The sequence below is a fragment of the Thermobia domestica genome, chromosome 1 (genome assembly GCF_964235325.1).
Source record: "Thermobia domestica chromosome 1, izTheDome1.hap1.1, whole genome shotgun sequence".
NCBI classification, from domain to species: Eukaryota; Metazoa; Arthropoda; class Insecta; order Zygentoma; family Lepismatidae; genus Thermobia; species Thermobia domestica.
The window spans coordinates 20,074,198-20,218,376 of NC_137454.1; positions in this window are offsets into that span (position 1 = coordinate 20,074,198).

Below are 144,179 nucleotides of genomic sequence, written 5' to 3' on the forward strand. Positions count from 1 at the left end.
CTGGAGGCAAGATAGAAATATTGAACTACAAAAAAAAAAAAAGTCAAAGGGTGGGGGCGTATTGTTTGCTGCGCTTAAAAAATATAATATTCAAAAAGTAAATAGCTGGGAAACTAACTTTGAAAGTGTAATTCTCAAACTGGTTTTGAACTCAATTACCGTGTATATCTGTACTGTTTACATAGAGCCTGATTCACCACTTCATATACAGTTTTTTGAATTTGTAGAATCAAATTGTCCTGTGGGTTGCACAATTCTTTGTATAGGGAATCTGAATCTACGACAAATAACTAGTTCAAATTTCGATTTAATCACGTCATCAGCTAAATGTAAAAGTCTTGATAATTTTATGTCCCTCTTTAATTTGATTTCAATTAATAATATTCCAAATAGCAATGGCCGAACCTTAGATCTTGTTCTCACAAATCTCTCAAAAGTAACAGTTCAAAGAGAATACGATCCACTGGTAATAGAAGATAAACATCATCCTCCCCTTCTTATTCAGTTTACAGCATTGCATTCAACCAAACTTAAAACAGTGCCTAATACATTAGGTTATAATTTTAGGAAAGCAAATTTTGAAAAACTTTACCGAAACCTATTAGCTGTGGATTGGGGGATGCTGGAGAATATTAAGGATGTCAATCACGCTGTCGATCTATTTTATGAAGTATTGTATCAAATATTTGATGATTGCATTTCCCGTAAAAGAGCAACTAATAAAATCTACCCTACATGGTTTACCCCGAATATTATTAATAAAATTAAACGTAAAACGTATCATCGTAAAAAGAAGTCGTCTCAGTGTAGGCAACACTACGTACCATGAAGAGCAATTCCGTCAAATGGGTAGGGAAATTAAAGCAGAAATAACTGCTGCTTATAAAGAGTCTTTAAGCAGCACAGAAGATAAATTGAAGAATGATCCGAAATTATGATGGTCCTTCATTAAAAATAAATCGCGTCACTTGTCTTCTGATCGCATACAGTGCAATGGTCACGACCTTACTGATGATAGGGACATAACTAAAGCATTCGGGCAACATTTTAGTTCAGTCTATGGCTCCTTAAGAGTGGACTATGATGTATCGAGCATGTCTCTAAATGATCGTTCCAGTGCTCTTCTTGATATATTTTCACTACCTCTCATATCCGAAAAAGAAATAAAAGAAGCAATAAGGAAGTTGAAATCGAAAACAGCAAGTGGCCCAGATAGGATCTCAACGTACATTGTGAAAGGCTGTTTAGATATATTCTTACATCCTCTGAATATTATTTTTAATTTATCTATAAAAACAAGTACCTTTCCTGAAAAATGGAAGGAGTCAGTTGTGTGTCCAATACCCAAAACGAACTTAGCTAGTAACATTGAACAGTTCCGACCAATTTCTATCTTATCTGCGTTTGCCAAGGTGTATGAATATATACTGCATAAGCGAATAATGGATCATGTTAAACCTGCATTATCTGTCAGTCAACATGGATTTCTGAAGGGCAGATCTACTGTATCAAATCTAGCACTAATATCAGACTACATTTCGAAGGAACTTGACAAGCAAGGACAAGTAGATGTCATATATACTGATTTTTCTAAAGCATTTGACGTCATTGACCATGACATTCTCTTAAACAAACTGGCATCCTTTAACTTCTCGAAAACAACTCTGCAATACTTTGCTTCCTACCTTCAAAATCGTAAACAAATTGTATTGTATCGTAATCATAAATCTCAAATTTTTCATGCAACATCTGAAGTCCCTCAAGGCTCGAATCTGGGACCTCTACTTTTCATTTTGGCGGTAAATGATCTTTCTGAGTGCTTTCAATTTTCTAGAAATCTACTCTTTGCTGATGGCCTTAAAATATTCAACAGAATTAAAACAATTCAGGACTGTTTAGAACTTCAAAGTGACTTACAAAATCTTGAAATTTGGTGTAAAAACAATAAATTTAACTTAAATGTTCGTAAATGCAGTTATTTAACATTCACTAGAAAAGAAAAAATATATTCAATATAATTATTCAATATTAGGGGAAAAACTGAAAAAGCTTGATTTTATAAGGGATTTGGGAGTTATTTTTGATTCAAAATTATCCTTTATTCAACATATTGAAACTATTTGCAAAGAAGCCTACAAAAATCTTGGATATATTTATCGAGTCAGTTAAGATTTCCAAAATGACCAAACTTTAATTGTGCTGTATTATGCATACGTCAGGTCGAAATTAGAATATTGTAGTAATATATGAAACCCTAATATACAGAAATACTCATTCTTGATTGAGCGTATTCAAAATAAGTTTTTAAGGCTTCTTACATTTAAGAAAACAAAATTCTACCCAAAATTTGAAAGCTACATTAACCTTTTCAACAAGTGTTGAAAATTTTAATTTTGAAACATTAGAACTCAGGAGAAGAAATATTGATTTATTATTTTTACACAAACTCTTTCATGGCAAAATAGACTGTCCTGATCTTAACGAACAAATATGTATCCAAGTACCATCCACTAAATTGCGCACTGCTTCGAAAAATACTTTTTTTTTTTTTTTTTTTTTTTGTATGACAGCGAAAACAAACGTCTTCAGCAGATCTCCTATATGGAGAGTTAGTGGAACCTACAACAGGTTAGTTAAAGAAAATTTCAACCTTGATGTACGGGCAATGGATGTAAGTAGTTTTAAGAAGTCTATTAATTTTGTAAGACAAATGTAATTATTACCAACTTTTATTAACCTCTATAATCTGTATAACGTATATGCTATGTAACACCGTAAATAGGCCTGTGCCTGTTGTGTTATGTCAATAAATCAAAATCAAAATCAAAACGAGTCTTTGTAAAAATTGCGGAGCGTAATGCAAGGCAATTCGTATAAAAATCAAGCATCATGAACTAAAGCGCAGGTTTTGCGTTTCCTTCACACAAACCGTTACGGATTGGAGTCCCATATGTATATACAATAATGGTTGACATGATTACGAACTAGCAATTTCAAAAATAAAGTTGAAAAATATGTTGGCCAATAAACAATTTGCCTCATTTACCCGCCAGTTTCAAGCTCGCACTTCCAATCTCAGTTTTACTATCTTGTATTGGGACTGAGTTGGCAAAGCGGCCAATTACAACAATTGGCCAACGTTGGCAGTTGGCTTGCCTACTATTTCCCACAGTTGGTACAACTGTCTGTGCTACTGCGGAAAGCAAAATAATTTGAAAGAAAAAGAAGGAAAGAGGAATTTAATTCTGAAAGTAGTTTAAAGGAATTTGGAATAATTTCTTAGAAAACAATCTAAACATACAGTTTTTTTTTTATTATTATTATTATTATTATTATTATTATTATTATTATTATTATTATTATTATTATTATTTATTTATTTATTTATTTATTTATTTATTTATTTATTTATTTATTTATTTATTTATTTTTTTTTTCAAACGAAGCTCAGAAAGTAGCTGATGTGGAAACCTGTTGACAACCAGAAGAAACATCAGCAATATTCCTGATAAATTTGCATCCGGTTTGATTATGATAGAAAGAATGGAAAAAGAAGTTCCCTTAAAAATACACAAGAACTACGCATTACTTCTGAAACCACAGTTATCACCCGCAGTGACTCATGTCTAACCAACACATTTGTAGATTGGGAGAGAAGCACTCATATCAGTCTGTATAATAATTGCGTTTTGTCGTCTTTCTTTCACCAGAATGATCTAACACCCAGCTGCATCGTCGAGTATTAAAGTCACGTACGACCTGTTTGTACTTAGGAAGTTAAATTTCTCTGATAATGCCTCTGACTCATTGTCTTTGATACCCTTTGCAAGAATATTATTTCACAAGACATACAAAAAGGTGAAATTAATCCTTCATCACTTTCAAGAACGATCGCATTCAATATATCGAAGATGACGTAAGATCTTCATTATTAATTATATATAGCAGTCTCTTGTTCGTCGCAACGTATCTCGGGTTTACTAATCAGTGTCATAATAGAACTGAGAAGTGGAGTGCTTCTTTTCCGTGTATAACGACCCGTTGTCGGTCGTTACAGTTAAATGATATTTCGTTTTAGTCAATAGTTATTCTATATATTTCTGGTGGACTTTGTGGTGGACAAACGCCGTGCTCGTGGGTTTTCACGGGGTTCTCCCGTTTCCTCCCACTTTCTTCATTCCACCATTTCACTCATCTCTCATCATCACCGTCTCCTTTAGCCTAACCGGCATAACCGTGGGACGTAAAACTTAAAAATTTCATTTCATTTTCATTTTCTATTATGCAAATTGTACCCTAGATATGTTTAAATACGTTTAGGTAGGTGTAATGTATGTTAGGATTAGGAAATTAGATTTCTGGGCTTTCGGCATCTATGGCCGTGTTAACCCGTCACGTATGAGCAAGGGCGCCTATGTTGTGGTTTCCAAGGGAGGGCAAGTATAAGCGACATTTCAAATGTAGTCTCAAATTTTGCGGTAACTAATCTAAAATATCTATTGGGTTTTCGATCTTCCGAAGCACAATTTCCTCTAGGGGGGGGGGGGGCAAGCGCCCCACCTTCCCCCCTGATGGGCGCCCTTGCGTATGAGGGATGACGTTCCTCGGCGATCACATTATCCGAGGAAAGGGAAGGAAGAAAGGATTGGGGAAGGAAGAAAGTGCCCTGGGACCTATAATTTAGGTACCACACCGGCATTTGGCTGGTGTGAATGAAGAAAACCTCACATGTAATTTTGTCCATATGCCAGGTACAATGTTGGCAACTTTAATATTTTAATTGAAATTACAATAATTGGCAGTATTTACCTTAATCATACTGCGGTTCTTTTTTCGAATTGGAATTGAAAAAAGAGAAAAAATGAAATGAAATTATTTAGTTTTACGTCCCATGGTTAAGCCGGTTAGGCTAAAGGGGATGGTGATGATGAGGAATGAATGAAATGGTGGAATGAAGAAAGTGGGAGGAAACGGGAGAACCCCGAGAAAACCCACGCACACGGTGTTTGTCCACCACAAAGTTCACTTGGCGGGAGCAGGGTTTGAATCCGGGACCCCATACACCAAAGGTGAACGCTTCACCACTGAGCCACCGCGGCCCCCGCAATTGAAAAAGGAGAGAATCAATTGTTGGTATATACCGTTTAAAAAATTTGTAATAAGATGTAGTATCTGAAATTCATATTTATTATATTAAATACAAACAATATAGGCGAATAGGCCAAAATTGAATCTAGTAGTGCCAAAATTGGAATATGTATCAGTGATCTGGGCAGCTAAATGTAAAGCTTATTATATATATAGAAACAATACAAAAAGATTCCTATGGTACTTATAAGAAAACAGGACAGTCTGCTCTTTTAAATAGAAAAGGGATGGTCAGAACCGGTTCCTGGTGGAACCAGTTTTCGGCTCTGAACGAATCCGGTTCTAGAAGATCCGGTTCCGGAACCTGGTTTTCGGTTCCAGATCTGGAACTCGTCCCTAAGACCCGGTTCTGGAACCGGTTCCTGAACCGGTTCTGAAAACCGGATCTCCAATAACCGGTTCCTCGCAGAACCGGAACTTTGTGGCCATCCCTAAAATAGAATATCTAACTCTAACTTGTTAAGCGAATTAAAAAAAAAAACTTTCTGATAGATGTATTATTGCACAGGAAGTATCTACACAAAATAGTATATTTGATATTAGTGAATTTTTACAATACATTAAATTTAATATCAGAGACAGAACATTGAAAACAAGAAATCTGCTGAGGTATAAAGCCTCCCAAACAAATACAATAATTCACCGTTGGTCAGAATGTGTAAGCTGTGTAACAATATAGCACACAGTGTAGAAGAAAAAAATGAAATCTTTAAGTTTAACGTCCCACGATTATGCCAGTTAGGCTAAAGGAGACGGTGATAATGAGAAATGAGTGAAATGGTGTTATGATGAAAGTGGGAGGAAACGAGAGAACCCCGAGAAAACCTACGAGCACGGTGTTTGTCCACCACAAAATCCACACGGCGCAAGCTGGGATCGAACCAGGGACCCCAAGTACCAGAGGTGAACGCTCTGCCACTGAGCCACCGCCCCCGCCCCGGCCCACAATATAGAAGAATTTGATCTTAATGATCAGCAAGCACTTATAAAGTTAATCAAAAATAAACCCGAAAATGATGGTCGCCAATATCTCTCACGATCAAATTATGGCCTTTGGTTGGACAACCGAAAATTTTACGCCCTGTTATAGTGATATCTATTATCTAATTTTGTGTATCTGAGAAGAATGTTTCTTGCCATTTTTATATTTTTATTTTCATTTTTTTCTTTTTTGCTACTATCTTTTTCTTTTATTTTTCTTTTTATCACTTATCAATATAGCAATTGATTCTTTATGCAATAGATTGTAAGAGCCTTCTGTAAATGGAGAATTTTTCTCTGTTGAAGGTAAATAAATAAATAAATAATATCGATAAAAGAACTTTTTATTTGCAGAATATATTCAATTCGTATTACATTTGTACGTACATTGTTATGTGTAAGTTGAAAGCAATTATGTATTATAGCTAAGTTGACAATTCCGAAATCCTTCAAGATTCCTCCATGTTTGAAATCCAAATAGTATGTCAGAAATCAAACTTTTAACATGTAGCTAAATTTATATATAGATATTACCCAGGCACACAAATGTGAATGGGGGCTAATTTAACCTGTAATATTGACATATAATGAAGTGAAATATATACATAATTATGCAGTAGAGTCCCGAAAACTAGGGATGGCCACAAAGTTCCGGTTCCGCGAAAAACCGGTTCTCGGAGATCCGGTTTTCAGAACCGGTTCTGGAACCGGTTCCGGACCTGGATCCTAAAACCTGGTTCCAGAACCGGATCTTAGGAACCGGTTCCAGACTTGGATCCGAAAACCCGGTTCCAGAACCGGATCTTAGGAACCGGTTCAAGATCTGGATCTGAAAACCTGGTTCCAGAACCGGATCTTAGGAACCGGTTCCAGACCTGGATCCCAAAGCCCCCAAAGACCCGTACAGGAGGCATAAATTTCACCTTCAAAACACTGCAAAGTGAACCATGTGCTTGTGCCCTCCCCGCCCAGACTCGCTTGTGCCCCCGGAAAAAAGAATTTGGGCCACCAGTGTTTTTTTTAATTTTTTATTTTGGTCCACCAGTGGGTGTTTAGCCAAATGAGTTGGCCAGTTTGCCTATTTAACCTTTGAGTTTGCCAGTTATCCAGTTTATTTAGCCAAATGAGACAAGCGGCCGCCGCCTGGGCGCCTGCCTGTCGCTTCCACCATTAAATCCAGCACTGTTCACAGCCTTCCAGCAGCTCGGGTTTGGCGTAGGGATCGTCACAAAGTTTCGGTTCCAGACCTGGATCCGAAAACCCGGTTCCAGAACCGGTTCCAGACCTGGCTCTGAAGAACCGGTTCTAGACCTGGCTCCGAAGAACCGGTTCCAGACCTGGATCCGAAAAAACGGTTCCAGACCTGGATCCGAAAAACCGGTTCCAGACCTAGATCTCAAAAACCGTTTCCGGAACCGGATCTTCTAGAACCGGATCCGTTCAGACCCAAAAACCGGTTCCAACAGGAACTGGTTCTGGCCATCCCTACCGAAAACTTGGTCTAATGTGGATCAAAGGGTGGCCCAGTTTGTGAAAATGCCGGGTTATCGGGAATGGAGTTTAAAAAAAAAAGAATAAGTACAAGTGTTTCCTCAAAAAACACACTACTGTACCTGTATGTATTGGTTGCTTGAGAATACAACATAGAATAAACTGCCCGAATACCCTTAAACAATGAAAAAGTACGTACTTTATGGAGGCATAGAGCCTTTACTATACATGAAAATGAAAAATAAAACACACGCACGCGGTCAATGACCTTGAACGGGTTCGCCTGCGATGTTTTTTCGCCCTGCCAGGTTGTGGACGAGTTATCTGGATGCTGGGTTATCGAGTATCAAGTTTTAGGAATTCTATATCTCTGCGTTATCGAGTATCCAGTTTTAGGAATTCTATATCTCTGGGTTATCGAGTATCCAGTTTTACGAATTCTATATCTCTGGGTTATCGAATATCCAGTTTTACGAATTCTATATCTCTGGGTTATCGAATATCCAGTTTTACGAATTCTATATCTCTGGGTTATCGAGTATCCAGTTTTACGAATTCTATATCTCTGGGTTATCGAGTATCCAGTTTTAGGAATTCTATATCTCTGGGTTATCGAGTATCCAGTTTTAGGAATTCTATATCTCTGGGTTATCGAGTATCCAGTTTTAGGAATTCTATATCTCTGGGTTATCGTGTATCCAGTTTTAGGAATTCTATATCTCTGGGTTATCGTGTATCCAGTTTTAGGAATTCTATATATATGGGTTATCGAGTATCCAGTTTTACGAATTCTATATCTCTGGGTTATCGAGTATCCAGTTTTACGAATTCTATATCTCTGGGTTATCGAGTATCCAGTTTTAGGAATTCTATATCTCTGGGTTATCGAGTATCCAGTTTTAGGAATTCTATATCTCTGGGTTATCGAGTATCCAGTTTCAGGAATTCTATATCTCTGGTTTATCGAGTATCCAGTTTTAGGAATTCTATATCTCTGGTTTATCGAGTGTCCAGTTTTAGGAATTCTATATCTCTGCGTTATCGAGTATCCAGTTTTAGGAATTCTATATCTCTGCGTTATCGAGTATTCAGTTTTAGGAATTCTATATCTCTGCGTTATCGAGTATCCAGTTTTACGAATTCTATATCTCTGGGTTATCGAGTGTCCAGTTTTAGGAATTCTATATCTCTGGGTTATCGAGTATCCAGTTTTAGGAATTCTATATCTCTGGGTTATCGAGTATCCAGTTTTAGGAATTCTATATCTCTGCGTTATCGAGTATCCAGTTTTAGGAATTCTATATCTCTGCGTTATCGAGTATCCAGTTTTAGGAATTCTATATCTCTGCGTTATCGAGTATCCAGTTTTGGGAATTCTATATCTCTGCGTTATCGAGTATCCAGTTTTAGGAATTCTATATCTCTGCGTTATCGAGTATCCAGTTTTAGGAATTCTATATCTCTGCGTTATCGAGTATCCAGTTTTAGGAATTCTATATCTCTGCGTTATCGAGTATCCAGTTTTAGGAATTCTATATCTCTGCGTTATCGAGTATCCAGTTTTAGGAATTCTATATCTCTGCGTTATCGAGTATCCAGTTTTAGGAATTCTATATCTCTGCGTTATCGAGTATCCAGTTTTAGGAATTCTATATCTCTGCGTTATCGAGTATCCAGTTTTAGGAATTCTATATCTCTGCGTTATCGAGTATCCAGTTTTAGGAATTCTATATCTCTGCGTTATCGAGTATCCAGTTTTAGGAATTCTATATCTCTGCGTTATCGAGTATTCAGTTTTAGGAATTCTATATCTCTGCGTTATCGAGTATTCAGTTTTAGGAATTCTATATCTCTGGGTTATCGAGTATCCAGTTTTAGGAATTCTATATCTCTGGTTTATCGAGTATTCAGTTTTAGGAATTCTATATCTCTGGTTTGTCGAGTATCCAGTTTTAGGAATTCTATATCTCTGGTTTATCGAGTATCCAGTTTTAGGAATTCTATATCTCTGGGTTATCGAGTATCCAGTTTTAGGAATTCTATTTCTCTGGGTTATCGAGTATCCAGTTTTAGGAATTCTATATCTCTGGGTTATCGAGTATCCAGTTTTAGGAATTCTATATCTCTGGGTTATCGAGTATCAAGTTTTAGGAATTCTATATCTCTGGGTTATCGAGTATCCAGTTTTAGGAATTCTATATCTCTGCGTTATCGAGTATCCAGTTTTAGGAATTCTATATCTCTGCGTTATCGAGTATCCAGTTTTAGGAATTCTATATCTCTGCGTTATCGAGTATCCAGTTTTGGGAATTCTATATCTCTGCGTTATCGAGTATCCAGTTTTAGGAATTCTATATCTCTGCGTTATCGAGTATCCAGTTTTAGGAATTCTATATCTCTGCGTTATCGAGTATCCAGTTTTAGGAATTCTATATCTCTGCGTTATCGAGTATCCAGTTTTAGGAATTCTATATCTCTGCGTTATCGAGTATCCAGTTTTAGGAATTCTATATCTCTGCGTTATCGAGTATCCAGTTTTAGGAATTCAATATCTCTGGGTTATCGAGTATCCAGTTTTAGGAATTCAATATCTCTGGGTTATCGAGTATTCAGTTTTAGGAATTCTATATCTCTGGGTTATCGAGTATCCAGTTTTAGGAATTCTATATCTCTGGGTTATCGAGTATCCAGTTTTACGAATTTTATATCTCTGGGTTATCGAGTATTCAGTTTTAGGAATTCTATATCTCTGGGTTATCGAGTATCCAGTTTTACGAATTCTATATCTCTGGGTTATCGAGTATCCAGTTTTACGAATTCTATATCTCTGGGTTATCGAGTATCCAGTTTTAGGAATTCTATATCTCTGGGTTATCGAGTATCCAGTTTTACGAATTCTATATCTCTGGGTTATCGAGTATCCAGTTTTACGAATTCTATATCTCTGGGTTATCGAGTATCCAGTTTTAGGAATTCTATATCTCTGGGTTATCGAGTATCCAGTTTTAGGAATTCTATATCTCTGGGTTATCGAGTATCCAGTTTTAGGAATTCTATATCTCTGCGTTATCGAGTATCCAGTTTTGGGAATTCTATATCTCTGCGTTATCGAGTATTCAGTTTTAGGAATTCTATATCTCTGGGTTATCGAGTATCCAGTTTTACGAATTCTATATCTCTGGGTTATCGAGTATTCAGTTTTAGGAATTCTATATCTCTGGTTTATCGAGTATTCAGTTTTAGGAATTCTATATCTCTGGTTTGTCGAGTATCCAGTTTTAGGAATTCTATATCTCTGGGTTATCGAGTATCCTGTTTTAGGAATTCTATATCTCTGGGTTATCGAGTATTCAGTTTTAGGAATTCTATATCTCTGGGTTATCGAGTATCCTGTTTTAGGAATTCTATATCTCTGGGTTATCGAGTATCCTGTTTTAGGAATTCTATATCTCTGGGTTATCGAGTATCCAGTTTTAGGAATTCTATATCTCTGCGTTATCGAGTATCCAGTTTTAGGAATTCTATATATCTGGGTTATCGTGTATCCAGTTTTAGGAATTCTATATCTCTGGGTTATCGAGTATCCAGTTTTAGGAATTCTATATCTCTGCGTTATCGAGTATCCAGTTTTAGGAATTCTATATCTCTGGGTTATCGAGTATCCAGTTTTACGAATTCTATATCTCTGGGTTATCGAGTATCCAGTTTTAGGAATTCTATATCTCTGGGTTATCGAGTATCCTGTTTTAGGAATTCTATATCTCTGGGTTATCGAGTATCCTGTTTTAGGAATTCTATATCTCTGGGTTATCGAGTGTCCAGTTTTAGGAATTCTATATCTCTGGGTTATCGAGTATCCAGTTTTAGGAATTCTATATCTCTGGGTTATCGAGTATCCAGTTTTATGGTTTCTATATCTCTTGGTTATCGGGTATCCAGTTTTAGGAATTCTCTATCTCTGAGTTATCGAATATCCAGTTTTAGGAATTCTATATCTCTGGGTTATCGAGTGTCCAGTTTTAGGAATTCTATATCTCTGGGTTATCGAGTATCCAGTTTTAGGAATTCTATATCTCTGGGTTATCGAGTATCCAGTTTTACGAATTCTATATCTCTGGGTTATCGAGTATCCAGTTTTAGGAATTCTATATCTCTGGGTTATCGAGTATCAAGTTTTAGGAATTCTATATCTCTGAGTTATCGAGTATCAAGTTTTAGGAATTCTATATCTCTGGGTTATCGAGTATCCAGTTTTAGGAATTCTATATCTCTGGGTTATCGAGTATCCAGTTTTAGGAATTCTATATCTCTTGGTTATCGGGTATCCAGTTTTAGGAATTCTATATCTCTGAGTTATCGAATATCCAGTTTTAGGAATTCTATATCTCCGGGTTATCGAGTATCCAGTTTTAGGAATTCTACAACTCTGGGTTATCGAGTATCGAGTTTTAGGACTTCTGTATCTCTGGGTTATCGAGTATCCAGTTCTAGGAATTCTTTATCCTTCGAGTCCTTGTCTGAAGAGGTGAATTGCACTACGTGGCAACGCCGCACAGTGGTCCGAATAGCGAAAAAGGTGGACAAAAAAGGAAGGAGTTCCTGAAATGTTTTGAAATTGTGTATATGATGGTTTGTAATGTTGGTGATTACGAATTTGATATCAAAAATGAAAAATTCAAAATGACGGATCCAATATGGCGGACCAAAAGGCGACAGATTCATGGTATGTATCTGAAATTGGGTACAGAGGGTTTTGCACTGTCACAGATTACGAAGTTTGATAATAAAATTGTAAACTCCAAAATGGCGGATCCAATATGGCGGAAAATGTAAGAAAATGTATGTTACGGAGCTGAAATTGGTAGAGAGAAGTACGAATTTCAGATTAGGAGTAAAATTAAATATAAAGTATCCAATATAGCGGAGCAAAAGAAGTAGTAGTTGATTATGCTAATGAGCATTCACCTGGTTACAAGCCTAACTCCTCTTCAGACGAAGTATTTGCAGATTCATCATCTTGTGTGGTTATTTTCAGTAGCACAATCACATCCTGAGGCAGTTTCTGGGTTTTCTTCTTTGGGAGTCCTACCAAGGTGGAAATTACTGGATCCGAACTCAACATCAGCCTTTGAAAGAGATCCAAATTACTGGCTACTCTTGATGTTTTTCGAGTGTTGTGTTCTCTGTATTTCCGCACATCCTTGTTTCTGGATTCAAGGGCCTCCTCTGAAAGCTCCTCAATCGGTAAAAGAGCTGCCTGTACAATTACTGACCCGTGAATATGAACTTTGTGCACGGTGGGTGGCATGTAGTACCAGGGGTATAATCGCACAAATAACTAAGCAGTTTCGATGCAGTACGTGTCGAATTTTGCAACATCTATGTCATGTCCATAGGAAATTGTTGTCAAGATATTTCCGAAACGCGTGATTAACTGCTGATCCACTCCTGTTATCTCCGACGCTATTTGAGGATCTGCAAAGAACCTGCGGGCGGTATTACCGTCATTGGTAGTTCCATAACCAGGTTTGGGAATATCCACACTGAGGTCTAGTATACATCTGAACCTCTCTCGGATAATTTGTTTCCTGCTTTCGAACATTTGACGAGTTCCATCTTTCGTACTCGCTCTCCACTTTTGAAAATCTAATCTATAGGAAATATGAAGGATACACTCAGAAAATCGAATATGTGCATGGAGGATGGAAAGTCCGAACTCCAAATGGGATAGATCTTGTGTTACATGTGTCATTCTCTTAAGATCATTCATTTGTGAAATTTTCGCGCCACAGATGTAACATTTCAGGCTTGATGTATTGGTGATAGCATTGCATATTTTGCCATGAACCATTGATAGTATAAGAGAGTAGTGTACAGTCACGGTATTGTTTCTTAATGGCTGTAAGTTTTCTATCTGTTTGTTCGTATAGTCTCTTTCTTCGTGGGCAACAATAGTGGTTTTGTGAATCCAATGGAGATGAATTGGTCTGCAGAAACGTCTTGATGATGGTCTTTCATTTCTCCACACGCACTCTCCTGTTTCATTATCAACCAATCGCAAGGGAACGATCACTGTCATAAATAAACTTGCGTCACTCATTCCACTTTCAGTCCATGTATGTTTATATTGTGAGTGACCAGAACTCCAATCAAAACCCCGCTTGCAATGCAATATATTGTCGCTTAATGATGGCTCATTGTCCGACAAAAGTTTCAATATTCTGTTTGCAGTATGGTCTAGTAACTCTTGAACTTTCACCTCACATTCACTTTCACTAACACTTATATTTTCCGGATATGTTGATCTTTTTGCTTGCAGAATAGCGTAGTAGCTGGGATATAGCGTGTGACCATGTTTAATTGCCATGGTTCTAATTGCCTGATATTGGTTTTTACTTAAATTCGCAGAGACAATCATCGATAACGCTTCGTCGTCTGATAGCTTCGTTGCTTCTTGTCGTTCCTTTATTCAAGTGTCACGAATTCTTTTGCCTCTGGTCGGTGTTGTTGTAGTTACTTGTTGCAACTATTTTGCAGCGTGTTCATCCCCGTCAGATCGCAACTTCATCACCGTAGCATATGCAAGTTCAGGCGTACTTGTATTACTTCTTAACGATTGCGTTTTTCTTTCACTTCTGTCACACACTTGGTAAAATTCTTATTATATAGCACAACACTTTCTTCTTGCTGCACACGGGTCTTCCTTCTGTTTTCTTGTATTTTATAATGCAACTCCAGACGCGATATATGTATATCCATTTGTTACTTCCCCACACTACACAATGCTGAAACACACACTTCAAACACTCGATGGCTTTGTGATAACTACCGTACACACGGTTCTGTCGTTTCCAACTAACTCCGCGTGCTTTCACTGTTAAACAAACGCTATTGCTTACGTGTTTATCTTTTGCTCGTCTCGCCACCTCAAGCGGAGACATTCAATATCATAATTCCAAGGTCATATTTCCTGTAGTAGACGGAAGTAGACAATGAAACTTATACAGCTTATTGGCAAATATCGACTGTTATCAATGTTTAAATTTCGTGGTATACATGTGTATCCATTTTTTTTAAACTCTACAAGAAGTCTGTAGTACTCCAATACATACGAGTACTAATATATGTATTTATTATAACTACTACGATGCAATTCACATTGCTCATTCCGATTGTGTCACGTACATAATACTATACCAAGTGCATAATAATTACAATATGGCCCCTCATTCTTATAGCTGCTCGGAAAACAATTTCCCAAACTCAAGTCACACATTTGCCAATTTCCTGCAATGAAGCTTCTGTCATTTTGGGACGTCTATAATTACCGGTACTAAGAGATAATTCAGTCAATATCATGTTATTCTCATGAACTGACTCTCGATGATGACCGTTACATCTCTTTTGTGCCTGTAACTTTCATTTCGTAAAATGACTTTTGTCCACCTTTTTCGCTATTCGGACCACCGTGCGCCGCAGATGAAGAACCATAGAGTAGATCTACAAATCCATCAAGTAGTTACATCGATCCTTTTCAGATGGCAGTGAAAGTCGATAGATTAACATCACTTATTAGTGTAACAATCAGTTTAATTGTTTTGGTGGATTCGTAGAACAATGCTAATGGTTTCAAGTTAATAAGCGACGTTGCCACATACTGAAACTTTTTATTCCCCGCAATAACTAGAGGAGGACCCGAAGGGTGTAGCGTTATTTAGGATTTTCGCTTTGCGTTGACCTGAAGAATAGGTCTTTGTTGTCTGTGAGCCCTATTTTTAGAACACTCCATATACACTTAAAGTGAAAGGATTTTTTGTTTGTTTGTTTGTTTGTTTCTCTAGTTTGTCTTACACTAGCCATCTTTCCTGTTTCCATCAAACGCCCATGCTCCTTTTAATGTAACTAGGGTTGCCAACTGGCCACTTTTTTCACCGGCCTGGCCGGAAATATTGCTGTTATTTTGATTAAAGCCGGTGACTGGTGCAAACTTCTTACCAGCCATTTAAGACCGGTTTTTTCAAACTTGTATCTAGTTTGAAGTATAGACTTAAGAAGTAACTTTCATTCTGTAAATCCAAAACTGTCACCTTTGCACCATCTATCAACGATTAATATATTTTGTTCATCTGTTTACATAATTTTAAAGAGATGACAGGGACTGTATCACGGAAAATTTGAAATTTGCTTGTAAGGAAATTTGCACATTTATTGGGAGTTAAAAAAGACTTCTTAAAGCAATTTCCTGTAGTTGAAGTATAAGTTTAAAGAATAAATTTCATTTTCAAAATTCAAAATTGTCACGTAGATATTAATTTGTTCTCTTATTTTTTCGGTAATTTTAAAGAGGTGGTGATAAATACAATAAAATGATCAATGCCGATTTCACTTTCTTATTTACAGTAGGAATGGCCAATTCCGGAAAGTAAAATTTCCGGAATCTGGATTCCGGAAAATTTTTGCCATCCCTAATTTATAGCACATTGTATCTATTAAGCTTATTAGTGAATGTACTAAGGATATGCAGAATACAGGTGCTAATGCACTTTTGTTCACGGTAGTACTTCCCATGCGGGGGAAGGGGGGGGGGTCCGAACAGAGATACATCATACTTAGACCTATATCTTAGGGAATATTGAGGGGGCCCAGGTGTTTCTATTTTCCATAGTTGGCAACCCTAAATGTAACCCACCCACCCCGTTTGGAGACAAGAACGCCCATATTGATAAGATCCAGGCGAGCCGCATGATGTCGCTAGTGTCCAATACTAAACGTAAATGATTCGTACCGCCGATTCCTTTTCTTTCTCGTGATATCTCGCATCGACATTTTGCGGAGGGAAGGCTGACATCGAATCTCTGCACAGCCTTTATGAGAAAATACACTTTGATGTCCGCACACTGAATGCGTAATAATTAAGAAGAACCTTTTAACATCGTATGAAAAAAATATAGCAAGGGACGGCCTTGAGGTTTTCTTAAATGTCATGCGTGCACTGCTCTAAGAGGAATCAGAAGCACGTTTCATGTAGATGTTGAGTTCAAGGATTGAAAGAGGCACTACTACTACTACTGGATGTGTATATATGTTTCCCGTCATATATGCTTATGTTTTTTTAATACTTTTTCTTTTATTATTTCTTTCGTAGTGTCTGTAGAAAAGCTCAAGTGAAAGCACTATATGATTCGCATAATCATTGTTCCAATGTTAAGAGACTACTTACAACAGATTAAGTTCCTGGAATTTTCCGTAGTCTTATGTCCACTAATCTCTGATACGTTATGATTCGTGCCTCTGATTTTTATCGTTTTATTATTATCGTTACATTAGCATATTTTTTTTGCTTTGTTTTTAGGCTCCCTGGAGCAGATATCTTTTTCTGATGAGCGGAGCTAACACTGTTGTAAAAAGCAATCTTGTCGAGTCAGATCTTCGAATGTCTCCCAATTTCATTTCAAATCGTTTAATTTCAGTTTATTGATGAAATTTCCTCATATCGATTATGTGGTCAAAAGAGTGATGACAATGGAAGTGGGAAGAGAAATAAAAGGAGACCAAGAAGAAAAGGAATGAACATGGTTAAGAATGTCTTCAGGAGAAAGATCTATCAGGAGATGGATTTCGGGACTCATCATAAACATCGATCTCACAAAAGTGGGAAAAGACGGAGACAAAGAGGAAGATTGATTAAAATGTTTGTGTCTCTCAAACACAGGAGAGGAGCAATTGCCTTCCTGATGCCCTCAATGACGCGCCTGATATGCATCCATAGTTTTTAGTTACAGTATAGTAGGAGATGACATACCCGGAAGTCCAATGCCGCATTCACAAAAGCTCTAGCCAACTGGATCTATTCTCTACTTTGTATTCCTATTTTTTGCGAGATACATCTTAATATTATCCTCCCATCTGCGCCCAAGTCTTCCTAATGAACGTTTTCCAATGGGATTTCTAGTAAACGATTTGAAAATATTCCTACCTTCTTCCATTCTGGCTATATGTCCTGCCCACCTGAGCCTCCTAGATTTGATGACCCTAACAATGTTTGGTAAACCGTATGAATTATGTAGTTTCTCGTTATATTATGAAGTTTCCGCCATTCCACATTCCCGTTCCTCGTGGGTCCGAATATTCGTCTGAGGATCTTGTTCTCAAATACTTTCAGTCTACGTTCTTCCTCAGAGTAAGTGAACGTGTTTCTCATGCAAACAGTACAACAGGCATGTTTATCGTTTTATATATTTTAAGCTTCAAGTTCCTCGACAGAATTCGCGACGACAAGATATTTTGAACTGAATAATAACACAAATTCTTTGCTTTCAATCAACACTTAGTGTTTTCGTAAACATGGCTTTGATTCGTTAATATTGATTGTAGATATTTGAAAGAATCCACTTTACCGAAAGTATTATTGATTTTTTAACGCATCCATAATTTGTAGTATTATGATCCCGAAGAATTTCCAAGTATTTAGTTTTCTCTAAGCCCATGTCCCCTGCAAGCGTTTAATAAGAGCTCTACGTTTTTTTCAATTGTTCTCCTATCATCCCCTGAGATTTGCATCATCAGATTTACGCCATAATCTGAGCCGTGATGAATACCATTCAGCTGTGGGCCCTGGTTGCTGTCTTTGATTTATCTTGTAGCATACTCCAGAACAAAGTTGAATAATAATGGCGACAACTTAATTTTTAGGCCATTCTTGACTGAAAGTTCATGGACAAGAATCTTCCTACTCGGACTTTACTTTGCGATTCGCCATTTTTAAATTTTCTGTCCCATTACTCCCCCTGGAAATGTGAAAAAAAAAGTGTATTGCAACCTTTACACTGGCCCTTCCAATAAAACTGTGGTCCTCAACCTTATTTATCTGCCGCTCCTTTGAATACCCTGCATACTTTACGCCTTCATTCCCTTGACAACGACAAAATGTCGGACATCTAGCGTCTAAAACTAAATTGGAAATGGTCATTACAAGGAATGTTTACTTCATAATTTTACAGCCTATTTCTGTCACTATTTTGTGCTTCATTGTTCGTTCTTCATGCTCCTTAGAGAAGCGTGCCCCCCACGTTGGGAACCACTAGTAGAAACCAAGCGAATGAAGATCCACTGACGGATTTTATTTTAATCCTATCTCAACAGCAATGGGGACGACCGGCGTCTTCCAGCCGGCTTGTAGCCCTTGAAGTAATACAGTATGTGATTAGCACAACAGCATCTCTCACTGTTAATCCTGGCGTTCTGGATTGGAGTTGGTTATTCCTTTCCAAGTAGCTCCCGAATTGTCCTCACGACGCTGGACGGACACCGCTATGCTAACGCAATCTGGCGAGCACGAACGTTCACCCGTTTTTCCTCTGACCAAGCCCTGGACGAACGCATGGCAAGATAGCCCCCCCCCACTTTAGAAAATTGAAACAATGACTAGGTCATTCGTTTCTACTACATTTGTACCGTTTGAACCGAAAATATTTTCGTTTGTACCATTTTCCTTATGGGTTACTTGAGAGGTCAACTGAGGGGGCTATCTTGGCGTCAAGATAGCCCCCCCCCCCGTATCACAGCACAAAAAATTGAAATACACCCTTCGAAAGCAAATCGTTTGTACCGTTTGTACCGAAAAAGGTTTTATTTGTTCCCTGATAGTTTTCTAGAAAGAGGGGATGACCGTATCACAGCACAAAAAATTTAAATACACCATTCGAAAGCAAATCGTTCGTACCGTTTGTACCGAAAAAAAGTTTTGTTTGTACCCTAATAGTTTTCGAGAAAGAGGGGATGACAAGATATCCCCCCCCAAATGTCATCCAACAAAACTTTTCTTTCGGTGCAAACGGTACAAACGATTTGCTTTCGAATGGTGCATTTCAATTTTTTGTGCTGTGATACGGGGGGGGGGGATATCTTGGCGCCAAGATACCCCCCCAGTTTACCTTTCAAGTAATCCTATAAGCAAAATGGTACAAACGAAAATATTTTCGTTATAAACGGTACAAACGTAGTACAAACGAATGACATAGTCATTGTTTCAATTTTCCAAAGTAGGGGGGGGGGGGCTATCTTGCCATACGTCTGGACGGTACGCCTTCGCTTATCTCACGATAAGCAATATCCCAGTGCTCCTAAACCCTTGGCATTAGCGGATTTATTATCGATTTTTTATTTATTTTTTTATTTTTTTTATTTTTCCAAGTTGCAGGTTTAAGTCCAAATTATTTTGGCAGGAAATCAAGATAAAAGTGATTGAACCAAAGTGTTTTTCATTAATTAATAGATTTAAATTTAACATCTTTTTGTGTCAAGGCTATATGCAGTGACGTATTTACGATTTTGTTTCGGGGAGGCTTTGCTAACTTTCGTGGGGGGGGCTTTGCCTAAAAATGTGAAAATTCTGCAAGATATTTCATATGCTTTACTATAGTAAGTAAGATTTCGGAGGGGCTTAAGCCTCCCCTAAATACACCACTGGTTATATGAAACGTGACCAACTTCTTAAACTGAGATCCAAACCCCACCACCAGGAACAGTGACGACGACATCTTTTATTTTTGGGAGGTAAGCGGAGGGCAGAAACATCTTTGGGAGGCAACTATTTTTTGTAAATCGAAAATAATAGATGTACAATATCTACCTATATTGCAATCCAATACGTCTGAGGGGAGGCAGTTATGTAGACGGACGAGCCACCGGGGAGCACCCAGTCCCTTATCTCCTCTAGTATAGCTACTGACCAGGAATCGAAATCGGGACCAATCAGTAACCACATTTGAATTGATTGATTTCATTTGACTTTCAGTTCAGCGCCCTTTTCAGCAGTGAGGCTATATGAGACGTAGACCTACAGCTTAACGTGGGATCCGAACTACGTGAGCTCCCGCCAGGAACTGAACAAGGTTCTCTCAGGCCAAAGGTATTTACACTAGCCGCGTAGCCACGATGGAGATCGCACATACGAATGGAATTCGAAATCAGAACTTTTAATTTACACTCTCCACTAAACAAACTACCATTGTTTTTCAGGGTAGCATAAAAATTCGGAAATAAAACCAGGAGAATCTTATAAGAATTCTATGTTTAAAATTTAATCTGGATAAATTGAGCGGTATAATTTCTAAGAACAGATGGACAAATTTCTAAATATCACTTTTTCAGCATGTAAAGGCCACACAATGGGTAAATCCGCTAATATCTCGAATTCGATTTTTATTTCACGATCACAAAGCTTTTGTCGCTGCAAGAATAAATAAATTAATGAAATAAAATAAATAAAATAAATAAGAAAATGAAATTTTTCAGTTCAACGTCCCACAACTTTGCCCATTAGGCTAAGGTGATGATGATGATTAAGAGTCTTCGTCCCGGCAAAATTAAAATACCGCTAATTTTACAGTAATTATGTGATATCTTCATATAGATAAAAGATAATTGAAATATGGAACAAGAGCGCCCTAGACAATATTATTTTGCGTGAGGTACCGTTATCACAAGTCACCTAGTGGCTTTCCGTTTTCAGGCGTTTAGAAACGCGAAAATAAATGACGATTTTTCAAAATGGCTCGAAATCGAAAGCAGATAAGTGAGTCGTGATAACGGTTTCTCGTGTAAAATAATATTGTCTAGGGCGCTCTTGTTCCACATTTCGATTATCTTTTATCTATTTGAAGATATTACATAATTACTGTAAAATTAGCGGTATTTTAATTTCGCCGGGATGAAGACTCTTGGCAAGTGAATGATGATGTAACAATTAGTGGAATGAGAATGTATTAGGAAATAGGAGTATCTCTTGAAGACCCACGGACACGATGTGGTCTACCACAAAAAGTTAGTTGACCAGGAACCGAACCAGGGACAAACGCACCAGAGGTAACTGCTCTACCTCTGAGCCACCGGCCCTCCTCCGAAAAACATACATCAATTTGATGGAAGAATACTATAAGCAGTGACCTCCCTCAAGAAAAATCAAATTGAGAAGTTATTACAATATATCCAGAGCAACGAAGTCAAATAACAGATAAAAAGTTTTCCCTGAAAATATTTATCTGTGAGCTAAAATTGTAAATGAGTAACATATCATATCGCGTTATGTAATGACAACCAATATATTAATTCAATCTGTGTCTGTTTGTAAACATGTCATAAAAATGTCGCTGAATTTAGCACGACGTTAGATGATATTGCTTATAGCTTAAACATTTTATAGATAACTGGTGTCCTCGATACTCTGTGTAATCATACGATGAGGTCTCGGGCAAGACAAGTGACTGTCAGCAAAAGAAGAGCCTCCAGGATTTTGTAAAACGCAAATTAATAATAATAATAAAAAAATGTTTGGAAATAATGCTTATTTCTATCAATATTATGACTTCAATTGAATATCATAAAGGAAATGGAGGGTCTCACACGCAAACATACCAAGTGCACGTAAGCATTATTATTTTAGATTTGCAAGTTTTTTTTTTTTCTCAGTTCACAATCCGTTGCCCCTTCTATATATATATGCCCCACCTCATGCTTCAATGTTATTTAAAAAGATTCTAGCCGATTGGAATAGTCGAGAGGTCTAACTAATGCATTAGGTTGGCAACCTGTATGTCCTGGATTTGATGCTCGCTCAGGACATGGGTATTATATTCTACAGGGTGGCCACAGAGTCCTTTTTATCCTTGATAAATGCTAATGTAAGTTTTCCCGTTAACCCTTGATAAATGCTAATGTAAGTTTTCCCGTTATCCCTTGATAAATGCTACTGTAAGTGTTTCTGTTAACCCTTGATAAATGCTACTGTAAGTTTTCCCATTAACCCTTGATAAATGCTACTGTAAGTTTTCCCGTTAACACTTGATAAATGCTAATGTAAGTTTTCCCGTTAATCCTTGATAAATGCTACTGTAAGTTTTCCCGTTAACCCTTGATAAATGCTACTGTAAGTTTTCCCGTTAACACTTGATAAATGCTAATGTAAGTTTTCCCGTTAATCCTTGATAAATGCTAATGTAAGTTTTCCCGTTAACCCTTGACAAATGCTAATGTAAGTTTTCCCGTTAACCCTTGATAAATGCTACTGTAAGTTTTCCCGTTAATCCTTGATAAATGCTAATGTAAGGTTTTCCATTGTTTCAGATTGTGTGACGATAGCTGATACTTCCAGTTACAGTATTGAAGGACGTGTTATTGCAAGTTGTTAAGGAATCAAATAGACATGTTGGTTTCAGCATGATGGGGCACCTGCCCATTACGCCCTCGCAGTACACGAATATCTTACGGAAGTCTTTCCTGAGTGTTGGATTGGTCGTAATAGTCCAGATCTGCCCACACCACTTGCCTGGCCACCACGAAGCCCAGACCTCACCACCTGTGATAATGCACTATGGGGGTTCATCGTTGCACAAAGCCGTTACGATACCACTGCCGAACTGACAGAAGCTATGAAACAAGCTTTCACTCAAATTACACCTACAATGTTCTGCAAAATGTCGCACAGAACCTGGCGATGTATTATCCTTTGTCATGAGAATGACGGTCGACAGACTGATCCTTTGGACACTTACAGGGCGGCTATTTGAAGCGTTTGCAACACGTTTTTAGTGTTCATGTGTACGCTTGGAGTACGCTGACCATGTATTTAAATGAGGATGGTTAATCACAAACGCGAAAGCAATAAAAACGCAGGTAAAACATCACCTTGAGCGTATTTGGTGCGTTTCGGAACAATAGACCGCCTGATGTTTAAAAGATGTCAAAAGGAAAGGGAAAAAAAGGAAAGACGTGTTGCCAGGCAAGGGTATTTTACCAAGAAACAGCTGCTTTGAAGATGCTTTGTGCAGAGTACTGGAACTCTGCTATTATAGACCTGGACTTGAGAAAAAAAGATCTGGAAACCCTGACAATATGATTTATAGCTCTGGCAAAAGTAAAGTTACCAAATAGTCACCTTGATCGCGTTCGCTCTAGGTGGTAACGCTTCGAAAACGCATTCTCGAATAGCCACAGACTTAATACTTCCTACCTCAATAAAACTTCTCGAAAGCATTGTTGTTCATGTCATTTAGTTCTTTCCGTGTAGTTATTTACGTATGTTTAGCGGTTAATGTTACTTATTTTCAGGGATAATGGGATTTTGTGGCCATCTTGTATATTGTGCTTTTATCATTCATTTGATTATTATAATGCATTTCTTATCGTCCCCCCCCTCCTTCTCCTTTCACTGGTCTGGTGACCAGCGTGTATGCTTTTTGTGCATGAGGATTCGGGTTAGATTATTTTGGTAGTAAGGTTGACAGATCTTTCAGGATGGACCAAAGGAAGATTTTATGATTTTTAAAGGGGAAAAAGAAAATTGGTAATAGACAGAATTTACACATAAGAAACACATGTAGAATAATTTTAACTGCAAACTGGGGCAGTTTCATTAAAACAAAACATAACACACAAATAAAGTATGGAAGGAACGGTGGCTCAGTGGTAGAGCGGTTTAACTCTGGTGCGAAGGGTCCCTGGTTTGATCCCCGAACAAGTAAGTTTGTGGCGGACAATATCGTGTCTCTGTGTTTCTTCGGGATATGCCCTTTCCTCCCACATTCTCATTCTATCAATTCTTCCATCATCATTCACTTGCCTTTATTATCTGTCTCCCTTAATCTAAAGAGCTTAAGAGTCTTCATCCCAGCGAAATTAAAATACCGCTAATTTTACATTAATTATGTGATATCTTCAAATAGATAAAATATAATCGAAATGTGAAACAAGAGCGCCCTATACAATATCATTTTACATGAGAAACCGTTATCACGACTCACTTATCTGTTTTCGATTTCGAGCCGTTTTGAAAATCGGCATTTATTTTCGCGTTTCTAAACAGCTGAAAACGGAAAGCCACTAGGTGACTTGTGATAACGGTACCTCACGCAAAATAATATTGTCTAGGGCGCTCTTGTTCTATATTTCAATTATCTTTTATCTATTTAAAGATATCACATAATTACTGTAAAATTAGCGGTATTTTAATTTCGCAGGGATGAAGACTCTTAAACGTGGGACGTTAAACTCAAAGATTTCATTTAAAAAATTCAGTAACGCACAAATGAAAGCATTAAAGTATATTCCAGTTGCAATCTATAAACAAATCAAATAAAATGAGTACCAAATTGTTTTGCATGCAACAATAAAACCGGTTCTCTGTCTCGCTTCTGTTAACTACTGTGCTGCACAAAATAACCTTCTCCATCAAACACATATCAATTCCTTAATTGTTAATAAACGCAAGCAATCAGTAAAAGTTTTGGTCCAAGATCATTGATTTAAAATTGCTAAACATTGTCAATATCTCATTTCTAAATCAGCTTTAAAAAGAAGGGGGGAAAAACTTGCTTATACAAATTTGGTAACAAGTTTTCTTGAGATTTTTGTTCCTGACTTAGAAAAAGAAAGTTTTTTTTTTTAAAAAAAAAAGAGTTCTTCTGTGACTTATAATAATGGTAGTCTTTAGTCAGGTTTCTACTTATAAAGACTTGTTTATTATTATTATTATTATTATTATTATTATTATTATTATTATTATTATTATTATTATTATTATTATTATTATTTAAGGATTAATGCTGAGGGTTAGTGATGTGCATGGTTTTCTGGACCAGGCTTCAAATAGAGACAAAAAAAAATCATTATTTATTAACCCAGCATGGTGAGACAACTATTTAAATAAAGAGATAGCGAAATCTGATCTTGAAGGCTAGAAGTACCAGAGGAGAGCGAGATGTCCGCTCTCTCATCAGTCAACTATTTGACAAGACGTAGTCCTTTTTGGGGTACAAAACAACGAACTTTATATTATTATTATTATTATTATTATTATTATTATTATTATTATTATTATTATTATTATTATTATTATTATTATTATTATTATTATTATTATTATTATTAACTTATTAAGTGTTTATAATCTCATGTAATTTTGTGTTATCTACATATGTTAAGTATTTACCCGCCAGCTTATAATTTTAAAAAAGAAGTTTCTGAAAGGGAGAACCATCAACAGCAGAAGCTCTGCTTCTGAATCATTTATAAAGATTGTTAAGTAACTGTTTTGTACTCATATACATATTAATAAATTCTATTCTAAATTTTAACAAGAATTTTAGGAATGATCCATAAAAAAATGGATCAAAAGATCCAATCTTGGCCAATAATTAGTTCTTGGATCAGGGGCCATCAAAATTTTGAAAGGTCCCTAAATCAAGTTTTATTTTCTACGGAAGAAGCACATCATACGAGTTAAGCGATAGTTTGGGTTTGGCTAAACTGTGTTTAGTTTTCCAGATATAAGGCGTACAAGAAAATTTTTGATTAAAATATATTGGATCTTGGATTAGGGGCCACAAAATTTTTGAACGGCCCCGAAATCGAGTTTACGTATTTCCTACGGAGTAAGAACATCATACTCAGTTAAGAGTCTTCATACCGGCGAAATTAAAATACCGCTAATTTTACAGTAATTATGTGATATCTTCAAATAGATAAAATATAATTGAAATATGGAACAAGAGCGCCCTAGAAAATATTACTTTGCGTGAGGTACCGTTATCACAAGTCACCTGGTGACTTTCCGTTTTCAGCTGTTTAGAAACGCGAAAATAAATGCCGATTTTCAAAATGGCTCGAAATCGAAAGCAGATAAGTGAGTCGTGATAACGGTTTCTCATGTAAAATAATATTGTCTAGGGCGCTCTTGTTCCACTTTTCGATTTTTTTTTATCTATTTGAAGATATCACATAATTAATGTAAAATTAGCGGTATTTTAATTTCGCCGGGATGAAGACTCTTAAGTGATAGTTTGAGTTTGGCTACAGTGTATGTAATTCTCCAGATATAAGGCGTACATGAAACTTTTTGATTGAAATATATTGGATCTTTTGATCCAAAAATTACTTCATTCCAACATTATCTTTCAACGCATGTCGTTACCTTTTTTTTTTTTTTTTTATTGTCGGAGCGAAATCGTGGGACGTTAAACTAGAAACGAAAGTAATTGGGCGCAGATGAAGGAATATTCATGAGAGTGTGACTATACTTAACGGCAGAGGATTCTATATATAATTCACAAAAGTGCGTGAAGTAATTATTACACACACAAATCTATCTACCATGAAAATGATTAATATTAAAAGCATTCATATGAAAATAATCACCATCTTTGGTCAAACGGTTCTCCACAATGATATCCTTGAAATAATAATAAAACTAATAATATAAATGTATTATACACATACATAAAAGAAGTGTCATCTTGTTGATTACACGCAGTTGGTTTGCGTGCACAAATACGCACCTTTTAAAACATGCCAGCCAAGTTGCGTGGCTCCATCCATCCACCAAGGTTTGTGGAGTACCATTAAATTTTACACTTAATGTTAGACAGCACATACCGTAGCGTAACACAATTAGTTAAATTAATATAATTTAAAGAATGTTTACACTATTATTTTTACAAAAAGAAAGATCTCTTGTTTCCCTATCACGCCTTGATTCTATACTTTATGATTTCAATGTCATCTTACAAAGACCTCTGCTGGGATTTTTTTTTTCATAAATTATGTTGTAACTCTTTTGCTGTGTATATGGTACATTTTTAAACCAAGTGCGTTGTAAAGAAATTGAGCTATGATGCAATTAAGTTAATGATGGTACTTCAGTTCTTAACACAAGTGCGTAATTTGACTCTTACTGTTTGTTACCGGTACTCAAATTGCACGAATTATGCTCACATGCAAATACAGTAACGTATGGGTTTATATCCCGTAATTAAATGCATGTAAATTTGAGTAATATTATTCTATTTTAAAAGAAAATAATAAAAGAGCATTTTTTTAAAAAAAATGATAATCGTTCTTCGTGGATATTATGTAACGTGACAACCATAAAATTTTAATTATACAAGGTTGTTAGTGCTTTACGAAAAATAGTTCAAAGATTTTATATATAGAGTGTGCAAGTAAAAACTCGGCTCTTTGGGGTCAAATTGCACTGTATTGAAAATATACTTATTACAAAAATCAATAATCGAAATATTCGCCATTACTTTTCCTTTCTTTTTCTTTTTTCTTTTTCCTTTTTCCTTTTTTTTTTTTTTTTTTTTTGCCAGTGTTGTGGTAGCTGATGCATATCATCGCGATAGAAACTTGGTTTCAAAGCAAAATATTTATCAAGTCATTTTCTCACATTATCAACTTGCGTGAATTGCTAGTCTTTCAAAGATGACGACACCGATCTGAATAAGTAGAAATCAGACGGCGCCAAGCATGCTGAATAAGCCGCATGCTGGAAAATTTCCCAGCCTAAAGCTAAGATGAGTTCCTGGGTTTCTTTTGCTGTATGTGGACGTGAGTTGTGAATCAACAACAGCAGTTTCCGACTTTCTTGGCCGGTAAATGATCGTTATTTCTCCAGAACTTCACTTAATTTGATCAGTTGGGCCTGGTGACGTTCGGCTGTCACAGTTTGACCAGGTTCCAGATGCTCGTAGTAAATGACATCTTTGCAATCCCACCAGACACACAGTAACACTTTCCGTTTTTGCAAACTGATGTTGATGGTTGGCCTGGATCAACCCACACTTTTCGGCGTTTACGGACGGTTGTCATACAAAATCTACTTTTCATCGTTCGTGATGATTTTGTGTAAAAAGGTTTTGTTTTTGTACCTCGAAAGCAAATTCATGCAGATGTCAACTCCTTGGTATTTGTTTTCTTCAGTCAGTTCATGAGGAACCCATTTGAGTTCCTTCTGTATATTTCCCATTGCATGCAATCGAAGTGATATTTCTTGGCGAGTAACTCCTAACTGTTCAGCAAGCTCTCCTTGCGTTTGACATGGATTTTTATCCAGTGACACTTGAAGTTCTTCTTCGTCCTCAAATTTGTTCACTGCACCTGGACGTGGATCGTCCTCCACACTAAACGTTCCGCCACGAAATCTTGCAAACCACTTTTTTTTTTAACTATTGAATGACTCTCAGAATATTCACCCAAAGTTGAATTAATCAATTCTGTTGCCTGTGTCACATTTTTTTTATTATTATTATTTGAAAACAAAAGAGAATGTAATGGCGTAAATGTTACTTATCGACCTCCATCTCTACTACACTTGATGCATGACAGTTTGTGTCAGACTAAATCTTGTGTTACAAACCTAGCAATGCTTAAGCTACATATAATCACACTAGTGGCCGAATTGGATGCGTTCAAGAGCGTCGTTGAATGCACCTAACTTTAGAATCGCGTTTCTAGTTTAGTTTATCGCTAGTTTTATTGAATTTAATAAAATGACATGGGTGAGTAAAATTTCATGCGTAGTGTTCGAGAAAAACGAATTTCTTTATAAACCTAAAAATTAATGGTGTAGGAGAACCAGGCCTGTATTCAGGGCCGCAACTAAGGACTACGAGTACGCAATCAGGATACGGGTAAAGAACTTCGAGGTATCAGAAACGCATTGAAGCACTAATCGATATTCAGGCGTATGATTAAGGAATATAGGAAGTGCAAGATTTTCATACTCCATTGCGAAGCTCAAACAGAACATTCATACCGAAATCAGAAAGATTCTTCTTATTCAAATGTTGCAACTTGTCATGAAACATTTTCGTCACAGGTTGTACGAATGAAAACGTCGAAATGATAGTCATCTGGAGGACGTTATTTCCAAAGCATGAATGTAACTGTGCATATTTTATAAATAACAGTATGTAAGAGTGCGGTGGATATGACAGTAGTAAAAATTTTACGAATAAAACTTAGTACTGATTTATTTGGTTTACAAAAGACTGTTTTTATGACATAACCTGCATATTACTTATCTTGGGCCTTAAGAACACTAACATTTTGACGAGAGATTATTTTTCAAACATTTGACATTCTGTAATACTGAAATTTAAAATTCAGCTAGCAGCTCAAACAATTTTACAGAGAACCTAGACCTAGGCTAGATAAATCTGCTTTAAAAAGTTTTCATATTTTTAAAATAACGTTTTTGTAACATCATAACAAAACAATTTATATAGGCGCTATATTTTTTAATAAGCCATTGTCGGAAGTACATAAATTTTACTTTTATCAAAAAAAAGCATTCCGAATAAAAGCCTATTTAGTTGCAAGAAACCCTGTTAATAAATCTGCATTCTGATATTCACCTCAAAGGTTATTGAGGATATAAACATTCCTTGGCAGGATGTCAACACAAGATGATCCCCTACACTCACATATGGTTAACCCGAATTGCATATCAGTGACATTCTTTAACCTTACGATAACCTATAAATAATTTCTACATTCTATCAACAACATAAAAAAAAAAAAAGTATTCTGGAAAACACTGCGTCAAAGAAGCTGCAGACATTACGGGAGCAACCAAATTCTGAATGATTTACACTTTTATTTTTTACACATATTCCTAGACACAACTATACTGATGTGTCCATCTTCTCAATATAATTCCCTTTTATCTTTACGCACTTTTGTCAGCGGTGTGTCAGCTTCCGAAGACCAAATGTTTTAGTTCCACACACTTATATTTGGACAGTTTGTTCAAGCTCATGGGCGTCTAGAAACCGACGACCATACATTTTTTTTTCATTACCCCGATCAGGTGGTCATCTCTGGAAGCCAAATCCTGAGAGTAGATATGATGTGGGAGCACTGGAAACCCTAGTTGGTCGATGGCAGCAGTAGTTTCTCGGTTTGTGTGGGGACGTGCATTATCATTTTGCAGAAGCACTTCTTTCGTCCATTTTCCTGATCGCTTTCTTTGAATGGCACGACGTAATCATCTGATGGTCTCCACATACGCTGCACTGTTAATCGTCTCTCAATCTTCCAGCCAGTCGATAAATGACTTTCTTGTCCTAGAACAATTTCCAGCTAAAGGTATTGTTTGAAATTTATTTTGCAGTGAACTGTCGTGATGTTTCCATTGCATTGATTGCTGATTCGTCATCGGCTCATGGTAATAGCTTTCTACCCAGTTATCTTCAGCTTCGTTTCACTTGCATGGAGAGGGTTTCGAACCATAGACAATGTTGTGCAAAGAAGAGGTGATGATCGAGTAGTGTCAACTACGACAGCGGATGACCGCTACATTGTGAAACAGGAAAGAAATGATCGACGTCAAACAGCTTTGCAATTGCAAGCACATCCAGTCTGACGTGTAACAATGCAGTGACAGGTCGACTACATTGAGGTCTTCGTCCGATGACGTGTTGTGTTCCGTTGACACCCGCACACATGTAGCACCGTTTGTGGTAGTGAAAAGAACATCAGGACTGGATCGAGGGGCAGTAGAGCACATTGCGAAGTAGAAACATGCAATAAACCCAGTAACATTATCGAATATGATCGTTGTTTGCTTGAGGTGTTATTTTGTTGAGGAGACATAATGTTGCATGGGCATACCAACCTCCAAATGTCTTAACGCAGTGCATTCGCCAGTCAACGTTATACTATCCTTCCTTCCGTCCATCTTTACAGAAGTGCAGTCGGCTCTAACTACTTCTTCATGGATAATAATGAGTGACCACATCAATCAGCGCAGGTGGTGGAGCTCTTAACTAGAGGATATTCGACAAGTGGACTGGACTGCCTGCTTCTTCGATTTCAATCCCATCAAGCACATATGGGATGTTATATGAATACGTATTTCGGCACATCCAGATGCGCCGAAGACCATCCAGCAGTTGTCACAGATGGTGGATGAATGGAACTCCAACATATAACAATACATTAACAACTTTGTGATCAGTATGGAAGCGCGTTGCAGAAATTGCATCGCTGTTCTTAGTAATCATACCCTGTTAAACTCCATTTCACATGTTTCTGTAATGACAGGGGGAAGATCACGAATTGTAGTGACTTCAGTATAAGTTATTGTTTCTGTATAAAAGTGTCATTGTTCTTGTTGTAACCTCGTGTTTCATAATGCTCTTTCCTGTATCACACTGTAACACTACTTTCTATGTATGGTTCAAGTTTGACCGATCTATATAACTTGAGAGTGACACAGCATGCGAAACTTACCTTTGTTCTTAACTTTTGCACAACAGTGTAAATAGGTAATGAAAATAAAACATTTAAGTTTAACGTTCCACGATTATCCTCTTTAGTCTACGAGAGACGACGATTAAGGCAAGTAAATGATGATGGAAGAATTGGTGGAATGAGGTTGTAGGAGGAAACGAGTAACCCGAGAAAAACTACGGACACGATGTTGTCCACCAAAGCCTTACTTGGCCGGGAATCGAACTGGGAACCCTACGCACCAGAGGTAAGGCCTCTACCACTGTACCACCGTTGCTCCCGTAAATAAGTAATATTTTCCTTTACACCAACAACGTGAGAAACGTTTTCACGAGTTTCAAGATGTGTTCATGTAGACTCATGTCCAAAATAATTGTCGTATGTCTTTAACTGTCTTCTTGTAAGAATATAATTTGATAATGATTTTGCAGGGTACTTTTGATACTGATACTATATGTATAATCGGGAAATGTATATTTGTGGTAAATTTCATAGGAAAAGGATTATAAATACAAAAATTAGAGTGAGTAAAACAAAATGCTGCTAAATGGACAAGAAAGATTTATTTTCGTTTTATTGTTCTTATTTACTGCTCTTTTGACATCAAATTTGCCACATACATGTCTTTGTCGATTATACACATACTAACATAAGAAATACCGGGCGAATTCGTTATCAAATCTAATTCCTACAACAACATATTTATAGACATGCGACAATAATTTTGGACATGAGTGTACCTACGTTTAACATTACTCTTCAAAATATACCCTATTGAATTTATATGTGATCTATTGTCCGACATAATTACCTGAATTAAAAGTTTTTTTTTTACTTTCATTACGATCCTAAGATCGTATTTGTCTTTTCCTTGTTTTTTTTTTTATACTTCTCCTCAGCCTATCGCTGATTTTGAACCCACGAACCTCTATGTAGAAGATTCGTATAATAAATTAAGGTATAATAAGAACGTATAATAAATTAAGGTTTTCACATTTCAAATACTTTTTCCAGCATTCATTAAAGTAACACGCGAAAGTAATTTTCGAAAAAAAAAAAATCCGATCTTCATAAAGCAATCCTGCTTTTTAATTACTGTGAACATATGAATTCTTGTAAATCACAGGGATGAAAGTCCATCTAAACATACAGTATTAAAACAGTTCCCACTTTCGAGTGCAATTCCCTGAAGATAATGGAAGTCAACAAACTCGGCTGCCTTTTCTCGTTATTTTCGTGTTATTACGAGACGATGCGTGAGAAATTTTGCACATGATTTGACTTGGAGATTACTTCAGCTGCTTGGTCTGCGCGAAACAGAGAACACAGATGAAAACAATACTATTAGCTCAACAGAAATAGGATGGCTTCGTTAAAATTCCATTTTTTATTTCATTTTATTATTATTTTAAGTTGTCATTTGCGTGCTATCCTATCTTTCTTAATTGGATGTAAACTAAAGAAATTTTCTTTTAACATGTACTGTACATACGAGGGATAGCTGATAATTTCGCGGCATAAGCATTAAATAAAAGTTAATTAAAGAAAAATATACACATTTCTCAATATAAGCTATCTCAAGTGAAATGCCTTTTTCACATCGGGCATACCATACTTTAATAAAACAGAAAAAATATGCTTTATGTTTTTTTTTTTTTCAAATTGAACATGAAATAAAAGCAAGGATAGGAAAATGGCGAAAGAAGCCTTTAGGAGGAAGAACGCAGGGAACTTGAATAAAGAGTTGAGAAAAAGATTCATAAAGGGCTTCGTGTGGATTATTTTGTTGTATGGGTCGGAAACACGAGCATTACGCAAAAGCGATGAAAAAAGACTTGTCGCTTTCGAAATGTGAGTGTAGAGAAGACTGGAGAGAATTATCTGGTTCGACCAGAAAACAAATGAGAGGGTATTAGAAATACCGGGGGAAAAAAGAACAAATTTAGATATTATTGAGAAGAGGAGAAACTGGTTGGGACATTAGCTAAGAAGGAACGGCATAATGAAGAATATGCTACAGGGTATGGTGGCAGGAAAGAGAGCGAGGGGGTGAAGCAGACTACAATTAATGGACGATATCAAAACAGAAATCGTATGTGAAGACGAAAAGGTTAGCGGAAGACCGTGGAACATGGAAGATTCTCAAATGCAGCAAGTGACCTGCCAATAATGGTAAAATACCTATGATGGTGATGATGATTATGATTGCTTTCAAAATCGCTTTCCACGGCCGCCTTGATTTCGTTCTTATCTTCAAGTTTCCGGCCTCGTAACTCCTTTTCCAGATTAAAAAAAAAAAGTCGCTCGGGGTCAGGTCTGGAATGTAGGAGGGATGGTCTATCTTTGTAAAACTTGTGTCCTTTAAGTCATCCTTCGAAACTCGCACCGTGTAAACTAGTACGCTCTCCTCTAAAACAGCACTCTGCGGCTGAGTTTTCCACGTCGCTTCTGTAAGACTGTCTCATGAATCTGAACCAATGAATTTAAGTAATATTGCCCTTTGATCCTCTTGTTACATAATCGATCAGCTAAACACCTTTACCGTCTCAAGAAACAGTCGCCATAGGGTTTGAAGCTGACTTCTCCACCTTGAATTTTTATTGGAAGCCTTTCTCCTTTTTTAATTCACTCCATAGACTTTTCGGTCAACTCTGAATCATATTGGCGAATTCAAGTCTCATCTAAGTTATGATTCGAGCACAAAACCTCAAATTTCGTCAAGATTGTCTCCGACCAATTCCAAGAAATCTTTACAACTGTTCAGTTCTCGTTGCTATTAAAGCAACGTGAGCATTTTCAGTACCCAGTGCGCGTTAATTTTCACAAGTTAAAGTGCTCGTGCAAAATTTCTCCGATCCATTCTTTACTAATCTGCAACTCTTCCGTTATCTACCACAATTTTATTCTTCAGTCGGCCGGAACTAATTTTTCGACTTTTGAGATTTTTCTTCAGTGACCACAGCTAGAGGATGCCCCTGGGAGGATAATTTTTGCAGTTCTCTGGCCCTTCTTAAAATAGGCGGGTCCACTTGTTGACCATGGTACACGAACTCCCAGAATCCTTTAGGGTTGATATGTCTTTTAAAAAATTCTTTAGGCGATTTTTCCTTCCTTCACGAGATATTTTATCACGGCGCGGTGCTCAAAATTGTCAGAATTTTTGGATTCGGTTAACATGGCAGTGCTTGTCCCAAACACGAAGTTTGTACGATCGGATCTTAAATTCTAATTATGGATTTTTTTTTGTGTGTGTGTGTGTGTCAAAAAGGAGCTTAGAGAGAACGTAGAACTCTAATAATGAAGGGACATTTGAATGAAGAACAAGCGGTTGGTGATTATACAGTTCGCACCTTTTAACTTGTAAGAAACATATATAGGGTGTTTCAAAACAACACCGACAACGTTTGGGAGGTGATTCCTGACACCAAGATAAGACAAAAAGTATAGATCAACCTGGGTGCACAAATGCTTCCTTTCAGAATTATAGGCTGCCGGAAACATAGAAAAATGAAATTTAAAGGTCCATATCTCCGAAACTATGGGACCTACCGTAGTCGGGTGAAGACTTCACTTAGGAACTAATATGTGCGCTACCCAAAAATGCATGTTTCAGAATCATATGGCACTCCCGTAACAATTTTTATAGAGGGAGTTTGGCTACGGGCATATAATATGAAGTACTCAACTACCTCTACAAAAATTGTTGAAGAAGCACTGCTGGATTCTTTAAGATGGATATTTGAATAGGGCACGTACTAGTTCCTAAATAAAATCTTGACCTGACTGCGGTAGGTCCCATAGTACTGAAGCTATGAACCTTTAAAGTTCATTTGTCCATGTTTTCGACAGCCTATAACTCCAAAAGAAAACATTTGTGCACCCAGGTTGGTCTATACTTTTTGTCTTATCTTATTCTTAGGAATCACCTCCCAAATATTGTCGGTGTTGTTTTGAAACACCTTATATATGAATCAACAAGTAAGTGTTAGAATAGGGGAGAAAATAGCAGAGGAAAGTGCAATTGGAAGGAGATTTCGACAGGGATGCTGTGTCTCGCCAACATTATTTAATATCTATCTAGAAGAGAGAGTGAAAAAGAGCCTACAAAATGAAAAAGGCATTTCAGAAGGAGGTAAAACAGTTACATGTACACAGTTTACAGATGTTATGGGGATGGTTGCAGAATCTGAAAAGGAAATCAATAAGATGTTAGAAAAGTTGAGGAAGGGCTATGAAGAATACGGGATGAAAATAAATATTAGAAAGACAAAAGCCATGGTGAATGGAACGAAGCAGTCGGTATCAAATATAGAAGTTGGAGGAAAGGAAATAGAACAAATGACAAGTTTTCGATACATGAGTAATATTATTAGTAATGATATGAAGTGTGAAGGTGAAATAAAAGCAAAGATAGGAATGGCAAAAGAAGCATTTAGAAGGAAGAAAATACTATTTTGCGGAACCTTGAATAAAGAATTTAGAAAAAAGACTCATAAAGTGCTTGGTGTGGAGTATTGTGTTGTTTGATTCAGAAACATGGACATTACGCAAAAATGATGAAAAAACGACTGGAAGCTTTCGAACTGTGGGTGTGGATAAAAATGGAGAGAATTAGCTGGGTCGACCAGAAAACGAATGAGAGGGTATTAGAAATAGTGTTGGAGAAAGAAAAATTTTAGAAATTATTAAGAATAGGAAGAGAAAACTGGTTGGAACATTGACTAACAAGGAACGGTATCATGAGCTACATTTTAAAGGGTATGGTGGCAGGAAAGAGAGGGAGAGGGAGAAGGAGACTACAATTAATACACGATATCAAAATAGAGAGATCGTACGTGAAGACGAAGAGATTAGCGGAAGACCGTGGAGCATGGAAGCTCCTCAGTTGCAGCAAGTGACATGAGAATAATGGCACAATACTTATGGTGATCATGATCGCTTTTAACGATAAATATCCACTGTCTAGTAATATACTATGCACAGTGGCGTAAGTAGAGGTTTGAGGGCCTCCCACAGACAGCGTGGTGTGGGGCCCCTTCCTATGTCCCACTACACGATTTGGGGGCCCTCTGATGGCTTCCTTCCCCCGCAATGCAGGGTCTGCAGGGCCCTTATTTACGCCCCTGACTATGCATGTATTATGACTAATTTCATTTCATAGTTACTATATATGTTTTTCCGTCCTGTATTTATTTACAATTTAACTCTTAATTTAACATTAACACCGTTATTCTTCATTAATGAAATATTCAAATAAATGAACAATATTTTTTGTTCGTCTAGTTAAACCAAAGCGGTTGATGAACTCGTGTAAGGACCTACAATTTATCAGTATTATTTAAAAAAAAAGAAGAAGAAAAAGAAGAAACACGGACGCGAAATTACTGTGTACTTTTTTTATGCAAGCCCGGAAGTAACCATTTAAAAATCGGTTCAAGGTTGCGGTGTCTCGTTGATAAACAAATGCGACAAGATTCGTCCTGATACATACATGGTCGTACGTAACGTATGTAGGTTGTCAACGTCGAACTTCACTGAGTCAGCTTGTGTTGTCTGAGAAGAAAGAGTGAGTGAGTGGTTAAAAGATGTCGCAACATCGGAAGGTCAGTGCTCTACAAATAGATTACAAAGTTGTAAAAAGCAGTTGCCAAGCTTATCTCTTACCATATTGCACCGAAAGCAATTTTCTGTCCAATTTAAAATATATATATATATATTTTTTTGTTAAAAAAATAAATTCCGTGGTTGCAACATCAAGTGCATTGATCTTGTTTTTTTTAATATATATATTATAATATATATTTTTTCTTCCTTGTAAATTTTCCTATGAAAGAAATAGCAAGCGAAAAATTTGTGTTAGGCATGGCTAGTAAACCACTACTAAACAAACACTCAAATTATGGGGGAAAGTAAACTTTACAAAAAAAAAAAAAAAGTTCTCGCTTCTTTCATTTTGCTTAAATTACTCCAACTTGAGTAATCCAGTTTTTTTTTCCTTTATTTATTTACTCGTACCAGTTCTATAAGACCTGCCATTGTCGGGTCTTAATTCAGAGCATGGATAAAAAGAGTAAGCAGCAATTGCTCCTGGTCTTAATTGAGAAACTGGATTTAAAAAAAAAAATAGTGTGCTCTTAAAAAGAATTCCCCACAACCACTTCATTACCCAAGTATTTATCCTTTGCTGTTATATAAACTGTACCACCACGATGTGCAACGGGTTGTATACAGACGAGGCGTTCTTAGAAACTATGAGAAACGTGCATACATTTCCCCCTATTCCCAAAATCCGACTCCCCGATCCGAAAATCGAGGAAAGGCTTTCGTACGCGCTTAGAACGGGTGAAAATCTACGCTCTTAGGTTTGGTGAAAATATATCTGTGCACAAAATACGTGTCTCTAGGCAAGGGACATCTTTTTATGTGAAAAGAATATCACAGGCACACATACAACAAACACGTACATTATTTTATTACTATCATTTAAAGATTTTTAGATACTATTTCACAACAAGAACTATCATAAGTGTTGATTGAAGCTTGATTGAAAATTGAAATCACAAGGCAAACTGATGTATCTCTCTAATAAATGGCGGATAACTTCCCACTCAGGGGTTTCATTCTGAGGCAGGGAAAGACGGTGCAATCATCTTACCTGAGTTGCATAACCACTCATCCCTTGAATTAACGGATATCGGAAGCAGCGGATCTACTATCTCCGATTCGGTCTCAAAATTCTGATTTTAAAGTATTATTTTACTGTATTATAGTGTATATTTATTGTATATCTATTATTTTACACTGACAGATTGGATTGTGAAATGGATCAAAAATACAGTACTGGATTATTCTTATTTGTTTCGTACTGTAATTGTGGATATTAGGTACTGCAGACATGATCTCGAACATTACAGACAACAGTGCCGTAACTTAGACTTTTTTCTTGGGGAGGGGGAAAGCATTAATATTTGGGCCCACTAGAAAAAGTTTTTAGGGCCCTCCTGCAAAATTCGAAAATAGACCCTTTCTTTCCATCTTCCTCTTACTCATATACTGCGGCTGTATGGTGTGAGGTACACCACCTAACTAATGTTGGATACGAACAACGAACGATTCGTCGTGGATTAAGCAGAAATCCTACGGTGTCTCTATATAAGGACAGCTATACGCTTCGAGATAAATTCTAGGAAATATCTTAGGACTTATCTGAAAAAAAAAAAATGTTACTACATATTTCGTAGGAAATCCTACCCTTTTGTGCCATACACGTAAAGAGTTCTGTTTGACCAAATTAAGTTGCGAGATGTTGATTTATAGTGCATTACAGTAAAAAATGGCGCCAAAAGTTGAACAACCAATTGGAAGTGTGGGGAATAGTGTTAACATCTGTTTTACATCCTCCGAAGAGGTGCCAGATCTCACAACGCATATTCGGCCAGCAATGTTGTCCAGTGCCTTCAGCCTTTGTTTTCAATTTCTCTCACCTGATGTTGCTTCAATCGAATCTTACGAATTTTTTTTTCGAAATAGAGCGTACTCTAAACAAGAGAAATCTCATAGGATCGTTCAGAGCATATGAAATGGCATGTGATCTGATGCCATACACGCTGAGATTTTGATTCTAGGAAAAATCGTAAGATATTTCCTATATAGAATTTATCCTATAGTGTATAGAGAGCCTAATTGTTCTCTTCAGCCAGCCAGGACTCGTTTTTTTTCGCAGTGTGTATTATAGAAACTTACGTACGTGTATATGCGTACACGTGTGCTTACGAAATATGCTACGATATGCTTCTTAATAAACAATAAGAATCGTAATTCTCTACCACAAAGTTTTCAAACACACTATACGAATATAAAACACTGAATCTTATGGATAAAACAATCTATTGTATTTTGCAAAATTTCTAATTATCCCCGTGTTTCCAATGTTAGAGTAATGGATACTTAAGCAAGAGTTTATAACAGTTTATCAACCTTATTATGAAGGTAAATAGGGCCATAGAACCGTGTGTCTTTGGTTGCCCTCTTTCAAGGATAAAATTTCCATTAACATAAGGTTCATAGAATTGACCCTATAAGAGAGTAAAAGGAAAACCGCAAACATCCATAAACTGTACTGCTTTATCGCAATTATTTTCTTGCGGGCAATTAGAAGCTTCTGCAATACACCACTGTCAGGGTTTCCAGCTTCTATTTCCGCAGAGGAGAAAAAAGTTCTTGATTAAAAAGTTTCTCCGAACATCCATTATTCTCTCCCTAAAAAAATGGAATAAATTTCATCTATATCTCAACATTTAATAACCAATACGGTGATCTATCTTCCGTTTCCAAACAATGTGTTTCAAGAGAATATGAGTAATTCAACAGTATTGTAAGTGTTGTCATTTAAATAATTTAATTACCATTTTTATGATTAGTAGGATAAGTTAAGTATTATTACCTTATCATTATCATTATTATTATTATTATTATTATTATTATTATTGGCGGCTCCGCGTAATGTAATAGCTAACATTGGTTAAAGCGGTCTCGGGTTCTATTCCCAGTGGAAACAGTAGCTGGAAGAGATGTAACACCTGTTTGAATCTGAATATTTTTTTTTCTGTGCTTTCTACATTTACACCAGGAAAATGCTCGGATGGTACGTAACGTATAGGTTCCAGGTTGCTTTCTTCCTTTTCCCTTCCCAGCATAGTGTGCTCGCCGAAGGACGTCATCCCTCATATGTGTCGGACTTAAGGCCATAGATGCAGGTAGTACCCGGAAATATGTATAAATAAACCAATTATTGTTATTATTCCAACGATACTAGGACCATTGACTAGGAGTAAGTCATGAAGCAAGGTTGTGTTTTGACACTTCGTTGTGATAAGCCTAGAACTGAATAAGAGGCCTAAAGGCTAGTACATGTTTCGAATATTCAGAGGAAGCGTAGTAACTTGAAACTTTTCATGGAGGAGCAAGCGTTAACAGTTGGCCCAGGGGCGGATCAAGGGGGGACGATCGGGGCGATCGCCCCCCCAGAAGAGGAAGCTTTCTTATTTTATATATATAAAACAAATCCATCCCAAAGTTTGGAGTCCTTAAAAGTAGCAGTATGACAACCCACCGCCCCCCCCAGAAGTCGGTCCTGGGTCCGCCCCTGAATTGGCCCCACAGAAAACTTGGACCCCTTAAATCTTTGTACCTCCCTACTCAAACACTTATCAATTTGAATAAATTTTGATATTCCAGCACGAAGTTTAAAGTTCTCCTTCTCTCACTATTTCTTACTTTTTTTTTAAAAAAAAAAATGAGATTCTCTTAAAATAAAGCTTTTATTTTACTACTAGTGCAAATATGGATTTAATACTCCAGTCTCCTCCATTCCCCTTTTCCACTTCCTGATTGCTATACAAGAAAACGGTAATAGATAGCGAGAAAAGTGTTTCTGACATGAATCTAGGATACCACAGAAAGATTTCCTTTTATTCAAACTAAAAGCGATAGAAATGATTACAATTTCTGGTTTTAAGATCGATTCCCCTACGTATGCTATAACCATATATTTACGATCCTAACTATATAGCACGTATGCTACAACATAGCAATCTGCTAAATATATAGCAACACAGATTTTTAAAGAAAAAGTATGTGGCGCAAGTAAAAACGTAGGTTACTTGCGTAAATCCTGTAGTTTTTGGACTTTGCGTACAACCCTATGTAACATCCTGCAACAAACGTAAGTTTATAACTGAAAATGTGTTTTATAATGCTTTTTGTATAAGTGTTCCACCTACACGTACTTTCCGTATGAAAGAAAGAACTCATAATACTTTCCGTATAAGTGTTCCACCTACACGTACTTTCCGTATGAAAGAAAGAACTCATAATACTTTCCGTATAAGTGTTCCACCTACACGTACTTTCTGTATGAAAGAAACAACTTATAATGCTTTCCGTATAAGTGTTCCACCTACACGTACTTTACGTATGAAAAAAGAACTGTATATAAGCAGATCTTACATACAGATGGAACATATAACATACGGAAGACTGTTTTAGATGTCAGTTATCCTGCAGGGACATGGTGTAACATCTAAGTGGGAAAAAAGCAGTACATATATAGCATGTGGATAACATATACTCCGTTATATTTCCATAGTAAACATATGTATTCCGTATTATGTATTTGTATAATATACCGCTGTCCGGGTAACGAATTTCTCTCGATATACCTTGTAGTAACCTTAGTCACACAGCAAAAAATAAGGTGTTGAAATAATACAAAATGACTACCACTTTAGCGTGTTACTTGTGTGTCAATTCAACACCAAACCCATCGCCTTCAGTGCATATCAGAAATACCTGCTTACTGGCTGTGAGTATTTGCATTGTTTTTTATTGTTTGATATGAGCAAAGCTTTGCGAAATATATTTCGCTATCAATTTAATTAATTTTTTTTCCATAGTGTTGAACAGTAATGATTATTAAGAGTAATTTTCAAAATGTTATATGGATGCTAAGCGTTAAAAATGCACTCATGCGCGTGATATATATAGTAGTTCCTACAAAAGTACATTGGCATATGTAACTATATGCTACATACATAGCATGTATGTGCACTGTTAAAGACATGAAACAATCATTTCTAGGAAACAATTATGTCTCAGGTCTCTTACCATATAAATTAAAAAAAAAAAAAAACAGAAAGGGAGAAAGAAACCTAACTGCAACTAAAGTTTTTGTTCGTCTAATTGAACTCTCCTACTCCTATTTAAAAAAAAAAAGAAAGAAAAGAAAAGAAAAGGCAAAAATGATATACTCACATGCATACGTATGTGTATACAAAAAGCAAAATGGAAATTTACATACAAAACCAAAGCTATTACCCTTTCGTCCTTAGAAGGAAGAACAACAACACGCGGATTATTTGACGCAATGAGTTGATTACGAAATAATTTGGCAAAAAATATATTTTAGAGGAAAAGCCAGTACCCTTACACATTGTTATTGCTTCACTTTTTTTTTTTTTTATCTACCGTTGGGTTACTAATACATGCAATTAGAAAAGCATAAAATATGGCTATTTGAATATGGTTAGAAAGAGACGAAAAGGAAGGAATAATCTTCGGTTTTTTGCATAGGACAGCAACCTCATTATTATTGTTTACTACATCGTACTAAGATAATTGCTGTGAGAGTAATTGAGGCATCATTCCCATGGTAGCAACGTTACTATGTTCTCCAAATGTTTAATTGATATAATATGGTTTCTATTATTTAGCTGCATATGAGTCTGATACTTACAAACTTAAATGATTATTTGTCACCTGTCAATGGCTTTAATTAATGTTCGTGTACTTTCTGTACTTGAAATGAAATATGAATTGAAATCTTTGAGTTTAACCGTCTCACGATGATGTCTGTTAGGCTAAGCAAGATGATGATTAAAGCAAATGAATGATGATGGAAGAATTGGTGGAATGAGAAAGTGGAAGGAAACGAGAGTACCCCGAGAAAACCCACGAGCACGATGTTCTCCACCACAATCTTACTTGAACAGGAATCGAACCAGGGACCCCACGCACCAGAGGTAAGCACTCTACCAGTGAACATTCCGTACTTTACGATATTGTCTCTTATTACAAGGTTTTGTCGTGGCGTCTTGACAACATTTTTCAGGACTCAGAATTGCAACTTTAATTTGTGGATTTATGTTTAACGTCATCCTTAAATTTCATACATGTAATTGCCAAGAATCAACAGCTACCCTCGTTTACAAAAAATGTCATACCTTTTGGCAGTACTGTTATGTTGCGAGAATAGTGGGCACTAGCAGACAGAGTAATAACTTTTTTGATATGACACTGACCTAGAGATACAAGAGGTTGAAAAAAGTTTTTTATTCTACGGTTCTCTTTGTCTGGGAAATTTTAGGCTTTACAAAACATTTCAATTTAAGTGAGTGAGAGATAACAGTATATATATATATATATATATATATATATATATATATATATATATATATATATATATATATATATATATATATATATATATATATATATATATATATATTGTTATGGCATGATAAAACATCTCAATTTTAGTGAAGAGATGACAGTACGTTCCACCTTTGTTTTCTTATCATGACACGAAAAAAAATGCAATTTTAGTGATGAAACAACAATACGTTTCACCTTTGTTTTCTTATCATGACACGAATAAAATCAATTTTAGGGAGGAGATAACAGTACGTTCCACCTTTGTTTTCTTATCATGACACGAAAAAAAAATCAATTTTAGTGAGGAGATAACAGTACGTTCCATCTTTGTTTTCTTATCATGACACGAAAAAATATAAACTTTAGTGAGGAGATAACAGTACGTTCCACCTTTGTTTCCTTATCATGAAACGAAAAAAAATCAATTTTAGTGAGGAGATAACAGTACGTTCCACCTTTGTTTTCTTATCATGACATGAAAAAAAAATCTCACTTTTAGTGAAGAGAAACAATACGTTCCACCTTTGTTTTCTTATCACCACTGGCCAAATTCCGGGGATGATGGGGACATTTGCCCCAACTTGGAACTGGGGGGACTGTCTCCCAATAATCCTATTTGAAATGTGTTTTCTTGAAAAAAAAAAATGTAATGATTTGTGTCCAACTGCCACAAAGGAAAGTGAGATGAAATTGATGTCCCTTGGCTCGTTTCATTTTAAAAAGAATCGTATTCTTTAATATTCCAAACTGAATTTGGTGACCTGGAGCATTTAGGTCACATCAACCTGTATTAATTCCGTTTCCGTTACTTGGACACGAATTGCAATTAGTGGGAGAGAAGGATATGCCCCTTTCCTCGTGCTGGAAAATTGCCTCACCTGTAGATACGGCCACAAATTCCGGGGAAATGAGGGGGGCACATACACCCATTATTATTACGTCATACATAATTGATTTTTATTTCTTCATAGTTTTGGGCAGTCATTAATTAGGAAACAAATGTCCTAAAATTTTAATGTGAATCATTGTGGATGCCTAAGTAGAAACATACCAATTAATTATTAATATGCATGTATTCAGATTTCAGACTGTGTTCACGGCACTGATTTGTAATACTGATATGTACCACTATTTCATCTACATCGCTTCATATATAGTATACAACAGTTTCACCTTAGAAATCAGATTCATGTATAGAATATGAGTCTCATCTTCCACCCCCAGAATAAGTCTCAAATCTGTTCGCTTCCCAATGTCGAAAACAACTCTGCTCCCCTGATCCTCCACAGCATTGCTTCTCAATTTCATAAATATTTTGAACCTGGCTTTTTTTTTTTTAAAAAAAAGGGGGGGACGGTGTAACTCGTCTCTCCAACCCCAATGTTGAACACATATTTAGGCCGTTGCTTATCACGACACTTAAAAACATTTAATTACTGTATTTTGAAAAGAAAATTCAAGAATCAAAGAAAATCGCTCATTCGAGAGAAAGGTAAAAAGTCTAAATTCTTTGACGCAGTGAGTTCTACTTTCAAACGAATTGTTTATAGAGCTGTTAGATTAACGTTCAAAAAGTTTATTAGTATTAGTAATAGGCATCTTGAAAATATAGTAGATTTCCTGGAACAAAAATTACCGTTTTAAGATTTATGAATATACTAAAACTTTATTGTAAGTATACCTATTGAGGCTGCTAAAATTCGAGGGGAAGAATTTTTAAAACATTATTTACAAGTTCCTTATTTGAAACATCTTAACACGATAAAACTGAAGGAAGAAGAAATTATGTAACTAACTGCATGGCCTATGGAACCCGGAGGTTCAATGCCGCATTCAGAAAAGATCTCCATTGACTTCTGTCCTTAACCAACTGAATCCAGTTTCTACTTTGTATTCCTATTTCTGAGAGATCCATCTTAATGTTGTCCTCCCATCTGCGCCTAGGTCTTCCTAATGGTCGTTTTCTGATTGGATTTCCAGTTGAAACTTTGAAAACTTTCCTTCATTCTTCCATTCTGGCTACATGACTTGCGCATCTAAGAGCCTCATAGACTTTATGATCCTAACAGTGTTTGGTAAATTATATAAATTATATAGTTCAATAAGTTTCCGCCATTTCCCATTCCCGTTCCTCTTGGGTCCGAATATTCGTCTCATGATCTTGTTATCTATTACTTTCAGTCTACCTTCTTCCCTTAAAGTAAGTGATCATACTTTGCAGCCATACAGCACAACAAGGGTGATTATCGTTTTATATATTTTAAACTTCAAATTCCTCGACAAAATTCGCGACAACAAGAGATTTTGAACTGAATAATATCACGAATTCCCTGCTTTTATACGACATTTAATTTTTTCGTGAATATGCCGTAGTTTTGATCTGTTAATATTGATCTTAGATATATGAAAGTATTTACTTTTTCTAAAGTATTATTTGACATTATAATGCATCCATAATTTGAAGTATTATGGTCCCTATGAACGTCTATGTATTTAGTTTTCTATGTATTTGCTTCTAAACCCTATGTCCCTGCAAGCGTTTAATAAGATCTCTACATTTCATTTTACTGTTCTATCATCTATTATATTTACACCATCAGGTAGGCCATAACCTGGTGAATACCATTCAGGTCTATACCTTGTTTCTTGTCTTTGATTTTCCTTATAGCATACTCCAGAATAAAGTTGAATAACAATGGCGACAACGCATCTCCTTGTTTCAGGACATTCCCGGCGTGAAAGCTGGTGGACAAGAATTTTTCTACCCGGATTTTACGTTGGGATTCGTTTAAACATATCTTAATTAATCTAACTAGCTTTTTCGGTATTCCACATTCTGTAAGAATGTTGTACAATGTTTCCCTCCTAAGCGAGTCGTAGGTCTTTCTAAAATCAATAAATAATTAATGTAGCGGAGTATTGCATCCCCATTTCTTCTTGAGTATTTGTGGAATGGTAAATATCTGGTCGACAGTTGATCGATTTCGACTAAGGAAGTTATGTTAATAATGATAGTAAACTAATATCACACACAAAATAGCTGTCTATGGTTTTAATTTTGTAAACTGAACTCAGGATAAAATGTTGCTCAGGAGAACAAGATATAAACAAGATGTTATCCAAAAACAAAAATTGTGTTGTTTTTCTTGTCTACCAGGTTGAATTTATGCAACCACTAAAATACATGTGTCGAGACGTTTAGCTTAAAGTACCTGATGAAATGTTAGGCAACCAGACCGACACTTGGAGTATGTGGGTTACCTAACTTACATTTGCAGGTAATTATTACGATGCCAATTTTGAAATAAATAAAAACAGACATCCCTGTACTGAACATAGTACTGTTCTTCATTGTACAGTCCACTACAAGGAAACAAAAGTGACACTTTCTAACGCCCAGCTTCATCGGAATTTGAGTTCGATTGGAGTCAATCCAGATAATCCAGACGAACAACAACTATTTTTATTCAAAAAGTGATGTATAGGCTTAAAGTATTTAACAGAATTGATGTACAGATAACACTAGTGTGAAACTATGCTTTTCAAAAAGTAGAATTCTGACAATAAATCAAACAAAAAATAATCCAAATGAACAATGGTTATTCCCAAAGTGATTAGAAAGCTTAAAATATTTAATAGAATTGACGTATAGATGACACTAGTGTACACCTAACTGTACTTCTTAAATAGTATTATGCTAAGAATAAACATATTTCTCAAATAGTTATTATTTAGTGGAGCTTTTATAATTCTAGACTTGGAAAATATGATTTTAGCAATGAAACAACTAAATTTTGAATAATTAAAAGATTTTATAAGTTCATTTTTTAAAGTTAGTAACAGTTATTGGTTTGGTTTGACACGAATGCCATCTGTAGGACAATTCTATAAAATATTTGAAACCTGAATCTCGCTGCACAAACCCGGGTTGTTTATCTGTATATTCTGCTTTTATTAGTCCTTGTTTAATGGGGTTCTATAGGGTTTCAATTGGGTTCTATAGGGTTCTGAATAGGGGCACGGTAGCTCAGTGGTAGAATGCTTACCCCTGATGTAAGGGGTCCATAGTTCGATCTCAGGCCATGTAAACGGAACCGTTTACGTTCGTTATCTGGAAGTTTTCTCGTTTGCTCCCACAGTATCATTCCACATTATATTTTAATTATTCAATTTCATTATCCACTTGCCTCTTTTAACCTAAAGTGCATCAGCGTATTACGTAAAAACTAGAAATGTCATGTAATTCTTTCTGATGTGAGTAGAAAATTTTGTCTCCCTTTGCTAACACTGAGCTACAATATTAATCTTATTGAGGTAGATTATAACACTGTTTAAGAACATGTAAGTGGATGTATTTCACGTCTATTTAAACAATCGCTTGACATGAGAGTTTAATGACAGCATGCAGGTTAAGGATATGAAGGCACCCAGCCATCTAAGATCATTACTTCAGTCTGCAGGAAGACTCGCCAGGCAGCTCTCAATGGAAATTGGTTCTACCATATGTGCAACATGTGCATTTGTGCGGGAAAGGAAGCAAGTTTAGAGGGGCGACAAAATCTGTAATAACTATGTTATTTAAAATAAATATTTCTTGTTGGAAGCAGACTTCATGATGGTGGTACTTAAATTTAGTAAACTAACTTTCTATTATTTGAATACTACATTCAAAAATCATGTTTAGGTCACATTAGTTTAAGGTCACTCGGACAGTGCTAAAGCAAATAGTCAAACAACTCCCAGAATGAATTGCTTGATTGTTGTCAAATAGAAGAACCCAAATCTCGAACAGTAGCGAACACCTATTCCATTTAGTTAGTTATCACAGTTTTGATATGAAAACTAGTCTTGTTTTTGTCATAAACAACTTCCTTATCATTGAAGGTGATTAAAAAAAACAGATGTAAAAGAAAAATCAAGAAATAAAGATAACACATTGCAAACTGATATATTGAGATTGAAGCTCGATATTGAATTCTATAGAAAGGCTTACCATCTTTCCTCTGCAAGTGTGTTTACTATATTTTTCGCTAACATAACATATTATTATTTAAATTAAAAAACAGAAATAACGATATGGAATTGTAGTGTTTTGGCATTTCTGAGTGCGAGTGCACTTTCCCTCCCCTTAGTTGTCTATGATAGGGTAGCATACTTAAAGTCGTGGCTTTTAAGATTTGTTCTTTCTGAAGAACAGGGAGGCGGTAAATGATGCTTTGCATGGGGCGGCAAATTGCCTAGGGCCGGCTACATGTTTGGCAGAAGGTAGAGCAACCCTAAAAGATTTGGGGGAGAAATTATGATGCACCTTTCGTTCGGTAAGCAGAATGGAAGAAAACCAAGGAGAAAGAACAAAAGGGAAAAATGGTTAAACGTGAGAAAATAGGCGGAGATTGGGAGGATGATGACTTGTGGTACAACGTTTGCCTCGCCGTGCACGACCCTGAACGTGAACTTGCTCGCTGGAAAGTGTTTGGTGTTGAAGTAGTGGCACTGTGATATTTCGGACGCAAGGTTTTGTTGATGAGGTAAAAGCCAGAAGGAGATCGTTGTGTGTAGCGTAGGTGTTTCTTCATCTTCTTTTTCCCTTAATAATTGCCATTTGCAAACAAGAGCCGAATTCAAACAGAAAAAAAATAAATAACGGATGAACATTATTACTTTTTTTCTATTGTTGTTGTTATTTTATTGTAGATGAATCATCATTTTTTAAGTCGTCTTTTGCCCTCTTAACTCAACAACTGTCCGTACACTAGACGCAACTCTTCTAAAAGTATGAATATCACGAGCATGGAAATTTCCATAGTCTACAAGTGTTCTCAACGTCAGCTTCATAGTCTTAGTTTTCAGTTTTTAAAACAGATTTGAAGGTATGATCAAAATCTGGTGATTTGGAAAAAAATGCGAACAATTGGTACTGGTAAGATTTCCATGACTGAATTGTAATGATACAATAACAATAAATTACATAAAACCAGTAACAATGGCATGTGTATACCACGTGAAGGAGTTTGGTTTTTACGAGGCGTGTCCGGAAAGTAAATACCATTCCAAAAAAGAATACTAAAACTGGTTTCTTCAAGCCAAATTAATTTCGACATCAAAGATCACATTGTAAACTATTTTTCGACATAGTTTCCACCTATGTTCATTCAAACACTTGTCATAAAGAGGGTAACCACCTTGTCCAAATCTTTCTCAACGAAACATCCCGCAAGTGTCCAGCAAGTACGCACCGTTTTGTTTGAACGCCACGGAAGCGCTAGTGTCGACGCTTAGCTCATGCACACTAAAGCCGGTGACAAACATCTTGGTATTTCAGCTAAACGAATAAAACGCAAACTCTGACGCGACGTTGCCAAGTGGTAAAGGGGCGTGGCTATAGCTAAACAGACAAACTACAGCGCGATCAGGTGACAGCGGATAGACGTGGATATGTACAAAATAAACGTGGCAATACCACTGGCCACGTATTTGCTAGCAGCATTTAAAGGGAACTTGGAGCGCTGCCTTCAAATGCCAAGATGTTTGTCACGCCGTTTAGTATTAGCAGTGATGACATGAAGTGCGAACGTGAAATAAAAGCAAGGGTAGGAATACGACTGTAGTATTTATCATGTAGGTGTATTGTACTTCGTGAAACAGAAACATAGTCACTAGGCAAAAGCGTCAGGAGGAAATACTAGAAGCTTTCGAAATGTAAGTAGATATGGACAAGAATTAAAAAAAAATAGCTAGTTCGAACGGGGAAGCAATGAGAGTGTTAGAAGTAGTAAGAATGAGAAGAACGATTTTAGATCTAATTAAGAGAAGAAACTAATTAGGACCTTGAATAAAGAATTGAGAAAATACTCATAAAATGCTTCAAATGGAGTTACTGTACCGACCGTATGGGTCAGGAACATGGATGTTACGCAAAAATGATGAAAAACAACTGGAAGTCTTCGAAATGTGGGTGTGGAGAAGAATGAAGAAAATTAGCTGGTGGAGAGAAAAACGAATGAGAGGGTGCTAGAAATGATGAAGGAGAAAACACTTTCAGATATTATCGCAAAAAGGAAGAGAAACTAGTTGACACATTAGCTAAAAAAGGAACTGTATCAAAAGGTACGTGGTAGAGAGTATGGAGGCAGGAAAGAGAGGGACGGGTCGAAGTAGACTACAATTAATGGACAATATCTTAACAGTAAAATTGGACGTGAAGACGAAGAGGTTAGTGGAAGATCGTGCAGCATGGAAGCTTCTCAGTTGCAGCAAGTAACCTGCCAAAAATGCCAGAATATCTGTGATGATGACGACGAGTTGGTACAGAGGTCTCAGAAGGAACTATATCATGAGGAACATGCTAGAAGCTACGGTGGTAGGAAAAAGAGAGAGGGGCGAAAAGACTACAATTGATGGGTGGTATTAGAACAAAAAAAATTGCTATTTGAAAGTCGAAAATGTGCGCTGAGGACGGTATGTATGGTAGCTTCTATGTTTGCGGCAAGTGACCTGCCACAATGGCAGAATACTTCTGATGATAAAAGATTAACTCAGAAGGGAGGATTGGATGGTTTGAGCCGTTAAGTTTAAAAATTATACTTATTTTATTGGGAGGAGATGAGCACTGTTTTCAGTGTATATCGATTTCTAGTAATTGTGTTACAGATTTTAGCATCAATAACTTAACATTACGATATCACGTTACTCTAACTGCCGATTCTTTTTTCTTTTCTTTTTTTCTTTTTTCTTTTTTTTTTTACTTAATTGAGTAACAAAAATCGGAGCTTAGCAGACAAAAAAAAAGTAAAGATAAATTTGCAAAGGTTCAATCTAAGTTCCCATTCCACTCTTCAAGAAAACAACTTCTAAAAACGAAACAAGTATGGTAGTTTTTCCCTGGTCAGCGTATCGTCCATACCCTTTTGATGTATATTATGTTTTCTAAAGCTATAATTTTGGTACCTAGTTGATCATAGTTGAAATCATTCACTGCACTCAAGGCGCATTTACGATCTTCATGCATTACAAAAAAAAAAAAAAAAAAAAAAATCTTCTTCAACCGAAGGTAATAAGCTCGAGCAAGTTCCTCATCGGCGGATGGCTTAAATTATCTTTCCACAATTACAGCCAAGCTACACCAACCGATACTCTAATATTCAAAAGGCTTAAGACAGCAAAGGGAAACTTGATGCTCAATATATATGGTATTGCTTAGTGAGATTTACGAGCTTCACGTGTGCATTGTGAAGTGTGTGTTATTACACAAGGAACTACCAGTGTTGCCAGCCCAACGGATGTATAGCTAAACCCGCTTAATTTGGTATGATATATATGAGAGAAACTTAGGCTTTTTTTCCTTTTTACTTTCTTTTAATGCAATTCGAAAATGTATCTGCAAAATTTCAACCCAAGTATGATTTTTAAGCTGTTTTATATGGTCTAGTTCTATCTATTTTGTAAATTATGATATAATACTTTGAGAGAAGGTTTATTTTGTAATCTAAAAACCGTGAAAGTTACATAAGATTCGATCTTTGGGCACACAAAAACCTTTTTTTCTATGTAGGAAAGAAGCCATCACACATAACCAAATTGACATAAACAAACTCATCTATAAGATAAAATATTATCTATAGTAAATTATGCACCAAAGAGATCAGGTCAAGAATTGCCATAGCCAAAGAAGCATTTACAAAGAAAAGATCACTCTTAACTAGCAGGATCAGGGCCGGATCCAGGATTCTCTGAGGGGAGGTGCACCAATAAGTAAGAGTACATTTGAATTAAATTTGAGGTTTTTAAATGCGTTTAGGCATCTGTGATGTGAATGAGGAATTCCTTTGGAAATGCTAAGTGTCTGCTATCGATGAATTCTTTTCCTTCAACCTTAAGAAAATTGACTTAAACTATTGATTTTGCAAAACTCACTGCTAGCTTCCCACTTTAGGTAGTGTATATTTACAACGAAGGGGAGGTGCACGTGCACCTTTGCACCCCCTTCCCTAAATCCGGCCCTGAGCAGGATTAATAATGGACTAAAGAAGAAGCTGGTCAGGTGCTATATAGAAAATATTGAGTATTGGACTGTATGGTTCAGAGCCTTGGACATTATGGAAGGTCGAGAAGATATATTTAGAGAGATTCAAAATGTGGTGTTGCAGGAAGATGGAGAAGATAAAATTGGGCAGAGTGGGTAACAAACGAAGATGTTTTGAAACGGATAGGGGAGAAGAGGACGCTTTCAGACAGCATCCTTCGTAGGAAGGCCAAGTGGATTGGACATATCTTGAAATAGACGGAAAGCAAGGAATAGGAAGAAGAAGAACACCACGAACTGATGATTTGAAAAACAGAAGAACATATTGGACTAACAGTCGGAGAGGATTAAATATTTCCAAGATTAGAATGAAAGTAACGAAGGAGCATATTCGACATACATACTTGTAAGTTCAATAAAGGCAACAACACAACGGAAAGCAGAGGCGGATTCAGGGGGGCGATCAGGGCAATCGCCACTCCCTCCCCCCAGAAGAGAAAATTTTCTTATTTTTATATATATAAATAAAATCCATCCCAGAGTTTCGACCTCTTAAAAGTAGCTCTAAGTAGCAGTATTACAACCCACCGCCCCTCCCCCATCCAAAAGTCCGTCCTGGATCCACCCCTGACGGAAAGAGGGGAGGAACGTTCATACACTGTATGGGGACCGAGCAATAAGCGTAAGCATGTGTCCACGGTGGTTCCAGAAGTTTCGAGCCGGCAGCTACACCTTAGAAGACGAACTTCGTCCTGTATGATCTAGTATATAGAACTTAGGAGAAATCCTTCTGAAAATCCTGGTAAAAAAAAAAGAAGAAAAAAAGAAAAAAGAAAGAAAAACCGTCGTAACAGGTAGGAACTGGTTGAGAAGCTTGGTGTGTGGCATCGAAAATGTCAGTAAATTTGATCAATGGGTACCTTACTTCTTTATTTTTGCGTAGAGAGTGAATGTGTGCTGTTCCTTGCTGCCATGTCTCAGTCAGGGTGAATCTTTTTGGATAGAATAGCAACCGGTAACGAGAAATGAATCTCTTCAGAAATGTGAAGCGCCGAAGAAAGTGGATATGGAAAGAAAAAATATACCAGCATCTCAGGCTTATTAAAGTCTTCACGTCCCTGAGGTATGAAAGTTTTGGTTTACTTTGAATTTTTAAACTCAAACCAAACGATAATAAAGGTTATTTACTGCGAGCAAATTGAGCGGTTTAAGTCAGCGCTAGAGGAAAACCGACCTTGTTTGGATCCACGACGAAAGGTGTTCTTCCATTAGAGCAACTGTCAGCCACATAATACAAGGATGAAATTAAATATTTCAGTTTAACGTCATACGATTACGCTTTTTAGGCTGAAAAAAGTGGAAGGAAACGGCAGTCCCCGAAAAAGGCCCACGAACACGATGTTGTCCACCACAAACTTACTTGACTGGGCATCGACTCAGGGACCTCACGCACAAGAGGTCCCACTGAGCCACCGTGACTCCACACATACAACGCGGATAATACTACAAAGGCTAGAGGAGTTTAAGCGGGAAACTATGTCTTATCCACCATATTCGCCGGACATTAACCAAACTCATTATCACTTACTCCGCAGTCTAAAACATTTGGACGGACAAAATATGAATTCTATATTTGATAGAAATTCCTTCGCCATCCTCTATTGTTTTGGTCTTTGTTCCTTCAGTTAGTAAAAACATTCTAGTGAATATAACGGTCCCCTAAAGTCGTTACGTAGGAATTTTGGCCCAAATAGTAAGGTTGAGAGTCGGGAATTTAAAAAAAAAATCTGAAAAATACGTTGACTCAATGTTGTTTTAAAGTTTATGTTGGTTAATCAATGATTTTTCGTTATTTATCCGACAGTTTCTTCGACCTCACTTCAATCCCAATCTTACTTCTTTCGCAAGGCCTACGATGGCAGCAATTAAGTTTGTTGGCAAATTCTCAGCAGAAAGACTAATTAGAACGTAGGGTCATCGTTGACAGTTGAGTTGATTGGAAAATGCTCGATAAAGAAGCAAATAAGAAGGTAGGGTTAACGTTGGCGGTTGAGTTCGTTGGTTGGCAAATCCTAGATAAAGAGGCAAATAAGAAACTAACATTAGCGGTTGAGTTGGTTGGCAAATGCTCGACAAAGAGGCCAATAACAAGGTAGGGTTAACGTTAGCAACTGAGTTGGTTGGCAAATGTTCGACAAAGAAGTCAACTAGAACGTAGGATCAACGTTGACAGTAAAACTGATTGCCAAATCCTCAGCCAAAAGGCCAATTATAACGTAGGGTCAATATTGACAGTTGAGTTTTTTTTTTTGGCAATAGCTCGGCAAAGAGACCAGTTAGAACGTAGGGCCAACGATGTCAGTTTGGTTGGTTGGCAAATTCTCGGCAAAGAGGCTAATTAGAATGTAGAGTTATTGTTGACAGTTGAGTTGGTTGGGAAATGCTCAGCAAAGAGGTCAATTGCAATGAATTATTAACGATGGCACTTCGATATTCTACAATATCTTACTGTTGGGCCTACTGATTGTGTTGCTAGGATTAATGTTTTCTTGTAGTGTCTACCAGTAATGTGCCGTGGGGAGACGAGCGAGGCGACGGCTCTAGGCGCCGGAGTAAAGGAGCACAAAATTCGGGAGGAAAAAAGAAAAGAAATATATAAAATGAAAGGAAAAAGTAATAAAAAGTGCTCAAAATCAAGGAAAAGCAGGGTTCATTTTTGAAAATTTTCTCATGCTTCGAGCCAACCATTGTGGCGCTTCGTGGCTGGTCTTTTGACCTCACTCATATGTACGGGGTTACGTGCGCTGTCGTATGCTCTCTCCCCAGGCCCTGATTTTCCACGGCACGGCACTGGTGTCTACAATTACTTTATTCGTTTATAACTGTCAGAATCATTGAAATTTTACCGTTAGGACATTGGTAACACTGACAGCATTACGCATAGGATGGTTTTGGTAAAATGCACTTGTTTATACGATAACGTTACAACAAACTAAATATTGGCTATAAAAACAATCGGGGTCTTGAACTGCTAACTTATGTGTAGAAATAAAACTTTGTGTTTGCATACCACAATTGCGCATTTGATTGTATTGTACTTTGAGTCAATTAACTGTGGAAATGGTTGCGGTTCAGAAATATTTGCCCAATGGAAAGCGAACTTCTTCATTAAAAGCGTAAGAATTGTTCATCTGCAGGAACCTTTTACCCCTTCTGGTTTGTATACATACATACTGCTATATTCTGTTGTATATAATTTGTTGATATTAACTCAAGTGTTCAAGCAGCTAAGACTCTTTTGAAATTGCGGTCTCAGGTAGAATTATGGAAATCACTTCGCTCGGTTTCTGATTCTCATTAGGAAGCTTGCTCTTAAAACACCTCAGTAACAAACACAATGTTATATGTATATACAAGTACAGGGCATTTCAAAATAATTTCAACAATAAAAACACTCTCTATGCTGAATATAATATTACCATAAATCAAATATGCATTCGAAAATACTATCAAGTTTATCTGAAGCGCGCCCAATTTACTTCGTAATATTACTACTAGGTAACAGGTTGATAGTTGTGATATAGCTGCCAGTAATGAGGAGACGGCGTTTATACTTCAGAGGAGGTTCTCAATTCATATGTTCTGCGTATGTTCATATATAATTTCGAGATGTTAATTATTATCTTACCGATTTTAATTATTTCCTCTCTGTTTGAAAGAGTATATTTTCCTGATGATTCCACACGAATTACTTTAACATATGATGGTAATCTTTGGAGCTAGAGTACGGATGCGATGTTAATTACGATAAACTAACATGCTCATAGGCAACCATCCATGTTGTAGCGTGATTATGGTTGCATAATATTACAGGGGTTGAACTGCAACGTTTCGGAACACTGTAGCATTTTTAAAAAGAAGTGAAAAATGAAATATTTCAGTTTAACATCCCACGAACATGCTCTTTAGGATGAGGAAGACGGTGATTAAGGTAAATGAATAGTGATGGAAGAAATGGTGGAATGGAATGTGGGAGGAAACAGGAGTGTCCAACCAAACTCACAGACAAGGTGTTGTCCACCACAAACTTACTTGGCTGAAGATCGAACCATTGACCTCACGCACCAGAAGTAAGGACTCTACCACTGAGTCACCTTGTCCCCCAAAAATAAGTGAGTTACGTGTGTGAAGCTGATTGAGCTTTTTTTTTTAAAAAAAAAAAAGAAAAGAAAGAAAGAAAGAAATTTTATAATTATATGTCTTACAGTTTCACGCGAGAAATCAGTTTTGAGCATGCAGTGTGAGTTCAGTTTTGAGCATATATACACACTTATACATAATTCGGGATGTTAATTGAGTATTTGGCCAAGTATTTTATGAAATGTTGACATTTGAATTTTTAGATACAATAAAAAAATATTTGTTTTGTAGTAATGATATTAATGATGTGTAACTTTTGCTTTTAAAATATTTTATTAAGTTTAAGACTTAATTTAATTTAATTTAATGTGAGTTATATAGTAATTAATAATTTGATGCCTTAATAGTTTATTGTATTTATTTATGCTTAATTGTTTGGTTTGTATAAAATATGGTATCACATAGCACGTTTAAACTAAATACTTTTGTTATTATGTCACGTGTTAGGCTTTTAACACTACTTTTATTTGTGGCTTAATACTTTGGGGATTATATAATTTTTTTTAGATATACAGTATATTGTTAACACATTTACCATATTATTAGGAATAGTAATGCTCAATATACTGTATTGAGGCTACATATTTTTGTAAAAAGCGGAAACATCTTTTTATGTAGGAAATGCATAGTTAATAATTTAAGTTTGTATTTTTTTTAGCACTGAATGATTAACAGCAATATAAGAGCAATTGTTAAATTTATGCTATAGTAAAATGTTGCAATGTTGACTTAAAATATACAACCATTGTTATTTGGTATTTTTTTTAAATTAACTAGATAATTGTGTTTTTCAAAACAACATATGATATTGTGTAAATTAATTATAAAAAGAACTTTAATTATATTTTGTATGATTATGATAATAGAAAAATGCAAAAAAAACATCCTGGCTATTGATGGCTATTATATATAAATTTAAAAAAATAAAGTTTATAAATTATTTTGTTTAATGATAGAAAATTTGAATGGTGAGAATTGTTTTGACCTGATGACCAACAGAGTTTATAGACAAGTGGATGGGATTGGCCAAAGTACTCCAGCTTTAGGTCGGAATAGGTGAGAAAAATTTTAAAGGTTTTTTTTTTTTTTTTTTTTTTGCCTTTTTGTTGTTGCACTGCATTTTTGGATTCTTTGGTATAGATATATTTACCTTTTTATTGATGTGAATTAACTGTATTACATTACACGAGATGTTTTTATAATTTATTTTATTGTGGATTATGGAAGTTTTTTTTTTTATTCCGTCGGCCGCATATTTGGTAGATCAGTTTTTGGGGGGTTTATTTAACTACCTTCTCTCGAATCTTGGCTTTTGGAACAAGTTATGCACTTCAACTTTTGAATTTTGTTTTTGACTATTTAGTTTGATTATTTGGTTTGCCTCTTTCTTTAAAAGAAAAAAATTAAAAGAATTTTATTGCACACTTTTACTGTTTTTTTTAAATGCAATTGTGCTAGTTTTATTATTCTGAAAAGGAATATAAACTTGACCACTTGGTTTTTTACGTTGTAAAAAGAGTTTTAAAATGCTTTTTAGAAGAATTTGCGAACGATATATGTTTTTAAAATTATATATATATATATATATATATATATATATAAAACTAACTCTATGGCCTATGGAACCCGGAGGTTCAATGCCGCGTTCACAAAAGCTCTCCACTGACTTCTATCCTTAGCTAATTGGATCCAGTTTCTACTTTGTATTCCTATCTCTGCGAGATCCATCTTAATATTATCCTCCCATCTGCGCCTAGGTCTTCCTAATGGTCGTTTCCCTATGGGTCTACCATTCAAGACTTTGAAAGCGTTTCTACTTTCTTCCATTCTAGCTACATGACCTGCCCACCTAAGCCTCCTAGACTTGACGACCCTAACAATGTTGGGTAAACCGTATAAACTATGTAGTTCCTCGTTATGAAGCTTCCGCCATTCCCCATTCTCGTTCCTCTTGGGTCCGAATATTCTTCTCAGGATCCTGTTCTCAAATACTTTCAGTCTATGTTCTTCCCTCAGAGTAAGCGACCATGTTTCGCAACCATACAAAACAACAGGCATGATTATCGTTTTATATATTTTAAGCTTCAAATTCCTCGACAGAATTCGCGACGACAAGAGATTTTGAACCGAATAGTAACACGAATTCCCTGCTTTTAGTCGACATTTAATTTCTTCGTGAATATGATTTTCGTCTGTTAATATTGATCCTAAATATTTGAAAGTATCCACTTTATCAAAAGTATTATTTAATATTTTAACGCCTCCACAATTTGCCGTATTACGGTCCCGACGCACTTCCATGTATTTAGTTTTCTCTGCATTTACTTCTAAACCCATGTCCCTGCAAGCGTTTAATAATATCTCTGCATTTATTTCTACTGTTCTCCTATCATCCCCTATTAAATTTACATCATCAGCATATGCCATAACCTGGTGAATGCCGTTCAACTCTAGGCCCTGGTTGCTATCTTTGATTTTCCTTACGGCGTATTCCAGCACAAAGTTAAATAATAATGGCGACAACGCATCTCCTTGTTTCAGGCCATTTTCGACGTGGAAGCTCGTGGACAAAAATTTTCCTACCCGCACTTTACTTTGGGATTCACTTAAACATATCTTAATTAATCTAATTAGCTTTCTCGGTATTCCAAGCTCTGTAAGAACGTTGTATAATGTTTCTCTCCTAACCGAGTCGTAAGCCTTTCTAAAATCAATAAATAGTTGATGTACCGGGGTATTGTATTCCCACTTCTTTTCGAGTATTTGGCGAATGGTAAATTCGGTCTAGGAATTAATTCGTGCGGGTGGACAAGAGATGGCGCAACGAACGGAGCGTCCCACAGTTCCGTGTATCCACACATGTGTTGCAAACCCCTGTCATCGCGTATCGTTCGTAGTATAGGGCAGTGGATTAAAGCGTCAACAACACCAGTTTGTAGTTAAGTGAACATGGCGCAATTTGTGCCTGATAAAGTGTTTTTGCGGGGTGTCCTGCTGCATTACTTTAACATGCAGAAAAGTGCGACTGAAAGTCATCGTATTTTGGTGGAAGTGTATGGTGACCATGCTCTAGCTGAGCGAACGTGTCAGAAGTGGTTTGCACGGTTTAGAAGTGGTGATTTCGGCTTGGCAGACCAAGAGCGAGCTGGACAGCCAAAAAAATTTCAAGACGAAAAATTGACAGCATTGCTCGAGCAGGATTCGTGTCAAACGCAGGAACAACTTACAGCAGCATTAGGCGTTGATCAAACAATAGTCTCCAAACGCTTGAAAGCCATGGGAATGATTCAAAAGATGTCACATTGGGTTCCACATGAATTGAAAGACAGAGACGTTGAAAGACGAAAAACCATTTGCGAATTGCTGCTTCAACGACAGAGCAGAAAGGGGTTTCTGCATCGAATTATTACGGGTGATGAGAAGTGGATCCATTACGAGAACCCTAAACGAAAAAAGGCCTGGGTGAAACCAGGTGAACCAGGTCCATCACAACCAAAACGAGATATTCACTGTGCAAAGGTTATGCTGTGCATATGGTGGGATATGAAAGGTGTGGTGTACTATGAGCTGCTGCAACCGGATGAAACTATGAATGGAGAACGTTATCGACGACAATTAATGCGTTTGAAGCAAGCTCTGGCCAGAACACGACCAGAATGGGAGAACAGACATGATAAACTTATTGTTCAATATGATAACGCTCGCCCACATGTCGCAAAACCGGTCAAAACCTATTTAGAAAATGTCGGATGGGAAGTTGTGTTTGGCACTTTTTTAGTGATGTAGGTGGTTGATGCAAGGCAAACGGTTTTTGGAGGTTGAGAAAAGGGATGTTTACTTTTAAAAAACTTTGCCTCTGCCATGAATAAATATTTTAATATAAAATAAAATTTTAATGTTGTTACAATATATATGAATAATTGCTCATGGGAGCGAATGTTACAAATGTATAGAACTTTAATTTTTGGTTATGTGATTTTCTTCAACGGCTGACATTGCTGTAATTACACGAGTAAAATTGTTATCTATTTTGGCCAGATATTGTGGGAAAATGGGATTCTAATAAGACAGGGGCCTGGAGTATTATCAACTTGTTCGAGGAGCTGAATTATTTGTAGAATTCAAAAAAGAAAGGGTTGTCGGCGTTATACAATATAAAATCCTTTTTCGCAGAAGAAAAGAACTCCTGCAACACCTTCCACCCCAACTCAAAAGTAGAAAAGAGAATTTTTAAAAATATTTTTAATTATTATACAGGTACAGGCATTTATGTATTAAACAATTAATTCTTTACTGTTTTTTTTTTTGTTATAATTAACCCTATTGGATTTTGGAATTTTTAAGGAAAATTTTAGATTTTCAGTCAAGCAGCTACTGCATCACCATTATTTATCATAGGATCAAGGTTTGTACCTCGTTCTCCTAGATAGGGCAACCTTTCAAACGATATCATTTGCATGTCCGTATTATATACCTAAAAAGGAGAATTTATTCATGAAAGTAGGTATTTTGTGACAAAAAAATCCTTCGTCAAAAGTTTAAGCCCCTCTGACCTGCTCGTGTTAACGTACAGATTTCAATATCACTTGAAAACACTAAATGGGAAGGGAAGTGAACCAAGAGGAAAGAAGCTATAACACATGTATTCTGTCTAATGATCATGTCGATGACATATGTATTTGTTCTTGGATTCCATAAAACCTGAGAACAAAATAAGCCTTTTGCGTTGTACTCTTGATGGACAAACAGATGACGTTATGACCCCCCATCACTTGATGAGCTCCTTCTCAAAACACATGTGACCTGTTTCGCAATGCATGTAGAACTGAACAATAAAAACATCCAGCAGTAAAAGATGTTAAATGGTCGATTTAAAACAATACACACGTAAGGTATATATATCTTACGACGGATCCAGGATATGATCAAGGGAGGGGCTAAACAATAGTTTTCAGTTTTACCTAGTGTAAAGCAGTATTGAAGCCCATTTCATCCAGTGTATACCTGAGCGTCAAAGGGAGGAGCTATAGCCCCTATAGCCCCTTGGATCCGCGCCTATATATATATATATATACATACTAAATCCAGAAGGGGTTAAAGTTGTTGTTTACTAATAAGATTGATAACGTTCTATGGCATTACTTGTAACATAGTTAATAAAATATTAAAGATTAAAAAAAAATCATTTCATTAAAATTTTCTGAGTATGAGAACAGATTAATAAACTTCCATTCATTCTTTTTTGTATAAATCTTGATCGAACCTCGAATAATGCAAAGTTGGAACGGGCTACTGGAATGGGTTAAAGTACTAGCTGCCATTTAATGGATTCATGAAAAATTTATTGTATTTTAAGTCAAACTAAACTAGCAATAAATCAACTAACTTAGGTTAACCTGATACCACGAAGGAAAAGTTTTTGAGACTATTCGAATACTAAATACGAAATGAACAAAATTAATTTCTATGGATGTTCATTAACCTGCGTATATGTATGCTGTGCAATTATTGCTAAAGCATCAGTTATTTTGTAGTGCGGAAGGTCAGGTCTCTGGAGATGAACGTAAAAGGTCACGCAAGGTTTTGAATACCGTTTCCTTCTATCAAGAAAATGACAGTGTTTACAAATTATGTTGCTTTCCCGAAGCTATACATGGGAATTATTGGTGAGTAGAGGAGATAATTTCTTTCAAACAAGATATACAGCTCAACATCTTTTTCTCTTTTTCTTTTTTTCGTTATACGTCAAGTAATTTTAACAATTATGTGAAAAGTGTCTTTCCGAAAGAAACAAACCTTAGTTAGCATTTTACTTACTTTGGAAGTCTCACAGATTGCAGATCTGTTCCGAAACACTCAAGTTCGTAACAGTAACAATAGAAAAATTATGGGTAAAGGAGGTTAAAAAAGGAATTTCCCTTGTATTTCAATGGGATATTTCCGTCACAGTAGAAACTTCAATGATAATGGAATGTCCACGGGACTTCCCTTGGATTTTAATGGGATGTACCTGCGAAACTAGAAACTTTAAAGATAATGAAAAATATTCCAGGAATTTCCATTAGATATGACATGTACCTGTTACAGTAGGAATTACCTGCACACAGGATAATGAAATATTCACGAGAATTCCATTGGATTCCAATCGGATGTGCTTGTCACAGTAGAAACTTTGAGAATAATGGAATGTTCACGGGAGTTCTCTTGGACGTCAATGGGATGTATCTGTCATAATAGAAACTTTACAGACAATGTAAATATCCAAGGTATTTCCTTTGAATTTCAATAGGATGTGTCTGTCATACAGGGAACTTCAACGATAATGGAATAGCCACAGGATTCATCTAGGATTTCAATTGGATGTGCGAGTCACAGCAGAAACTTTATAAGGATAATGGAAATATTCATGGGATTTCCCTTGGATTTAAATGGGATGTACCTGTCACAGTAGAAACTTTAAGAATAATGGAAATATTCATGGAATTTCCCTTCAATTTCAATGGGATCACAGTAGAAACTTTAAAGATAATGGAAATATACACGGGATTTCCCTTGGATTTGAATGGGATGTGCCTGTCAATGTAGAAACTTTAAGCTTGATGGAAATATTCACGAGATTTTACGTAGGTTTTAAAGGGATCTACCTGTCTCAGCAGAAACTTTAAGGATAATGGAAATTGAGGCGCCTAGTATCAAAACCCGCCGCATCCATTTCGCTTAGTTTTTAGTAATCTTGCAAAACGTGCAGTGAAGCTCCATATACACGCGTACAAAGTCCCATATTTGCAGGGGTGCCCACAAGGGGGGGCTATGACGCAAACTGCGTCATTGAAATATTGGGGGGTTAAAATCTATATAAATATAGTTGATGAGGGGGGGTAAAATTAATCGAAAAGAAGATTTTTTCATGGGAGAACACCTACGGATAGACAATTGGGGGAGTGCGTCATAGACATAAGGGGGATGGGCACCACTGCATATTTGAACTAGTTTTTTAGTATGGAATTATTAAGCTTTTAAACAAACTTCAGTTTCTATGGAATTCATTTGGATAAAATATATAACAAGCGATATATAACTCAATCTTGGTTTAAAAAATGGATTTGGCGGTTTGGGTTTCAATGGGATGTGCCTGTCACAGTAGAAAGTTTGAGGATAATGGAATGTTTGCGAGATTTCTCTTTGGTATCAATGTGGTGTACAGTCATCTCCAAAATGATTGTCGCATATCTATAACTGTCTTCTTGTAAGAATATAATTTGATAATGATTTTTGCAGGGTACTTTTAATACTGATACTATGTGTATAATCGGGAAATGTATATTTGTGGTACATTTCATAGGGAAAGAATTATAAATACGAAAATTAGAATGAGTAAAACAAGATGTTACTAAATGGACCAGAAAAAATTTATTTTCGTTTTAATGTTCTTATTTACTGCTGTTTTGACATGAAATTTCCCACATACATGTCTTTGCCAATTATACACATACTAACATTATAAGAAATGCCGGGCGAATTCGTTATCAAATTATATTTTTACAACAACATATTTTTAGACGCGCGGCAATAATTTTGGACATGAGTGTACATATCGCAGTAGATATTTTAAAGATAATGAAAATATCTACGGGATTTCCCTTGATTTTCAATGGGATGTGCCTGTCAAAGTAGAAACTTTAAGGTTAATGGAAATATCTACGAGATTTTTCGTTGATTTGAAAGAGAACCAACTCTCAAAGTAGAAACTTTAAGGATCATTATGTCCATGGGATTACCCTTGAATTTCAATGGGATATGCCTGTCACAAAATGAAATAAAAATGAAATGAAATCTAAATTTTACTTCCCACGGTTATACCGCTCGCGCTAGGCTAAAGGAGATGATGATGACGAGAAGTGAATGAAAGAGAGAGTGAAGAAAGTGCTAGGAAACGGAAAAACCCAAGAAAACCGACGGACACGGTGTTTGTCCACTACAAAGCTCACTTGGCGCGAGCAGAAATCGAACCAAGGACCCCATACATCAGAAGTGAACGCTCTATCACTGACCCACCACGGCCTTTATTTCAATATTTTGAATAAATTTTATTGATTGTTGGTATTGTGAATTGCGATAGAATGTTTGAGGCACACATGCACAAGGACGAGCCGTTCATCTGTACATCAGCGATACGTGTCCGCCCGTACGCAGACGCACATGTCTATTCCTATTCCAAGCATAACATGTGGGGGCGCGGTGGCTCAGTGGTAGAGCGTTCACCTCTGGTGCTTGGGGTCCCGGGTTCGATTCCAGCCCCCTGAACTTTGTGGTGGACAAACACCGTGCTCGTGGGTTTTCTCAGGGTTCTCCCGTTTCCTCCCACTTTCTTCATTCCACCATTTCACTCATCTCTCATCATCACCGTCTCCTTTAGCCTAACCGGCATAACCGTGGGACGTAAAACTTAAAGATTTCATTTCATTTTTCCAAGCATAACATCAAAGTTCTACCACAGATTCAGCGTTGCCAACCAGATCAGAAGATATTATCGTACATAGCACTTAAAATTATCGTTTTTGTCGCAAAATTATCGTTATCTTTTGTTTCCAGTCTCAATATCAAGTTTTATCATCACTAACAAGAAACTAACATGAACATTTACGGCTAAAACTATAGTTAACAATTTGCATAGGAAGCAAGATCGAAGCTTAATTCTTTAGCACTCTGAAGAAAAAAAAATCTGATTGTCCTTCAACACTTTATGGACCTTAAGCAGAGTCTTTCTAACACATGATTGGTGTCATACTAAATAGTTTGACCAACATATGTTTCCTCTGGTTGTTAGGCCTTTAGTATGACACTAATTGTACGTCAAAACGACTCTACATAAGGCCTTTTATGTTTACAGTTAAAACATATCTTCATTAAGTAGCTAGTAATTACCCCTTCTTGATTGATTTCCTGTGTGGGTGGTAGTGGTCCTCGGTTTTATTACAGGTGTTATCAGGTATTTGCTGTATACTAGTAGCGGTTTGGATCAATTTTACAATATGTTCCATCTCATACAGTGTAACACAAAATATTTAAATTATTACCCCATTAAATTTAATCTTCCTGCATTATTTACCTTCTCGAGACGCTGGTCGTCTTTGTAATGTTTTGAGTAATTTTGTCACATCTCGTATGTTGCAAAATACATATATTTTTTTTTTTCATTCAATGAATGAATCATTTTTCGAATTTCAAATATCTCCAGAATTATATTTACTTCTTACAGGACTCGTTAAATTATCGTATATTTTCCTATTATCGTACAGCAGCTATCGTACATCGTGCAGGGGTAAAAATTATCGTATGATTCGATACGTACATGTTGCCAACGCTGCAGTTTTCATGTGGTTTACTCAACTTCAACCATCAACGATTGAAGTCAATAGACTTGTTGAAGAAATTAGGACGTTCATTCTGTCTCTAATCATGTTTATAATTATGCAACTTTTGTATTTTTTTTCTTATTAGGTTTGTGTCTAACGTGCGCCTCTAAGCCCGATCCTAATTTGTAAGTCCAGTCCTGTTTACAAGTGTTTATCAATTCCATAAGAATTTTGAAGTCAGTGGCGTATCTAAAACGTAAAAACTGAGGGGAAAACAGCGAGAACCCAGACTATGATAAATATGCGATGAGTTTACTATATACTTTCAAAAAAATATAAATAATAGCTTAAACTATTTTTGTCACTCAAAAAACTGGGGAGATTTAAGCCTCTACGACCTCTGGATAGATCCGCCACTGTTTGAAGGCTCATAAAAGTAAAGAAGTTGTACAGTTACAAGTGATAATAACAACGAGACATTAAATAGTATTTAACGATATGTTGATATTTAAGAATCATTGATGAAACCAGTGTTTAATAGGTTTTTTTTTTTTTTTTTTTTTTAACTTGCAACAGGTTTGGAAGTTTCCACACCTGCATCCACGTGCTACGATCTTCTGTAACTGCCAGAATTATGCCGCCCTACTTCTGAAAAAAAAAAAAAAAAAGTAGGATCCTCAAAAATCAAAAGGCAAAAAGAGACTGGATGGGAAGCAGAATTAGACACAAGAAGGCGCCCGTCGCCACTTGTCCTAATTGGTGGTGTACTTCTCAAAGAAACAAGAAAAGGACTACGAGTGTGACCTCTGGCGGCAATACTTATTATTAGTTTTGTTTTTTCTTTTCTTTTCATTCGTTCAGTATATTCTTTAATTATCCGCATGCAATGACCTGGCTCTAACGAAGCATGATGCGCTAATGAAGTGGATACCTGGATATTGTGCATTATCAATCACGCTCATTTCTGCTCAACGACCTTGAAGAATCTTCTCACAAGAAAAGAACCTCGTGTGCATATCGCCCAGGCCAGGCAGATTGAAGATCCTGCACTGTGCTGCCACCTGGTAAGAGACTTGTTAAATTGAGTCTTCTGTGAACCCGGTGAACTCATTTGTCACTGTGAGTAGGTGCAGGTTGACGAAGGGAGCTATATTGTACGAAAATTGTAAAGCGATCTGACTGAATTCTTGAACAAAAAATAGCTTAGAAACAAAACAGGCTATGGGTATTTGGTTATTAGGTTAATTTCCAATGAAAACAGGAATTTCACGGACTGTAGTTTTTAAAATCCAGCTTAGTCACTAGATAACGAAAGCACGAGATTTTTGTTGGTTGGATCTTTCAACCATCGAGACTGAGACGGGAACCTGCAGCTTAACGTGATATCCGAACCCGGATCTCCCGCTTAGAGAGTGCGTACCAGGGGCGTACGCACGAGCAGGTCTGTAGGCAGCCAAAAAGTAGGGGGGGGGATGAAGTTAGGGGGGCCCAATCCAATCATAGTATAGTTCATCACCGTATTATAATTCATTTGCAAGTCTGCCATGAAAATTTTAGGGGGCCAGTGAAAATTTGAGGGGGCCGGCTCCCATGGATACGGGCCTGCGCACGAGGTGTCCGGATGTCCCTCCCCCCTCCCCACAAAAAACTTCCCAACTCAACATCCATTTGTATACTTTCTCAATAAAATTAAACTTGTTTAACAAGGAAATATGGTTGATGTAGGATGAAAATTTGATTTTACACTTCATCTGTACTCTTTCTCTTATAAAAACGGTCTAGTTCTATCATTTTTTTTTCTTTTTTAATTTCTGAAAATATAGGTGAAGCATTTTTCAATTACTTATCGACTTTCCGAATGCAGAATAATACCCGTTCAAGACTATATAGTCCTCGATGAAAGTCCAAAAAAGATATTTGACTACGATTGTATTTGAATGTGATTAAAAAAACGAAAAGAAAGAAAAAACATCCTGGCTACAATCCCCTCCTTAATCAACTAAACTCGCATTTGTAACTATTGATTACGAAAGTCCAAAGTTCTTCGCCGCAAAAACAGATGCTTGTTAATGCACGGAATGAATAGATCTTGATACTACATATTTCCCATGGATGTAAGTTCATATATTACCATCCCTGAACATTGTCATAGCCTCATTCATTATGATAGCCTCAAAAGTTCGTTTAATGAAGTGTGGATTATTCTAAGCCAAATAAGCAATAATTGTGTTTGCTTATTACCGTTCTAAAGTGGTGCTGCTTGCGAATTACTTTTTCAATACCATAAATAACAACACGAGATGTTCAAGCAATATAAAACACTTTTTTTTTGTATTTTATCATTTTGATTATATTTTTTTCTTAAAAAGATGTAAAGAAGTCTGTTGAATATCATGATGCAAGCGCTTGACTACTTAGTATTTTTTTACCATTCACAAACAACACAGTTATCCAACTTATGTGGGGAAAAAAATTCGAAACACCTGTACTTTATAGCACAGACTATTTTTGAAATTATTTTAAACACGTGAAAGTCGTTGAATACACTTTTTTATTCTCTACTAGTATATTACATAAAATAAATTAGAATAATTATATAGGCCATGTTTATATGTTTGTTTATTGTACAGTTGTGAGAACAGGCTCTCCATTGCTAAACATTCACAATTCTTTCATTAATTTAGTGTTCGTTTGTTAAATTCAAATCTTGCAACTTTTAATTTCACGTATTTCCGATTGATGTACCATGAAAATTTGATCTTCCACTTCATCTGTACTCTTTCTCTTATAAAAACAATCTAGTTCTATCATTTTGTTCTGAAAATACAGGTGGAAGTATTTTACAGGTACATTATCGTCTTTTATATCCACTACTTGTCACTTTCTAATGTATTATTATTATTATTATTATTATTATTATTATTATTATTATTATTATTATTATTATTATTATTATTATTATTATTATTATTATTATTAACTGAAAAAATGGTCTAAAACTTGAAATGGTTTAAAAGCGTTTTATTAGGATATTTTGTTTTAAGTTAGGACTTAAATATTAGTCTAACACGTATGAATATTGGATAACATACTTTAAATTGGAACGACTGGCTGACACGAGAAAATTAATCGAGTTTATGTTTGTATATACAAAAGTTACTTGACAACCAATGTACCTGGGACTATATTTTTAAAAATGTTGAATTTAAAGTTCCAACATATGTTACAAGAGTAAAAATTTTATTGCAACCACATAATAGAAAACATATTTTAATCTCTAGGATTTTAACAAGCTACACCCTCCATTCTAAAAGAAACCGAACTTTTGAAAACAAATAGTACCACTAGTGCCATCTGTTGTAATATTTCACCGGTAGATGGCGTAGTCCCTCATTGACAACTGGTATAAATGTCATGACATTTGGATGCACGGCAACAAAGTTATTGCGTTTCAACTGTCAGTGTGTTGTGTACATCGGTCGGAAAATGAGTTTCAAACAACGAGCTGCAATTGAGTTTTGTGTTAAACTGGGTAAAACTTTTAGTGAAACGCACCAAATGCTACAAAATGCATATGGTGATGAGTGTCTATCCCGTACGCAAGTTTACGAGTGGTTCAGGCGATTCAAATTGGGTAGAGAGACGCTGGATGATGACGAAAGATCAGGCCGTCCCAGAACCGAATTATCGGAAGAAAACATCGAAAAAGTGCGTGAATTCATCAAACATAACAAACAATCGTCGGTGAAAGTTATTGAAATGGAATTAGGCATTCCTCAAACAACCGCATACCGCATTTTGACCGAAGTTTTGGGCCTTAAGAAGGTTAATTCGCGGTTTGTACCACACAAACTCACCGAAGACCAAAAAGTTGATCGAATTGCGCATTGCAAAGACATCGTTAAAAGTGCTCGGCAGGATCGAAACTTCTTGAAATCGATTGTAACTGGTGACGAGACGTGGTGTTTTGAATATGAGCCCGAAACAAAGCGGCAAAGTGCTGAATGGAGAGCGCCGGATGAAGGAACACCCAAAAAAGTCGCTTGGTGAAGTCAAAAGTTAAGGTGATGCTGATTTGTTTTTACGATTCAAAAGGAATTATCCATAAAAAATTTGTTCAGCCCGGCCAGACAGTCACTGGAGAGTTTCACTTGGGCGTCATGAAGCGTTTGTTGGCAAGAATTCGTCGTATTCGGCCCGAATATCGCGAAATCGGCAGTTGGACTCTTTTGGACGATAATGCACCATCACATCGTTCGTGACTTGTAACTGAATTTTTGGTCAAAAATCACATTATTCGGTTGCATCATCCGCCCTATTCACCAGATCTCGCTCCGTGCGATTTCTATCTGTTCCCGAAACTGCATTTGGCGATGAAAGGAAAGTGGCATGCATCGATTGATGCCATTGAGAAGGCGACGACCGCCGTCCTAAAGACCATTCCAATAAAGGACATGGAGAAATCGTTTGACAACTTGTTGGAGCGTGCAAATATGTGTATCGATGCAGAAGGGGAATACATTGATTAATAAAAATGATTTGTTCCAAAATGTACATTGCTTTTTTGTTTTTTTTTAAATGTTCGGTTTCTTTTGGAATGGAGGGTGTATAATGAATGCATATCTTAAAATATGACTTTATTTTATAATTTTTAATACAACTTAGTAGTTTTTATTTTTACTTTTAATTTTTGACATTTCTTTGTTTTAATAATTGACATACACTACACTGTCAATGTTTTATTGTTAATAATTTATGTTAAAGAAGTATCACTTATACTATATTATAGTGCTAAAACTAACTAACTCTATGGCCTATGGAACCCAGAGGTTCAATGCCACGTTCACAAAATCTACTGTAAGCCCTAGTTGGTATCTTTGATTTTCCTTATAGCGTATTCCAGAACGAAGTTAAATAATAATGGCGATAACGCATCTCCTTGTTTCAGGCCATTTTCGACGTGAAACCTCGTGGACAAAAATTTTCCTACCCGGACTTTACTTTGGGATTCATTTAAACATAACTTAATTAATCTAATTAGCTTTCTCGGTATTCCAAGTTCTGTAAGAACGTTGTATAATGTTTCTCTCCTAACCGAGTCGTAAGCCTTTCTAAAATCAATAAATAGTTGATGTACCGGGGTATTGTATTCCCACTTTTTTCTGAATATTTGGCGAATGGTAAATATTTGGTCGATTTCGTCTAAATCCACACTAATAATATCCAATAATTAGTACTAAAATAATGTACAATAAGACAAAGTGCTACTTTTTTGCTGTTCTTAGCAGGTAAATTATTATTATTATTATTATTATTATTATTATTATTATTATTATTATTATTATTATTATTATTATTATTATTATTATTATTATTTGCTTCGCAACATTGTAAGAAGTTGCCTATACATTACGGCATGAAGTAAGTGCGTTATATCAATAATAAAGAGATTAGAAAGGAAACTCAATTTTCTTTCCGAGAATCCAATTATTACAATTAACCACCGTTTACCTCCTCTTTACAAGTAATTTCAGAAACGTCAAACAGTATGAACATAGCAAAACAGAAGCTCTACAACCCACACAATTCTCAAATAATAATTTTATAGCCTTTCTCAAAAAGTCATCGACATTTTGCAATATTTCATGATACTAACGACGAAAAACCCAAGAATACAGACACAGCCTTAAAAATCGAATGGTTTGCAAAGATCGTGATGCGAGCATAAATGGCGTAACGATTCACGTACTTCTTCAACCTACAAAAAGCTTCGTGAAAACGTCATTCTCTAAGCGGCAGTTTTCTTTCTTTCTTTCTTTCTTTCTTTTTTTTAACGGTGGGTTTGTTCATTGCTCTATCAATATCTTGTCATGATAACAACGTGAGATAAACTGTTGCTTTACGTGAAACTCCTATAATTTCTTTAAACTTAATTTTATTACACATATACCGCACCAGTGAATATATGGTGGGTGGGATTCTAAAGTTTTTTTAGTCTGTTGGTTGAAACATTCCTTTGAAAATTGAACTTAAAACAATAAGCATGCCATTCTTTTCCACTTGTTTTCTCATACATAATTCTTTATATATTTTTAAACATCATTTGAAAGTAAAGCCATGGACAACCTCTGTATCTATAGAACTGCGAAGTTAATTATTGTTAATTTTTAACTTTCAGGAGCAGTGGCGATGATAGAAGATAAAACTAGAGGGGCCAGCAAGAACCCAGACTATGATAGGTATATCATGAGTTTACTATAACTAGTAGCTAATAGCTTGTATTAACGTCGTCTCTTAAAAAAAAAATGTGAGACCTAGGCCTCCTGGCCGCAGGCTAGATTCGCCAGTGCTTATATGAGCCGAAAGTTGTACTCTCACGTTTAGAAAACTGATTTCTTCTCATTAGCAACGAAACAGATACAAGTTAAGGAAGCCATGAGCTTGAAAATACTGAGAAGCTATGGGTAGTATATACTTTTAACTCTGTTTCCCTTTTATTTATTCAAAATTCAATGTTTTCTGTATCCTCTTTGTGAAAGACTATAACACAAATCTCTGCTGCGACGCAAGTGGCAGAAAGCACTCCCTAGTGTGACGTTGGAGTACTACTTTCACCTCCCCCCCCTCCGTGTATTAGAAGTTCCTTCAGGATGAAATCTGAAATCATCATTTGTTAAAATTAATATCAACATACAAGGATTAGTCCTAAGTCTTGCAATATTGTAGTACACACTATACCTGTATTTATTACAGTATATCTAATGAAAGCAGGTTTAACATTCGAAGTTTAACTACTCGTGTGGCACAAGCACCTTCCTGCCAGTTTCTCGACTCCACGTCGATACCAGTGGCGGATCTAGCCCCAGACCGGGGTGAGCGTAGCCCCCCCGGTTTTTTGAGTGACAAAAAATAATTGGAGCTATTTTTATATATTTTTGAAACTTTATAGTACACTCATGATATACCTATCAGTCTGGCTTTTTCTAGTCTCCCCAGTTTTTACTTTTTAGATCCGCCACTAGTCGATATCTAAGAAGCAAAGAAGTCAGTCACTGCTGTTTTTATCTTCTATTGATTTGTGAAGCATCGTGATTCCAGGAAGTCCGATATGGACCGGAAAGATAGTAATCCAAAAGTGCAAGGTCACGTTTATATGCTGGGTGTGGCATCAATTCGATTCCATCAAATTCTTCCATTTTTGTTGTGTTCTTCAGTGCGAATAAGATTTTGTGTTATCCTGTTGCAGCATGGAGTGATTTCGGTGCATTAATGCATATTTTTTGGGCGTAGTGCAGCACACATCTGCTCTGGCTGTTCGGAATAAAGATCCTCATTGATGGTACGACCATTAGAAACGAACTCGAAATGAATTACCCCTCATAGTTCCAGCACAAACAGAGCATTATTTTACGCTCAAAACGGTCCTGTTCTGGAAGTTGGTTCTTGCTTTACCACTGTTTCTGCAAATTCAGATTTAGGCAGAAACACTCACTTTTCGTCGCGTGTGATAGCCCCTTTCAGGAAACACACATTACGCGGATTTTACAGCAATTGCTAGAGCACATCCACTTTCCTCTAGACCTGAGCTGGGCTCAACACATGTAGCACAATGCTGCGGCTCCTGATGGGTTTCCCCGAATTCGTGAAGATGATACACTACAGTTTGACAATATGTCGTTTTGTGGAGGATAGGTCTTCGTCAATGGCGTGCACTACAACCTCTGAATTTGTTGCCGGACTTTCACTGATCTTCGATATTTTTACAACCTGCACGAAATTTCTGGAACCAACGAGTTCCCGTGCTGTGGTTCTCTGCACGTTCCCCTTTCACATGACAAATGTTTTGTGTTGCTGCCGCAATTTATGCCCGAGTTCGACTCATAGAATAATATTGCACGCATCAGTCATTGTTGAGCACTTATCCTCACTCCCACTAAAAACTGACTGAAGATACTGATTAAGTGGCGGCCTCCTTATTAAACAGTCCGCTTGCCACACTATCTCTTGGGCCAGTTCAACCTTGTGCATACTGTTGATCTCGGCGTATACTCACACATGCCTGCTGTTTTGAGTTGTAGAAATATTGTAAGACTTATGATATATCCTTGTATTTGAATAACACAGTCACACACACACACAAAATGTGTGCACCGGACCCCAGGATATGGATTTGATGTATTCTGTTACGCAGAATTCAAATTTCGAAACCCCAAGACAATCAACCATATCATTTTTTTTTATGGACGAAAAACTTCAGCGAATTTTGGAATATACATAACAAAGCATATACGTTTTTCTCCCATCAAACAAAGTTGACACGCTCAATCGTTCTGGGGGTTTCTAAATTTGGATTTTCTTTACCAGAATACATCGAATTCACACCCTGGGGTATGCTACACAGAACTTTTTTTTTTTTTTTTTTGTATGGCTATGCTCAGGGTATGAATTTAGAAAACCCCAGGACGATCAATCCTCCCCATCTATAATCACTAAAGTTTTTCGCCCATAAAGAAAATGGCACGATTGATCGTCCTGGGGTTTCGAAATTTGGATTCTGAGTAACAAAGTACATTCAATCCATACCCTGGAATCCGGTACACAGACCTTTTATTTATTTATTTATTTATTTATTTATTTGTGCGTGTGTGTGTATGGCTGTGTAATAGATACCCAAACTATAATGTTATTCAGTTCTCAATTTCAAATGTATACATAATCTAGGTAATGAATGTCGTATAGAGAGTCCTATCCGATCCCTATCTGTTTTGGTGTATTACCAGATTAATATTGAATCGTGTTTACAATAGCAGATATCTGGATTTAAAAGCAAATAAAAGAGATAATTAATATCCTTGGAGTATAAAGCACCTTGATTTTTTTTTTTTTCGTTAAGAAGAAATATCTTTAAAATATTTAAGAGACAAGTGTAATAGTCTTCAGGTTCCACTTTTACTGATCGCCATCTTAAAAGACACAAAAAAAAGTTAACAACTGCCTATCAGAACGCGAACATTTCACGCATTCGACATAATTACAGAGCAAACATACTTAGAATCTGTTATTGTATTTTTAACCACAGTTATATTCAGAAGAACGAAATCAGCATTTATAAAAGTTATGATCTCTTTTTATTTGAAATCTCTTTGCCGAACTTTTTTTTTTTTTTTTTAAAGAGAAAGTCAACAGATCGCGTAGATAATGCAGAAATAAATGGCGAATGATCACGCGAGGTGACACGACTAAAATATTAGTAAGGCTTCACAGATGTTACGAATCATCTTTATTGTATAACATTGAGTAATACTTTAGTCATTCTGCATACCATAAATAATTGCGGTAAATTTTGTAATTTGATTGTCTCACAGAGTGAATCTGATTCTACAACTTGTAAACCAGTAGAGGAATGACTCCTTCTTTGTGATTCGCTTGTGTTGTTTTGAATGTTGTGGTCTTCTTGTTATCTCTATGGATAATGGAAGCGAAATCGTCATGATGCATGGAAGGGTTCATAGGTTCATAAATTATCTAATGTAAATTACACACTATTACCACGCTTAAATCATGAAGTGATTTCATTCGTAATTTGTTATATTTTTACCTGGTGACCCAGTAACGAAACAAGATGAGCAAAAAATAAACACAGTCGATTTGTTTCTACATTAAAAGCAACTTACGATTGAATCTGTTGACTTCTTGTGCCCACAATGAAAAATAAAATAAATAAAATGACATTTTTGAGTTTTACGTCCCACGATTATGCCGCATGGGCTAAAGCAGACGGTGAACATGAGAAATGAATGAAACAAAGAAAGTGAGAGGAAACGGGAGAACCCTAAGAAAACCCAAGCACACAGGGTTTGTCCACCACAAAGTCCACTTGGTGCGAGCTGGGATCGAACCACGAACCCCATGCACTAGAGGTGAACGCTCTACCACTGAACCCACCGCTGCCCCTCCTACAATGGAGTGGGTGAATAAGGCACTTCTAACTAGTAGTATAGCATAGCTACGGCTTTTTAAAGGGTGGGGGCAGGGAGAGAGCACTTGATTGTAACATAATTAAATTGATATATCGTTGATTTAGTTTTAGGGAGATACTGGGTTTAAAACCTGTTTATCATCCTGATTGAGATTATTCTGGACATTACTAGCTGGAGACAGCTCTAGAAAAATATGAAATCTCCCTTTCTGTAGTAATTGTATAGAACAAATAATATCTTAAAAATGGCCGAAGCCACTTGATCTCTGTTGCACCAAGTCAAGTAGGTGCGAAAGAAATCTATTGTTCGATTTAGAATATAAATTACAAGTAAAAAATGTTTTGGTGAATAAATCGAAGCTTATATAAGAAAGAAGGAAAGCTTAAAACAGATACAAGCATCGAATAATAACAATAATTACTTAGATTATGGTTGGTTATACTATATATGCAACACGTGCATTTGCATGGAGCGGCAAGTTTCGAGGGGCAGTTGTCATAACTATATTATTTAAAATAAATATTACTTGTTGGAAACAGACTTCATGATGATGGTGGTTAAATCTACCAAGTTGACTACTATATTTGAATACTACATTCATAAATCATGTTTAGGTCGCATTAGTTTAAAGTCACATGCACAATGATAAAAGCAAACGGTCAAACAAATCCCAGAATGAATTGCTTGATTGTTGTCAAATACAAGAACTCAATTCTCGAACAGTAGAGAACACCTGTTCCATTTAGTTAGTTATCACAGTTTTGATTTGAAAACTAGTCTTGTCTTTGTCACAAACAAGTTCCTTATCATTGAAGGGAGAAACAAGTTTTTTTTAAAAAAAATATTTTTTAACAGATGTAGAAGGAAAATCAATAAATAAAGATAAAGGAACTAGTTGCAATGGAATTGCAAATTGATATATTGAAATTGAAGCTCGATATTGAATTCTATAAAAAGAATTACCACCTTTCCTCTGCAGGCATGTGTGTGCTTTATCTTTCACTAACATAATAGATTATTATTTAATTAAGATACAGACAAAACGAGTTGTTTATAGTGCTTAGGCTTTCTGAGTGCCAGTGCACTTTCCCTCCCCTTCGTTGTTCATGATGGGTAGCATAATTCAAATCGTGTCTTTTAAGATTTGTTTTCTCTGAACAAAGGTGGTGAGGGGGGCAGCAAATGAGGTCATTGCACGGGGCGGCAAATTGCCTATGGCCGGCCCCGACTTAGATACAGCATCCAATTTGTAAAATTCCTAAGAATGAAAGCGATTTACAGTAAAGATTGCTGAGTGTTGGGTGGAGTTTTCGCTCTTCCAATTAGAGGAAATATTGCGAACTATGAAAATTCTAAACACCCTTCAATTAAGTTTTGGTTATATTATCAGTAGTATAACTAACTAACTGCCCAGCAGGCCCCGCAATACAGGGGTTCCACAGTAAAAGAGGGTTCATTTGAGTTCGGAAGATGAACCTTCTAATGTTACGATATTAAAACCCCTTTTTTTAAGGTTTCATATTATTTGACGATGTTTCCTCGATTTTGTTCTGTAACTTCATAATATTTTTAGGTTAGTACTTGAAAAGGAATCTAATTATCCATGAACACTCTGTATACAGAAAAATATGAACCATTAAGTACAAGATTATGTCTATTGTTCTTTGGTATCTCTTAACAGTCCACCATTACTACTTGTAAACAGAAAGGATTTGGCAATATTCAACAATTTTCAGCTCAGAAGGAATTTTTACTTTCTTGATGTCCAAAAGAAAATAAGCTAGGCATAATAATTATTATTATAGTAATTTTTATGTAACATAAGCAAGTAGTGACTGCAGGGTGTCTACTCAAATTCCAAAATGAAATTTCGTGACTTTTTCGTGACCTTTTCTTGCCCAAACCATAAAATTTAGTAACATTCTGAAGAGCGAATTTGGGTGAGAATTGGGCCAAATTTTCATGCATGCGATAGAAGCGTGGTTTGCTTGCGATTTGGTAGGGTCTAAAGCCGAAACTAGACATTTTTGGTGGTGAATTTTGACGTTTTATAGAACAAAATTTTCTAGTTTTATACCATATTTCTTCAGATTAAAAAAAAAAAAAATCGTGACCTAAAAGCTAAATTTCGTGACTTGACTTTCATGACCGTTTTCTGATTTCGTGACCTTTTCATGACTTTCGTGACCGTTAGACACCCTGAACGGGCTAGATAGACCATCCAAGCTTTAAAAAAAATGTATTTTATTATTGTACAAATTTTACGTGCCTTCATGAGCATAGAGAGTAGGGCGCATTCAATATTTTGGCGGAAGAGCCCATCCATCCTTCATTACGCTACTGTATACTACGACTTTCTCTTCAGTAACCAGAGTTGCCAACCCCAGAGAACAAACATTGATTTTCGTATTTTAAAATTATCGTATGCAGGCACGTAGCCAGGATTTCGTAATAGGGGGGGAAGGCGTGACGAAATATTGCGATTATCGCGCCAGGCGTTCGATCATTCTGAACTATTTTACTGTAAACATATATGGTTCGTTTAGCCAGGATTTTGAATGCTGGGGGCAGGGGATAACATGAAATACTCTGGTTACACACCAGGGGTTCGATCAACCTAAACTACTTTAGTGGCAACACGCATATTGGTTTGTTAGGACAATAAAATGAGGATATGCTAGTAAGTATTTCAATAACGAACTATCTCTCGAGTAAAAGAATAAAGAATCTCGAGAAAAAATATTTAAAAAAATATTGAGAATCATAATATTTCGAGTTTCTTAAGTTCTTCTTAGAGTCTATCTGATCGAACCGGTTTCTCGATCATCATTTGTTGTCCATAGGATTAGCATGGAGCTAGATGGAATTTGGAATGCTCCGTTACAATAATATTCATTTTCAACTTGATCCCCCGCCCCCCGCTTTCACACACAGTTTCCTCTACACAAAGCTCATAAGAAAGAGTAACCATACGCTTGCTGTAGCTTTATATTTTTAACGCTGATTCTCCTTTCTCTCGTTTCTTATTGTTTCATCCTTCCTTAATTTTTTACATTTCTGGTTCCGAAGAAGGGGGGGGTCCGGACCCCCGGACCCATCCCTTGGCTACGTGCCTGTCGTATGTTATAAAAAAATATTGTATATTAGTTATGCACGTGATAATTGTAGAAGCAAGAGTAATAGTACCAACCATAATAGCAATCATATATACACTTATCTAATAATATTTAGTTCCGAACTCCAAATCCGCGTCAGTGTCCTTACATTTTTTCTTATCCTTATTATGGATTAAGTGCCGTATCGCCGGACCAATTTTAGGAAATTTACCGGGTCAATTGGAGAATTTATTTAAGTTTGTGAGGAAGAATGAGTACAAGGCAGGTAAGGGGAATAGTAAAAGTTAAGAAAGTGGTTTTATTTGTTGATCGTTTTTGATGTTGTTAGCGGCACTGTATGTGGAGGCGGATGGACTATTTCGCGGAAAGGTACACTTGTTTTACTATACGGATCCATAAATTGTAAAATGTACAGAAAAAAAAAATGGCAAATCTTTAATTTGTCCATTTCATGTCGAGAACAGAACCCAACCTACCCCTGCCTGGCTTCTAACCCGTTCCTACTATTACTATTACTACTCTTACTCCTGCTCCTCCTACTACTAATACTTATACTATGGATCCGTATTAAAGTAATACTGCACGCCTAATGTAACGTAATCTAACGTAACTCAATGTAATCCAACAAAATATAACCAAATGCAATAGATTTTGGTGCTTTTTTTTTTCAGTTTTCAAAGTGGTCCGGCGATATGGCACAAATGCCCTTATTAACATTATTGTCAGCAACAATAATATTTTCACTCCCTCGTAAACACGATTGAATTTAAAGAACGAATGCAGGATTGCCATTTGCCAATTGTCAAATCGTTATTGATTTATTTTAGGCGGAATGACTGTTAAAAACCCCAGTGAGTGTGTGTTGTTTTATAATTATTTATTGCATATCTGTAATTAATCTGCACATTCAAAACCTACAAAAAATGTGCGTTCTAAAATTACCGTATATTCATCTATTATGGCAAGGGCATTATCATATATTAGGATTAAGGCTTAAATTACCGTATAAATGATCGAATGGTTGGCAAGTCTATTAGTAACGTTGACAAAAAATACTAATGACATTTTTTTTCAATCGTTATCAAACAAAATTATAGATTGACTAAAAATTCAAGGCCGAGTAAGCTTTATTTTTCTAACTTCCAGTGTTCAAAAAATACATCTGGACCAAAATATTTTATTTTCTCATTATTCATGAAGTTTTTATTGCCTGTAGTAACGACATAGGCTTTTGCCTAACAAAATAAATCTATTCTTTCGACTGTTATTGGAAATTGTCAACCAATAGTTCTTAAAGCAGAAGGCGTATTCAACTTCTGAAACGTCATACACACAAAATGAGATTGATACCACAATGCTATTAAAGCCCTTTGCATACGTTTATTGCTTCTCTACAAATCAAAGCAATATACAAACAACCATTACGTTCAGGGCATGGTACAATATGTGTGTAGGTTTAAAGCCCAATAGGGACTAGTAACAACAGCTGTGTTGTCCATTTAAGTAAGATTTGTCACTTGTGACTTGAATCATGTTCAGGTTTGAAGTTGATGTTGAAATATTCAGTCACGAATAAGTCATACCAGATACAATGCATCCGTACAACAATTAATCTCAACAATAAAAGCCTCGTGACCTGCTTCCTGCAGCACCTGCTTCCAACCTTTAGACAAAATGACTTTTTTTTTTTTTTTTTTTTTAAGGAGCAAACATAATTTATAAAAACAAATCAAGGAGTAGAACTTCATCTACACCGCAGTGTTGCCAATTTAGCGACTTTGTCGCTAGAACTAACGACTTTTGGAAGTGTCTAACGATAAAAATTTTTATTTAGCGCCTAGTGAGAAATCTAGCGACATTTAGGAATTCAAATATTTTGTTCTATATTTATATTAAAGTTTCCAAAATTTTGCAGTTTATGACACTAATAATTACTTTTACACAATCGGTTGCACTACTGCTATGAGCGACTTACTTCGTTTTATTCATCGCTGCTATGAGGATTATGCCCTTCTTCACTGCGGTTCGGAAATCCGGGAATTTCCCGTATCTAACTAGTTGCGTAATAGCTGGTAACCTCTTGCATTGTACAGTGCGTACAGTGACAGTGACGCTGGAGAACATTGTGCTTTTCTGGTTTTGTGTAGTGCGTGTGATTTATATAGCGCGGTTGTTCTTAATATAAATTATACAGAAATTTCGTGGGGTGAAGTTTTCCAATACGAAAGCAAAATGAATTCCCCCCTCCAAAAAGTTAATCGTACTCGAGTAGAGGGAATGGGGAAAAGTAATCCAAACTTTTAAGTATTTGCAAACTTTTAATGCTATATTTATTAATTTTGTATTCTTCAAAGCACATACTGTAGTGGTTTTGTCAAGGTGATCATTTAAAAAAAATACTCGAGTCTTCCATTGTACATGAAAAATATTTAAACTATTTTAATTCCTTTGTAAAATTATATAGCGACTTTGTTAGCGACTTGGCAGGAGGCGTTTAGCGACTTCTAGCGACTTTAGAGTACTAAACTAGCGACATTTCACACTGGCGAGTTGGCAACAGTGTCTACACGTGCAAACAGCAGCTCAATTACCGTAGAAAGAGCAGAAAAGAACTGAAACAAAGCCACTCTTTTAAATCAAAATTAACAGTTGTATCATTTGGGGTACAATAAAAATTATCGATTCCCTTTTGACAAAGATCATGCTATATCTACAGAGGGTGTTTGCAGGAGAGAGAAAATATTAAAACACTTTGGAAAACCATAGTTGTATACCGTAATACTTAATAAAAATACCTATGTCAGTGGCATATTTAGGGTTTTGTTTTGGGGGAGCTATGCACAACATGAGGAAGCAGGGGGAGGGCAATTGCCCACCTGAGTTTGAGAATTAAATATATATTTTAATTTATGCATAAATTGAAGTGTTAATGGCAATAATTGCAGACCTGTGAATCTAATGTGATATGAAACACAAAAAAATTAAGCAGTGAATCCAACTTTTTATTCTATTCATAGAAAATAAGGAAGCATCCGCTTGGCCTACCTAATTTCCCGATCTACTTATTTTCCCTCTTGATTTTCTTTTATTCAAACATTTACCTTTCTTTATACCTAAACGATCTAAATATTCCTTTGCTATAATAAATAAGTCCCATTATGTTGATATCTGTGCAAGTTGGTGTGGAACACCAGTTTCGCTTACCAGCTCCTCTTAGTTTTGGTATTACTGACGACGGCCGACTTGAATCACAACTAACAACGGTCGAAAGTATGATAGGAGAAACGAAAGAAAGTAACAACTAAGAAAAAGAAACAGAAGAGTAGAATGGACGAAAGAAAGAAAAAAAGAACGCAGTTCTTACATGGAATGAAATTTGATAAATACAGTATTATTTCTGAACGAAGAGCACAAGAAAATGCAAACTCAATGATTCTTTTAGAAATGGTAAGAAGAATTATTGTAGTAGTACGTGGAATGGGAAAAACTAACACATTTATTTCGAGGGGCTTCAGCCCGATAGACCCTCCCCCAAATACGCTACTGCTCTATGTGAATATGAACCCGATTCAAAATTATTTTTGAGAACAGACCATGAAATACAATCAACCATCACTTGATATGCATATATTACAATTAAAAAATAATAATTTCTGGGTTACGAAACAACGTGCAAATAGGTCTACGTTAAATTTGTCTAGTGTAGTCTTATATCTAGTTTTACCTCAGATCTTGCATTGCTCGTCGCAAGAGGTTCCAACATTCCTTACTATAAGCTAGCAAACCGTTAATCTTTTTCACTTCTCAGAGTTGCCCTTTTGTCAGCAACATTTAGAGGTCAAGCTCTTATGACCTGACTGGCTACAGAATTCGACCGCTGTAGCCCGATCCAATAGCGCGAACGAATTAATTTGTACACAGCATCACTCGCAGGACAGTAGCCAGGCCGAAAATGTAGAGGGCGTGGTAGAAGTTGGGGAGGGGGGCGATCCAACATATTATAGTTCATCACTATATTATATTTCATTTGCAAGCCTACCGTGAAAAGTTTAGGGGGGCAGGAAAAATTTAGGGGAAGCCCGGCCCCCCTAGAGTTCCGTGCATATGGGCCTGATCACTCGTAATGATCAATTTTAATCCCATTGCATTGCAATGTATCAACCTGTAGTGTCTGACACATCTTCAAGTACTCAGATAACAAAGAACAATAGAAAGAAATGCAGAACTCTTATTAAACACTTGCAGTGACATGCGTTTACAAGCAAATGCAGAGAAAACTAAATACATGGAAGTTATCGGGATCGTAATACGCCAAATTATGGATGCGTTAAAATAACAAATAATACTTTTGATAAAGTGGATACTTCCAAATATCTAGGATCAATATTAACAGATGAAAACCATAGTCATGAAGAAATTAAATGTCGACTAAAAGCAAGGAATTTGTGTTATTCAATTCAAAATCTCTTGTCGTCGCAAATTCTGTCGAAGAATTTGAAGCTTAAAATACATAAAACGATCATCATGCATGTTGTTCTGTGTGATTGCGAAACATGGTCAGTTCCTTTGAGGGAAGAACATAGACTGAAAGTATTTTAGAACAAGATCCTAAGACGAATATTCAGAGCCAACAGGAACGGAAATGGGAAATGACTGAAACTTCATAACGAGGAAATGCATCATTTATATCGCTTACCAAACACGATTTGGGTCACCAAATCTAGGAGGCTGAGTTGGGCAGATCGAGTACCAGAATGGAAGAAAGTAGGAAAGCTTTCAAAGTTTTAACTGGAAATCCAATGGAAAACGACCATTAGGAAGACCTAGGCGCAGTGGGAGGACGATAGTGAGACGGATCTCGCAGAAATAGGAATACAAAGTAGAAACTGGATCCAATTGGCTAGGGAAAGAAGTCAGTGGAGAGCCTTTCTGAACATGGCATTGAACCTCCGAGTTTCATAGTCCATAAAGTTACTTTTTAGTTAATGTTCCAGCAAATCAATTTAAATAGTCTGTTAATAATATTCTCCAAAGACCAGGATGAAGTAAAGATGTGGTCAAGTTTGTGGTATTTGTACCCAGGGAAACAGGCGCATATTTGAATATGTTTTGTAATGGAAATTTGACCCATACATACCATTAAATATGATCCAGAGGTACTATTTTAACATTTTTTGGAGTATATTGTATAACGACTTGCGTATTTTAAACCGTTGATAAATACCCTTCATTATGTTCGTACAATTATTTCATCAATTAATAGCCTTTATATTATAAATCCTATAATCCTCAAACAATGTTTGAGATCAAAGACTTGGGTAAACTAATGTTACCCACGAGACTCGAGGAATTTCTCGTCTCGTCTCGTCTCGCAAAAGAGACGAGAATTATTATATTTCTCGTCCCGTATCACATTTGAAAATACATTTCTCGTCTCGTTTTCGAGACAAAACAATAGATTTCCCATCCTGTGGGTAAAACTACTAGTAAAGTTAATCATAATCCTGGATCCTCCTGGAACTAGTGTGGTAACCCGTGTCCCGGACTTGTCTACTTCATGTTGCGACAGAGGTACCACGACCTCCCAAGTAGCGTCTTTGGGGCATCGGATTCGATTCCCGGTAAGAGAGCCTTGAAGAATTTGAACTTTACGGTGGTTTGGATTTCAGCTTAAACTGTAGGTCCACGTTATGTGCTAGAAAAGGACGTTAAAATCCAACTAACCAAGTAACACAGGTCCTAGATACGAGGGGGGAACCCAAAAAAGAAAACAGACCGAAAGCACACGGCCGTTCCTAGAGTTCTTCCGCTAAGTAGGTCTAGTAGAGACTTTCTCAAATCAGTTGCCCAAGCGGCGTCTGCATAGGAGGTTGATGTTTGATTGTAGCGTCTGCATAGGAGTTTGATGTTTGATTGTAGTGTCTGCACATGAGGTTGTAACATTGTACTTTGGTCCTAGTTCGGTTGCGCCCCCCTCCCAAGATGTAGCAAGTGCTGCAACAGAGTGAAGCACGGCTGCATCTAAGGAGAAGTAACATTTGATAAATATAAAAGTTCAAATTCTGACAAAAAGTACAAATACATGAAAATCCTAACCCTAATCTATGTTGAAGAAGAAAATTTATATATTCACCAAAAATCCGAACCCTAATGTTAAAATTTCGTGCATGCTGAGAGAGATAATCTCAATCTAGATGAGAGGTCTCAGGTATTGAGTTGGTGGTCAGTTCAAGCTGCTGGACACAAGCTTATGAGGCATGTTTTAAATAATATGACCTTATTCTTAATTGTCTCTTGGAGTTCTTCTTTATTTTCTATGCGCGGGATACGACTTCTTATATTTCTTCCAAAGTGCTGGCTGCCCTAGGTAATAAAACAACAAAACAACAATATTAAATAATCTTCAGCGTCTTGTATCATCGGGAAAGAGAGCATTGGTACAGAGGGTGGCATGGAGCTTCAATTCCTCCATGTGCGAGGGCAAAGCCACTGCTCGCACTTTTGCTTTTATTCTTCGGCCATGATTTTTCTTCAGTAACATAACTTGAAAATATAAGGAGAGTAAAATGATAAAGGCAAAGTTCCATGTCGCGAACATCCAATTGTGGGAACTTGCAAACATCTTGGTGGAATTGTCATCTGCTCGCAGCTCGTAGCTCACTATTCTTAGGCTCGGCGCGTTTTCGCAGGTATCATCACCAAGGCGAAGGGGTGCGTTGAGTCTCTGCTCTAAACGCAAAACTCCACTTCAGAGAGCTCAAATCGGGAATCCATCTCTACCGATTGCTCCGTATACAGGCACTTCTTCGTGCATAACAAAAATTACATCTCTCCTGGGCCGGTTTCAATGCTGGGTTGCGCACATTGGTGAACATCTTTTTCCAATCTTCCTCTGTAATTTTGATTGCCTCACATCCGATATCTGAAATAAAGTTAAAACAAATGTTGGTAAACAAATTCATTTCTGGGCATTATTCTTCCATATAGTACACATTCTTATTCTTTATGTTTAACTTCTAGGGTTAGCCGCTTGGATAAGAGATGCAGTACATTCAACTGAGCTATGCCATAAACAAAATTCTCTTATATTTCTTTCATTAGTTTCCTGCTAAGTTTTCTTCGCGCTAGTACTTTATTCTTGACTTATACTTTTCTTGCAGTATCTTCTTGCAATTTTTCTTTACTTCTTGCCTACAATCATTCTATTTCTGTGCTTCCATTAGTTTTCATGCCATTGTGTATCTTAGTCTGTTTTCCAGCAAGCTGTCACGTAACCTCGACTCGACCCTGGACCGTTGGAGTCAATTTTTAGTATGCAACTGTCATGGCCGGGTGAATGGTGACAATGCCGATACCATTCTTGTCATTTTCCAGGCTTTCCTTGGTACATTGTGAGTAATGCCAATTGTCATTGCTCATTTCCTGAGTGCTCACCACCTTCCTATTGGCAATCAATGTATCCTGTTGGCCATTTTTACATTCTGCTTCTGACTTGTGTTCTTCTCTGGTGCCTTCATCATGAAAATAACTTCTTGGCGGATTTGCTTCGTTCTGCCAGTTATCGTCACTTATCTCCTGTGTCTCTACTGCTCTGGCCTGACTGTGTATATCTTGCCGGTCACATGGACTTCTCTGGCCGTTGTAAGTTCTCCATGAATCTTGGTCCTCGAACTCAAGTACTCCTTTTCCTTCTGCATTTCTGGAGTCTTCTGCCCATTTTCTCCGTGCCTTCGGGTGATTATTCCTCCTGCAATAGTTATGGCTGCGTTGCCATCCAGCACGTTTGTCGTGGAAATCTTTCATTCTTGTATTTTTGTTTCGTCTTGGTTGGATTCTTGTCCTACCAGGGATCATTCTTCCACGCAGTTTACGTTTGCTCTTGAATTTTGGAGCGTTTACAGCGTTGGAAACACTTGTACTTATCTCTACAGGTGTGGGGGTCTGTTTGACCTCCTGGTGTGTATCCTGCACAATTTGTTCTGATGGAAGTTCCTCCAGTACTTCCGTGTTTGACTTCTCGTGTTCGTCCAGCCTCCTGGCTTGCTCCTGTCGTTTCCTCGAGAGGTATTCTGCCAAATGGTCTTGTTTTTCCATGAACTTGTCAAGTTTTCTATCTAGTTCTTCTATTTTCTTCCTCTGTGCTTCTCTAAATTCTTCGTTTTTCTTCCTCTGTTCTTCTCTAAATTCTTCGTTTTTCTTGTTTTCTTCTTTTTGTTGTCTCATGAACTCATGTAACGCTGATAGAAGAGATTCCTGAAAATCGCCATTAGTGCTGTTCGGCCTGTGATGCTGTTGAATGTTGTCTCTACTTCCTTGAGTGACATCATTTTCCATAACTGGACTTGTATTCCTCTGGTCACCACATTCAGGACAATTTCGAGCCTCATCCGTGGGATCCAAATCCTGTTCCCATAGGTCACGTCCACACGTGCGACAACGTTGTGCTTCTTCCATTGCAGACATCCTGTTTCTTGGTCGTTGCCTCAAGGTAGATGGCCTCAACTGTGGCATCTGCAAGTAGACTTAAATAACTGGATTGTCAGAATAATTCTTATTAAAATTTGTCTAAAATGAATTCTAATTGTCTGACCTATGCTGTCAATCACTCTAAATTTCGTACTCTAAGTTCACCTTAATACGCAAAAATATTACTATTTCATCAATGTAGCATGCCAAGCTACTTTAGCACCACACGTTTTCCACAACAACTTAGTTCATTCTTGTTTTTTTTTTTTTTTTTTTTTTTTTTTTTTTTTTTTTACTATATTCATATGGATATTCATGTGTATATACAAATAGTGTATTAATTAACAGATAAAATGTCTAAAACACAATAATATCTAAGTAATAAAATGCATGTGTAAATAAAAGTATTAAATCTGACCTATTCTAAACCTATATCTATATATGAATATATAATTATGTTAATACTAATGTTATTCACTAGAAACAAACTTAGCTAAATTTATGCATCAATATGCCAAGAATTTGCATGTTCACTTATATTAGTCGCTTACCTGGTGCATTACCTTTTTGTTTTCTTCTTTCCTTCTTTTCTTCTCTTTTTTTTTAACAAACAAAATGGTGTATCTCTTTTCTCTTCCAATCACACAAACCAACAAACAAACATGAGGTAAGAACAATTATTATTATTATTGTTTTTTTTTTTTTTTTTTTTTTACGCATGTGCTGAAATGAAATAAAATTGGTTGCGAGGGGGAGTAGAACGCTTAATCGTTCCCTACGGGTAATCTCGAAATAATGATTCTTTGAATACAAAGTTACCTAATTTCATATTACGCTTCCCATTCTTAATTTTAGTATTACGGAATAGACTTGATTACTGTTTTCGTTCGCTGTTCGAAATTTACTATGTATGCTTCTCCAAACTAAATTTCCTACTTTTTTTTTTAACGCTTACTACGCTTTTCGGTCCTGAAATAAAATTAACTACGCATGTTGGTCCTTCAAATAAGATTAACTACGCATTCGGGTCCCTTAAAATAAGATTAACTACGCATTCGGGTCCTTAAAATAAGATTAACTACGCATTCGTGTCCTTTAAATAAAATTAACTACGCATTCGGGTCCCTGTTCGGGCGCCATTTCTTGTAACACTGTACTTTGGTCCTAGTTCGGTTGCGCCATTTCTTGTAACACTGTGGGTTCCGGTATTGGAAGCCAAGTTTTGTAACGATAATGTTATTGTCTCGGGCGCTAAGTTTTGCAACGATAGAAAATTACTAATAATTAAAGGAAAATTTCTGCTCGGGCTGCCAAATAGAATTACTGCGTGATATTATGAATTCGGGCGACGAAGAATATGAAAGTATTGTTTTCGGAATTCGATTCCTTATCTCTAATCTGCATATTTAATCTGCACTAGAATGAATAATTAAGGCACTCACGGATGAGCCTAATGTGCATCAGAGAAATGAATACCTGACCTTGTACTTGAAAAGTGAATGGTATTGATGAGCGACAACTCATCTGCCTATTACACAAATAAAAAAAAATGAATGAGAGTTTGGAGAATTGAAGTTGACTCCACGGGGCTCGAACTTCAGTTCTCCAAGGTAAAGATACAGTTTTGCTAAGATGGTTAGGAATTAAAAAAAAATGATATATATAACGAAAGATGACCTAAGTCTAATCGATCCTGTTTTCCCCATAACGGTGTCTCCAAGGCGCTAGGAAAACAGGTGCGTAGTTAATAGTTAAGTGATTTAAACATGCGGAGCAAAAATCTCACAAGCTGCAAAGCTGAAAGAAAGATTTTTCGCTAATGGCTTGTTCAGTTGGCTACACTGACTATCACCTTGTCACCGAAGTGTGTGGAGATAGCAAAAATAGTTTAAAAGCAACAAACAAGGAAAGTTTAATTTAAAGTTTAAAAAAAATGAGTTAATTTAGATAAAAATTTCTGATGGTCAATGTAACCGTATTTCAACTTTTTTCAGTTCTTCTAGGTATGCTAATACCGGTTAAAGAGATAGGCATATCTTTGAAATGATAACCACATAACTGCTTTGGTTCTAACGTCAAATAGACTTTTAATAAATTTAACGAGAAATAAGGTGATATCTACAAAAATCAACAAGAAAGTTAATTTGGATTTACAAAAAAATGAATTAATTGACTTTACTGAAAATGAATCAGACTTTTGACTGTTTTGACCAAATAATATGATTTCTCTTAACACATTCTTCACTGTACAACGTAATATTCAAATTATTCAATCTTGACTGTAAAATTTAGCAACAATCTATTTCTACTCAACTAAACTGACAATATTCGATTCTTTATAATTACTATGACGTAGTTATACAAACAAAAATTTCTATTAAACTGAATATTAATTAATAAAATGATTTATTGTTTTTCCCCTAGGCATAAACGATTATTAAGTAATTCGCCCACAGTTACTACCTTTTTTTTATTAATAAGAGAAATGGAAATAAGTTTAAGAATCGGGTTGCGGAATGAAAGAATTAATGGTTTAGGTTGCTTGCAAGACTCACTGGAGAGATAGTTTAGAAGCGATAGTATGCTTTTGAGAAAATTTAGTGCACTGTTTCTAATGAACTCTAATGAATTTTCAATATTAAAAGATTTGCATAAACAAAACATAGCTTTGTACACATACTATATCAGTTGGTAAATAATACAATTCACAATAAAAATCGTTACACAACACTAACTACACAAATATTTCATATTCAAGTACACTACACAGAAATATATATATATATATATAGTACTACCATTATTATAGTTTGGCCAATTGATCAAAATAATTATATTGTCGACGCTTGCTGATTTTCTCACTGATTCCTTATTTTGCGAATACACGTTTCTCCATAGCTATGGACCCTATCTGCGTTCGTTGCTCAGATAGGTACCTCCGAAGGGATTTACTCGAGTATCTTAAATTGGTTTACCTTATTTACGAGACTCTAACGATATTACGGGATAAGAATGTTTACACTTATTTGTCTGAAACTTACTCAACATAGCACGTCTTTGTTAGCTTTATATTGATTGTTTCTTTTAAGAATGAGTATAATAAAAATTGACAAGTTACAATAAAATCATATTAAGCCTGTTTACCGCTCTGACACATATTTCCCTAACACAACCTATACAAATGTTAAAATTTGAAAAACTAGACTTTGACGCTAAATCATAGTTTACTCAAAACAGAAATTACATTACATTCACACATCTTAAACGCGATTTATGTTTAAAAGAGAAATAATTCATACTTGATATAAATAAATACTGGATTGCATATAAATGATTATAATGACGGCTTCAAGGATCTAAATATTGACACATTACGATTACAAATAAATGCATGATTGAAGATCAAATCAATGTATACAAATTTCACTAGTAAAATAATCAAAAATTTTATGGTACTTATTCAAGAATGAAATTAACAGTTCCTATATCAGTGAATTAATTTTGGAAATGCAACCAAGGCATTAGGCTATTTGTTTACTTCTTTTAAAAAGAAAGAAAAAAAAATGCTCTAAATGTTTACGGACAGTTCCGTATGAATAAACAATGTCCCGAAGTTTCTAGGAAAAGGTGAGTATGGAGATCACGAATCACGGAAATATTGGCCATAGTCCTTCTTCAATAAAGAAAATAGCAGAATACTTTGTCCTACCTTAATAAGTCCTTCCGCTTATATTTCCACACTTCAGAAGAAAACTGCACTGTACTTAACTGACCGTCACAATGCTTCCTAATGTCCTTTCTCAGACCCCGCTGTCCTCTGGATTCAACTCCCGGAGAAGAGGTCCTCGTTTGTCTGAAGCGTCTGGGTCTTCCTGTGGCAAGGCATCTGTCTCGAGTATCGGGGATCGAACCCGTGTCTCCGTCCTTTATCTCCATGTTGTTGAAATGCAACGATGCGTCACTTATCAAATCCATCTGCACTTAAATTTCACTCGCACAGTTTATATATATATCCGCCATACATCGCACTACTTTTCCTGTCTTTGCACTTTATGCGGGAAATCAACGTATATAGAATCACAGACTCACTTCAACATCACCATTTATGTAGCTTTACCGTAAGATGATAAGAATTGTGTATATCTGTCGATGTTTTAAATATTTGTATAAATAATCTTGTAACGACGAAGTTGCTGTGGATAACGCGTGATTTAAGTAACTGGCTGCTAACGGGTGTCTAGCTAGCCATTTTTCTGAAATTTAAACACTTAAATATATATATATATATGTACATATGAGTTGACGTACGCTTATGAATCGCGTGTTGGTGATGTTTTCACGATGAAGTGTCGACTTAGAGTAACCCTCTCTTCCGTGTAGGCGTTCTCCCAGCTTTCTTTATTTTTTTTTTTTTTTAAAAAAATAGACGCTTCATTCTTCTCTTTGTGAATTTTGAATTTCGGATTCTGATTCGCCGCTTTAAGTTCGTGACACCATTTCCCAAAAATCGGTTGATAATTTGGCTTGGGTTTCTAGCGTCTGTTCTGGGCTCGTACGTGATGTTAAAGAGTTTCATAAGCACTTGCGAAGATTGTAGATAAAAAATTTTGGTTCCTGTGTGTCTGTGACGTGATATTTGCGATATCGAGGTACTTAGGTAGTGCGACAGTATGGCTGGAGTAACAATACCATCGACTGGCGAGGTAGAACGGTGGGTGGTCTATTAGTGCGGTTACCGTCTTATGTTTTTTTTTTCTTTCTGAAAAGCAGAGAAACTTCTTTACCTGGGACAAATGAAAGAGGTTGCTCGGTTGCTAAATGAAACAAAATAAAATTTTCCTTGACTTTTTAAAATAAATTGAATTTACATATAAAGATGTTTTAATTTGAATATAAGAACAATTAATTAAGTGTGTGAGCGTAATTGTCACAAGGTTGATGTTTGATTGTGGCGTCTGCATAGGAGGTTGATGTTTGATTGTAGTGTCTGCACAGGAGGTTGATGTTTGATTGTAGCGTCTGCATAGGAGATTGATGTTTGATTGTAGTGTCTGCACATGAGGTTGATGTTTGATTGTAGCGTCTGCATAGGAGGTTGATGTTTGATTGTAGTGTCTGCACATGAGGTTGATGTTTGATTGTAGCGTGTGCATAGGAGGTTGATGTTTGATTGTAGTGTCTGCACAGGAGGTTGATGTTTGATTGTAGCGTCTGCATAGGAGATTGATGTTTGATTGTAGTGTCTGCACATGAGGTTGATATTTGATTGTAGCGTGTGCATAGGAGGTTGATGTTTGATTGTAGTGTCTGCACATGAGGTTGATGTTTGATTGTAGCGTGTGCATAGGAGGTTGATGTTTGATTGTAGTGTCTGCACATGAGGTTGATGTTTGATTGTAGCGTCTGCATAGGAGGTTGATGTTTGATTGTAGTGTCTGCATAGGAGGTTGATGTTTGATTGTAGTGTTGTTTTTTCTCAACTGTTTTTGTTTGCCATCTGCGAAATCGTTGTGAGAGATTTAAAGGAACAAAAACTATGTTAGAAAACATGCTTCTTGCTTGCAACGGAAACTTACCAAATGCTTTAACAGGCTTTCAAGAAGGATGCTATGAGCGTGCACAAGTTTTCGAGTGGTTTGAGCGGTTTAAACATGATGAGCTCAATGTTGAAGATCATGATCGTTCTGGACGATCTTCATTATCTCAAAACAACGAAAACATTGAAAAAATCCGCCAAAAATCAACAAGGATCGTTGTTTGACGATCGACGAAATTTCAGAACACACAGGAGTGAGTTGGAGCTCGTGCCAGCTAATTTTCAAAAGAGACGCGTTGCAGCTAAGTTTGTGCCTTGTCTGCTCACACAAGATCTGGATATTTGGGCTTTCACATGTAGGCTATCGTTCCCTACCCTCCGCATTTGCCAGATCTAGCCCCGTGAGACATTTTTCTATTCCTGAGAATGAAAAAATCTAAAAGGGAGGTGTTTTGATGATGTAGAGGATGTAAAAAGAGCTTAGCAGAGGGCGCTGGACGATATCAAAGTTGAAGAGTTCCACAGATGCTTGAAACAATGAGAAAGAAGACTGGAGAACTGCATCGGATCTAATGGAGATTACTTTGAAGGAGACCCATATTTTGTCAAAAAATAAATAAATAAATAAATAAATAAAATTGTAAAAAAATTAATATTATATTTTTTTTTTAGAACAAAAGTCAGGTTTTTTGGGTCCCCCGTCGTATACTATACTTTTGGGCCTAATGGTACATGATTCGTCCGCTTGAGAGTGGGACGAACTTCTCCCGTAATTAAGAAGAAGTGAATTCTGGTCTGGAAACCCAGAAATAACGACGATAGGAGTTACGAGCTGATCGACCATCATACAACTAAGCTGGCTGGCTGGCCACAGCGCTTTGATAAATCTGTAACTCTAGGGAATTTGGTCTTATAGCTTAATGCAATTAAATACGTATTTATTTACTTAACCAACTTCTAGAGACTTCAAAAAAATTGGAGAATGGCGAGATATGGGGCCATCACAGAGTCAGGATTTCCTCGGTATCAAATATGAAATGCGGGGCTGTCCCAGGGAAACAAAGATCTGGCATCAGATTTTTCGACCGATATTTTATAACATCAATAAGTCATAATAATCGATACTTTCTATATTTCGATTTTTAATATATTTACTTCGATTAATGGAAATTTCGATATCAACCTAGTTTCGAGATTTTATCTTCATCGATTTCCCAAATCCAATCCACACAGTTCTATCTACTTAAATATATAGCTGGGTTTCTCAGCCGGAGGGTTGCGAGAGGGTTTCGTGAGGGTCGCGAAGATGAGCAGAAGAGATAAATAAAATTAGAATCCAATACCTGAAAATATTATTTTGAAATTTCTTCTGATAGGTATATTTTTATTTTTATGTATTCTGTTAAGAACAACGAAAAATAGGTCTATTAAACATTTTTAACAGGTACAGAGTTGTTTAAAAACAATTTAAATGAAAGAGGAACGATATGAAACTAATGAGAACTATATATTGAAATACCACAAAAATACAAATGCAACAAAACCTGTACATTGAAATACAATTAAAATTGAAAGCTAATGAGACACCTGAGCATGGTGTGATTTCACTAGTGCGGCAATGTCCGGTTCAATCTTCGTGACGTACATTATCAAGTCATTTTCAACTGATAAGCGATTTCTTGTCTTTGTTTTAATGCTTACCATGGAAGAGAAACCACTTTTGCACAGCTACAATGTAGCAAATAAAAGTATTACTTTTAAAGCAGCAGATAACAGACCAGGATATTCTTCTTTCCTCTTCACCCAGAACTTGTCCAAGTCTTCGTTACAGAAAACCAGTTGCAAGGACTTGTCGCACGATAATTCTATTAGTTGATCAAGTTGTGGGCTCAGATTATCTACTTTGATGGCCTCTTCAATGAAGAGGTTTGAACCGTCTTAAACTAGCACTTTCATCGTAGGGAATATGTTACTATTACTGTATCCACTATATACAAGAAATGGATTCTACTCAGTGTTCGAAGTGGAAAAAAAGCAGAGGCGATATGTTTTATTACGATTTTGACTCGACATACCGGCTATCTAAATGCTGAAATACAGTGAGGGTATGTTCCCTAAAAGATTGCATTTATATTTATATAATGACTCAAAATAACTGGAGAGCGTCTCTCTAGTTACGGGGGGGGGGGGAGGAGAGCATGGAGAAACTTTGATCCATTACCAACAACTTTCTGAAAAAAAAATATACAGTATATATAAATATCCCCTTATGCTGCATTATAGAGAACCATACACGAAAATGCTCAAAAAACTTTTTTTTTTGTATTAACAATTTCCTGTGGGAAAACTCCCGGATCCCCCACTCGAATGAGCGGTATTTCAAACCCTATAAGATCCACCCCCACAGCAAATAATCCCTAAATTCACTCATGCTCAAAGCACGACATTTATATGAACTAAGACAAGAAGACTCACTATATATATATACTAGATGAACTTCTTTGAACGCGCCTCATTTAATAACAAAAGGTAGAAAAATATATAAATGTCGGTGTTGTCTGTCAACTTAGAAATTATTTATACATAAGAAATAAAATCTTTTTACGTGGAAAGCTATGCGTCAATTATTTTCTACTGTGTATAAAAAATGGATTTATTAAAGGTATTTCGCGTCTACTCTTCCGTGACGGTATGTCTTGGTCACTGAAAAACCAGAAGCGGTATGCCTTCATCCCTGGAAAACCAGAGGCGGTATGGCATATCACCGCATACCGTCTCACTTCAATCACTGATTCTACTATGATAGAAATAGATGGATATTGTGAGATTTCCGCAATAGGTATATTAAAAATCCTATACAAGCTTATTATACAAACCAGAAATTATAAGGGGGTCGCTGGCAAGAGGATGATAAAATGGGAGTCGTGATACAAATTAGGTTGAGAACCACCGATAGCTATATAGCACAACATCTATTTTTTTTATTTTTGTTTTTTTCTTAATGACCAAGAAATTTTATTTATTATTGATTTTTTTTTTCTAAAACTTACCACTGCTGTGGAATTGCATAATGACGACATGCTTGCTTTGCAACAGAAGTTTAAATCAAAATAATTCCGGTTCTTTATCCGAGAAGAGAGTTGCATGTTTATTGCCTATTTATTACTTTTGTGCTTTTTATTCACAAGAACAAAAAAGACAATTTTAAATGTTTATTGTTTTCCAAGCAGATCACCTTCTCAAGGTTAGATATTACAGATGTGAAATTAGTTAAATACTTAATGTGCTAAAAATTAGTGTAACATGATTTCGAACAATAATAACAAAATGCAATTGCGCAAAATATCCATAAAAAGCAGTGACCACGTTTATAGAGACAAGACATAAAGGTATATATTTATATATCCAGTGCAAGCGCTCCTAGGAATCAAAAGGCAGAACGGAAGATTTGAACAACAGGCGGAACTATTAAAATAATTCAATGCTTTTGTAATGGTACAGAAGACAGAAAAAAAAAGTATTTATTCCACGCTTTAGTCAGAATATAGTGGATTATGATCTGGTAAACAAACTATATGTCGCTGTGACTCCGAAGGGTTCAAGGCGGCTATAAAAAGTTAGGGAAAGCATTTCATAGACATAACACCTGGTGCAGAGCGGAAGGTAGGCAACTCAGACCAACATGGTGCTAAATAGACATTTCATTTACGGCCTTGGATTAAAAAAAGAATTGTTGTTTTTTCTTCTTTTTTTAGTTACAGATTGTGTACCTGAAGGTTACACACACACACATACACCATCATTGCGTGCGCTCTGTAAGTTTAATTGTACTACAGACAACTGGTCGGAGCAGACAGTATGACTTTTAAAGAGGCATCAACATTTTATAGAACTCTCAAGGTAGTGTGGTAGGCAGTATTTAATTCCGTACGTGCATTTTTACAACGCAATATGTTCTACTGCTTAAACTATAAATGTTGAGAATGAGCATGTTTCAGGGTAATGAAATTCTATCCAAGTACCATACTTTGAGAATTTTTCAGATTTTTATCTTTCAGGGAATTTTTCTCATGAAAATTTTTTTCTCGATTGTCAACTGAGACTAAAATGAATATTTATCAATTCTGTTCTATTACACTGTTTAATTTGGCAACCTTATGTTACCCTCGGGGGAGCCCTTCCTAAACTTCCTAACTAAACATACATTTGGGCACTTTCTGAATAAAACTACATTTGTTCAACAGGGAAATGATTGATGTAGAATGAAATTTTGATCTTACACTTTATCTGTACTCTTTCTCTTAGACCCCATAAAAAACAATCTAGTTCTTTCATTTAAAAATAAAAAAAAAAAAACAGGTGAAAGTATTTTACAATTACTTGTTGTCTTTTCGGGTGCAGAATAATATCTGTTCAATACTCCATAGACGTAGTGGCATTAAATGGCGTGACAAACATCTTGGTATTTGAAGGCGGCGCTCCATGTTTCCTTTAAATGCTAATAGCAAATGAGACGCCAGCGATGTTGCCACGTTTATTTTGTACACATCCACGTCTATCCCCTGCCAGCTGATCGCGCTCTAGTTTGTCTGCTTAGCAATAGCCACACCCCTTTACCACTTGCCAACGCCGCGCCAAAGCTTTCGTTTTATTCGTTTAGCTGAAATGCCAAGATGTTTGTCACAGGCTTTACTATTGTACCCCCATCCCTGAAGCTTGGACTCCTCCCAGCAAAAACATTCTGGGTGTGCGCCTGGTTACCCTTTACTCTTTGTAAGGAACCTTTCAAACTTCGTGTTTTCTCATTCGCCTACAACATATGGTCTCAGATATGTGTCTAGATTCGTTTCTTAGCCAAGATGTTATGTGATCGACCTACAGCACCAGCGAAAGAGTGTTCCTTATTTTCAAACTTAAGCTGAGTATTTATAAAATATAGTAATTATACTGAAATAAATAATCATTTTCCCGTTAACAAATTTTCTGTCACACTACAGTACAATAACAGCACGCTTATACTGCATTACATATAGGCCTGCATACATATACATACTTACATTATTCTAAAAATGTAATTTTATACACATTCATTCATACGTTGTTTATATATTGGTTTCATAAGTAACAATATCTCATTAATGTTTCAACGCCCGCCAGGAATTTGAACGAAATTGTAGACTCTCACGTTGAGGATCCTCGTGACTCCCCTAATTACCACAGAGTCATGATTGATACATCGTTAGAAACCTTATGGAACACAGATTCCAACAAGGTAAACATTTGTGTAATTCGCGCCCTATTCGTAGAAGAAGAAGAAGAAACAAAAAGTTTTAAAGATATTTAAAAAATAGAATAGCTTGTAGACAAGAATGTAGGGGTGAAAATGATGTTAGTTACTCTTTTATTCCTACAAGAAATTATTGTGAGTGTGTGTATGTGTATCAAAGAAAATAGAATTGTTGTTTTACTGAAAACAAAAGCGTAATGAATTCGTTTTATGTAGGAAATATTCTAAAAGAAAAGATATGCGTAGAAGAAACATTCTTTGAACTTGACCCTCACCACCACCACCATAGGCATGCCCATTTTTGCTGCAACAAATAGAGATGCGCACGAAACAAGATTTGAGGCTGTCTCGTCTCGAAAATGTGTTGTAAAAGTGATGTCTCGACTCGAAAAATGTATACTTCTCTATTGGAAGAGCTGTGTCTCGTCTCGAATTTTGTCAGGAAAATTCTGTCTCGACTCGTCTCGTGCGCATCCCTAGCAACAAGAATTATGCTTTCAGACCAATTCAGTGTTTCAAAAAGATATCTTGTCTCATATACGGAACCACCCTGAAATTTTTTGATGGAGAACATCGTGTCCGTGAGTTATCTCGAGGTTCTCCTGATTCCTCCCACCTTCTCATTCCCCCAATTCTTTCATTAACCATCCATCTCGTTTACCTATAGGGCATAACCTTGGAACGCAAAATTAGAAATTTCATTTCATTTCGCTGGTCTGATACAATTCAAGAAATGTTCCAAAATGAGCTTCTCCAATGAAATAAGATGCTAACGCGTTAAATTAGCTTCATTTTACACGAGCGAATTAGCAACGCGCTGCAAAAAGAAATTACCATACGAACTCTTGGATTGAACACCTTTTGCTTTCAAGAATATATTTTTACATAATGAAGTCGTATGTGAACCAAAGACAAATCACTTTAAAAGTCTTCCGCGTGATCTTTTTTTTTCTTTTTTTTACATATAAAAGCAAGCTGGTACGGACTAGTACCACTATTTCAATTTGCCCTTTTTTTTCACTTACACATCATATTTTATCGTGTTACTTTACTCTCTGTGAACAGATTTTGATCATATGCATAGCCTGAAGGAAAACCAGCACATATGAAGGAAAATAAGTGATATGTACACATACTGGCTTTTAAAGTTAATTTCGATACAGGAAACTAATTCAAATAAGCTCTAACGAGGTCATATACTTTATGAGGGAAGACTTATTCTGTTCCTGTATTATTTATATATAGTTGTATTCGTTGGAAAAAAAAAAAATATGTTCCTGTTTAGCTGAGTGGATAACATTACATTGAAGCATTTCACGCATTATGCCAAACATCATTAGGGGCAAGTTGAGCAAGTACTTCAAATAATAAAGATCATTACATTTAGATCAATTTACAATTTACTAGCACTGGGTAAATTGACGCTAATTGGAGCTGCGTGACCATATTTACAAGGCATAAGTTTGTGAAATAGTTTTGATTGTGGAAAACTCTTCTCAACTCTACGTTTAATTTTCTATCACGTACGTATAATATACGTACACTGTTTTAAAATAGTGTCGTTGAACTCTACGCATGTTATTTCGTGCGTTTCAAATTAGCCCGGTCTCACAATTTTTCTCACATCATTTTCTGAAATGATTTTTATAAAAAAAATAATTGAGCCCACAATTTCTCTCAAGTGGTGTAACCACTAAAATACAATTCTTTTAGAACTTTCTTGATTTATTCTTTAAAATAGGTTATAACATATCCAAGAAGAAGCGCATTCACTGGGGATCCAATAGGACCTGACACCTAAAATTTAAAATTTGCGGAACTGTATAAAGGAATTTTGAGAAATAGACTTGTAGGTTTGAATGTCCAGACCTAAACATTTTTCACTGCAGGCGTGCTTTTTTATACATAAATATCAGCTCCGATAGGACTAGCCCTTACGGCTGGACTAGTGGCTAGCGCGTGCTCCTTTGGTGAACGTTGTCCCGGGTTCGATTCCCAGTGGGAGAACCTTTGGAATTTTAATTGTCCTCGATATTTCTGTGTTCGTGTCCCTGTTCTTAAATAGGTTAATAGGAACATTTTAAAAATGCAGTAAAAATATTGACAGTTAGGGAAATAAGGTTACTGAGAAACGTTCGGTAAATCAGTTAATTAAAAAAAAAAATGACGTGATCCTGTAACATAGCTCTCCTATAGGCGAAATAATGTGGTGAGGAATGGTATATACTGTAAGGATTGATTTTGTACAATGGTTATGTATCCGTCAACTTTACCTGATTTAAGTTTCGGTTGTGATTCGGACTTCAAGCTAATAATAGATTTTGTCCATAACCTCGGTGTTACATAACTCGAGAATCTAAAAACTCTACTGTAAGTGTCAACTTATTATTTTGTAAGAAATTCAAATTACTAGGATTGTCAAACTTTAAACAAACAAACCTGTAAAATTTGCCGTGTGGAATATAAAAGATGTCGTGAGCGCAAACATTGAGTTTGTGTTCAAAACTATTGTACTGCTTTTCAGTATGGGGAGACTAATAGACTTCTAAATTATATTTGAAATATTCAAGATATGGTACCTTTGGTTACGAAATATCACACCTGAAATCAAGCAAATTAATGTCCAAGCTCTAGTACTGGATTCATTAATCCATTATGAAAATCTGCATTAATGCTACAGAGGTAAGATTTTCGCTGCTTTTGTCTCCAGGTCTGTTCAGATAACCGGCTCAGATCGGATCTGAGACGCGAGGACTAAAACCGTTTGACGTGGATAAAAGTCATTATCCAAGTGACCATCACTACTATATGCGTACTACCACTCAACTAAAAGTTGTCTAGTTGACCACACATCTTTGAGGTCTATAATAAAGGAAGCATAGTTTATATAATGAAATGTGCAAAATCTTTTTGAAACAGTTTGTGATAAATATTTGGCAATTATTAAAATTGACTGACATTAAGTTAAGATTTAAAAAAATACCATCCAGTTTAGTAATAACATTTGCTATAAGTTTTATATATTTAAAATAAAATATAAAAAAGGCTTTCAGGCGCCTGAATAGTTGCTTCGTTCCGACTTAATTTAGTTTAATTTATTCCAAAATTCGAAAAGGCAGGCAATGATTGTTATCATTAGCTGATGTTAATCACTCAAAACTCAATTTCAATTGTAAATACATGTTTCTCGTGTGACTAATTCGTAATCATGATGGTCTAAGCTCAATTTACGTGTTTTAGTTCATGTTAGCTTTTATGCATAGCGTGTCAGTGTCATTTTTATATAATCGTTGGAAATCATGATAAATTCAGAATGTCATTATATATATATATATATATATATATATATATATATATATATATATATATATATATATATATATATATATATATATATATATCGTTCTGTAGGGGACAGTTTCATGATAAAATTCCTGTATTAATATTAGTAGTAGTAGCATACTTAATAGTATGATTATTTATCACAAAACTCGATAAAAACTAGGAAAGAAAATGAGAAACAAAGAAATGTAGACCTATAAGAGATAACTAGGAGATAACTAGGAAGGAATATGGGAAACAAAGAAATTCACAATACGGCTTGACACACTTGCACTAGAAAACAAGAATATTACTAAACTAGGAGATAACTAGGAAGGAATATGGGAAACAAAGAAATCCACAGTACGGCTTGACACACCTGCACTAGAAAACAAGAATATTATCACTAAACTAGGAGATAACTAGGAAATAATATGGTAAACAAAGAAATTCATAGTACGGCTTGACACACTTGCACTAGAAAACAAGAAACTAGGAAGGAATATGGGAAACAAAGAAATTCACAATACGGCTTGACACACTTGCACTAGAAAACAAGAATATTATCACTAAAATCAGTGTGGTAATTGAAGGGGAAAAGGGAGGAAATTCCCAGGCACCTTTGAACATTTCCCTGGAACCTCGTTCCCTTTGTGCTTTCTAGAGGGGGAACTTGGTAATAACGATTGTAAGTAAATCAGTGGGTAGGGCCAAGACAAACAGCATTGTGTGCGATTGATTATCGTGGACTGTAGTGAACCATTTCTATGATAGTCAGAAAAAAAGTAACCTTCAACATTAGCCCTTATGGGGACTTTTGGTACAGATCTGTACCATGGCATCGACCTTCGGAATTTGCTTTAAAGGCCTAAGTTCTAGTAAAGTTTTTCACACCGGGGTTTTTTGCAGTCACGCGTGCGATGCCTGGGGACAGTGACGTCACAAACATGGACGAAAGAAAAAAGAAAAGTGTAAATTTTAGAGCTTTTTTTTTTTAAAAAAAAAGATCCTGACAAAATGCTATCAATCTTAGGATCATGGTCCCTACCTCGTTATGTTCGTAATGAAGAAATGTTTCCGACTGTACCACTCAAATTTCCCTATTATGTACCAGAAGCGAGAATATCCTGCCCAAAGTGAAAAAAAAGAGATTTTTTTTTCTTTTTCGGAAATTTCTCCCTTCAGGTAGCCTACATGATACGGACATGTGAGTGGTATCGTTTAAAACCTAGCATCATTCCGAACAAAACGAGGTACGAACCATGATCGTAGAGTAAATAGAGATTTTTCAAACATTTTCTGAATTTTCCCCCTATTACACATTTTTAGTCAATGTGTTTAGTAAAGTAGCTACAGTGTCATTCTTATTTGTCGTAGGATCATGATTCGTACCAAATTTAGTTGGTAATGATGCAACGTTTCCAACTGTACCACTACCATTGCGTTGTCATGTACCTGAGGAGATAAATTTCAGAAAAAGAGAATTTTTGAAAATTTGAATTTCCCGCTACTTCTTTATACATTTTGGGCGAGAATTCCTCCCCTCAGGTACATGATAGGGACATGCAAGTGGTACGATTGGAAACGCTGCTTCATTACAAACAAAATTAGATACAAACCATAATCCTAGAATAAATAGCCTTGGTGCTAGAGCTGTTTTACTAAATTTCCTTCCCCATTTCTGGGTAATAATTACTAATTTACTATTATTCAATAAGCTCTAGCGTGAAAAGAGTTCATTGTAGGATCCTGGTTCACACCTCATTTTATTTGTAATGAAGCAAAGTTTCAAACTGTACCACTCACATGGCGCTAGCATGTACCTGGGGAAACAAATTCCCGAAAAAGTATTTTTTTCCTGACATGAAATATCTTTTTCCCAATTTGAGCGGGATTTTCCACTCCTGGTACATAATAGGGAAATTTGAGTGACATAGTTGGAAACATTGCTTCATTACGAACACAACGAGATACGAACTATGATCCTACGATAAAGAATCTTGACACTAGAGCTTACTGAATAACAATAGATTAGTAGTTATTAGGAAAAAATGGGTCAGGAAAAATAATAAATGAATTTTAGCACCAAGACTATTTACCCAGGATCATGGTTCAAACCTCGTTTTGTTCGGAATGAAGCAAAGTTTTACTTGGCAACATTTGCATGTTCGTGTCGTGTACCGGAGGAGAGAAATTCGCGGGAAACGTGAATTTTTTTAAAAATCCTTTTTCTCACTTTCGGCGGGAATTTTATTGTCTTATGTACAAATCAGTAAAATTTGATATGTACAGTTGGAAACACTGCTTCATTCCAAACAAAACGAGGTATCAACCATGATCCTATGATAAATAGTCTAGACGTAATAGCTGCTTGACTTTAAAAGTGGGTCTCAAAAGGGTTATAGTGCGTCCAGTAAGAGAACGTCTGACAGCTCGCAGTGATATTGCCACTACTCGCGTGTCAAGTTTTTTTTTTTCGGTGCAATTGTAGTGGCAATTTAATTAATAGTATAAGACAGAGTGATCGTGGTTGGTAACACTGGTATCAAAGTAGGGGCTGCAATGTCCCACCGCATGTGGTAAGAAACGTCAGAGACCATCTCTTGTTGGCCGTGCTATAGGAGAGTGTCCAATGTTTTTTAGTCGTACTCTCTCCTATTTCTTTGTTTTAATCTTTCCCCCCGAAAGAATTGTTTTTCCCTTTTTTAGTTCATCTTATAGCTCATTATAAAAACATTGATTTTGTGTTTTTATTATTACTATTTTAATCTGAGTAATAAGGGGAAAAAAATCCTGTGTTGAATTTTAAATTATTTTATTATTATTATTATTATTATTTTATCAGAGTAATATTATGAAAATAAAGATGAAGAGAAATAAAAATCAAGTGTTTCGCATTCGTTTTCATTACGTATGATCCTATGAAAAGCAAGCAGCAATAAATTCTTTTGCCTGATTCTATTTCGCTGGCCTTGGGCCTCACGTTTGTTGATATCTTTTTAGCATCAAACCAAGAAGAAAGAGAGAGAGAAAAAAAAAGTTAAAAGAAGAAAGGGTTGACATCTGACGCAGAAAGGTCACGGTCATTGGACCCGTGTAAAATTACAGGAGAAAATAATCGGGTCTGTCTTTCGTCCGCCCGCCCGCCCGCCTTCTCTCCAACCCTGAATAGTTCCACGCAGCCGAGAACCTACTATTTACATCATAATCTCTGTGGTAAAGATTTAATGTACCCAGGAATGCTGAGGTTACTCTGATAACTTAAGTTCAGTAAAGTTACTTCTATATATACACGTTGTTTTCAAAAGTAGTTCCATATTTTTGTCAAACAAATAAATAAATCTGTTTTATGAGCAGTTATTTCTTTTTTTTCGATCCGAAGTTGCATAGAAATCCTTCTTTGAAAAATTACATTTTACAGAATACAGCTTAAAATTTGCTTTTCTTTAAAAAAAAAAAAAAAGAAAGAAAGAAAAAAAGAAAAAAGAAAAATCATAAATATACTTTTTTTCTTTCAACAAATTTGTAAGAAAGGCATAAAACAGGCCGGAACTAGTTTTGCTACTTTACTAATCTTTTTGTGTGGACAGATTTTCCCAAAAAATGAGGTAATGCTATATAACCCTTTCACCGAAATACATTGTTCCTTATTTACTACAGACTTGACACTTCCATTATTTACGCAAACACTTTATTTTTTTTCCCCTGGTGTTGGCTACACTTGATAATATCACATGATTTTACACAATATTTTAGCGCAACACTTTTAAAACTCTTGTTTTTCCTTCGCCGAAGTAGGAAGTATGATTTGTGAGGCCAGTGGCTTACTAACGAACTTCTTAAAAAAAAAAAAAAAAAAAAAAAAAGTTAAAGAAAATACCACAGATAACGCGGATACACAGTAGTTATTGGGACAACAATTGTAGCTTGGATTGCATTACGAAATCTTATAGCAACTGCAGAACAACGACTAGGGCTTACTGACTAACGCAGCTATGTTGAAAATTAATTATTCTTTTAGTTAACGTCCCATGATTATGCCTTTTAAGCTAACGGAGGCGGCGTGGAATTATTTTTTGTGTTCTCTCTCCGTGATTTTTTTTTCTTTGTTGCTCTTCTTTCTTCCTTACCAGAGCAAAATTTACATTTCTTAAAGCCTTTCTATTTCAAGTGTGCCACTAGATACCTTTCTATTTCAAGTGTACCCTTGGATACCTTTCTATTTCAAGTGTGCCACTAGATACCTTTCTATTTCAAGTGTACCCTTGGATATCTTTCTATTTCAAGTATGACCCTGGAAACCTTTCTATTTCAAGTGTGCCCCTAGATACCTTTCTATTTCAAGTGTGCCCTTTGATATCTTTCTATTTCAAGTGTGACCCTAGATACTTTTCTATTTCAAGTGTGCCCTTTGATATCTTTCTATTTCCAGTGTGACCCTAGATACCTTTCTATTTCAAGTGTGCCCCTAGATACCTTTCTATTTCAAGTGTGCCCCTAGATACCTTTCTATTTCAAGTGTGCCTATAGATACCTTACTATTTCAAGTGTGCCCCTAGATACCTTTCTATTTCAAGTGTGCCCCTAGAAACCTTTCTATTTCAAGTGTGTCCCTGGATACCTTTCTATTTCAAGTGTGCCCCTAGATACCTTTCTATTTCAAGTTTGCCCCTGGATAACTTTCTATTTCAAGTGTGCCCCTAGATACCTTTCTATTTCAAGTGTGTCACTGGATACCTTTCTATTTCAAGTGTGCCCTAGATACCTTTCTATTTCAAGTGTGCCCCTAGATACCTTTCTATTTCAAGTGTGCCTATAGATACCTTTCTATTTCAAGTGTGCCCCTACATACCTTTCTATTTCAAGTGTGCCCCTAGAAACCTTTCTATTTCAAGTGTGTCCCTGGATACTTTTCTATTTCAAGTGTGCCCCTAGATACCTTTTCTATTTCAAGTGTGCCCCTAGATACCTTTCTATTTCAAGTGTGTCCCTGGATACCTTTCTATTTCAAGTGTGCCCCTAGATACCTTTCTATTTCAAGTGTGCCCCTAGATAACTTTCTATTCTAACTGTGCCCCTAGATACCTTTCTATTTCAAGTGTGCCTATAGATACCTTTCTATTTCAAGTGTGCCCCTACATACCTTTCTATTTCAAGTGTGCCCCTAGAAACCTTTCTATTTCAAGTGTGTCCCTGGATACTTTTCTATTTCAAGTGTGCCCCTAGATACCTTTTCTATTTCATGTGTGCCCCTAGATACCTTTCTATTTCAAGTGTGTCCCTGGATACCTTTCTATTTCAAGTGTGCCCCTAGATACCTTTCTATTTCAAGTGTGCCCCTAGATAACTTTCTATTTTAACTGTGCCCCTAGATACCTTTCTATTTCAAGTGTGCCCTTTGATACCTTTCTATTTCAAGTGTGCCCCTAGATAACTTTCTATTTTAACTGTGCCCCTAGATACCTTTCTATTTCAAGTGTGCCCCTAGATACCTTTCTATTCCAAGTGTGCCCCTAGATACCTTTCTATTTCAAGTGTGCCCTTTGATACCTTTCTATTCCAAGTGTGCCCCTAGATACCTTTCTATTTCAAGTGTGGCCCTAGATACCTTTCTATTTCAAGTGTGCCCCTAGATACCTTTCTATTTCAAGTGTGCCCTTTGATACCTTTCTATTCCAAGTGTGCCCCTAGATACCTTTCTATTTCAAGTGTGCCCCTAGATAACTTTCTATTTTAACTGTGCCCCTGGATACCTTTCTATTTCAAGTGTGCCCCTAGATACCTTTCTATTTCAAGTGTGCCCCTAGATACCTTTCTATTCCAAGTGTGCCCCTAGATACCTTTCTATTTCAAGTGTGGCCCTAGATACCTTTCTATTTCAAGTGTGCCCTTTGATACCTTTCTATTTCAAGTGTGCCCTTTGATACCTTTCTATTCCAAGTGTGCCCCTAGATACCTTTCTATTTCAAGTGTGCCCCTAGATACCTTTCTATTCCAAGTGTGCCCCTAGATACCTTTCTATTTCAAGTGTGGCCCTAGATACCTTTCTAATTCAAGTGTGCCCCTAGATACCTTTCTATTTCAAGTGTGCCCCTAGATAACTTTCTATTTTAACTGTGCCCCTAGATACCTTTCTATTTCAAGTGTGCCCCTAGATACCTTTCTATTCCAAGTGTGCCCCTAGATACCTTTCTATTTCAAGTGTGGCCCTAGATACCTTTCTATTCCAAGTGTGCCCCTAGATACCTTTCTATTTCAAGTGTGGCCCTAGATACCTTTCTATTTCAAGTGTGCCCTTTGATACCTTTCTATTTCAAGTGTGCCCTTTGATACCTTTCTATTCCAAGTGTGCCCCTAGATACCTTTCTATTTCAAGTGTGCCCCTAGATAACTTTCTATTTTAACTGTGCCCCTAGATACCTTTCTATTTCAAGTGTGCCCCTAGATACCTTTCTATTTCAAGTGTGCCCCTAGATACCTTTCTATTCCAAGTGTGCCCCTAGATACCTTTCTATTTCAAGTGTGGCCCTAGATACCTTTCTATTTCAAGTGTGCCCTTTGATACCTTTCTATTTCAAGTGTGCCCTTTGATACCTTTCTATTTCAAGTGTGCCCCTAGATACCTTTCTATTCCAAGTGTGCCCCTAGATACCTTTCTATTTCAAGTGTGCCCCTAGATACCTTTCTATTCCAAGTGTGCCCCTAGATACCTTTCTATTTCAAGTGTGGCCCTAGATACCTTTCTATTTCAAGTGTGCCCTTTGATACCTTTCTATTTCAAGTGTCCCTCTGCATGCACTGCAGTCGATGTGTGTTTTCCGGTACCTCCCTCGAAGAGGAGCTACAAGTCGCTGCGGCCGAGATCTTTCAATTGTTGGATTCGGAAGCGTTGCCACAATGAATTAGGCTTATGTCAAGGACTTCGCTGTGCACTGTCTTGTTAGTTAAGTAGCCTACGATCTTCATTCGTCAAGACCAAACGACTGAAAGACAAATTGGCAACACAGCCGAAGTCATTCACTTCTTTCCCCTAAACAAAGGGAGGGCTTCCTCCATAAGAGGTTGGCGGGGGTGGGGCCGAAGTATGTTTCACATATTTTCCGAGGGCACACTTGAAATAAAAAAAGTCTCTAGCACTTGATCTCTAAGAATCATATTATGATTAAGTCACTTCACACACTACTTAAGCAACCAACATGTATTTTTCGAATAACAAAAGAAAATTCTTAATTTAAAAAAATGACAATTATCAATAATTTCAGCTTTATTCATGACCTATTACCTCTAATCTTACGTTTCATGTGATTAAACCATAAGCAGAACCTGAGATTAACTGCTAGAAAAATGTCGTTGGTATTTTGAATTTGGTGAAAATATCCCATGTGCATTGCCATTTTTAAAGGAAAATTCCCTTTATCTCTTTTGGAAAAAAATAATCTTTAAAAAGAATACACAAAATTGGATTTTTTTCCCATGTGTTGGCATCACTGCTTATTGACTGTATTAAAAGTAAAATAACAAAATGAAAATAAGCAATATTGTTATTAAATATTGAAAATGTAGACAGAACTAGCCAATCATGACGGTTTAAGAATCCCTTGGGTAAAAGTCTGCAATAGTCGTCGACCGTGTATTGCTGTGGACTTTAGTTTCTGATCGAAATCTGTGTAACTCGTGTATCAGTTTGAAAGGATCACGTGCAAGATTTGTTTTCCAAATTCCAGAAACTATTTTTGTTTTCGGTGCTAAATACGTATGAACTGAAAAAAAAAAAAATCCTGTCAGTTTGAAGGGATTATAGTAGAAGGCTATCCTAACCGTAAAAGGAAGGGTTCTGTCGTGTAATAATGCATAGGCTATATTGTACTTTCCCAGGGAATTAAAAGAATTGTCCACAATAAGAGGTATCCGTTAATGGAGGTTTCACTGAACTATAACCCTGTTCAGCGTAAGCTCTAAACTCCGATAAACAAAATATTTGTATCCTTCCGCTTGTCACAAATAAGATTGGCTAGTGATAGTATCACTCCCACTCCTCACGGAGAGGAACAAATTATACAAGTGCATTTGGGTAGTACTGTCTCGTGTTGTCCAGATACTTAGGGCAGCAGCAAAAAAAGAAAGAAAAAGACTCCAAAGATTAATAAAAATATTTGAATTTCACTGGTAAGCACTTATTTCTTAGTGAATAAAGATTTCCCTTGGTATTTCACCACAACACTCGCGAAACCGGGATTCATGTGAGCCATCTTTCAGACTTAAAAGCAGAACACGCCCACCACAATTGAATTGGCGCCATAATTACTGCGCATGCTTAGTGTTTATTTCTATTGCTTCATTAACCACACTGAATTCCAGTATTATTAGATAATCTGTATTATATTTTTGTCATTTATAGTAATGTAGCAGTTTCATATGGAACTTCATAGTAAACGTAATAATCCAATCATATGAACTATTTTGCGGAGGAGAACGAGTGTCATTAGGCTAAAACCAAATCAGAGAGATTTAGTTTCCCCTGGCTTTGTTTATCGCAGTTTAGAGCTTAGGGCGAACAGGGATTAGTAATACTGTATTATATATCTATATTTATACTTGCCAGATTTCTGAAGCTCCAAATCGGGACATTATTGATGCCAATATTTTTCAGAAATTCTCATAATAAATTATCAACTTAACAAGACACATACACAATGAAAATTTACAATGCACCTTTTTTTTAAACTGTAATATAAGATTTATTCTTAGACGCCACTCAAAATTCAAAGGAACTTACTCTACGTAAATACATGTATCAGTATGCACAAGGAAAGTATTTTGATTTGTAATACCAAATAATAATAATAATAATAATAATAATAATAATAATAATAATAATAATAATAATAATAATAATAATAATAATAATAATAATAATAATAATAATCATACAGAAGTCAGTCTGAGGTATTTTAGTCTCAAAATTTGCTGTTCAATAAGTCAAATTTGGTTACTAATAAAACTCCAGCTGACAAAAGCAGTATATATGTTTTAAGATTATATATTTGTGTTACAGTTTCGGCTATGTAACACAAATACATAATCTTAAAACATATATACTGCTTTTGTCAGCTGGAGTTTTATTAGTAATCTTGGATTTTCCAGAGCTACAATGAATAATTTACTAATTCAAATTTGGTGTTCTAACTTCTCAAACAGTTTAATTTCCCTCAAGATTCGTTTTTTGCCAAAATACGTATTTACATGTAAAAAAAAGACTAACAAGACAAAATTTTAACAGCTACCTAGTTTAACATGTGTATTAGATTTAATTTTTTTTTTTTTTTTTTATGTCGGAACGTCTATGATGAGCAATAGAAAATTCCGATTTGCACTGGAAACATTTCACTCTATCGACCATTTCATTACAAACTTTCTTCAGAAATGGAAAACTGTTCTTCCATCTTGTTCTTCAGCTCATCATTAAGGCATTTTTTACGCATAGTGAACCAACTAAAATACATGTCAACTATTAGTAATATTGTATTGCATACTACAACACGATGATTCGATGTACAACCAGAGATGCCAAGTCGAAGAACTTAAAAAGGTTGCTAGATCGTAGTATATGTAAAATGTCAGTAAACCATACTGGAAAAAGCGCTAGAAATTGTTAAATAACTTTGCGACTAGAAAATAAATTTCTCCATCTGACCGAGACTAAACACGAAACCGGCCGAAACGCTGGGACGATTCCTCAAAACCAGAACATCTGGCAAGTCTATGCTATATCTATCTATCTGTGTATATACACTATAAACTGTGCTAAAAGTGCTTGCCTTGTAAAATTATTCTACCCAATTAAGCAATACATATGCAATGCAATACACAACAATCTAAATAGAGCATGTTCTAACATGAATTGATTCGGTACAGTTTTTAATCCTGTAACTTGACCAGAGCAACGCAAGTATGAATTAACCCATACACCACAACTGCACAGATGTACAGTTCATGAGCACCACATCCCAGCTCTTTTACTCATATGGCGATCGAGCTTAATTTTATTTCTCTGTTTCTTTTTTTACGCCTAAAGACAAATTGCGCCAGAAAATTATAAACAAGCCAAAGATAAACAGGATGTGGAAGGCTATAGTCTCCTCCTCCTACATTGAAGTTCCGAAGCCACCTGCTAGCTCGCAGCTAGACTAGTTACACCTTAGCCGGTCGACAGACAGGTTGCTCTTACAAAATGAGTGGTCACCTGGTTTCTATAAAGGATGAGATTTTCAATAATAATAATAATATTATTGATAATAAAATTTTCTATCTATATAAACATTGAGCTAATGGTGGATCTGGTGGCCAAACCACCAGTAACAAAATATCTTTAGTATATCCATATTCTATGAGTCCAGCAGAGACAAGAATCTTCTATCTCGGAATTTCGAAACGCTAGAAGATAAACAAAACTTTAGAAATATACCCCACATTCCCAAGCATAATGCACATGCAAAGCCCCAGTATTAAAAAAAAAAAAAAAAAAAAAAAAAAAAAATTATTTAGTAGAAGTTGATAACAGTTTTGGAAAATGTGTGAACAATCTGCAGTCATTTTGCGTCAAATTCGAAAGTCATGCTGACAGCTTTGCGAAAATCGATTTTTTTGGAAATCAAGATACTTTTTAATCTTGAAAGTTCCTCCGTTTTATTATCTCCCCTCCCCCCACACACATAGGATTAGGATGCCAAGTCCGGAGGTTTGGAGTATTCTGCTCATTTAATATTTTTGAAAGGAAATTACTCCAACTAATAACTTAGTAGGAGTGAATAAAGTGGAACTATTGTGTAAGTTTATAAATTAATGACTGTGATTCATATACAATTAACATATATTTTATACGTAATTAATGGCTGAACTAGTAGTTAACGGTATATCGAATCGTACATAGTTTAAACATTGTAGGTGTTCAAATAGAGTTCTCTACGTGAAAACATTCCACCAAGATTTTTAGCACTTCTGTTTTACCCCCAGTTCAACTGTTATAATTTCGCACCCTGCATAGAACGCAATCATAGACACCAAATTTGTGACATATTATGTAGTATCCATGCCGGCCCCAAAACATTTGCGCCCCATGCAATGATCATTTGCCGCCCTCCTTTATCCAGACACGATTTTAAGTATGCTACTCCGTCATTAACAACGAAGGGCAGAGAAAGGCCACTCGCACTCAGAAAGGCATAATAAACACTTCAAATACAATCTCGTTGTGTCCGTTTTTCTTTAAATAATAATCTATTATGTAAGTGAAAGATAAACCAAACATACTTGCACAGGAAAGATGGTAATCTTTTTTATAAGTTTAATATCGAGTTTCAATCTCAATGTATCAGTTTGTGATTCTAGTGAAACTGGTTCTTTTATCTTCATTTCTTGATTTTCCTTCTATATTTATTTTTTTAAAAAATTAAAAAAAAAAAACTTGTTTCTACCTTCAATGATAAGGAACTTGTTTGTGGCAAAGACAAGACTAGTTTTCATATCAAAACTTTGATTACTAACTAAATGGAACAGGTGTTCGTTACTGTCCCAGAATTGAATTCTTGTATTTGACAATCAAACAATTCATACTGGGATTTGTTTCGCCATTTGCTTTACCACTGTCCATGTGTGATGCACCTTAAACTAATGAGACCTAAACATCATTTATGAATGTAGTATTCAAATAGAAGGAGAGCTAAATAAATTTAACTACTATACTCGTAAAGTCTGTTTCCAACAAGATATATTATTTTAGATAATATAGTTATAACACATTTTTGCCGCTCCTCGAAACCTGCTACCCCGTGCAACTTCACGTGTTGCACATATGGTAGAGCCGGCCCTCATAGCATCTAATCGCAATATTACTAATTTCAATACGATAAGTAATTGCTGTACAGAATCATACATTTTAGAAGATTTCGTAAATTCGCTGTACAAGGTAAAATAAATAGGACAGCAAATATAAAGAAAAAAGTGTCAAGAAATGTACTGAGTAGTACTTTACTTTACTTCTGAAGAAAATTATTTATAACAAACTAGATTTAACTTTATTTTTAAGTACAGTAGAGCGTCGATTATCCGAAGTAATTGGGGGACAAATTGGGGGACATGGGTGTTCGGAAAACTGGTTTGTTCGGATAATCGAACTGTACATGTTTATTTGCCAAAAAGAAGTACTGTACAGTAAATTTATTCATAAAAACAGGCATCTCTTTAAGTATTACAAAGTAACGTACAAAGGCAACTTTAGTAGGAATATTGTAGTATGTGGTACAGTTTATTAAACAAAAATATGTACATATTACATACACATACGCGGCGACTACTGTGGGAAACTTGGTTTGGGAGTGAGGGGGATGATGGACGGTAGGGTGGGAGAGTAACAGGTGCGAGCGAGTACACAGTTCGGTTAAGCGGTCGTTCGGTTGACCGACGTTCGGATAATCGACGCTCTACTGTAATTCATATTTTTTCAAAATCAAGGCTGGAAAAGATTATATCTTTGATAGGTCCAAATCTTATTTACTCATACAGAGAATCGAACTAAGGTCTTGCTCCTTACAATACCAAAGAATTAATGAGCTCAAAGAATAGTTTTTCTAAGATGCTCGCTATATAATAATAATAATAATAATAATAATAATAATAATAATAATAATAATAATAATAATAATAATAATAATAATAATAATAATAATAATAATAATAATAATAAATCATTAAAAAGGCTTCGACACCTAACATAGATTTACATCTGTTTCCCAGCAACATCATCATCATAATGTCTTTTAACAATTGTGTTATCTCCATACACATCTCCTAGTCTTGAACAGACACCCTGGATGGTCAGAATTGAGTCTTGTTCAAAATAACCTTGATTTGATGAATGGCGAAGCAAAAACGCTTTTGACGGTTAGATTGCAATTGCGCAAGCGCGGGGAAACGGCCATGAACCGGTCATTTTCTCCCAAGATGTACTTGTCTTTCACTCAGCTCTTTGCTATAATTAGATTTCGGATGAAGTTTAGAAAAGATTATTCACTTTCGTCATCAAGAGTGACCATTTAAAAGCGGAGAGAGAGTTAAAAACGAAAAAAAAAACGCAAACCGTATAGGCCTCTGTCTTGTTCTCTTAATGGCTTCTCGCGCGCCCTCTATGTCTCTCTCACTCGCTCTCTCGAAAGGCATCCCAGCTACTATTTCCCTTCCCTCACTAATAAAAATTATTACATTTAGTTTCTGTTAAGATTACTCGTATTATTATTGCTTTTCTTCTTTATTCATTAATAATAAAAAAAAAATAATACTCAAGGTCATACAAACCACCTCTCTACAGAAGTGCGGCATCGTTCCAAATTCCAAGTAGCATAAAATGGCGGTTCAAAAAAAAAAAAAAAAACACGTTTGACAATCTTTTATGGATTTATTTTTCCTATGTTTTGTTTTCTCTAATTTTCTGTCTGTGGTAGTTATATACGCTTGTGTAAGTAAGTTAGAGAAGAAGAAGAAGAAGAAGAAGAAGAAGAAAAGAAGAAAGAAAAACACTCCGATTTGCGCTACTAATAAACGTGAACTATACTGCTGAACCAAACGAAAACTCTCTGCCTGCAAATGGTTATAACTGACCAGCGTATTTTTATGCAACTTCTAAAAACAATCGTATGCATAAGTATAAGGAATCTGATAGAATAGCTGAGTTCGTCTGTTGATAATTTTCTTCTTTCACTCCGTCTTTTCCTACTCATCTGGAGTCGATATTTTCGATAAGTCTTCTTCTTGAAAGCCCTCGAAAGAAGCAATTAATTAATTAAAATAAATTTTGTTCATACATAAGATGATACACGTGTTGTTTATTATGAACTGTATTTATCTCTGTGCTATTCATGATGATGTATTCTTAGCGGAAACGAGAGCAAGGAATAGTGAGTCTAGGCTTTCTATGTAAAGTCTTTCCAGCCTTAGAACAAAGTAGACGTAAACATAGCGAAATGTATTACTCCGCAGCTCACACGTGCTTCGGCAGCGAGAGACGTGAACACCAAGATCGTCTGCTTACTTACTGTCGTCGTATAATTTCCAAAGTATAAGGCTACAGTTGGTTGGTAAATAATTAACGCACTGACACTATGTTGAAAACGAGCTTACCGCTGTTCCTGTGTCCTCTTTTGTGTTTTATAACACGAGACGAAAATGGATTATTGTCAAACATCGTCGCCATGAACCTCTGCATTCTGCTATAATTTTAAATGAGTGGGGTAAGCGCGCGAACGTATATGCATGCGCAGTTAATACTATATGTCCAAATACGGGGTGAGGTTGAAATAAAGCTATATCTGCTGTTAAATATTATATTTATTGCGTTTATTATCACAAAATGCAGGATAAATTCAGATATCTTTATGTGACATTATTATTTTACTAGGGATTATATTGCGGTATTATACTACTGCATTGAGACCAACAACCAATCACTGGTCATCGACCCACTAGTAGTCAGCTGGGTTTGTTTACATCTACTTTTTTCCAAGGCTGGAAAGAGAATAGTCAGATTGACTCTGCACAAGTGACGAGTGTATAAACCGCCATAGAGGATACGCGATTTACTTGCCCTCCACCAACATTTTACTACTACCTTCTGCTTTCATGGGAGGTGGAGGTCCGTGATACCGTTAACCTTATATTTATTAGGAATTAGATTTCTGGGCTGTCGGTATTTATGATCATTTAGCTCGTCACGTATATGAGGGATGACGTCACTCGGCGAGCACACTATCCGATGAAAGGGAAGGAAGGGAACGGCCTAAGACTATTATGTTAGGTACTATCCCGGTATTTGGTTCGTGCGAATGAGCAAAACCCAGGAGAAAGCTCACTCAAGATGGCTGGCCTGAAAAAGTTGTTACACTTTTCCGACAGAGTGTCTCCTCCGGGAATCCAACCCGGTCTTATATTTACTGTCGCTATCAATACAGAATAATATAGATTTATTTATTTATTTTGCAGTTGCCAACCTGTATCACTATATGTCCATAGGACCTAGATGATGAAAGGGCACTCTGAAGGAGAGCTAAAAAAGAAATTTATTATAAACCAAAATTGGCTTAGTATTGTTGCTGTAAGGGCTGAAGGGTCATGTTGACGGTCATGTTAGGGGAGGGTGATGGTTCCCAGTGTGCCTTTCATGTCAAATTCAGAAGATGAGTAGAAGTAATTATTGAATGCACCTCCATCTAGCATCGAACCCAAACCCATTCTACCAAGTGCTTTATAAGATTAGGCTAGCAAGAGGGGCAGTTTCTTATCTTTCAGTTTAACGTCCCACGATTATGCCCTTTAAGAATCTTCATTCCGCCGAAATTAAAATACCGCTAATTTTACATTAATTATGTGATATCTTCAAATAGATAAAAGATAATCGAAATTTGGAACAAGAGCGCCCTAGACAATATCATTTTACATGGGAAACCGTTATCACGACTCACTTATCTGCTTTCGATTTCGAGCCATTTTGAAAATCGGCATTTATTTTCGCGTTTCTAAACAGCTGAAAACATAAAGTTACTAGGTGACTTGTGATAACGGTACCTCACGCAAAATAATATTGTCTAGGGCGCTCTTGTTCCACATTTCAATTACGGTATCTTTTATCTATTTGAAGATATCACATAATTACTGTAAAATTAGCGGTATTTTAATTTCGCCGGGATGAAGACTCTTAAGCTAAGAGAGACGATGATTCAGACAAGTGAATGATGATGGAAGCGTTGATGGGATGAAAATGTGGAAGGAAAAAGGAATACCCCGAGAAAACCCATGTACACAATGTTGTCGACCACAAAATTACTTGGCCAGTTGCCGAACCAGGGACCTCACGCACCAGAGGTAGGCACTCTACCACTGAGCCATCCTTTACCTCCCTCACAAAGTTTTAAAAGCAAAATACCAGCTTAGAGGCTAAGAACCTTTGATCCAAGTTATTATTTCTACAACAGATCTAAATTTCGTTAAATTACTGAGGTGGAAGCACTGGAAAAATTTTTATGTTTTTCTGTACCACGAAATAATAAAAAAAAAATAAAAAAATAAACATTAAAAATGAGCCCCTGTTTGCTCATAAAACTACTAGACATAAAAGACAAAATGCAAGTATGAAAAAAATTGAAGGAAAAAAATCTTGCGTAATAAATGTCGTTATGGCAACACACACACATACTGGTTATTGCTTGTGTCGAAACGAATATTCTTTATGGAAGGTTTACCGCTGAATAGTTCGGTAGGTATGGAGGTCTTATGATACAACACATTCAAGTGTAGCTATATATATATAAACCTACGAAAAAAAAACTTCCATAAAAAATCTGCGGTTTCTCCCAACTTATGGACACCAAAATGACAACAATACCAAGTTAACTCGTTATCGAAGCACCTAACGTTGTTATTTCAGATAACAACCTTTCCCCCTCTTCGATAACGCGATCCATGAACGCTAATGGAAAGAAAATTGAAAAACAGCATTTCACTTAACAATTTTCCTTTGGTCAAATGTTATGTCCATTTTACAGTGTAACGTCGTTCTGAAAGTACTAGCCGATCCTTTTTTCTTTTCTTTTTTATTTATTTATTTTTAGAAATACACAGTCAAGATAGTTTTATGATGAATTTTGTTTCTTTTTTTAAAAAGAATAGTTCAAATTTAATAGCAAGTAATAAGAAGCTAATGTGTTCAAAGAGGTTATTTCAATCCTTAATAGTAAATACCATTACAATTGATAGGCCATCAAATTTCACAGTGCAATCTAGTTGTTTAGTAGCAAGAAGGTTACGCTTCGCGAGTGTAATATTTGAGATAATCGAATCGAGTCCTCCTAAAAGAAGAGGTAAGTTTTCAAAGTATCGGTTGAAATTCATTCCAAATATTCACGGTGTTTCAAAACAACACCGATAACGTTTGGGAGGTGATTCGTGGCACCAAGATAAGACAAAAAGTATAGACCAGCCTGGGTGCACAAATGCTTACTTTCAGAGTTACAGGCTGCCGACAACATGAAAAAATAAATCTTAAAGATCCATAGTTCCAAAACTATAGGACCTACCGTAATCAGGTCAAGACTTCACTTAGGAACCAATATGTGAAGTTCCTATCCAAAAGTATATGTTTGGAAATCCTAAGGTATTCATTCAACAATTTTTATAGAGGAAGTTCGGCTACGGGCATATAATTTGAAGTACTCACCAACTACTTCTATAAGAATTGTTGCGGAAGTACCTCAGGATTCTGAAAATTCAATATTTGGATAGCGCACATTCTAGTTCCGAGTGCAGTCTTGATCCGACTACGGTAGGTGTTTTGGAGCTATGGACTTATATCCCTTTTGGGATTTCTACTTATTGAGGTAAATTTTAGACTTTCACCCAAATAGCTACTACTTCCTTACTATTTATCGCAGGATCTGGGTTCATACTAGTGGTGGGCACAAAAATCGTTTTTTCGGTTTTCAGATAAACCGGTTCAGTTTTCTCCAAAAACCGGTTCGGTTTTTTTTTATACCGAAACCGGCTGTCGGTTTTCTTTAAAACCGGTTTCGTTTTTTCAAAAATTTGTTCTATTTCTGAAAAGAGTAGTGTTTCGTTGTTCTCCAAAAACCAATTCCGTTTCCAAAGAAATATTTTTATGTGTTTTCCAAAAGTTTTCACCGAAACTGTTTTCGGTGAAAACCGAACCGGTTTTAAAGAAAACCAAAACCGATTTCGGTGAAAAAACCGAACCGGTTTTGGAGAAAACCGAAACCGGTTTCGATAAAAAACGAACTGGATTTTGGGGGAAAACGAAACCGGTTTCGGTAAAAACCGAACCGGTTTTGGAGAAAACCGAAATTCGGGTTTTCTAGAAACCGGTTTCTCGTTTTTATAAAAACCGGTTTTGCCCATCCCTAGTTCATACCTCGTTCTTTTCAGAATAGAGCATCCTTTCTAATGGTACCACTTGCTTCTCCTTATTATAAACCAGAAACGAGAAAATCGGGAAAAACCGGGAGTTTTTCGAAAAAATCAAATTTTTGCACCTCTATGGCTCGGGTCTGGGTCCACGTAGGGATATGAAAATCTCTTGAAAATACGTAGTTACGTCGTATACAATGCCTGTGCAAAATTTCAGTCTGATATGTTGAAAACAAAGGTCATTCGGATCCATCTTAAAACTGTAGGTACACGTCTCATTCAACCTCAGCGCTGAAAAGGAGCATTAAACTTAAATCAACTGACAAACAAAATATCTCGTTTTACTGACGTAAATATTATACGAAACTTGTCAATTGCTATGCAAACTTCAATTTGTTTAGCAGTTTACTACGATAAAAAATAACAAAAAGCAACTGATCGTATCATAAAATAGCCCGCAAGATATTACGAAACCTTTGAAAGGCCCCATTACGGCGAAATTAAAATGCCGCTAATTTTACAGTAATTATGTGATATCTTCAAATAGATAAAAGATAATAGAAATATGAAACAAGAGCTCGCTAGACAATAATATTTTGCAAGAGTTACCGTTATCACGAGTCACCTAGTAGCTTTCCGTTTACAGCCATTTATAAACGCGAAAATAAATGCCGATTTTCTAAATGGCTGAAAATTGAAAGCAGAAAAAAAGTTAGTCGTGATAACGGTATCTCATGTAAAATAATATTGTCTAGCGAGCTCTTGTTCCACATTCCGATTATCTTTTATCCATTATTGAAGATATCACATAAAATTAGCGTTATTTTAATTTTGCCGTGATGGGGGCCTCTTAAAGATCTTAAGTAAGTTTCAAGATCCAACATAATATCATAGTAATAAATGGAGTTAATAACTTGTCTAGCAGAAAATAAAAAGGGTATACAGCTATTTGGAAATGTTAAACCTGAAAGCAAAAAAGAATATAGTATAACGTTTGTAATTACTCATTTAAAAAATCATTATCACTTCTTTATTGTTCACCAGTCATTAAGTTCCGCTTAAATTACCTTATCTTCATTAATTGATGCTTTATTTTTTAAAGGAAATATTTGTATGTTTTCAGTTGTTATTTGTTCTGAATTAATGATCAGTTGTGTTCACTTAAACGTTACGCATATCAATTTCTGGATAATTTTATAACATCTTTGGTTTGATAAACGTATCAGCGAGTTATAACCGTCTTCATTCAGTCATAAGTCATGTTGCAAAGTTTACTCGCAAAAGGAAATGATTGTTATCTATATTAAAATGTTTGGTTTATATGTTTGTCTCCAAAGAAAATTTTATGTTTGTCTCCAATCTTTTCGACAATAGATCTCGAAAACCACAAATGCTAGAAACGTGCCGTTTTCACTGGTCAATTGCAAATTTTGTATAGATTGTCCAGTTCTGCTTGAATGTTTTTTTAAACATGGCCTTACTTCTTTATTAAATTTTTAGGAGTACACTGGAAGTGTTGAATTTTTTTTTTAAAAAAAGTAAAGCATCATATCCTGCGAGTTATACATTCCAACACCATAATTTGTATACAGGGGTTGTATATCTCTAAGGCATTTGTTTTATGGTCAAGTGATAATTTGAAAAACGAAGATAACCATTTTTCAGTCTAAGATAAATCTTTATTGTTTGGAGTGTTTTGCCCAATGAATATCATATATCACTAACAAAGCCTGTGACAAACATCTTGGCATTTCAGCTAAACGAATAAAACGTAAGCTCTGACGCGATGTTGCCGAATGCTAAGGGGTGTCGCTATGGCTAAGCAGACGAACTACAGCGCGATCAGGTGGCAAAGGATAGACGTGGATGTGTACAAAATAAACATGGCAATACCGCTGGCCTCTCGTTTGCTAGCAGCGTTTAAAGGGAACTTGGAGCGCCGCCTTCAAATACCAAAGTGTTTGTCATGTCGTTTAACTGTGTGTGGAATATGTTTGATTATTACATATTGCATTCAAGAAGAAAGAAAACACTGGTCATATATGAATTAGAAACTCCAATCGGAAGTAGGCTTAAATCTTGCAAACGGTGCGAGATATTGAAAAAAAAATAATCGAAAAAATCTCCCATTTATGGTACCTCTAGCCGAATTTATCAAGACGTTCTTCACTTTTACAGATATTATGAGAAATGACAAGGAGATTCATGCTCATATGTGAATGATGCGTTGTGTAGCGAGCGCAGGTTCAGCTAGTATAACAAAAGATTAGTACTCTGTAAATTGACACCAGTAGTAAACATCAGAAAGCTTTGCATACGGTACAGGGTGATCCAAATAAACATTTGATATCATTTGATTAAACTTTTAGTTTATAAACAGGAAATGGGAAAGAAACTCTTTCAGTTTAAAGTCTCCCAGTCATGCACATTAGACTAAGTTAGACGGATGACTAAGGAAAGTGAATGATAAGGGAAGAATTGGAAGAATTAGTGGAATGAGAATGTGGGAAGAAACGAGGGTACCCCGAGAAAAACCCCAAGAAACACGATGTTGTCTACCACAAACTTACTTGGGCGGGGATTGAAACCAGGGACCTCACGCACCAGAGATAAGCACTACATCACTAAGCCACCATGCCTTCCTCTAGGAAATGGGGAATAGTCATTTTGAAACAATTAAATGTTTGAAAGCTCTTCACCTTCTTGTAAACAAAACTGAAACGTCACCTAACATTCTATTATGCGGTGAAATCTCTAAATAACGGACACCAGTGATGGGGCATGATCAGTGATGACGCCAGTTTTAATTTCTTGGGGGGAGCAAATGAAGGGGGCAGAGATTTTTTTCTGGTTGCTACTATTTTTTTGCATATCGACAATAATAGGTTACATTGAAAAAAAATGTAATTAAGTTGCCAAACATCAATGTAAAATCATTTATCCTTCATTTTGTAAGTTGATATACATTTCCTTAGATTAAATTACAAAATTTCCTGTTTCTTTTATAATTTTTACAGTAAACTTATTAGAAAATATGATATTTTTATTTATAAAAATGTAATTTTATACCATTTCATATTAGTAATTTTACGTTATAGGTGTAAATTGATTTACATAGAGGAATGGCAAACAGATTGCCACCGTTTTTTTGTAAATTTACCTAAGAATTTTTTTACAGTGTAATATTACTTGACCTACCTTACAGTACCACTTATATTGTGGGCGGGGGAACAGTCGGGTGCATAAGATGACACCAAGTAGGCACCCGATTTCTGTTCCCCTTCTAACATCGTCATTGGGCGTGATTCCATTGATGTAACAAGAACCAAAGTTGACAGGTCTAAGTAAATGTCTTTTCTATTTCAATTCAAAAATGTAATTCGAAATGTTTTTCATTAGGCAAGGTTTTGTTGTGACAATATTTTTCTTCACCCTTAATTGCGAAATGGGCCGTATTTTCTTGAAACATTAAGGCGGTATAACTCAGCTGTTTATTAACGTAGTAGACCCTAAGATTATTTAGGTACCAGATTATTGTGGAAGGATTAAACTTTCAACTGGTATGAAGTTTGTCGTCATCAATCCTATCCGGGGGTGGAAGCGGGAATTGAATTTCGATTTTTAAAAAATGGTGGAAATTGTATATTTTCAATTGCTCAATTCCGTCCACACCGACCCTACTTGCCGCACCTTAATAACGGGCGACAAAATTAACAAAGTTGTACAGCTTACAGGACACACATGGTATATACGTTTTTGATTTGCTAAAGATACCGAAATTTTAACAACTTATATTTAATTACTATTGAATTATTTATTCAACTAAAGTTAGTTAAAGGTTTCATCAGATCATAAGTTTACAAATTAATTAATTTTAAATTATGTTGTGTCATCACAGCGAAATTAAAAATACCGCTAATTTTATAGTAATTCTGTGATATCTTCAAATAAATAAAAGATAATCAAAAAGTGGTACAAGACCTCTCTAGACAATATTATTTTACATGAGATATCGTTATCACCACTTACTTATCTACTTTCGATTTCCAGCCATTTAGAAACCCGGTATTTATTTTCGCGTTTCTAAATGGCTGCAAACTGAAAGCTACTAGGTGACTCGTGATAACGGTATCTCATGCAAAATAATATTGTCTAGGGCGCTCTTGTTCCACATTTCGATTATCTTTTATCTATTTGAAGATATCACGGAATTACTGTAAAATTAGCGGTATTTTAATTTCGCAGTGATAAGGCCTCTTAATCACTTCCTGTACGAGTGGTACAACTTACCCCTGGTCCGTCGCTAGGAGTGTGACCAGGACGCTCAGCTCTCGAAAAGTTTCAGTTCGTTGTTGGTATTATATATCGTCGCATGAGAACCAGAGGAACGTAACTCCAAAAATGCGTTTTTCGTTTTCTTCGTGTTTGGACATAATTTTGAAAGCCCCTGTTGGTATAAATGGAACGTAACGCCATCTGTTCTTCTTGTCGATCATCTGTTATAATGTAGCTCAATTACCATCTTATTAAAAGCACACCTTTCTAAGAAAATAATATTTTTGTTCTCTCGCCTGTAAATCTACGAAAATGGAGTTACGTTCCTCTGGTTCTCATTCGACGATATATAAACGTAAGATGAACCGAAGTTAGCCCCCAAAATTGATCTCACCCCCCCCTCCCCATATTTCAGTGTTCTGGGAGTCTTACCCAATATCGGGTATTGACGCCTCTAACTTGGATAACACTCTGGACTCCGTTTGGAAGTGATTTCACGAGATTTTCTAGTATACTATGGCTATTATGTTTGGTTAACGCCCTACCTAGGATGCTGTTTTAATCACGTTCGATACTCGACTTGGTGTTCTTTTAAGCATCTTTGTATATTTACTACTGTATATTACTAAATACATGCTATACTTACTATCTTGCATCAGTATGTTCTGCAGATCTTTTATAAATAAAAAAATGGAAGACAATGGCCCACTTACCTGAAAAGAAAAGAATTTACGTATTATCTATTTAATAATGACGAAACTAATCTAAGGTATATAAAAATGAAACTCACTATGTGTGTGACTTCGCACCGCCTGAATCACAGGACCGATTTCGGTCAAAGTTTCAACATAGATGAGGTTCGGGCTTGGGATGTTTTCTATCATTTCACTTTGATGGTGATGGGGAGGGAACGGTTGAGACATATAAAAACAAATACAAATAAAAGTAGTTACGTTTGTAACTTAATAACTCTAGAACTAACCAACCAATCTCGATCAAATTTTCAACATAGATGAGGTTCGGGTCTGGGATGGCTTTTATCATTTGACTGACGGTGTAACTTAATGGAGGGGAAGGTAGTATATATATATATATATATATATATATATATATATATATATATATATATATATATATATATATATATATATATATATATATATATATATATATATATATACAGTGGCGGATCCAGGATATGATCAAGGGAGGGGCTAAACAGGATTGAAGCCAATTTTATCCAGTGTAAACCTGAACGTAAAGGGGGGCTATAGCCCCTATAGTCCCTATAGCTCCCCTTGGACCTGCCACTGTATATATATATATGATCGAAAATTACCGATATTAGTGTCGAATTCATAGTTTTCGAGGTCGCTGAGACGAACATTGACACCTCCGATGTCGTTTAAATTCAAATTCAGCTCTTGATGTCCAAAATAAACATATTCATCCCGTACGAAGAACGGGTATTCTGCTAGTTCCATGTAAAGTATAATTTTAATGTTGTCAGTTAAATTCGGTATCCTGCAATGTCACAGTTGAATCTTATCACTGACACGTTTATCGCTGAATAAATGTGAATGGTATGCCAACCAGAAAGGATTTCTAATATCAGAACATTACTGTTACCTCAGACCTTAGCTTCCAACACCAAACTGCAGAAAATAGTGAGAGAAAAAAGTATGTGGTAAACAGAAGCCATAACAACAAATCGTGGAAACAAAATCCTGCGCCAGTAATGTCAACATAACAAACAACTTTCCTCACCAGCGTACAAGAATAATGTTAATACTAATAAAAATCTTCCCTGTTCAAAGATGAAAGGACAGGACTATCTAATCAATTTTTAAATCAAACATTCTATAGCTGCTTTTAAATGCGTATATACAAGTAGTTTTGTCTAATTTTCATTCATAAAAACTCCCTTTCTCGGCCTGGCTTTCACTGCTCCTAAATGGAGGGAACGCTCTTAGTTACTCATTTCTGAAGATAGTGCTAATCGGGGACTATTTTTCAAACGGTCACGATTCGGGTACAAGGTTAAAAGAAATGCCACCTATCTCTCAACCTATGTTTTCCTTCTGTTTAATGTATCTCCCGCCTGTGTTCTCTGTGTGGTTAGTGTTTATCTCTTAAACCAACCACAAGCGAAGATAAAAGAATGTCTGAGCAGTGGATCTAAATTTTCACTTTTAAGCCTATGTGTCATCTGCCTGTGAAGTTTCTGGCTCCCTGGAAGAAGTCAGATTGTTTCATATCGAAAGAATACTAATTAATATTACAAGTAAGAAAGTGAGGCATAATTACCCAAGTCCCGGGTTCGATTTCCGGTGGGGACACTCGGTCGAAAAAGTGTAAAACGCTTTTTCAGGCCAGGCACCCTGAATGAGGTTTTCCTGGGTTCTCCTCATTGACACTAGGCAAATGCCGGGGTGGTACCTAACTTATAGGTCCCAGGCCGCTTCCTTCCTTCCCTTTCCTTGGATAGTGTGCTCGCCGAGGGACGTCATCCCTCAAACGTGACGGTCTAAATGACCTTAGATGCCGAAAGCCCAGAAATCTAAATCCTAAATCCTAAATAATTACCCAAATCCTAACTCTCAACCCATTCCTCTACTGCAGCTCTCATTTCCAGTTTGTCATAAGAATTTTGGAACCATACGGAAAGAAAATTGGCCACCCTACCCCTGCCTAAGTTGCTTACTGATCCCATCTAAAGCGATGGCAACGATTCGTGAAGCCTGGACTTTAAACCAATCATAAAAACTGCTTTGCCTCACTTGTGAGGCATCGGAAGAATTCGATACGACTCGTGTAGCTGCCATCTGAATTAGGGATGGCCACATTTTTCCAATATTTTTCGAAAAACGAAAAACGAATTTTTTTTGAAGAACGATATTTTTTGAAAAACGAAAAACGATTTTTTTTAAAAAAAACGAAAAATGAAATTTTTTTCGAGAAAACTAAAAACGAAATTTTTTTCGAAAAGCGAAAAATGGAATTTCCGAAAATAGAAAAACAGATTTTCCGAAAAAGGCTATCCCTAATCCGAATGCACAGTTGAGAACAACAGAAGCTCATCAACAGTGTTGCCAAACTTAGAAGATATGGAGAACGAGGACAAGAAAACACCACTTAAAAAGCTATAACATGAACACTGACAATTATTCGAATTAAATAGACAATAATAATAGCAAAAATATAAAACAATAACAACAAAAAGAAAACGAAACTTAGCGGCAGTCTGACAACACTGTGCCCTGAGGACATGTTCTCTGTATAACGCGAGAGACGACACTGAAAAAAAATCATGGATGGGGGTTGACGAACGGGACACATCCTCGCATTTTATTGGGTGCTGGAATTGGTAGATTAGGTCAAGCTTCACGACTCCTTGCGAGCACTATAGTAAATCTCCATTTCTTAAAAATATTCATGGTGTTTTTCCTTGAAGCACGCTATTTTGTTCAGTTCCTTTAAATATATATCGATTCATCTCATTTTTGGACTTTTTTAATAAACATTACACGCAATACTGATACAGAATGTAAAATATACGCCGTTAAGAGTAGTTTGTGTGTATTTATGAAGAATGATTGTTGATTTATGGAAGCTCTGCGATATCTACAGATAAAAGATTACGTTTTGCAAAGCGAACCTGTTGTTCAGTAACACGAAATGGCAAATTATTACTTTCTACTGGTGGCACTGAAGCGTTACACTAATATATTTTTGTCAATAAATATGTGAGGTCGATGTTCACCGTATTTTCAACTGTAACTCATAACATACGTACGTAGTCTTTAACATAAAAGGTACCGGTAAGGTACAAACACACATATATAGTGGTTGTTCTTTACACTTCCAGAACCTGAGGCAAATGGCGGCTCGAGTATTCCACAATAAAATGGATCAGCATTTTTTATTATTATTATTGTTATTATTTTAAGTAGTGTATCTTCTCTTGCTTCGCAGAGAACAGGTTTGAGTTCACAACACAGTAGCAGCAGTCGTATTTCTTGAAGATATAAACGCAGTATGATTTCTACAGATGCAAGCAAGCTGCAGGAGCTACCACATGAAGCAACGGGAAAGCCCTTAAGCAACCTGGTGGCAATTGCATCGGGAACAAAGCAGTATACTGTGATAGTAGTTTTACATGATGTATGTACACGTGAGCACATAACTAGCATTTATAATGAAAAGAAGATGAGATATCATAAAAGTTTCTTAGCATAATTTTTGATGAGCCACTACGTACTTCTTTCTTTAATATGAAGGCAGTTCACGTTCAAACATGAAAAATTAGTGCCACATTAAACACAGTACACATAATCCTGTAATTCTTCCGCATACAACCACCTACCATGTATGTTCTTGTAATTAGTTAATTAATAGCGTGAGCGTACTAGATTGATACACTGGTTTTCTTCTTTTGTGATAGCTACAAGTTAAAAAAAAAAGTATTTGTACAGTAATCTGTGGAGGTTATAGACTGGAATAGTGATGTCGCCACTTCCTCTCTGTCCCCACGGAGATCACCATGTTTTTTTTTTCTTTTTATACAAATGCGTGATGAAAAAGTCAATAGTTTAGTAATTACCCGCTTCGCTGTGTTAAAATAAGAAAAAAAAAGCAATATGCTCCGTTATAGTCAGTCAGTTTTTACTATTACTAAAGCGTTCTTTGATATCGCTCATTTTAGAACATTTTTTTTATATCTTCCCCTCCCCAAGTTTGGGAACTGAATTTGGATTTAAATGGCATCGGAAGTGTCACTGTTCATCTCAGTGAACCCAAAAACTATAGATTCGGCACTAATATCGCTCATTTTCGACCATTTTTATATATGTCTCCCTCCTCCTCTCTTCCTACCTAAGTTGCGTGGTTGAATTTTGGTTTAAACGGCATCAGAAGTGTCACTGTTCTTCTCAGCGACTACGAACACTTTGGATTCGACACTAATATTTGTAATTTTCAATCATTTTTAAATACCCCCCCCCCCACTTCACCTTAGTTCCATCGTCAAAGTGATATGATAAAATCTATCCAAGGTCCGAATCTCATCTATGTTGAAAATTTAATGGACATCGGTCTGGTGGTTCAAGAGTTATTAAGAAAGAAACATGACCACTTTCATTTTACACGTATTGTTTTTTATAAATATGTATATGTCCACCTTCCCTACGTTGCTGCGTCAAAGTTAAATAATAAAAACCATCCTAGGCCTGAGCTTCATCTATGTTGAAAATTTGATCGAGATCGGCTGGGTGGTTCAAGAGAGTCGCTTTCAATTTAATAATATAGATAAGAACAATGAATGAAAAAATTATTCACATTTTTGGAATATTTTGAGGGCAAAGTAACGTTGGTGGGAAAAGGTAGAAATTAAGAATAGGAGGCCACCAATTAGAAAATTTACGAGTCAAATTTAGCAATTTACAAACAAGAGTAACAACTAAGGAATTTATTTCTACAGGCGCAATGCCTCATAATAAAAATGAAATGAAATCTTCAAGTTTCACGTTCCACGGTTATGCCACGTAAAGGAGACGGTGAAGATGAGAAATGAATGAAATGGTGAAATGAAGAAAGTGGAAAGAAATGGGAGAACCCCGGGAAAACCCATGAGCACGGTGTTTGTAAACGACAATGTCCACACGGCGCGAGCTGGGATCAAACCAGGGACCTCAAGCACCTGTATATATATTGTTAAGGTGATCAAGTCTAGGAGGCTCAGGTGAGCAGGTCATGTAGACAAAATGAAAGAAAGTAGGAACGTTTTCAAAATTTTAACTGGAAGTCCAATCGGGAAACGTCCATTAAGAAGACCTTGGTGCAGATGGGAGAACAATATTAAGATGGATCTCGCAAAAATAGGAATGCAAAGTAGAAACTGGATCCAGTTGGCTAAGGATAGAAGTCAATGGAGAGCTTTGGTAAACGCGGCATTGTACTTCCTGGCCACAGAGCCATACAGTTAGTTTTAGTTTAATTAAAGTATTATCCAAATATAAAACATAATACGTAGAAATTTTAGTAATTTTATTTAAATTGATTTCGTAGTTAAATTTTAGGCTCACATACCATACTAATATAGCAATTGACAGACCACATCAAAGTGTACGCGTGTGAGGGTAAATTTTCATATGTGTTCCTAGAGAATTTTTTAAGCTAACTTTTGTTCCGCTAAAAAAGTAGGTCGTTCGTTACCAATGAAACTAGATTTTTATATTGCTGGAAGAAATTGTTATTTATTTATATGTGTAAAAAGAAATACAGTGTTAGCTAGAACATCGTTGTTGGTTTTTTTTAAGGTGCCACGCATACAATTTAAACAGATAATACTTGTGTTAAATTTCGCAAGAGATCAGGTCAAGAATTGCCATAGCCGAAGAAACATTCAACAAGAAAAGATCACTCTTAACTAGCAGCCTTAATATTGAACTAAGAAAGAAATTGATCAAGTACTATATATGGAACATTGGACTTCATGGTTCAGAGACTTGGACATTACATAAGTTAGAGAAGAAATATTTAGAGAGCTTCGAAATGTTGTATTGGAGGAAGATAAATTGGACACAGAAAGCAGCAAACAACGATGTTTTAAAACGGATAGGAGAGAAGAGGGCGCTTTAAGTCAGCATCCCTCGTAGGAAGGCCGATTGGATTGAACACATCTTGCGAAGAAACTGTCTTCTTCATACCGCCATAGAAAGAAAGATGGAAAGAAAGCGAGGAATAGGATGAAGAAGAACACAAGTGATCGATGATCTGAAAAATAGAAGAAAATATTGGGATTAAAAGACGAAGCTGAAGATCGAAAAACATGGAAGAAATATTTCCAGGCCGAAACCTAAAATTTTATTAAAAAAAAAAAACTCATTCCAGGACCTGTCGAAAGGCAAAGTACTTAATAATAATGGTAGAAAAATAACGTGTAAAAATAAATAAATAAAAGATATGCACTTACTACAGCATTAAAAAATTTAAAATTCTGGTTGTGTCTAATTAGACTCCGCATTGTTTATTATTACAGCCCGGATTTATCTGCAAAATATATGTTTATAGTAAAATGCAGGAACGTATGAAAAATGTTTTCTTCTTTACGACGAACTTGCAGGAATTGGTTTGAGACGCATGTGATAGCGCATATAAGTGCATATTTTGAGTGAATTTCGATGTGCATGCATATTTTGTAAACTTTGCAGGATACTGCCTGTTTCCGAAGTTTATTGCTGCGTACTAGCATATTTGAGAGTGTATAACACAAGAAAGTAGGTTATATTTAACCCTTATCCGGGCAAGACATTTTTGTAACGTAAACGAGCAACCGGGGCCTGTGAGGCCCAGTATATATTTTAAGTGTAGAATACACAAAATCAATGCCTATTGTCACTTACTGTTCAGACTAGTCTAGAATGTACCGGTATATATTTTTGTCAAGTAGCGAAACTTCGTGTCACGCTTTTGTAAGCCGACCAAGCAGAATAGCAAATCCGGTCCAGACATTTTTGTAACGTAAACGGGCAACCGGGGCCTGTCAGGCCCAGTATATATTGTGCAGAACACTCAAAATTCAATGCCTGTTGCCGCATACTGTTCCGACTAAAGGTTACAATAGTCACGTGTTCAATATATAATTATGTGACAATTTGATCTAATATTTGACAGGAATTTCACTAAAGTTATACGGGGCCTCCTAGGCCCCGGTTGCCCGGTTACGTCAGGAAAAGATTTTCAAATTTAAAAAAAAAAAAAAAAAAAACAAAGCTGTACCAACTCGATATGTTCATGATTTTAACTTCGACGAAAGATAGAAATATGTATGGTTATTGAGAAATTTTAGAAAAATGAAGCTACTGGGCCTGGGAGGCCCCGGTTGCCCGGATAAGGGTTAAAGTGAACTGACTCACTTTGTAAACGCAGATGTAGAATAAAATGTTGTATAGAATAATAGAAGAAAGTGTATCCTATCCTCAATTAGTCCACCTGACTTGTCTTGCACACGGTCTTCATTGCGTAGGAGAAACAATCAGATGCTAATATCTAGCAGTAGACGCACTTGTATCAAATGTACAAAAAAAAAAAAAAAAGTTTGTGAAAGCTCCATCGCACGTACGTATCTTTTGCAAAGTTGCGAAAAATGTTCCAGTACCCAGGGCCGGATTTCTCAATAGGCCCGGTAGGCCCGGGCCTACGGGCGCAAGCTCCCAGGGGGCGCACGGCCGAGAGAAAAAAAAATGTAAGCTGTGTTTCTGAGATTAAAACTATTTTATAATGTATTACAGATCTTTTTTTATTTATTTGCCCAAATGGCTAAATTGAACAAAACCAAAGTTATTCACCAATCTTTTGTTAATACATTAACGGTATTTTGTTAAGCCCAGAACCAAGTAAATTCCTCAAAAAACTTGCAATGATAAAATTGCATCGTGGAGTGGTGTTTAAGCAATTAACATATAGGCCTGATATAATTTTTTAATAAATGTTTTTAGGAAAGTAACTTTAACCAGACTAGGGGGCGGAAAAAATTATTGGGCCTAGGGGCGCCAAAATGCTAAATCCGGCCCTGCCAGTACCTTCTCAATCAGTGGCTGAAGCTGGGCCCTATTATGCAGATAACTTAAATTCAAGTGAAGACAGCTGTAGACTCACTAAGTCCCGAAGATGCAGCCGCTATTTATGTCTCTCAAAAATGTTTCTCTACAAGTGGCATTGAGAACAAAATTAAGTATATATACAACCACTTCTCGAGAATGCCTGAAATTATCAGACAGTTGGAATCCCATAAGAATGCTTTGCAGCATTCACTCTCCTTGTTGGGCCAGTTATCGCAGATTTTGTCCAGTGAAACTCAGGGTGTTGCGAAAATAGCGTTAGATAAACTTTGCAAGGTGTTAGGCAAAAATTCGGGGCACAAAACAATCTGTGCCATTGCAAATGTACTTAATGGTGAAAAAATGGAATTGGAAGAGAACTTAACACAGGAAGACATTTGGTGTTTTTCATACGTACCAGTAACTTCTGCAGTTGTAGAAAGATACTTTTCGACCTACAAAACGTTTCTTACTGATAAACACAGAGGGTTGACGGAAGAAAACCTAAGAAAGATGTTAATAGTTCATTGCAACAGAGATCATTGAGATAAGATATTTTTGTAAGAAACTGACATTTGATTCTCTTAGTGTATATTTTACTGCATATGTTAAATTTTTAAAAGCATGTTTAGTGTATATTTTTGATATTTTTCGTGCATATTTGTATGCATATTTTGGGGGATTGTTTGTGCATGGAAATCTGGGCTCTATTTATTATGTATCTCCGAGGCGAAATTTAAGTTTTCTTTCTCTTTTTTTCTCTCTCTCTTCTTTTTTGTAATGCACACATGTGACAATGAACAACTGTTCTTTTTTTTTTCTCCACAACTGTTCACTATTACTGTGGAGATCAAGCAAGTTAGTGCATCCTTGAACAAGATCAAACATGTCCTAATCAAAAGTAAGAAATAGAGCCATGAGAAACAAGATAGGCGCATAAATATTTATAAAAAAAAACTAAAAGGAAAAAGAAAGAAAGAATAAAAAAAATAGAGTTTAACTGAACAATCTGTGTTTTGTCCTCACACGCTAAATGCTGTGATAAATTCACCTCACAGTTGTCTTCAAAATATTCTTTCTATCACTAAATTTCCACCTTAAATGAAATGAAACCTTTGGGTTTAACGCAAGGTGACCAGAACTTTTACTTTCAAAAACGGGACGCATACGAATCGGCGACCGGGGGGGGGGGGGAGGAGGGGTGACTTCTACATTGCATTTTGGGACTCAACAGTGTTTTTAATTTACAAAATACACAAGTAAGAATGATAACACAGCGTTTCTAACTTAAGTACTACCCAACAATACTTTTAGCTACTTCAACACTCAGAATTTCCACTCAATTCCCGCTTTTACCACAGAACACTCAATTCTCATTTGAATATTCAGAAGTTCTAGGCACGGCTGAACCTTTCCAATGAGTGTTGGTACGGAAAAGTGTAGAATTAGCATTGGCCATTTATATTTTGAATAATAATTACGGCACACCTGGGTCATGTTTGCTTACAGAAAAAAGAGGAAGTTAATCTTATTACATAAGTTCTGTCATAGGAATTGGACTATCAACGAAGTAGGGGAATTTTGATCAGAAAAGGGAAAATTTTGTGTTAGTCGAGGGAAATTTTTCTTAAGAAAACCTATGAACACTGCAATTACGGAGTGCAATAGACAGTCAGTGTTTGTCTACGGAAATATGGTGCATATGAGCAACATGTCAAAAGAAAGAAAGAAAAAAAAAACAGAGACGCAAAACATTGCGATTACTTTTTCAAGGCACAATGGTGTTCTTTAATGGTAATGTCCGATAGAACACAAATTTAGGCTCCCAGCTCACAGCATGGAATTAAAGAATAGTAGGTCTAGAGAAAAAATCAGCGGAATCTGTTGCAAAACTCAAGCAAAACATGTGCTGCTAAACTCAAGATGTCGCATGCTTCCGTTATAAGAAACAGGAACGCAACCAGAATTCGGTCCCGTAGAAGACAAAAGTTAGGAAGGATACGAAAAGAGGACTTTGATAAGGCAGAGAAGATTGTAGAAAATTGTATAAACAATAATGCAATCGCGAGGTAACTTCTTCATCATCACTGACGATGGAACGAAATTCGAATGGGATACCTCAGAGAAGAGATCCACTAAATGTGTCTCCACTATATCAAGTGTACAGTCCGCATCAAAAAACCTGCAACATGAGCATGTAAGTTTATTGTGAAACTACGCCTAACAGCGCAGGGAATCATCATAACGTCTATGTAGCACGAATCACGCCAGGAGAAACTTCGGCGTCCTCCCCTGTACACTTATTTTGGAGCAAAAGACTTCATCGGTTCACAATAAACTTACATGCTCATGTTGCAGGATTTTTGCTGCGGACTGTACATATCCTTATAGAAACAGTCGTACAAACGTTATCCAAATTTCTATCTGGCAGACAATAACACAGGATGGGAGACTGTCTCCAGCATTTGTGACCGACGGAACTCTGAACAGTGAAATATATGTTTCCCAGTATTTACCGAAGATTCTGCTGCCATGACTAAGTAATCTAGCATTACCGACCCTACTTTCTTTTAGCCCGACAAGACACCATCGTATTATGCGCACAACACCATCTAGTTTCTGGAAGACAATCATATCTCTAATGTTGCGCGCGTGGACAACCTAACGTAAATACTTTAGTCCAGATCCACTGAGCGGTTCCGTGCTCTGATCAACAGGGACATTGTTGCTGGAAAGCTCCTCTATGCTAACACTATGCTGTTCAAGCGGAATTGGATTCGGATTTCAAAGCAGCTGGCAGCAAACCACGGAAAAGTCCTCTTTGCTAACTTCAAATAGAAACTGCACTCTGCCGGACAAGAATATATGTTGTTGTCTGTTTGAAGAGGTTTTGATTTATTTACATATAATGTAATCTATGAAATATAGAGCTTTTTTAAAAATTGTTTTATTTTTTCTCTCGTTCTTTGTTTTGCGGCAATAAACCTGAATCATAGCACCTTAGTAAATGACTATATGATTTGAAAAGAAATTGGAGATGTTTGAGAAAGCTAACCGCCACAAATTTAAATCAAGGACCCCTCGCACCAGAGATTAGCAATTTACACTGATCCTCTGTGTGTCAGGAAATTCCTCCTATCCAACAGAGAAAGAGAAGATGAGCCAATTTTGCCTAATAATGAATGACGTCCAAGAAGTTGGAGAAATTATACATTAGAATAATGCGGACACTGTTCATAAACTACTTTAAAAAAAAAAAAGGTATATAAGAAAAATATATTGAGAAATTCTCTGTATATTACGGGAGGACATAGATAATATGCTGTACAATGTGCTGGACATGATAAAGGTAGCATCCAACCAAGGGCACCGATCCTGGGGGCCCTATGCTGTACAATGTGCTGGACATGATAAAGGTAGCATCCAACCAAGGGTACCGATCCTGGGGGGCCCGGGCCCCCCAAAGCTGATGTGGGCCCCTTATTGTATTTAAGAATATACAATATTTTGCATAATTTGAATGCAATTTGTCTTAAAACCCTCATATATGCCTTCTGCATCTGAATACCCCTACTCCCCCAAATTTACAGAAAAATCGGCGTCCTTGCATCCAACTCGCTCCCCAACTATCAACGTATTAATAGGTGGTTACTTCTTAGTAATTCTTCACCATTTTGAGAAGGATATGCTTTTCTCGCATAGATTATTTACTATTTATAGAATCTGGTTTTAGTGTATGATCCAGGGGACCATAACACTACCACCATTATCTACAATAACAATAAAAAGGATCGCTCCGACTAAAGAAATTTCGAATGTCACGAGTGCCGGAACGGTAGTATCCATATTTTGGAACAAAGACAGTATTATGTTTGTGCATTGTCTAGAAATGGGTGTAATAGCTATGAAGCTTTGTTACACGCCCCTGTTGGAACAACGATGCAGTAGCTAGTCCAGGTCTGAAGAATAGCAACCCGTGCAAGTTATCGAACGGGTTGCTATTCTTGCAATACACGCCCTTTCCGACACAATATTTATCACACTGCACTGCAGAAACCACCAAATATCAAGTTCGAAACCGTCAAGCACCTATCTCATTCAACAGCACCGAATGAACAACAACTACTTTCAGATTTTAAGAAAAACTTGACAGGAAACTGTTTTTCTGCTGCTGATGAGAGCCCCCATGACAAATCTTTTTTTGTAGGTGGACTGAAGCAGCTACAGAAAAGGTGCCTCAACAAGTGTGTTTTAACTTCGGGTGAATATTTTGAATAGCTGCTATGTTTTACGGTTTTACGACTCTGCTTTTTCTTAGCAAAACTCAAGATTTGTTAAGTATTCTCATTTGATTCAAAATTTCGACCTGTGAATGTCAGTAACGATACAGTTGTGGAACAGTTAACAACATTAATTTTACACCCAATTTCTTGCAGTAATTCGAGTCATCAATACAAGAATTCTTCCTGAAAGGAGATAACATCTTTGGGCAATCTTCTGATTGGAGAAGAGTGCCTTTATCAAGAAGTGAATAGACTGCAGACACAAAAACCAAGTTGATGACTTAAAAAAAAGGAAATGCCGCATTTTTTGTATCTTCCATCGGAAGAAGGTGCATTGTAACCCTGTAACCCTGTGACTTTGAAAGTGCAAGTACATTCTAATGTAAAGAGGACAGTGAAGCACGATTGAGCGACAAAAAACGAATTTCTTTCTTTTTTTTAAGTCAAAAAAAGAAACTAAAAAAAGATTGTAATTTGTTCCAGGGACACGTGGAAAGTTTGATTGTCGCGGTTGCTTCCTTCCAGCGGATTCCATGATTCAAGCAATCAAGGCCAGTCATTCCTCTGAAAGGGTAGAACACAGGTGGGCAGCGGGGGAGGGCGGGGTAAAAATCTATCATGGCGACTTGACCCTGAAACTCTCCCTTACTCATTCTTTGCGCCTCCTAGCGGCAAAGTCTGTCAGTTGCTATTATTTTCGATTAAATCAGGCCAGACATAATCAGAAAACGAAAAAAAAATATATTAACCAAATTAAATTCTTTTCAGTTTTGTATATCCGATTTATAATTATTTAATTACGTATTGTAAGTTGGTAGTGGAATTCCTAAATTGGATAACGATTAATTGATTTATACCCTCAATCAATTTAAACATTTTGCGTGTATGTAACATGAGAGGTAAGTCTGTCTCTCAGTTAATTTGTAGATAATGTGCAGTAATTTTGTATCAAAGAAAAGAAATATTATTAATAATAATTAACATTAAAACGTTTCTGTTCATTTTTTGGGTAAAATTGTGAAAATTACATTCTTAACATAACATTTTCTTTTTTTGGGAGTGAGGAACCAGGGGGAAGGAACATGTTACGTCTATTTTCTTTAAACATTGAAAAACAAGCTGGAAGCATATATGAGCATACCAGAGATGTTTGCTTAATTAAATTCAATTCCTCTGATGTGAGGCAAAAATTAAATTTACTATTTCAAATTTGGTTGTACAGTATTTGCTTGCTTTATTAATGCACAAAATTATTTATTTAAAATATATAGATAAATTTCATATCTATCTGTAAGTCAGTGAGTAAATATTTAGTAAGTGGGGACAAATAACTTATAATTAATTAACCATGCACATACTCTCTTGTGTATAAACATATGAGCCAATAGAATGATACCTAATTAGTGGAATAAGTTAGCTGTGCTTGTTCCATGCAAGCTGTGGAAACGTTTTCTTTGAAATTTTATGTGTGATGGATAAATTATTAAGAATTACCTGAAATTTCGTTATTTTTGGTTATGGAAAGTTTAGGTATAAATAGATCTTACTTGTAAAGTCGAATTACCCCTTGTAAATAAAAGTGCGAAGACTCGTTGTTTCACCGGGTGAAGCATATTCAATCAAGATTCCATTAAATGTAATTTCGGATTCATGTCTACTGGTGCACTAAATAACTACTTACGAGGCGAGTATTTTAATTAAGTACCATCGTAATCATTTTATTGTTCCATGAATGCTTCTTCCTTAATCTATTTTTCTACATAGTTTCCACCAATATTAAGGCACTTATTGTATCGTACAACAAGCTTCTGAATACTATCCTCCTAGAAGTTTCCCGCTTGATTTGACAACCAGTATAACGTTCAACTTCCTTGAGTCATGTTGAATGCCGCCATTCTATGGATTGTTACTCCAATTCTGGTGTAACATAATCCACCCATGTTTCGTCGCCTATGACAATTTTGCTTAAAAATCGTCTTCCTTACTGTACTGCTTAAGAGGCCTCATCCCGGTGAAATTAAAATACCGCTAATTTTACAGTAATTATGTGATATCTTCCAATAGATCAAAGAAAATCGAAATGTGAAACAAGAGCGCCCTCCTAGACAATATTATTTTGTGTGAGGTACCGTTATCACAAGTCACCTAGTGGCTTTCCGTTTGCAGCCGTTTAGAAACGCGGAAATAAATGCCGATTTTCAAAATAGTTCGAAATCGAAAGCAGGTAAGTGAGTCATGTAAAATGTTGGAGGGGGGGTCCTCTGAGGCCCACAGCCATTAGTTTTTAACGGAAACCAAAACATCTTGGTGTTCGTAGGGTTAAGAAAATTTTCATCTTTTAGTTTCAACAGTGGAGGATCCAGCCCAGAGCCGGGGGTCCTAGCCCCCTTGTTTTTTGAGTGAGAAAAATAATGAAAGTTATTATTTCTATATTTTTGAAAATTTATAGTAAATGTTGCCCCTTTTATTCTTTATTGGAAAATTTTTGAAACATTAAATATAATTTCAGTTGCAGTTTTTTCTGTTATGCAATGTGTAAAACAATACCTTGAGGTCCACAATGTCAACGTCCAACCTAGCCGTAATATCCACCCGAAAAGAGTTAAGTTGAAAACTTCTGCAGACCTCATGAAAAATAATAAACTCACGATTCTACTTACAATACTCTGGGTTGTGGCTGTCCCCTCCAATTTTTACTTTCTAGATCCGCCACTGAGTTTCAAATAATAAAACCTTTTCATCAGTGTGGCTCTCCTCACGAGTCGCTTCTGCTATTATGAGATTTTTTTTCCTGGCTACCCTGTACAGCAAATGAGATAATAAGCTATATAGTATACAATGTCGAACCAGCCTTCTGACATCTTTGTTTTAACTGTTGATAACCCTGAAGACACGTCAAGTGAAAATTTAACCACGCGCCTCTCATTCTGATGTAGCCTCTCTTTCTTCTGTGTATAACACGGTTTTAATAATTGACTAAATTAAGGAAAGAGTTCATTGTTCCTGACGTAAGGAACAAACCTGATTAAAAGTCTTGTAGAAACTTCGTATTCCGTTTGCTCTTGAAATAAGAGATTTTACCTGCAGGGCACCAACTTGAGTTTTTAATTGAATGTCTCAAAAAAATGAAGTCAACGGCTTGATGTGTTAAGTTTTTGTTTTCTTTTTTTTTTCTGTTTGTTATTATATTTGATCATGTTCCTTAGACCAAGGAAAGAACATGGACTGTATTTTATTTTATTTTATTTTATTTTATTTTATTTTATTTTATTTTGTTATTTTTAATCTTTGTAAAGCCGTTTTTTTTTTCTAGGTAATTGTCCATTTAGCTACTTTTTCCTCTTATGAAGACGATTTGAAGCAGAAAAAAAATGAGTAATTCGTTTCTCTTTTTTTATTTTTACAGTTTTCCTTACAGTAAGATCTTGTAAACTTCATTTATACGTATTTTTTATTTCATGACTCAGAGGTTCTTCTTAACTAATATGAACTATTTAAAAACGTCTTTTATTTTTCTTTCTGAAATAATTAAACTTATTATTTTTATGGTAGGTTTTATTATTATTATTTGGTATAACACAAACCTAAGGAAGTATAGTTAATTTTGACCTGGCAGCAATAAAATTATTCACTACAAGAACCAAGTTGCAGTTTAAATTATTATTATTATTATTATTATTATTATTATTATTATTATTATTATTATTAATAATATTATTATTTTAAAGATGTTTAATTACCATCATGTAGGAATTATTTATTTACGAGGGGCGTACTATAATGATTTACATTATTTTCTCATTCCAGATGTAGTGAACCACTGAAGTTGAGGAGACACTTACAAGTATCTAGAACCTTCATCTACCAATTGGAAGCGAACTGGCAATAGGAACAACAGCAGTGATTTGTGCAATCCACTTTTTTTTTTAACCCCTGTGACTGTTACTAACGGCCAACACGGAAAGGGGCAACGTTGGACGTCGTAGTTCCTGTAAAAAGAGACCGTGTCCGCTGCTGAAATTAATAGGCGATTTGTGGTGTGGAGAAGATACACCCTCGGGAAAAGCAGTGTACAACTTTGGTAGAAGGTTGAAAAGCGGGTAGCACCTTGACGAGAAAGAGGAGCAGTTCTGGGAGGAAAGTGACAGTGACAACACCAGTCATCATCACCGCGATAGAGAGGACCGTACAAGAAAACAAATGTAATACGTTCTCTGAAATTCAGGATGCCGCAGGAGTAATCAGAAACACCCTGTAATGCAATCGTGTAAACCACTTCCAGTTGGAGAAGGTCAGTGAAGGTAAGTGTCAAAACTCTTGTTTGCAGAGCAAAAGCAATGTAGTATAAACGTGTACAAGGAACTTTTGCAACGCCATGATCATGATCCCGAAGATTTCATGTGTAGGCCTGTGACTAGCGATGAGACCTCGCTCTATTACCATGAGCCAACGATAAAGCAGTAATTAATGTAGTGAAAACATTTTGACGGTCCACCACCTAAGATATTTTGAACAATACCTTCAGCTGGGAAGCGTAAGAGTACAGTGTTCTGGGACATGTAAGGCATTATCCTGATCGACCGGCTGGAAAGTGGATCCGCTATTAACAGTTGTACATCTAGACCTTCAGATGCTGATGTGTTGTGCCATTCAAGGGAAGCGAGCAGAAAATTAGGCGAAAGGGCTGTTTCTGCAACATGATAATGCACGTCCTCACACCAGTCGAGGAACCATTGCTGCCATTAATCAACTAGGATCTACAGTGCTACTGCATCCTCCCTCCTCTCTGGACTTGGCTCCCAGCGATTACCATCTGTTCGGGGCAATGAAAATATTTGGTCGTCAGGTTTGCAAACGCTCATGAACTTGAACAAGCTGTTCAAACACGGGCGCGTGAGATTCCAAATAATTGGTTCCAGGAGGGCTCTTTCGAAACTGACACACCGCTGGCAAAAGTGTATAAAGATGAAAGGAGATTATATTGAGAAGGTGGACACATCAGTTGCTTTGTAGCAGATATGAGTATGTCTGAAAATTTAAAGTGTAAATCACTATAGTACGCCCTTCACATTTCAAAGAAAAATTCCAACCTTAGGTTTAGACAAGAAGATCAGGGCTTTAATGCTCAACATTTTTCTTTCTTTCTTCAAAACAACAATTATCGCTTGGGAAGATCACAGGAAGGTCCTCTTTCAAGACAGTGTTAAGAACATGATCAAACATTTCGGTGAGAATCATATCATTAGCAAATTGTTTCCAAGCACTTGGTCTCCCCAATCACCTGATATGAGTTCCTGTGATTTTAGTTGTGTACTTTCCTGAAGAACAGGTTTTACCGGGAAAACACGTTCATGCACTGATTCCGAGTGCTTACATATGAAGAAATCTTATACAACAATGGAGCAAGTTCTTCTGAGGTTCCTATCATAGATGGACTATATAACTTCGAGCACATTCTATAACGCTAAGGAATTAGGTAAACAGAAATTGTGTGTATATGTCAAAGAACATTAGAAGGTTACATTTCATGTTTTATTTATTATTTATCGTCCCTATGTCCTGAGTAATATTCCCATAAATTTTCATGTTTATGTGATCCTCAGATTTTCACCTAATATCTGTTAAGTATCAAAAGTTTAATCTTAACCACTCTTGTGTTGTTGTTCTTCTTTTCTTTCTTTCTTTTTTTTACTTAGTTTTCAGTATTAAGGCTTTTATTCTTCACATAGAAGAAAATTTTAGTTTATTAATGCTAGAAAAATATCAGCTGGCCGACCTGTTTAAGTGTTGAATGCTTTGAAGATTGCTGGATGAACGCTCTCACACGCGCCACATTTTCCGGCGTTGTTACGGTCCGAGGTCGACCAGGCGATCTTTTTCTCAGTGCAGAACCTGTTGTTCTACAGTTTGATACCCAAACTTGAATAGTTTTTCTATCTAGAACAGAATCATGTCGAGTAAGTCCGAACCGAATGCGAAATATCCGCTGAGTAGTAATCACAAAACCACCATTACAAATATACTCCTCCAAAACAAACGCACGATCATTACCGCGCCAGGCCATTGCGACTACTGAAAATGACACGTATACCACTACCGATCGATACCACCTCTCCCGCCGTGTCCCCACCATAACTCACACAGCGTCCTCTCCAAATGTGGGAGGTCTTTTCGGCGGACCCTGTATAATTAAAAATTCTTGCATCTATGGCAATTCATTTCCTTTGTGAGTCCTTTCGTCCTTCATTTATGTTTGTAAAGGGGCATGCACAGACAAAGTGAGGAAATGGGAAAACGAAGGATTCTCATATTAAAATGATGCACTGTGTAGACAGTAGTGGTTCAGCTAGTCACTGCATTAAAATTCTAATTGATTTCAAGAAAGGAAATAAAGTAATTTCCCATATAAATTATTGAACTAAAAACAAAGATGGCGCAGGTATTCCACTCTGTTAACATTCCAAATTAAACTGTAATAACAAATATTGACAATAAGTTCAACGACAAGAACAAGCTAGATAATTTATCATTTTTTTACCTCCTAACAGTCAGTACATGAAATTACTTCATCAAAGTATTATTATTATTATTAATTACTTGCTTACGACATTCAAATTTCCCGCTATAGGCAAAAGTATTAGATTTTTTTCATGACCTGACGGTCGCTGATTGGCCAGTCGATTGCCCTGGTTTACTTAAAATGCTGTAACTTCACTTTTTGTTAATATAGTTTCTAAGAAAACAAATGATAATAATAATAATTGCTTAAAAACACCCTGTGAACAATATATCGCAATAAAATTTATATTATTTTGAATTTAGAAGTATGTGGATATACTTTTAAAGGCAAAGAGTTAAACAAATATATCAAATGTTCGCCAATGTAAACTTTTTCAGTTACAAATTCATGACTCAGTTACTTGAAACAGGTTATACTTTATTTCTGACTTACGTACAAAAAAGGATTAATTTTTAGTGTTTTCGTTTTGCCCGAGTATCTAACTCCAGTTTAATTAAATGATGGAGATTTTAGTTCATGTCTCTTCTAATAAAATATTGCTGTTTAGGGAAGCAATTTTAAATATTTATGTCT